Source organism: Crocodylus siamensis, chromosome 12 (genome assembly GCF_052110815.1).
Source record: "Crocodylus siamensis isolate JL-2025a chromosome 12, ASM5211081v1, whole genome shotgun sequence".
NCBI classification, from domain to species: Eukaryota; Metazoa; Chordata; order Crocodylia; family Crocodylidae; genus Crocodylus; species Crocodylus siamensis.
The window spans coordinates 1,033,373-1,158,519 of NC_143406.1; the positions used below are offsets into that span (position 1 = coordinate 1,033,373).

A 125,147-nucleotide genomic window follows, 5' to 3' on the forward strand; every position below is an offset into this window, starting at 1 on the left:
CCTAGACCTTTCTACAAAGCACTGAATATCAAAGCCAAACTCCCCTTCCAGCCCCAGCCTGGCTCGTCCCCTTCCCATCAGCGGACTCTCTTAGCTAGGCACAGGGGTTGCAAATTGCCTCATCAGGCCTCTGGTATTTTGCTGGGGGTGGGGGCTGTGGTATAAAGCCATAGCCTGCTGCTTACCTGCCATCTAGGTAAGACAGAGGGGCAGTTCTGTAGCAGAGGGGCAAATTTCTGCTTCATTGGGATCAAGGCTCTCGGGCCTTCTCTTTACCAGGTAGGGACTAGCTTGCTAAACAACATGACCACTAACTTGTCTTCTTCTTTCTGGCCCTATGCATCGCTCCTTCTTGCCAGCCCCAGCGAGCACTAGACAGCCATCTGGTGCAAGAGAAACCAAGCCGTGCATGGGGGTGAATGCAGGCAGAGCCTGCAGCCATATGAGGGGCTCCCAGCTTGGGGAAGGCGGGGGGCATGTGTTCAGGCACATCATGCGGTACAAAACACCCACTAGGGAGGGGATGGAAGATGATGGAAGTGGAGGATGTCTCAGGACACAGCCCTGAGCTGGGATGGGTGATGGCATGGTCACTTGGCCTACAAAAAGCCTCTTTAGGGTGATGCTTTTTGACTTCCTGCACTGTCTGAATAACCCATGCGAAGCCTTCCTCTGAGAGGAAGAGGGGAGATGCGCGCTGCTCCGTGTAGCACAAAGTCTGTGGGGTCCTCTGCCGTAACGTGGGGGGCGACGGGCGGCCGGCGAGAGAGGCGCGGCGCGATGCTCAGGACGGGATGGGGGCTCGCGGAAGCCCAGCGAGAGAGGTGCGCGGTGCTCGGGCCGGGCCGGGCCGGGCCGGGGGGGAGCCGTGCCCTGAGGAGGCCTCTCCCGGGCGGGGGGCGGCGGCGCGCGCGGCCCTCGGGGGTGTCTCCCTCCGCCGCCGCCGCCCCCGCCCCGCGCGGGGCTGGGCCGGATGGCCGCCGCCGCCGCCGCCGCCCCTCCTCCGGCTCGGCTCGGCCCGCCCCGCCCCGCCGCTGCGGGCTCGCTGCGTGCCCGGCCCGGCCGGCTCGCGCACAATGGAGCTGCGCTGGCTGTGCTGCCTGCCGCTGCTGCTGCCGCTGCTGGCCGGCCTCGAGGGTAGGTGCGGCCGGGGCCCGCGCCCCGCCGCCGCCGCGGCCTGCCCCCGGGCCGGGGGTCGCGGGCGGCGTGGGCAGGCGGGCAGGGGCGCGCGTGGAGCCGGGGGTCGCGGCGCCGCTCCGGCCTCCCGCTGGGCCCCGCTGCGCTGGGGGGCCACCGCTCGAACCGGGGGCAGAGCCCCCCGCGCGGGCCGGGCCGGGCCGGGCCCCCGCGGCTTGGGGGTCTCGCAGCCGCCGCGGGGCACCGCGCTGCCCGGTGCTCGCCCTCGCTCTGCTCCCGCGGCCGGGGCGAGCCCCAGTCTTGGTGCACCCATTTTTAAATGAGCACAAGAAGGCAGACGTGTATTTCTGTATCCGCTTTCCACGGCATGCAGTTCTGTGTACAGGCTTACGTGAAGCTGAGCGGAATTATCGACAAACGGATGGGGGAAAGGCCACCCTAAATGGGGAGAGAGGTGGAAAAGCAGAAGGTGTTTAGGGACACTTTGCTAGCAGCTGAAAGGCGATTTGTGAAAGACAAAGCATTTTATTTTATTTAAATCTTGGTTAAAAGAAAACCTGGACAGAAGAATAAACACAAGACCTGTCAATAGCAATGAGTTTGAAAGCGAAGTTGAGAAACTGTGGTTAAGAAATGCCACGGCGTTGGACTCGATCCCTTCTGACCCAAACACCTATGACTCTATCTCCGGCTGCAACAGGTCGGGGCCCTGAGAGCAAGAGTTTCAAATCTTTCGGAAAGGCAAGGGGAGCTGCAGGTACGCTCCTGGTACTGGCTGGAGGTGGCACAGTGGCTAGCAGTGAAGGCGGGCGTGTTTGGTAGATGTTTCCGTTGTGTGCGTGGAGGCGATTTGTGTGATGAGTCCCTAGCGTGGGACCAGGGTGCCGGGGCTTGGTCCCCAGAGCCAGTGCACCAAGCAGAAGGGGTGTGATCCCAGCGCCTCGGAGAGCAAAGGCCCAGTGGGGCAAACTGGCTTTGAACGGAGCCCGTCCTGCTGCCGTGCATCTTGGAACTGGGGGTGGTGATGGAAACAGCCCGAAAGACCAAGGTTTAATCTGATCTTTCTGCAGTCAGAATTCCCTTGGCTTTCTCTGCCAGAGAAATACTTTCCTTCTCTGCCTTGCAAAGGAAATAATGAAGTTTCTCTTTTTTTGGAAGACACTCGCTGCATATTTTTCTCCTTCTCGGAGGCCTGTGGAAGGGCTTTGAACAAGAACAAGGGGCACCCTCGGATGTGAGCGGGAGGTGGCTGTAGAGCAAACCAACAGAAGGGCCCTGCTAGCACGTGGCACGTGGTTAACCTGTGGGACTTGTTGCCACAGGAGGGTGTAGAGGCAGACCGTATAGCCAGGTTCAAGCAGGGACTAGACGGGTTCATGGGAAGGTGTTGAGTAGAACAATCGGAGAGGTACCCTCTGCTATCCTTAAACCGATGGCAGGGAGGCACTTGAGACGCGCACTGTGCGTAGTGCATGTCCCCCTGTCTGAAGCAGTGCTGCCCAACTTGTGGCCTGTATGCAGCCCGCGGCCTCCCACCCAGGTGGGAGACGGGCTCTTGGGCTACGCAGGCCACTGATCCAACCCTTCCTTCCTAAAATGTTTGCAACCTTCTCCAGTCCTGTTCTGTGCAAACCCAGAACAGGCCCCTGCAGAGCCCTGCGTGAAAGCCTCCACTAGCCTCATCTTGATCTCTCCGTAATCACTTTCTGCTTTTAGTTAATCAGCCAGTGATGTATCCACCTATTAGCAGTGCTTTGGAGCTCATGTTCTCCTAGGCTACACTACCCTGTCCTGGGGCATCAAAGTTCCTGTACGGGTTTTCCCCCACCGTCCAGGAGCTGGACCGCATACTCCAGCCTGCCTTCCTGGAAAGCACACAGCAGCATCGGTAGCGTTGCTCATGGCTCGTGCTTCGCACTTGCTTCAGAAGCGCTTGGCCGTGAGGTAACATCTCGGAGGGATTGCTGCTCTCTAGCAACTTTCCTGAGGCAAGGAGGCAGGATGGAGGAGCCAGGATGCTGTCATCCTCACCTCTGCCTGCCTCGCTGCCTCTGCTTTCCACCCAGGCGTCCCTCTCATGCTGCGTCTTCCATTGCATTGACAGGGCTGGGAAGTCCCTGGGCCCATGCAAAGATGCCCCTGAAGTTTTGCATTCCTGGTCCTGCACTAGGTAGATAGGGACACAGCAGGAAAGTATGCTGACAGTCATGAAGGTATGCTTTTTCTCTTTGAGAAATGTGTGGAAGCAATCCTTTCCTGCCAGAAGCATTGGTTGTAATGAATGGGCGTTTTCCTTAGGGAAAAGTCTCATAAAGAAACAGGTCTAGGGAAGCACCTGAAGGCCTCTCTCTTGGGAGGAAGGCCTGGCAGCAGGGGGATAGTCAGCTGAGGCTGGTATTACACATGCAGTTGAGGCTCGTTCAGAAGGCTAGGCAAGCAGGTGAGCGTGCACTACAGTGGTTACTCCTGGCATCTGCTGGCAGGAGCGCGTGCATGGTGTGGGGAGACCCTGAGGAAAGCAGGCTCTACATGAGCTTGTGCCGAGCACGCTGCTTCCAGAGTCTCAGCCAGTAGCATAAATAGGAGTGACCGGGGCAGCGACCCCAGCTGCCGTCTGTGCAAGGGGCACAAACGTAGCCATGGCTGCAGCAGTGGGTGAATGCCACCACCAGCAGCGTGGCAGCAGCTGATGCTGCCCCGTGCATCATGGCTGTCCTGGGCACAGAGCTCTCCTGCTATGCCTCTGATCTCAGCCTTGTGTTAATTATGAAGGAAATGCCTCAAACCTCTCTCAGGTCCTTGTGCTTGGGAAGTACACGTCAAATTAAAAGTGCTTAAAGCTGACTCATGTTGAGCTCTGGGATGCAGCCGTGCTGTTGGGCGGATGCTTACAGAAGAGGAACATATGGGTTTGCTTGGCCTCTGACTCTGACAGCTCCACTCAGTCCCTCTGCATTTGAAGCTCTCCAGGAACTCCTCCTCGGTTTGGGGAGGGAAGGGCGAGAATTCCCAGCCCCGAAGGGAAGGGTCTGAGAGCAGAGTCAGACCCCGAGCCAAAATCCCAGGTGATGCCGGACTGCTTAAGGAAGGGCAGTCTTTGTCTTGCTGTCAGTGCCCTTCAGGGCTGCGCTGGGTATGGGGGGTTTGTGCGCCCTGTTGATGGGGCACCTCATGGGGGTATATTGGATATGGTGTGTTTACGTGCATGTCCTGCTGTCGGCATGCCCAGCTTGGCAGCTAAAGACCTATCATGTAGATGACCACAGGGAGGCAGAGCCACCCCAGCTGCTTCTGTTGGCTTGTTCCTGTTCACTGACCTGAGAGAGGATAGATGCAACCTGCAGGAACAAGGCATGGAGAAATGCCTTCTCTTCCTACCAGCCCAGGGTGGATTTTGAATAACTCCAGTGGAGAAACTCTGGGTTTACACCATGCAGCTGATACCAAGGTGTGTGCACAAACTCCCAGAGGCACACAGCAGCCTCTATCACTGCTGCCAGCTGTACTGGCATGTTGCATGCTTGTGGTTGCGTATGGAAGCCCTCTTTTGGTGTGCAGGGTTGTGGCATGTGCGGTCAGCCTCAGAGAGCCTGTACACTTGACTCTTGCACCTCTTGTTTACAATCATCTTGGGGTGGGGGGGCATGTCCTAGCTCTGTCTCTCTAACCTCTGTTGTGGCCACGGCTCCACAAAGTAGGTTTGCCGCCTTGTTTTGCAACATGTGGAGGGGAGCACATGCTGCAGTGGATACAGAGTGGCGCAGCCTTGAGACACACCTGAGCACCCCCCACGTGAAGCTTGCAGCTGGGACATTTTCAGCCAGGAAGGGGCCTTTGCCCATGGGCACAAAGGTCTTTGCTGTCTGTACTTCCCTGGAGCAGTGGCAGGAAGGGCAGTGACTTCTTTGTTGGCGATGCTCTTTACATGCACTTAACTTGGCTCCAGCATCTATTGAGCATTAAGAGACTCTGTTCCCTGAATTGGCATACCTCCACTCATGCAAGAGGCAGTACTTGGGGCTGGGCCAAGGAGAAACTCTTCCCTTGACAGTGGCAAGATGCTCTTGGATAATTAAAACAGGAACAACACGGGTACGATTTTTTTTGGGTATGGAGAGAGCATGCTGCCTCCCAGAGCACTGGGAAGAGAGCAGAGGGGACACAAGCTGCCTGGTTGGCTCATCTTGTGTTCTGTAATGGGGTAACTGGGGTAGTGCCTCTGAGACTGGTGACACTCACTCCCTTCTTGCAGTTAGGGAAGCCTTGAATACAGGCTTGAGCTATGTCTCTGCTAGAAACTGGAGTGATCTGAATTAGGATGGATGCGTGAGTTGGTAACGGTAATGAAAGGAGCAAATCTCTGTTCTGCTCCTGGTTAGCTTTCAGGTGGTGGGAGGTGCTGAGTGGGTAGTGTTGGGATCTCCTGTGTTCTCGGTGTCCTACTCGGTAGGTGGCTAATAGGGTTCATAGATGGTGCAAAACTGGGAGCAGTCACCTACTTTGGAAGGGAGATTGTATTTGTCTGTCAGTTTGACTCTGCTCTTGGCCATCGTGGCTTCTCACTGCACCCATGTGGCATTTTACAGTAGACACAGCACATGGATTTGGGGGCAAGACCAGTCGTTCTGTTCCCACTTCTGTGATTGGCAGCGTTTCAACTGGGTAGCAGCCAGGTACCTGCCTCCTGTGCTTTGGAGCCTAAGGCAGTGGGTGAGTAGACCCTCTACCTCCCATGGTGGTTTGTTCTGGCTGCCTCTGCATCCTGTGATTAAAGGAGCAACACGGATCTGTCCTAGCGGGGTGGGTGAGGACCTCGGATAGCCCAGTCTGACTGGAGAGATGGCTTGAGCTCAAGGGGAAAGGCAGTGTAATAGTTTTTCACTCCTATCACATGCAGAAGACGCTGCTAATCTGGAGCTTACGCTGGAGAGTAAATTGAATGTAGGTTACTAATGTGATCCTGTTGCAAAAAGAGCAGATGCTATTTAGGGTAACAAAAGGGACATGCATGCACCAGAATCAGAGTGGTGGGGTCCAGCCTTCGTGTCCAGCCTCTGCCAACAGCTGATGCCTGATGCTGGGGAATGAGAGCCCCCCAGTCTTCCCAGTTCCCATTCTTCTTGTGGTTTGTCACCAGACTAAGCAAGACTTTACTTTGGGTATTGATTTATTAGGTTTATATGCTGCCTCCCCACAACCAAAGGCTAAGGATCACTTACAAGAAACAACGGAATAGCTTATTGAAATAGAATAAAACATTAAAATAAGGGAGTGCAACGAAAGAAGCACCCCAGTATTCGAGACCAATCTACCCTGATCCACCCACTGCCTATCTCTGCCTCTCACTTAAGAGAGCATCCCCCACTGCTCAACCCAACTTCTCTTCCCATCCTCCATTCACTACCTCTACTAGAGATATATTTAAAAAAAAACAAAAAACCCAAAAACTTTTTCCCATATTCCTTCCCATCCTTACCCATCACACCCAAAAGACCCCTCTGCCTTCTCTTCTTATCCCTCTCAAGCCTACACGCCTCTCTCTCAGTGAGGACCTTAGCTGTCCCCAAAGCTCGCTCTTCTCCCCCTTTCTTGCCCTCCAAAGAAGCACATTATTCAGTGTAAACGGTCATAGCACAGCGTACAGTACTGCCCGTGCTTGTTGCTATCTCTGCCGAAGGACAACATCCAAGGCCATCCTAGAGCATCGCCCTTCAGTGGCACCTGCCCTCGTGTCTCCTGCAGCACCTATAAAGCCTGTAAGCTGGCTGGACTGTCGCCCGTTTCTAGCTCAGCAACTCCACAGGGGCTGCTCTAAGTCCTGGGGTATCAACTTCTCTGCTTTGCAACTGAATATCTGTCCCCCTGATGGTCTGGAGGCTGACAGCTTTGGACACTGACCCTGTGGAAACTCTGAATCTCCTGCCAGCTGCTCCCATGGGTCATCCGTGGCTGTTTCCAGGGTCTGCTTCTGTGGCACTTGCACAGCTCTGGAGATGGCCAGGCTGGTTCTGCTGGACTGAGTGCTGGTGCGTCGCAGGAGCCCTGAGTGCCAGCTGCCTTCATTGCAAGAGCACCAGAATGGAGGGTGTGTGCAAAAAGCTGTGTTGGAGAAAACTAAGAGCGCTGGTCCTAAGCACCTTGGCTGTTGCTCTGCAAATTAGCTCTGTCCTAACTTCCCAATGGTCCACAGAACTGCTCTGGGGAATGACTTCCCCCGTGTTTCTTAAAGGAAACATTTGAAAGGTAGAATGAAAGAGCACATGTGAGAGCCCCAGCCAGCAGCTCCCTTCCCGTGTTCTCCCGTTGGCTTTCTCCTGTGAGTGGGCCTCAGCTCTCCTCCAGAGGCAGATGAACGGGCAGCCCAACCTGTCAACTGCTGTGCTGTGGCCTGCTCCTCCCTCCCTACTTGGGTTTTCTCTCTCTCCAGGGCTGACGTGATGCTTGCTGTTGTGTGGTTGCTGGTATTTCTCATTTAAGAAAGAACATGCAGCTGCCCACAAGTGCAGGGAGAAAATGTCTGCAGACATGTTAACCGTCTCGCCCATCCATCCTGCCTGTGCTCTGTTACTCTGCCCATGCATCTGTGTTACCCTAATCTTTTAGCCTGTCACTCGGCATCCCACCCTCCACACCGCAGCGTTCCCTTTGACAGCACCAGCCTGCGGGCTCTTGTCTGAGCTGTGTGTTAGGAGCGTACAGCAGTGACGTAGCGGTGTGGACTTGATGACAGATGGTCCACTGTCATCGCTCGTATCCCCCCAGAGGGTTGCGTTGGACTGTTTCGATAAAAATCTTACCAATATTTTCACATACAGTAAACCAGGCTCCTGTACACGTATGGAGCACCTCCCTTGAAAGTTTCTGGAGTCTTGCATCTAAATTGGAGTGGAGGGGATGGAATAAACTGTCTGAAGGTTAATAGGATCCATGACTAGGACACCCCTGAACTCATTGCTGGATTGTGCACGGCCCAGACTCGGCTCCACGAAAACACTTGGCAAAATCCCATTGCACACAAAATGCTGTGTCCTTCTGTGTGTGTGTTTGTGGAGAAACCCCTTCTGCAGCTGAGCTCGCAGGTGCCCCTCACACAGCTGTGGATGCGAAGGAAGACGGGAGGAAGGGGCTGTTTTGTGATGCTGGTTCTCTGCCTCTCGCTTCCTATGCTGCGTTCCTCATCGGGGTCACTGGGACCGCAGGCAGCTGACCTTGGCTTAGGAAGCTTCTCCTGGCTGGAGGAGGCCACTTGTGATCTGTGTCTGATCACAGGCCAGGCTGGCTCATGCGGTGCTGAGACACTGGATCTGACTGCTGCATAGTTGGCAATTAGACCCCCGGTTGTCCCGGTGGCAGGATGGATCCAGCGGCCAGAGAGCTTCCAGCTGTGCAACGTGTAGCCTTTAGGAAGCAAACAAATGAAGAGCATTTGACAGGCCTCAGTCTCCTGCCTGCAGGCTAAGCAGGGCCAGGCTAGGTAGTGCTTCTCCGAGGAAAGTTGCAGAATCCTCCACTGCCAAAGACGGCGGTGGTGAAGACTTGGTGATGGCCCCCTGTCGTGGCCAACGCTGACTCAATGCTTGATGTGGCCAGGGCTCTTCTGATTAAATGTTCCCCCCAAGGGGCATGTCTTTTCCACAAAACGCAGATCTTCTGCTGGCAAGTGTCACTTTTTCAATCCAGAAATACTTTTGTATGGGAACAGGTCATCTCAAGGGGAAGCACTTTGTTTTGCCTCAGTTTGACTTTAATCTGTGCCTGCCTGAGCTATCTTGGTGCCCCCTGGGAGCTGTAGTTTGGGGTGTATTATCCTGTATGAGTCAGGCTTCATTTTCCCTGATGCATCATGCTTTCATCTTTGGCTGAATTGATCTAGTGTATGGTGGGAGGTCCAGTGAGAGATCACAGACTAGCTCAGCCTATATGGAAATAAGCCATTGCCTCTCAAAGTACTATGGCAGCTCAAACCAACTCCATTTACTATCAAAAAGACCCCAAATGACTCCTTTTGGTGTCCCTGGGCATGGCTACATGTTCATTAATGCACCGTAATTGTAGGTACTAACTTAATGCACTATAATTGGTGCTACTGCATATTAGCACAGATGAATAGTTTTTATGCAGTGCTAATGTGCAGTAGATTAATACATTGGCACGGGTTTTGCCAGCCATGGTAACGTGCAGTAGAATTGCTCTATTGCATCGTTAGCGTCTCGTGTAGATGCGCCCTCTGAGGTTTGTTGTTTGTTTGTTTGTTTGTTTGTTTTTTAATTTTTCTTTCGGAAATTTTTTATGTAAAAACTTAGATATTTTGACTGTGTCCAGATTCAGGAGAAAAGCAAATGTTTAGATACCAGAATTTCCCGTGGGATGGAAGTTCTGTTTTCAGAGCAGCTCTCTTCCATGCCTTCAGAAGAACTGCATGAGGAACCATGTTTCTGGAGGTGGTGGTCATTGAAAGAGATGCAAGACTTGAGGCCTTTGTGCCAATAAAATATTTTGGGTAAGAACAGTGGTGTTTGCTTGTTTAATAAACATCTATGACAATTGCATTTTGTCTTCAGTCCTTAGAGCTTCTTGCCCTTCTTGGCTGTTTAATTTGTTTCTTCCTTCCAAACAAGTTGGGGTTTTAGCAAATAGCCAATATCATTAAGAAACATTTAGTATATTGGGTGCTCTACTTGCTGCTGTTTTTTGGTCTTTGGATTTGATCCAGGCTTATTTAATTGGTGACACCTCTCATAAGGGTCTGGGTCCTAGGGGCTTGTGCATTGTGCCTTTGTAAAACTTCCTTGACTGCTGCTTTTGATAAGTCAGCTCTGGCAATGGATTTGTGGACAACCCTGATTGTAAGTTTTGAGGCAGTTATCTATTCACCTTGGCCATGCAGAGCTGGGCTAGTTCTACCTCCGGCTTGTGTAGCTGCATCAGCAGCTCCTCCACTTCCTCCTCCTCCTCCTTCTCCTCCCCGTACAGATCAAGGGAGTTGGTCTTTGCCATGATGGCAACAGCCAGTGCCAGCTGTGGTGGCTGGCCACAGAGGCAGTCTGTGATCCCCATGTAGTTTGCATCTTAGTTCTTTGAAATACAAAAGCATTTTGGAGTCTTTCAAGGTGAAAAGCACTTGGTGTACATGCAGAGAGAGGTCCTTAGCCACGTGAGTCTGAAGTGGGGTAGAAGGGTAGATCTGCACCTTGTGGACTTACGACATCCAGGGGGTGGGGGGTGCATATGTATATGGCTGTGCAGGCACGTACATACATGTGTGTATACCTAATGCCTTTATACCCTACACCTATACCAAAACCCATCTTGGATTTAGTTAGTCTGTAAAGTGCAAATCCACCCTGGCTTTGGCTAAATGTATATAACGTTATTACCAGGAGGCTGCCTGCCTCCCCATGTCTCTCTCTCGCACATCCTTTAACTGTCCTCTCAACTGGGGATGCTTGGCACTGCCTGCCACAGGTTGTGATGTCAATGCGGGCGTGTCACTGATATGGCTGATCCCGGTGGTCCTTAATTGGTGGAGTCGTTACGCCACTGGTATTCTCAGGGGTCTTTGGAGGGGACGCGGCCTTTATGTGTCATGGGATTTTGCCAACAACTTGATCACAGCTGAACCCTTCTAGAGCAGCATGAAAATGTTGTAGTTGGGATTATGTTACCCATCCTCTCTATAAAAAATTCTATAAACAGTCCATCAAGCCCCAGAATTCCTCTGTTGGCTGTGAGGTCCTTTGCTCTTAATGGGTTTGGTGTTTGCTTTGACTAGGCCTTTAGGGGGAAGGGGATCCTTCACTTTAAAAGGAACCTACATTTTTACGTGGATTAGCAGAAGGAAGCCAACTGTGGGCTGGCTTGAAGGAGACGTAGTTGAATGTCATTAGATCCGACTGGGGAGGCCAGGGAGTAAGAGAGCCTGCAATGACAAAAGCCAGAGATAATGGCAACAGCAGCTGCTCCCCTCCAGTTCTAAGGAATTTTAAAATGTGCATTTTACTGCTTGAGAGGTGCTTGTGCAAGGGCACTGACACACTCTGTTTGACCTCGGAGCAGGTACGGCCCTAGAGGTCGCAGGGCAAACCTCCTCTCCCTGTCCGGACAAACACAGCACTGTCACACCTTTTATTGAACGCTTCTGAAATTTATCACAAACCGACCTAGAGGTCGATGGGACAGTCACCAGGCCCCGGGCAGATGTCACGGTTATTGTGTGATTCACACGCTAATCACATGATAAATTTATAATGTGCTGAATAAGTGATAAAATGGCAAAGAAGCCCCAAAGATGTTCCACTTTTTGCACGCCCAGACCTGTTTCTCTCTGGCATGGAATATGGTGCCAGGGAATCGGTCCCTGATATTGCACTCCTTGTAGTGCCTTTTAAAAGGACTTGAGATTGAGGAGTGGCTTCCTCATTTCGGGCTCCTCAAATTCAGGTAAGATGATTGAAAGGGGGGCTGCAAGAAGCATGGCCCTGGGGACTGGTCCCCAATGGCTTCTTATGGGGCCATTTGAAGGTCCCAGGGCATGAGGAGCATCCCTGTTTTCAGCTAGAAAACTTGCATTGGACCCCAGCCATTCTGCTTTCAAAGGTCCTGCTGAGGGCCTTTCCTGCAGCGGACAGCATATCTAGTAGTGCCTTCTCCAGCATGGTTTAAACTTATCTCAAGAACTGCCCGTCTTCTATCACTTCCCTGGAGAGATGGCTCCAGGTTCTGGTCTGATTTAATTTACAGAACAGATTTCTTTCACTGTAACCTACATTTTCCTCCTCTGTTCCTAACCAGGAATCTGCATCGGCTCTTCTGTGGCAATGTTACACCATGACACAGTTCTCATGTATATCCAGCCGGATAACGTGTGACAAACCATTTATCTGTAAAAGTTTGCTGCTTTTCTTCTTTGCAGACTGATTGTAAATACATTGATTTTTCTTGTTTTGTTTTTTTTTCTTAGGTGGAGAGTTTTGAAGTATAAAGAGGATTTTGGGTGTCTCATTCCAAACTCAAATAAATAGGAACTGGGTGCCCTGCTCCTTTAGGTGACAATAAGAATCTCAGCCTTATTCACTATTCAGAATTTTTCAGTGCATAACTTCAGAAAATGATTCTTGGATTGTAACTCGTTAATGAGAAGATTAATGGAACTTAAGCCCAGAAGGATGCGTTAGATCCTCTAGTCTGACTTCCAGTATATCACAGGCTCTTATGTTCTCCCCTCAGGTACTTGTGTTTGGAGATTGCTGGGAATATTTGATATTCACTCTGGTTTTGATCGGGCACATAGATCACACGATGTTCTAACGAATTTCTAATGGGTGCTTTGCTAACTCCCACTAGACACCAAACTGCCTTACAAAAACTGACACTAAGGGCCAGATTCTTTCTGAACCAAGAGTTGTAGATTTTTGCAATTCTTCTACCTAGTGGGCATCTATGTGGCAGTGAGAGAGCATAGAATTGAACCCCGCGCTCCTGAGTGTCTTGACTGCAGGACACTTGTGCTTTTCTAAGGAAGAATATTCACAGAATTTTTTTTTTGGTATTAGCTTTGCTCTGTTATGTCTCTTCCAGCTATTTTGCCTTCATCTTGCCCGTCGTCAGTAAATATTTGCATTAGGATAGTCAGAGAGCACTCTGCCATGCTGCCCACACCTAACAAAAGCTCCACCAACCTGGGTCTCTTCTCTCCCCGAGTCACTCCCTCCAATCCTTATTCGTGCCTGTGGACTTTCTGTGATGCTTTCTTCCATGTTTCAGCTAACCAGCTGCTTGGTGCCACCTGGAGAGACATAATGAGGAAGTTACTGATGAGATGGAGGCCAAGGAAGAAGTATCTTGGACGAGATGGTTTTATGCCCTGCAAACTGACTTTTCTTCCTTCCTAGAGGTTGCTGGGGATGTGGACAACTACCTTCATTAATCCCTTGTCACTTTGTGTCCGTAGTTTTTTCAGAAAAACCCTGACGATTTTAACACCTCTGTAGATTCAGCTTGTTAAAGTTTGAGGTCATAAAAGTTACGTAGGGTGACCTAGCCTATGCTCCTGTCCATCACCAGTCATTACGCTTCACCTAGCAAAGCCCCATGGACTGTGTTTTGCTTAAAGCCTGTTTTCTGGAAAGCAGCAGTCAGTCTTGATGCCAAGACATCTGGGCACAGAGAATCCATCCACCACTGGCAAGACTTGCACGTTTTGTGCTTGAGTTTATTTGTAATAACTCTCACTTTAAAACCAAACTGTGCTTCACCGAACTGCAATGTTAAGATGGACCCAGTCCTACTGTATTTACTTGCATGCCATATGCCCTCCCCCCTCCCCCCCCCCCAAAAAAATTACCCCTCTGAAATTGGGGTGTCTTAAACAGGGAAGCTATAGAAGCATGGTGATGCTGCAAAATAGCTGCTGCTGCTTTTCCTCCCCTCTTCCCTCCCTGCACACACAAGGAGGGAGTGGGAGGGAGTTGTCTTCAGCTGCAGCTACAGGTTTAATCCTTTCTCAGCCACCGAGGGGTTGGTCGTGGCTTTTGGGCGAGTACCCAAGAGCTGTAGCCGTCCAGACAGTGGCTGTGAGAGGGTTAAGGGTACATAGCTTTTGCCTGGGCAGGAAGAGGAGGCTGAGTGCGCTGAAGATTAGGCTCCGTCCCAGCTCCTTGTACCATAACTTTGGAAAAGTCTCTCTCCATCTGCCTTCCCAGAAACCAGGTGCATGTGTTAATATGTGAGAAGGCAAAGACATGACACAAGCAACTGCTAAGCAGATGAAAGAGCCTCATGGTGCCAGGTTTATTCTCATGAAGGTCGTTTCATACGGTGAATATGTGTCTGTAGTCCCCAGGTTGTGTCTGCAGCGTGGAGCGGAGGGTGTCTGGTTATCCCAAACTTTGCGGTTTTGCGGATTGTTCCGTGGGGCCAGGAAGGAAATTTTTCTCTTGTTCCTATAGATCTCTGGGATTTTTGCTCTCCATAAAAGCATTGGGTGTCTGCTGCATTGGCTGGGGATCGACCCCTGCAGCAGCAGGACATCAGCTGTCATTGTCCTGCTGCTTTACCTGTGGCAGGTTAGGGTGCTCTTGGGCAATATGCCTTGTCACTGCATGACAGGGTTGATTTGTGTAGTTCTAGGCACAGGCTGTGTGGGACATCTGGGTAGGGACGATCCTGCCTCGAGCAGGGGGTTGGACCCGATGACTTCTGGAGGTCCCTTCCAGCCCCACGTCTCTCTTTCCATGACTGTGTATACAAAAATGTGTTTAGCTGATCTTGCCACAGGACTGCACGTGGAGCATGTATCGAGTTCTGTGCCCATTCTAGCCCCGACATCTTTTTTCCACAATTATTGCATTCCAAAGATATAGCCTCCCAGTCCAGAGAGAGCTAGTTAGCTGTGTTAGGCTGAAGGCGGGCAGAAGGCAGTGCAGCGTAGTAGCCCTTTCGAGGAACTGATTCGTGGAGGCATGAACTTTCATAGGTGACAGAATACTTCATCATGTGCTAGGGGCTGTGATTTGCTTGTTTTAAAAAATCCACTCTTTCCCAGCTGACCAAGCAATCCAGGTTGCTCTGTATGACCACTCTTTTTATTCTTATTTACTCCTTCATAGTAACTTTGCAAATTTTATCCATGGCAATTTCATATTTATTTCCAGATCACTGATGAAGGTATTGAATAGCTTTGGCCCTAGCAGTGATCACAGTGGGACCCCCTCCCCCATAAACACCCTGCCAATTCTTCATGCCTTGCATATCTGCTCTGTTGATATTGCATGAAGCTGGCTGCACTGTACTGTAGTCGGAAGGTGTGACTGCAGCATCGTTGCATGTAGCCAGCGAGGTGTGATCTAGCTGGCTCATATGACAATGCGTGGAAGATGCAGCAGCACAGGATTCACCCGAATAAGTATGTACGCAAAGTCCCGGGTGGGTTTCTACAGTCCATGCTGAAGCCTGTGCACTGCTTCCCCATTGCTTTTGTTACCCAGCCTGGCTATGTTCCGTGCTGCACGCTCAAATCCTGGTGGAAATGTGGACGAGGGGTGTCAAACATCTAAACCGTGGACCAGATCCAGTTAGCAGATCTGCTGCATCGGGCGTGTGGGTAGCTGTAGACCCCAGAGTCCTTGATATATTACTTTAAATCTTTATTGTGTTAGTCCATTCCCACCTTTTTTCTATTTTTTTTTTCCCCTCATTTGATTTTTGCAGCTAACTAGCTTGTTTCTTGGATCATGCTACTTGCCTTCTTGAATATTGACACAATGTTGTCACACTTTCAGGTTTTGGGGATTTCCCTAGTATTCCACATATATATTAATGTTTAATATCCATGTGCCAGAGATCTCCTCAATCAACTCTTTTTGCACTCAGTATTAAGTAATCTAGACCTTTGTGTGCCATAGTAGATGTGGTCTATGATCCTCTTCGATTACTAATGAAGTGGAAAGTACATCATCTTCCTCTTGCAACACAAACGCATCATTTTGCTGCTTTCTAAGCACAGGACAAGAATGTCTTACTGAACCCGTTTCTCTCTTCTACATTATTCTGAGCAGGTTTACCACCTTCATCTAGTAGTGAGCCTTTGCCATTGCTACTTTTTTTGCTTTTGTGCCTATTGTCCTTGAAACAACTTATCCTAAGTGTCTTTAGCCCTGCCAGCCACGAAATGTTCCCCAATGTTCGTGACAGTCTCTTTCTTCATTTCATAACTTCTAATTTATATTGATTGTTTTCTTTTTACCCTTCTTTAATCTGTTTTGTATATGCATGTGTTTTGCCTCCTAATTGCTGCCTTCACTTCATTGCTAAACTAGCCAAGGTTATCCTTTTTCTTGATTTGTGGAATAGTGGCTTTTTGAGCCTTTTAATAAACTCTCTACTTAAAGAACTCTCATTTTTTGTTAACGTTCCTTTGTCTAAATTGCTTTTACTAACAATTTTCTCAGTTTGGGAAATGAGTCTTTTTCAGGCACTCCGTATATCTATCTTACTGGTTCGGAGTATTCCCTCTGCCAGGGCTCTGTGTGTTCACGATTGCTGGTCCCTAAGCAACCACCAGCTCTTACCCGAGGGATTAGTTCATCTTTATCCGTCATCCTGAGGTCCACAATAGAGTTACCTTGTGCAGTGCAACTGTGACACATCTGTTCTCACTGGTGGTGTAATACAAGCATGTCAAACATGTGTGTCAGACTTGGGCTGCACTAATCTAGTACTCCTGATTATTTTTTCCTAATGGTGTTCTAGTTCCCTCCTCCAAGAGGCTGACTTTCCCAAATGATATTGGGAGCCTGTTGCCAAACTGAAAATACAACCACAAGTCATGACTTCACCATTGTGACTCTGCTTTACTCCCTACTTGTCCTTGGGCATATGCTGGGTGTTGGGAAACACCGGGTGATTTGTTGAATATCATGATATAGTCACTGAAACAGATGCGTCATCTTGAGCACTGAGTGGGATGGGATGGCTCTCGCTTACTGGGGCAGCTGGTGCAGAGAAGGGTCTGGAGGATGATGGAAAATGAAGCAGGGATCCATTGGACACAGAAAATTTGGTGCCTTGTCACCTAGCTGGGAAACTGTGAAACAGCATGCAGACACATGCAGGTGACTGCTTTCAGCCCTTTCTCTGCCTCTAGAGGGGACGGATCCATCTCTGGTTCTTTCCTTGGCAGTGACACCGTGACCCTTAATCCTACAGCAGCACCGTGGGGGAGATCTCTCGTCTCCCTCCTCGAGCTTGGGGTCTCTCCCCAGCTAGAAGGGGGACTGTCGAAGCACGGCCTCTGCTCGCTGGCCTGTTTCCTTAGCCAAAGACTTACTCGGGTCGGAGCGGTTGGGAATTCTTCTGATCCTTTTCCAGCTTGAAATACCTTTCTGGAAAGCATCGAGTGCCAGAGCTAGATTCTTCTCGCAGGCAGAGAGTGTGCTGAATGCTGCTTTATATGCAGGGCTGGGCGTGGGTGAAAAGCTGCGGTCTCCCTCCTTTCTTTTGAATTTCTTCCTCTCCAAGCATGAGCGGAGCTGGGATCCAAACACGCTGTCCTGGGTGGAAATGGCTCCTCTTTCTATTTTCCTCAGCGTGCCTTTGGTCTCTCTTGTTTTGCTACCTGAAGTGCGTGGCACCTATAGCAGGCATTCCTCTGCCTGTATACCCCCATTTGTCAGGAAAGCCTCTCCCAGAGATCTGGAGGATGAGCTTCTTCCTTTACAAACAAAAACACAGTCTGGAAACAGGCCACAGTCCCTGCCCTGGATGGAGCATCACTGCATGCAAATACCTAAAACACTTCTGCAAGAGTGACGTTAATCTTAATGAAAGGACCGTCCATTTCCGAGCTTCGTTTCCCTTCTAAGGAATAATGCGGATCCATATATTCGTGTCATCCAGCAATAGGAGTCGAATGGGGATGGTTTTCCAGCAGGCAGCAGTGCCTCGCCAGGCCAGCGATGGCTGGGGTGGTCTGGGGGAAGATGAGGAATCGTAACGCGCACAGCAGACCGCCAGCCACATTGTTGAATACACCCAGAAATGCCCTTGGATGTTTCTGCAGACTGCAGCAGCCTTTTTTTTCCCCCTTGGACTTCAGCTGTTAAAACACCAGTGTAGATGGTGCCTAATGGATACTGGGCAACAAATTACCTTCACAGTTTGATCTTTGGTTGGGTTTGGAAGTGCGGTTCTAGCTTAGTGCCTGGCTCCTCGTGGGGTTGCAACTTCCCCACTGCACCTCTCTCCATCCTTGTTCATGCAGTGAGCAGTGGCCGAGCTTCCAGAGCCGTTCTTGGGCGGTGCGTTGGTTCATGTGCTATGCTGGGGTGTCAGAAAGCTGCAAGTTCAAACCCTGCATACATGCAGTACTTCTGGTGCTAAAACCGGCCATTGCTACGCAGAAAGGGAAGTAGAATTGCACCCGTAGCCTCCCTCAGTGAGACATGGGCGAGAGGCTCGGTTGCTGTGGTTCTACCAGATGCATTTTAATCTGCTATTCCTCAAACACACGGTTAACATTGACGTTAGGTTGAGATGATGGACGTGGAATAAATGACGCAGTAGTCTCCAGAAGCATAGAGGGATCCCATCGCCCCTCACCTAGAGTATCCCAGAGCGATCTTCACTGTTCACTATTGGACTATATTGAAAGAAATGCTGTTCGTCTGAGCTGAAGTGTTGAGCAGTCCAGCTCCCTCTGTACAACTGACCTTTCTTCATTATTTCCCACTCTGCCAGTGTTTTGTAGTACTTGCAAATTTGAAGTGATGTTTTTGTTTGTTCTTCTATCTAATTGATATGGACAGTGAGTTGCATTGGATTAGGAACAGCTCCTTGAGAGGTCAAATTCTGGTCCTGCAATTTTTTTTATCTATTTATCATTTCTGGTACTTACCTGGTGCTTATTAGTATGATATCTGTGCATCACACAACAGTAGTGTATTTATCATCCCAGCATGCTAAGGTACTTCACTTGCAGTCGATGTTGGAATAAAAAATATTTAAACATTGCTGGAGACAGAATGAAGCTGAAGAAAGTATTCAAAGTACACACCAGAAAGACTTACTGAATGCATTTGTCTGTGTTGCTTGATTTATTTAAAGTTTGGGTGCTCGGATCAAACAGTGGTCTTGTAACATCTTTAAGAAGTCCTTTTGCATTTTCTTGATGCATTTCAGATTCTTTCTGGTCCTTAAATCTACTGGCTCATTGATGGGTTGAGCTTTGCTCATCAATTGTCTGCATTTTATAGCTGCTAATTTCCTGCATTCAAGCTTCCTCTTTTTTCTCCATTTGTTGTGTGTATTTATTTATTTATTGTGGATTTATTTTCCTAAACTAGGACAATATTTTAACTAAAGAAGCCTTCTTTCGTGATTGCAGAATTGTGGATTTTTTGGCAAAGCGCTCTTCAACAAGCTCCAATAATTGTTCCCATTGTTTTTGTTTAATTTTTTTTCCTCCCAATCAATTTGCTCATAGTCATTTTCAGCTTTTGAAAATTGACCCTTTCCGAGCGCCAAGTATGCATATTACTGGTTGGGCCTATAATCTGCTTTCACATAATAAGCATAATTACAACGTGATTACCAGCACCTAGGCAACCACTAATTTTTAGTTCATTGATCAATTCAACTTTATTGTCAGCTTGATGTTTATAGTGGAGTTGCGTGCTATTTTCTGTTACCTAATATTACACACATTGGCTGTAATATTTCTTGCATTACCAAATTATTGTTCGTATCTTGGAAACTCCTGAGGTCTTGCAAGAGGTCTTCAGCCTGTGTCCCTTGGATGGACGGTCCCATGATAAGGCACTTCTTTCGGTATGCTGGAGGGAGAAGGCATCTCCTGTTCTTTAGCATGACTTGTGGCCTGTAACAGACTCTGACTAACAGCCCAGCTTGGTTTTTCCATTAATACACTGGTCCGTGTGTACCCCAGTTATGAGCTGCCAGTTGCCGGACAGCAGGTCATGGCAGCTCTGCCACAGTGGTGTCCCTCTGCTGTTCCCTGCTCTGTCCATCTTGCAGAGGAGGGGTGCCAGCGTGCAGCATGCATGCCACAAGTGACACGGGCAGCCTCTGTGTACAGCCCACAGCAGATCAGGGAGGGGACAGGCAGCACAGCAGCAAATGGCTAAGGCACAGGGCAGAAAGCAAAGCAGCAGAGGAAGGGGATCGGAGTGGTACTTGGGGAGGATGCAGGGCTGATTTGTAGCATGCCTGCCAAAAAGGCTGGATGTACCTAGAGACTTCAACAGTGCAATCATGTCACACCTTCCTCCAGCGATTTTACATTACAAGTATTATTGTACTGAGTATTTCCAGCTCCTTGTTTATGGCCCTCTTCCGGCATCTGTGTCCAGAATGTCTTCTCTTGCTGTCCCTGATACCTTGACTCATGAGCACCCCCTGAACCGTGAGGCTGATCGTACGTTTGAGCTTTGCCACATCTCGTTTTCCACTTCCAAGTCGGTGCCCCTGGCTGGTCTACCAACTCTCTTAGACGCTTGGCTCCCCCGCACTTGACAGAGAGTGTGAGGTACTTGTTGTGAGGGTGCAAGTGTGTTGTAGTGGGGCTGGGTTGTGACCTCGCATAGGAAGGTTAGGTACAGCCAAGAATTACTGTGATGGACATGAGTGTGCCAGGACTAAGCAGTGCTTAGATCACTAGCCCATTGCTTGGGTTGTCAGGACATCTGACTAGCGTCCCAGCTGATCCAGGGTTGGTCTGACTGGTACGATGTCTAGTGTTTTCCCCATAGCCCCTGTAGTTTGGTCTCTACACCATCCCCTGGCGGATGACGGCACAGCACAGCTTGCTGTTGGGGAGCTTTCTCTGCTATTAAGGCCTAAATTTCCCCTTCTGATTTTCCACCCATTATTTCTTTCTTTCTTTCTGGGTGCTACAGAACATCTCCCTCCTTGGTATTCACACCCTTTGGATACTTCTGGACTGCTATCGCATCTGTCTCATTCATGGCTCCAACCTACAGCACGAGTTTAGCTCGTTTGATCTTTTTCTCCATAAATTATTTCCAGTATCTAGGGAATGATTAGCCGCACCTCAGATATGCACTGGCAGCTGTGCCGTTGTGTAGGTGCAGGATGTTACTTGCATGCTCAGACATGAGGATGCTCATTGATCGGTACTCCTGCAGTAAAGATGCGGGGAGACCAGCCCTCCTCCCAGCTGGCCCCGGATCGTAGACAGCCAGCGGTTCACGTGGATCCGAGTGGAAGGAAACGGGGAAACCCAGAAGCAGCTCAGCAGGACGCAGCCTTCAAACGGCTGCTACCTTGGCTGATCTGAGCTGAGGGCAGGAAAGATGTTGTGGTTGTTAGCCACATGAATGCTCTTCGTGACTGGAAAGGGTTGCATGCCTTGTCTCCTTAGTGAAATAAAGGATTGCTGTCTAGCTTTGTTTCTGTTTCCTAGGAAAACATTTGTCAGACTCAAAAATCCACTGTTTTGCTAGGTGCGTCTTCACTTCAGGATGATCAGGGGAGTCGCACAAGTGTGGCAAAAAGTGTGGGGGGAGTAAGCCTTTGGTGAACCCAGCCTTTTGGGGACTCTGGGATCATGCTCAGCCCAGAGCCAGGGTGTCTGGGGGACGGTTCCAGCAGAGTCCGGTGCCACCGATCTGTAATACAGCGGCACAAAGCTGGGTCCAGATTTCACTTGGGGGGGAGGACTTGACTGGGAGCAGAGTTTGGTAAATGGAAAAATTAGGGGAAACCTCCTTCCTCTATTCTTGGTGAAGAAGAGGCGATCACTGCACACCAAGTCTGCAGGCAGCACTGCACATACATGCACATTTGAACAGTGCAGTTGCATGATCTTGGACCTGGTGAAGTGCCTCCAGCTCCAGCCATCACCTGGTGAATAATAGCCTACTGCTGCTGTCAGCTAGTGGAATTTCTCCTTGGGCTTGTAGTTAAGTCCATAGCTGTGTTCCAGGTGACAACCTGTGCCAAAACTGTTACCTAAATCAATAGAGAGGAGCGTATGCTAGAATGAAGGTGCCCTTCATAAATGAGGTTTTGAAAGTGGAGTTCACCCAGAACTCCCAATGGAGCAGATATTTCCAGCTGGCTGGAAGCATCTCCTGCTTCCAGCTGGCACATACAATGTAACCTTACCTATAGCACATGCATGTGGCCCATTAGTATGTACAGCTCAAAGCCTATGGAGCCTAGCGGTAAGCGCATAAAAAATGCAAACATTGCCTAGATAGAGTAATGTCTAGTGTAAACTAGATTCTGGCCCCAAATCAACCACAGAGGTGCCTTCCTACCCTTACGTCTGGCCCAGGGTGGCCAAGTGCTGTGTGAGCTGTATACTGCAAATTCAGGTATTTATAGCACCTCTGCCGTGCGCAGATCACTTCTGTGGCCCTAAGACGTGGTCCGGATCTGCCAGTGGCCTGCCGGGCCAGCCGCAAGCGCGCGTACGGGGAACATTGCCACGGGGTGAAACCCCGCGCTCTGTACTGGCTTTGCAGTTTCTCGGAGTCGGTCCCGGTTGCAGTGTGCCAACCGGCAAGGAATTTCCAGACTGTTAGTAAAAATACTGAAAAACAGGGATATTTGGCTGTCAGCAAGATGCACAAAGCCAAATGTAAATGTCAGTGAAATGAGGAAAATCTGTCTCTCCCGCAGCCACATGGTCCACACTTCCAGCAGCGGGACTTTCGTAGGGACTGAGAACAGCTGCCTATGCTAGAACACGGGTGCAGCGTGTGAAGGGCCCAGGGGTGCTCTAAGTATTGACCTGTCGACACCAAATCTTGTATTGTACCAAACTCTGGTTGCTTAAGGACCCGGTGGTTCTGCTCTGTGCGTGCTCACAGCCCCTGTGTAGACGGGTGTCTTTGCCTTGTGCAGAACTGAACTGAAGACGGGGCTGTCCAGCTCAATGGTCACGTGCTGCGTGGCCCGCATGCGGTGCGGTGCGGTGGGCACTCGCCTCTGCTGCACCGTGCCCGTGCCCCAGTGCTCCCCTGCCCAGCCTCCCGGGCAGGAGACGGGCGCTGGAAGAGAGGAAGTGAAGGAAGCACCTGTGGGTGAGGGAACAAAAGTAGCCTGTGAAACACCAGTTGTACAGCCCCGAATAGAGACAGCACCTGGTTTGACTCAGGGAAAATGTCTGATGCGGTCAGAAAACCAAAGCAAGAGTTGGGTGCATCTTGGGCTGGGGCAGGCAGCAAGGGCAGAGCTGGGAGCCAGAATACTTGGGTTGTAATTCTGGCTCGATCCATGCCTTGCTGCATCAGCCTGGGCACTTCCCTGCTCTGCCAGGATAGTGCTCCCGTGCGCACACAGCCCCTGGGGCATGGGAAAGCCTGGTGTTCACGGCCCGTTGGGGCATGGCCACACAGCACCTTTGCTAGACGGCCAGCCTGCTCCCCTGTGACTCGTGCACTCCCTGCGTTCACTGAAAAGCAGAGCCAGCGCGCTTTGTCCTCCAGACCTGCGAAGCTGTCTGCTCTCCTACTTGTCTTCCGGTGCAACCACTTCTATCTTAGCTTGTCCTGGTGGAGCACAGCCTGTCCTGATCTGTTCCCTTCTCCAACTCCCCACAGCTGCTCCAGACTTATTGGGACTCGTGGGAAAGACCCCTGGGTCCTGTCCACTGGTAACTCCTGGTATGAGGCATCCATGTCCAGTGCAGCTGCCTGGGATCGACTTGATCTCAGTACAGGGGATTGCTGTGCGTGTTCGGGCGGGGGGTGGGGGGGCAGAGATCCAGCCTGGCTCATCTTTCGTGGCCACCTTCCCTCCCCAGCCAACGCAGTCTGTAGCAGTGCTGATGAGATGCATTTTTAGGAGAAAGCCATGAAGCCTTGCCAGGCAATCAGTCCTGCAGGCCTGTTCCCTGCTTTGTGAAGAGCAGAGAACAAATGAAGTGCCCACCTGCGAATGAGAGCAGTGAGAGGGAAGATGGATCTGACCTGGCTGGGAGCAGGGAAGGAGCTGGCATTGCTGCCCCTGCATATCTGCCCTGGGCAAGGGATGGGGCAGGATCGGAAAGGCCTCTTGCAGCTGCCATGCAGGAGACCACCGGGCTCAGCTGGTGCAGCAGCTGCCCATAGGAGCCCAGCAACCTGTACCCACCTTGGTTACAGGACCACAGGGTATCCAGAGCCACAATGTCCCCCTGCTATTGAAGAAACCATGTCGGGATCCTTTTTGTGAGCTCGTGGACTTCCTCCTGGCTGCAGTGCCATCCAGCCTTGCACCAGTGTAGGACTGCCTCTGAGAGAAGGAGGGAAGCCAAGCAATTGACTCTGCCCCGGGGCTTGGCCCTTGGCTTGTCTCCTGCTGTTGCACCTGCAGCTGCCTGCGCCCCCCACCCTGAGGTGCAAGAGCTCTGTGTGGCCTTGCCTTTACGAGCCACATCGTCTGCTGCAGCTGCGTGGGGCTGTGAATTTCCATCAGGGCCTTGGCTGCATTTGCAAATAATATCTGTTCCCTATAAACGTTATTGCTCCGTGTGCGTGCGGGAGGCGTGGAGGCTGGGGGGGTTGCCATCTGTGTTTTCCAATAAAGAGAAAATGATGATAAAAGCCCATTTAGGATCTCTCCATTGGGAGTCAGAGCTGCCGAGGAGTGAGGGGTTGTTTCCAACCAGCCCCATCAAGCGGGAGGAAGGAAATGCATGTGCCCTGGCATGGGTGGAGAGCAGCCATGTGCACCTGGACTCCCCTGCATGAGGCTAGCCGGACGTGTGGGTGCCTGGCTTTGTTGGGAGGTGCCTGTCTTGGGGAACAACCCTGCGACAGAGAAGCTGAGGACAGGTTACCGTGTTCTTAGTCCAAATGCAGCATCACGAGGCCTTCCCACATTGTGAATGAACAGTGGGGAAGATACTTGGGGCAAGAACAGCCAGCCAGGCAGGGAGGAGGGATGTGCTGGGACAGAGGACCTTGGTTCATCTTCCAGCTCTGCCGTAGATGCCCTGGGTGGCTGCGGGTATGTCGCTGGATCGTGGTGGGCAAAGTGCCCATCTCTTACAGCAGGGCGATGACTCTTCTCCTGCCACATGCCTATCGTGTTTGGTTTGGGCAAGGGCTGTCTGTCTCTCTGTCTCTAGGCATTTCCTGGCACAGAGGGTACTGTTTGCAGTGGAGATTTCCAGGCGCTGCTGGGGCTTGCACAAGTCATGGTAGCCCATGAGAACTAGACAGCGTGATGACCATACTGGATTGAAACCCCCTCTCTTCAGAGCCAGGGCTTAACTTGTGAGCCCCGGTTTGGAACAGGCAGTGCCCACTTCAGGCCTGGCACTGAAATCCCGGTGCTGTACCACCGTGCCCTCATCCCTGCTGACGGTGTTGCAGAGCAGGGCCCAGGGCTCATTCTGGCTGGGTCTCTGCGCGTCCTGGCGGGCTAGGGGCTGCGGGCAGAGGCAGCCGTCTTGAAAGGATCCGAGATCAACCTCAATCGCTTCCTTTTCAGGTTAGTCCAAAGAGAGCAGAGCAAGAGAGAGGAAGGTGGGTTGGAGAGCTCGCGGTGGGGCTTACGGGGTGTGTAATCGCTCACCCCCAGAAGCTTGCTCAGATGACAGAAGGAGGGGCTGCAGTGGAGAAGAAACAGAGCTGGAGCTCAAACCCCAGCCCTCTCCTCCCCAGCTCCCGTAGCCTTTGGCGAATGGCCCGTCAGATCCTTTGTTGGCTCTAGAGCTGCCGTGAGAAGGGAGCTGGTCCAATGAGCCCTGGGCGGCGACGGGGAAATCCATGCTGTCCATTTGCTCTCAAGCAAGAACATTTGTGCTAAAAGAAAAGAGGTGTGTATGTCTGTGCATATGCCTGTGTTGGGGGATTATGCCATAAGCAATTGACTTAGCCATTCATTTTCCTCCTCTCCCCTAAGGCTGTTGCAGTCCTTCCAGTGTTTGTGTTGAAATCAATGCTCCCAGCATCCCACTCAGCTGGAGGCTCCACCTTTCCCTTTGGCTGGATCCTGCTGTGCTGCTATAATCCAGTGTCTAGAGCAGCCACGTTTGTTGGCACAGAAACGAGGGCTGCTGCGTGTACGGTTTGTGGCTGAGCTGCAGGATCAGGCACGGGGGAGCTGTTGGGCGTGCAAAGAAAGACCAGCCCTTTCCGGCCTCTGAAGCATCTCTTTTGCAGCCTCTCTGCAGCGTACGTGCACAGCAGAAACCTTCAGAAGAACAGCCGAGGCCACGGAAGTGCCAGCATCCCGGCCTGGCCCACAGAGGCTGCAATCCAGGGCTCTGGGGAGAGTGACTTTCTCTGTCCAGGGGGCTGGTTAGTCCGGGTCAGTTGGGTTGCCAAGCCAGATGTGCACTAACTTAGCTGTGAAATTCCCAGCAGACAAGGTGATAGCAGTGTGAGCACAGAGGCGGAGTGGGCTGCTCACACCCAGGGGGGTGCATTGAGAGCGTGATGGTGGTTGGTAACTTCAGTGGCAGCGGCCATGAAAAAATGGAGTTCCAGGTCCTCCGGGGAGGAAAGAATAAAAACCTTGGACTTCAGAAAAGCAGACTCCAGCCAGCTCAGGGGACGGGTGGGAGGCAGGTCGGTGGGGAAAGGGAGCCCAGGAGAGCTGGCTCTACTTTTGAGTGCCTTTTAAGGGCACAGGAGCAAGCCATCCCGATGCAGTGGAAGAAGAGGAGGGGCAACAGCCTGGCTAGACGGCAGTCTCTTCTGAGAGTCGAAATTCAAAAAAGGACCCCTACAAAAGGCGGAAACGTGGTCATAGCACTAGGGAAGAATATAAGATCATTGCACAAGGGAGAAAAGTAGGAAGGCCAAGGCTTAATTTGAAAGGCAGCTGGCAAGGGACATAAAAGGCAATAAAAGAGGGATTCTACAAGTATATCAAGCATAAGAGGATGAGCTGAGCAGCCAGAGGTCCCTTACAAAATGCAGAAGGCAAGCTGGTTACAGATGCTGCAGAGAAGGCTGAAGTATTTAATGCCTTTTTTAAATATTTCACTCTTCACAAATAAGGTCAGATAAGGGGTGCAGTTGGCAGTAAATATAGGGGGGGAGACAAACGGTTACAGCAGACTGAGCCAGCAGCATGCTCTTGTTGCAAAAAAGCCAAGAGCATCCTGGGTTGTATCAACAGGTGTCACCTGCAAGTCGAGGGAAGTGACTCTCCCACTCAGTCCAGCACAGGGGAGGCCTCCCCTGGGGTCCTGGGTCCAGTTTGGGGCCCTGCACTTTAAGACAGATGTGAACAGATTGGAAAGAGTCCGTTGGAGAGCAATCAAAATGATTCGAGGACTTACTGGGAAAGCAAGACTTACGAGGAAAACCTAAAAGAGCTAAAGTTATTTAGTCTGGAGAGAAGACCGTGGGGCATTTGGTAACAGTCTTCAAATACCTGAAAGGTGATTATAGAGAGGATGGATTTGGGCTTTTCTCTGTGGCCACAGGAGCCAGGAATAGGAGAAGCGGTCTTCTCTCATTCCCTGCGTAGGCCGGGCCATGGCATCTCCGTGAATGAATTCCTGTTTGAAGTAGAACAGACCTTCTAGAAAAGTGTTCATTCTCTGGCCAAAGATTTCCAGCAAGGTCATCCAGCACAGCCTATAATGAGTCGCGTGTGTATAACTATATATGGTGCAAACTTATATAAATAATTAGCACCTTTATAAACTAACCAAAGCACATGCGTGTGTGTGTGTTGGGTCCTTTTATAGCATCTGATAAAGTGAGCTTCAGCTCGTGAAAGCTTGTGTTTATACATTACATTATATTGAGCACAGGCTTTCACAAGCTGAAGCTCACTTCATCAGATGTTATAAAAGGACCCCAGCACACACGACCACACACTTTGGTTGTTCATGGCTAGCTTATAAGGTGCAAATCTACCCTGCTTTCTACTTGGCTTTGGACTAACACTATGTGTATCTGCTCTTGCACAGCATTGGGTTTACTCAGTACTGGCCTAGACTTCAGCAAGATCAGCAGGGCACAAGATGGGCCCCTCTGGGCATCATGGCTGCCTTCTGTACCTCTTTCTCTGAACCCTTTCCTGGGGGGTGGCCCTTACATGCATCTCCCTGGCAAGGCCGGGTCCTGGCTGCGCCTGTTTCTGCGGGTACAGCGGCATGGCACGACATGGGGGCAGCGCCGACATCCCCCTCATTGGTTTCCAGGGGACAGGGCAGAGAGAGCTGCATTCACGTGGGACGTGCTTTGCTCATGCAGTGACACTAGTGGCCAGAGCAAGCCCCGATTGTTGCCAGGGCTCTCGGCCAGTGCAGCATGGCACTGGCACCCCGTGGCTGTGGCTTTCCTCATTTTGAGCAGGCCCTTTGTGGAAGGGTGGAGAATGAGGTGAGTGGTTCCCGTCCCTGGCCAGTCATTGCTCATTCTCTGCCCTGCTCCATCAGGCTCCCTCTTGGAGGTTAAGTGGATCCCTGAGTGGTGTATCTTAAGAGATCCTGTAACTGCCTGTTCACAATGCCGCGTGCTGTTACCGGGCTGACGAGGTGGCCAGGAGGGGATTGCATTTCAGTTTGGTCTGCTGGCCCTGGGCCAGGCAAAGCAAAGCTCAGCATCCCAGTGAAAGGACAAGAAGCTGTGGTCGGTTTTACCCAGACCCTCTTAGCTCTCACTGGTGAAAATATTATAATGAGGCTCCAGGAAAGTGCAGAAGGCGGACGGGGGTCCTTTCAACTGCAAGGCGAATAAATAGATCTGCAGCGAAGGCTGCCCTGGCTGTGCGACAGATGGATTTCTCATTAGCTGCCCCCCCCCCTGCAGGGAGATGTGGCCAGACTGGAGAGTGCCGTTTCTGCCGCATGTTTCCCATGAAGAACTCGTCTGTTTGGACGGAGGGCTGTGTCATGCTGCCTGTGCCACGCATCTGCATGGGGCAGAGCCACAAGCTCCCCGTGATTGCTTTGCTGTTCCCTGCTGCTCATCACAAGGGAAAGCCGGGGGGGATCTGCATGCTCTGGGGGAGCCCCATGAGAGCAGTGTGGGCCGATTGCATTATCCGGGTTGTGGGCACTGCCTCCTGCAGCCTCTTCTTCCGGGGTTGCTGCAGCTTCCAAGGACACTTCTCCGAGAGAACCAGATAGCCCCATTCACCATCGGCTGGGCAAGCGTGGCCACTGATGGAGGGTAGGGTGCACATACCTAATGGTAACGAGGGGTGGGTGAGCCAGATGCCGATTTAGAAGAGGTGATGACAGTTGCCAGGGTGTGGAGACGCTGCACTGCGCTGAAGACCAGGGCTGACACCCCTCTCCTTCTCTCCCTCTCTGCCTGGGGCACAAAACCTATTTGTTTCACCTCTGGATCCCAAGTTCCCCATTAAAACATTCATCCTAACATTTGCCATTCCTTGAATATACCAGTTGCTGGCTAATTCAATAGTGCCCAACATTTTGCTCCCCGTGAACTGGTGAGTGGCGCACAATGGATCCACGGGCCAGAGCCCGTGTGCTGGCCCAAGCTCCGTGCACTCGTATCGGGCCCCTTGCTTGCATCAGGTCCCACGTGCCCCACACATCCAGACTTTTGGCAGTAGGGGAGTGTTGACTAACACAGCGACTGCTCCCCCATTGCAAAATTCTCAGATCCATGAAGAGCCCCATGGGCCAGGTGACATGGCGCTGGTCTGCGGGCCCAGGGTTGAGCACCCCCGGGGTAACGGATGGGTAATACCTGACTACTTCCTCTGGCATTTTAGTACGTTACTGATTTAAACTTATATTCCGCATTCCTTGACTCTCCTGTCTGACACCATGCCAACCAAATGGGCACAACCTGATTCTGTGAATTTTGATGAGATGCACGAAGAAAGAACATACAGGGAGCGTACATTAATCAGTCCTCAACCTCTCCATCCCTTTCGGCAACCCCCGGTCCTACTAGATTGTTTGCTGCTTTGTTCATAGTGTTCCAAGTTTGCACTTTTCTGCATTTAGCACTTTGATGCGTTGAGCTGCTGAAGGTCCAGTCGAGAGTCTGTTTTGCTGCCTTGGGCAGGGCACCTAATGAGCCTTGCGTTCCAAAGGCTGAATTACCATTGATTGCAATGGAAAGCTTTGATATCTTAAAAAGTGCATTTAATTAGAGAGACAATTAATTAGCATCCATCGCTAACCCAGGACGGAGGCTTTTCCTGTGTCAACAGGGAGGTTTATTAAGTGAGTCAATAATATTGAAGTGGGATAAAACTCTAGTGAGTTCCGTAACCTGGGAAATAGCTGGAGAAAAGGAGAGGATGGGGTTGAAGTAAGGAGGGGTGGAGAGGAGAAAGGGAGCAGAGCTGTGGTGGGAGAGAGAGCAGTGCAAACACCAGCTTTGTGTTTCAACCTGGGTGGATGGGCAGGATTTGCTCTGATTTGTGAGGTCTGCAGTATCTGCTCTTTAGTTGGCGCAAACTGCCAGAGCTCCTTAGAGCTGACTGGCAATACCCTCTGGTAATTCCCTTCCCCTCCAGCCCCTTTGCCAGTGCTACTTAGTCCTGCCATTTTGCACCCCCTGCTCGTTTAGTCCCAACAAGTTGCACCGACCTGCTCAATTCTGACAAGTCCCCAGGGACTGTTTTAGTCTGGCTCTCCCCTCCCAGCTCCCCCAGTGGACCTTGGTCCTCGATCTGCCAGCTACAAGCGAGTCCTAGAAATCCTGGAGCGCTGCGGCTGGGAGGGAGCTCCAGAGGTCACATCTAGTCCAACTCACTGCCTGAGGCAGGATCAGCCCTGTCCAAACCAGCCCAGACAATGCAGCATCTGAACTCATTGCAAGACTACAGCTGAGACCCCTAGACACGTTTCACTTGGGGCTGAGTAGCAAGGGGCTGGTGCCCAGGGGTGTAGCAGGGCCGCTTCTTCTCTGGGCAGTCTCGGTGCATGGGGCAGCACAGGGATGCTCTAGTGCCAGTGGTTGCAGCATTGCCAACTATTGTCGCACCACCCACAAAGGCAGTGCCCAGCAGCGTTGCCAACTTAAGGCAGTTTCTTTTTAACTGAGTCTCCAGCCTTTTTATTCTGTTTATGGTTGTACCCTGTGCTTTTCCCCTACCCCAGGGACCTCTACCCATCCCCAGAGGCCCTGACTGCACCCCATATTGCGCTGCCCTTGCTAGGCCTGCACCCCCTTTCTAAGCACAAGCCCCCAGAAGGACTCCCATCTGCTGAACTGCAACCCAGCAGCACTGCAGGCAGTCACCAGACACTGCAGTAGCAGCATGTGGCTGGTGGCTGCGGAGGCTCCCATGGGCTATATAAAGCCCTGAGCTACTGCCAGACACCGGGTAGTGCTGCCATTGGCATCCCAGGTGCTGCCCTGATTTGCCCCCCCCCCGCCCCCGTTACACTACTACCTGTGCACAAATGACAAGCACCCATTCTGGTTTCTTGGCACCAGGACTCTTGCAGTTAGTTGATCAGTCTGGTGATGTTTTAACCTGGCCGAGGGCAGTGTCTGACCCAGCTGGTGCCAGTATCCCGGTGGTGCTGATCTGTCTTTGGATGGCCACACGCTCTGAGAGAGAATAGCCTGAGCACAGGCACGGATGGCAGCATCGCAGCAAACCCGTGCATTTCTCTCGCAGTGACCAGCAGTGCTGCCCTTCTCTGTGCTGCCAGAAAATGGCTTACAGAAAGCATCTTCAAAGTGAAAAGGACAGGCACTTAGCTCCTAACCGTACCGTGGGGAGCAGTGCTGTTGCTGGTGGGAAGACGTCCAGAGCTGCGCCGGCTGTTTTCCAACAGCTGCGGATTTATTTATCGTGCCGCTTGTAGCATGTGAATCTGTAGATAAACACACGGGAGGGACTAACGTGAACAACAGTATTGATTAAACGCTGTTTCTGCAAGAAGATCCCAAGCACTTGCAGCTATCGCCAGCCACCAGCGATGGGCCGGGAGCCAGACACCCGCTCCCCATGCACCCTCTTGGCACCCTTCGTGGCCATTGTCAGGGTGTTGCTGCAGCCAGGATGCAGGTGTGGGCCAGGTGTTGCTGAGCTTGCCAAGGCATGTTGCTGCATCTAGCACTCGTCGCGCAGTTGGGTGGCCTTGCTTCTCGTGGCAGAGAGGTGACGGCACAAGAGGAGAAGCAGGTGGCTGAGGCCACGCAGCCTGGCAGTGCAAAGGTGACTCCTGTCATGGCTGCATTGGCCCCTGGACCACCTTGCCTCCCTTGGCTCGTGTGGACTTGCGCAGTCCCTTCTTTCTGCTCTGGTAGGCTTGCAGAACTGCTGCGTGTTACCTGATCCTCTGTGGACCCGTGATGGCACAGGGCTTGGCTTGGCTTGACTGCGGAGTCGGTTTGAGGCTGGCGTGGGGTCCACATGGGAGTCATCCTGGGGTAGGTATATTTATGGAAATGCACTCAGGGTGCAGTGGGTTGCTATCAATGCATGTAGGGGAGTTGCAGCAAAGTTGCTATGTCCACACGAACCCCTTCTGCATTGCTGTGAGTATGGGAGATGTGCCGCCGGTGTCTGTGGCACGTTCAGTGCTGTCAGCTCTGGTGAGTTTATCATTTCTGGTGCAGTTTTGGCTCTTGTTTCAGGCTGTTGAGTGATGACGACGCAACCCTGCTGCCTACATGCAGATTTAATGACCAAAATCAGATGGTTAGGATGAATGCACTCCTCTTAGCTGAGTCCTTATCCCAGCTCTGCTACCCATTCATGTTCACGTTTCTGTGCCTTTGCAGAATATGTTACAGGACGAGGTCTTGCATTGCATTCTTGGGGAGTAACAGTTATTTACCCATTTCATGGCCAAGGTACTTGCTAACCTGCCTAAAGATCCCATGTGCTCACCCATATAACCCACAGCATGGTCCTTAGTTCCCTCCTGGCAGCCGGCACACCTTTTAATGACTCCTACTGTTTCTTTGGCTCTGACTCGGGGGGTACAGTCAGGCTACTAGATACGGTACTCCCAAGTCCAGGCCCTGGAGGTGACTTGGGTAGGAGTGCGTTATATTGGTTTATCTTGTCAGGAGCTGCTAGGCTAAATGCACTGACAAAACAAGGAACAGAGACCGGGAAGCTCCTGTGTCTGGGACGTTCTGAAGAGAGGACAGCAGAAACCCTTTGGGCCTTCAGTTAGTCCCGCAGTGCAAGAGGTCAGTGCTCTGGACTTCAGGGTGATGGCATCAAACTCTGCCAGTGGCCCCCAGGCACATTAAGAAACTCTTCGTCACACATTCAGTTGTTCTTATGGGACTGCGGACCCTTTTGTCAGAGGGGTGTATGCAAGCCTGTGGCTGTTGCTGCACTGTCTTGTGTCAAGCATTCTGTGCCCATTGCAAACAGATAGGAAGGATAAGGTCAGGAATGTGGATTTGAGGAGAGGAGACCCTTGGAGACGATTCTTTCTGGGGCTTCCAGCAAAAGCCAGGCATCCCTCATGCTCCCGACTGGATTAATGTTGGTGTTTTCACATGCTTGGGGCTCAGCCCAGCAAGCCGTGGCAGGCCGTTGCTCGGAGCAGGGCATATACTTTGATGCTAGCAGCAGCAGTCCTCTGGAGACGACTCAGCATCATGTTCATAGATTCACATGCATCACGACCAGAAAGGGCCGGTCTAACCATCCAGCGTGACCTGCATGACAGATCAGAAAAGCTTCCCCAGCAGTTCCTAAATCTGGCCTGGGCTAGAGAGACAGCTAGCCTTGATTTGTTTTTTTCAAGACTCCCAGGGACAGAGGAACCTGCCTGTCCCCAGGTATCCTCTCTGGGTGGTTAAATATACAAGATAACATTCAGAGTTTTCCACAGCAAAAGTTACACAAACGAAGCATTTTGAAATGAGTACAGTTTCCTGGTGATTTTCTTTTTCAGTTGAAACCATTTTTCCAGTGACAAACTTTTGGATGGAGTTTTTCTAGGCAGTGTTGCTCTTGGCTTGTAACGTTCGCTTCCAACCCGGCATTCGCACATCACAAAATAAGTTGAAAAATAATCAAACGGCAGATGTGAAAAATGGAACAGAATTCCAGGATTCTGAAACGAAGCGTTTTTCAGAACAGCAATTTTCAAGACGTTTTATTTTGTAAATCATTTCTTGTTCCCTTTGAAATCAGCTTTTGTGATGCTAGAATTTCCTGTAAACTGGACTTTCCAAGTTGCTGCCCACTCTAACCAGAAGTAATGGATAGTGAATAATGAACAACTTAGACTATGAAAATGATTCAACCAAAGCATTAAACTTAAATGACAAATGCATTCAGAGGGAAGAGGGATTACTAACTGAAGAGTAGTCTTCATGCAGCGCATACATTATTCAGGAGTTCGAGCAATGAACGGTTTCTCCATTTCTGCTTTCAAGCTTTTCCAAAGCCCTAGGAGCGATGTTCCTACTGTAGCTAGATTATTTTACCCCGCCGCCTTTCATTTAAGATCATATATGGGAGAAACATGCATGTATGAGGCTCGGGAGACCTGGGGGCTATTCCCAGCTCTGCTGCTGACCCACAGCACTACCTTGAGAGAGTTTCTTCTTTTGGTGCCTCAGTCTCCCCCTCTCTAAAATGGGGGGAATGATGGCCATGCTTTGGGCAGTAGGACTCATTAAAGAGAGATTGCGGAGTGTTTGGAGCAACTCAGCAGATGGACAGTGGAAAGGTCAAGGGGGCTCCTTGTTACTTCCTTGACAAAGGGAGCCCGTCTGGGTGGCTTGGTGGAAAGGTTCCCATCTCCCATCCGGGTACGCACGCTAAGGGCAAGATCCGACATTACTTTACGTGCCCAGACAGTCATCCAGCTGGGCACAGTTTGCAGTGCTATGCAATGGACGCATGAGCGGACGGCATGCATAGGCTGCACTCCAGCTGGGCGGGGAAGTGACTCTGCACGCGTGGGTCTGAGCTGTAGGCCTGGGATCCGCACCTGACCACACCAGGAGGAAGGGCCTCCCATGTTTCAGCCTAGTGGTTAGGGCACTCCTCCAAAAAACAGGAGGCCGAGGTACTGGGCACCCCAGAAGAGACTCGAACCTGACTTCCCAGCACGGCTCTCCAACAGCCAGACTGCGCTGCAGTGTGGGAGTGAGGCTCTTGTGTGAGCCACAGTCAACCTCCCTCTGCATGATGAGCAGGGCTTCTTGTTTTCTCTGATTTAAAAAAAAAAATCCCCAATTTTCAGTTAAAAAAGAAAGAAAGAACCCCAAATCCACATGTTTCCATAATTAAAATGAAACACCCCTATATACATATCTATATATTTGTGCTGTTTCATTTAAATCATGGGCAAACGTGGATTTGGGGTTATTTTTTCTTAACGGAAAATTGGGGATTTTTTTAAATCCAAGAAAACCAGGATCCCTGATGCTGAGGGCATAGAACTTCTAGGGCAGCTCCCCAGATTGCTAGCTATTGAGTTAAAATATGAGATGCTCTTCCTCTTCCTCCTCCTCCTCAGCTTCTAGCCCCTGCTAGTCCTTGTGTTCACCTAGCTGCAGTTTTGTGACGTGTACTGCCCCAGCAATGCGGATACAGAGTCGCCCGGCCAGTGCGCACACAATCACACACAGTTGCACACCCTCAGCTGCTGTTTAGATGCTTCTGTGTCTACCCTGCCCACGGGGTGAGATTGCAGCCCCCATGGAAGTGCCAGAAAGGGCAGTGGTGCAGCTGGGGACGCGAGATCCAGGTACAGACTGGATTCTGCTGTAAAGCTGCTTGTTGACTTAGCCTGGCTCCCAGTGCTGCATGCAAAAAGCCATGCACTTTCCAGTTTCTGCCCTGGGGTGCTTCAGTCCTTTGCTTGTGGGGATCCAGGAATGAACAGTACCATCTGCTGCTCGTGGTAGCGTAGGAGTTGGGATCTAGGCGATAGACAAGCATCCATCAGGGAACGCAGAGCAGGTGAAATGATGATTTATTCACATCTCCTACACAACTCCCCTGTGTTTTCTCATGCACAGCCACCCAGGGGGTCTGATTAATGTCTTGATGTCGCTGCTAGCTCTGGACAGAGACATTGGCTGCGTGGCTACTGTAAGCGTGATCTTCACCTGCATGTAGAGGCCCAGCATTGATTCGGAAGGCAGAATTGCTTTATTTAGCTGCACATTTTTCATTTCACATGCTCCCCTTCCCTCTTGTTCTCTCTCCGTCCTGTTTGCCAACTTCCATGTGCTAGCAAAGGGACTGGTGCTGCTGTAAAGTCTGCTGTGGACAGAGGACTGCCTGAAATGTTCTGCAAACATGAGAGTTTTAATCAGCATAACTAGAGATGAACGAGATGTGGATCTAAAGGCCAGTGTATGAATTGGGAGTGTGGCCAGTTGCCCTCCCTTTTTCCTCTGTTTAACTTGTGCAACAGGTAGAGCCAACACAATGGTTTCCAAGCAGAACAAAGTTCCCTTTCTAGGCTGAAAAAGCAATACATCCTCACACTGTGGTGGTTGCCATGAAAAAGTGGCTGTCCCCCCCGAAAGCACGACGTAGATGCAGAATGGGAAATGAAAGTGATAGCTCAGACCCAACAGCAGGCAAATGCTGTTTCTTTACCAGCAATCTCCCTATCTCTGTGCTGAGCACAGGGCTGTTTCACCTCTGGGCCACTTAACTTGGTTGGTGTCTGGGAACTCATATCTAGTAAAAACTCTCTCTCGGTGACTCTCAGTAAGCTTTTATGGAAGCAGAGCTGTCTGCTTGCTGCTGGGAACTTTGTTCTCCCTAGCAAGAGGCAAAGTCCCTGTCTCAGGAGTGGAAGTGGATGCAGCTCCCTGAATCAGGGCCTCGGGGAACTAGGGATGGGGAGAGCCTGAAAGGCCAGGGGCACAGAAGAGCAGAGTCAGGGACGCCAGGTCTCTGAAGCATGGCTTCCAGAGCAGGGCAGGGTCCAAAGCCAGCTGTGCTTCATCGGGGGCTTGAGCTGACGTTTCGTTGCTGTGATCAGATGGTTTTGGGTCCAAGCTAGAGCCAGCAGCACAGTGGCCCTCAGTGGGATTTCCCACAAGGATCCATGCGAGCTGCTTGCAGTATGCTCATGCTTCAGGCATTTAAAATGCAGCTGATGTCCCTGGCCCAGGATATGCCTTGGTATGGCTCCGATGCCAGTCCTGGTCGTGGTTGTGGTCAGCCCTCTCAGCCATGGCTTGATTCAACTGGCTCTTCCTGAAGGATTGTCGAGCGCTTTCCTTGCCGAGATGGAGACAAGGTCCCCGTGGGCCCTGCTCACCTCCAGCTGGCGGAGTGCTTTGCACATGTTTTCTGGGTTCAGGCGGTGTGGTGTGGTAGGTGAGTGGGTGCTGGGGAGAGTGGCACACTTGAAGCCAAGTTCCCAAGGTGGTGGTCCAGAAAACTGCCGCTGTGCTGTGTCTTCAGGACTGCCTTTATGTGGGGCAGGGCCTGGGACCCCTGAGCAGTGGAGCTGGGAGTAAGGCACAGACTCCTCCAGGAGGCTGGGAGCTATGGGGAGCAGAGCACTGCTGGCTGGTGCTGGAGGATACAGGTGTGCCAGGAAGAGCTTCACCGCAGCTTGCTTCTAGGTGGGTCCTGGTTCCTGCCCAGAGGTGGGGTGCTCAAGCTCCTCACCTCGCTGGTTGTCAGAATTGTTTTCAGAGGGACCAAACAAGGCATTTTCTCCTATCCTTCTCTGAGAAACAGCAGAAGTATTTTGGCTAAAACCCACAAACATACCAACCAGCCTGAGGCAGAGACCCAGCACAGAAAAACAGTGGCTGGAACGGTTCAGGTTTGGCAGCGTTATAAACACCCGCAAACAGGATCTAACCGTGCAAATATAAACATCGCCACCTGCATGGACTGTGAAATCCTTGCCTGTTTTTTCTGTTCTCTTTCATTAGTAGCTAAAAACTCATCTGACCTAAAGCATTTAAGCCCAAACTGCCTGGAAAATCTTCTCGAATGTGTTATGATTCTCCTGGCTTTAGAGGGGAGCCACCCGCTGAGCTGGCACCTGTGCCTGGTGTGAGGTGGCAATTGGTGGTCCCCATCCTGGGCACAGAGCCGGTGCTAGGGCCTTCCACGGCAGAGCTGGAGCACCAAGGCCTCTCTGACTGCCGTGCCGGAGAAAACTCCTGCCACTCCGGAGTTGGAGCCATGCCTGTAGCAGGCTGGTGGAGGCCCCTGCATGGGGACGTGGGGACACAGCACAGTCCTGGTTCAAAATGCTGCATATTCAGGATTTCTTGTATACCTGCTCTTAGCTCTCACTTGTTTGTGGGGATGGGCCTGTTACGGAGAAGGCTGCAGTGTCCCCAAACCCTGTGGGGGATGCCATGGTCTGCAAAGGTAGACACAGCAGAGAGAGCAGTGTGGCGATGGCAAGCAGCCTGGTGGTGCCGTGGGTTTGGGGTGGGGGTGACGAGAGAAGAAGGGATTAGCTGTGGGTTGTGCTGGCTGGGCCCTGTGTTCCCCTTTTCCTAGCTCAGCACTGCATATCTGTATCCGCTCGTGCTCTTCCGGTTGCAGGGGGGCTGCGTCGGAGTTTGGGGGCTGCCACTGCAGAGGCATTTCTCCTGGGTGCTTGAAGAATTGAGGTGCTAAACCGTGCACCCTTGCAGTGCTCAGGATCAGTGCTGGGCTCTGCACCAGGTCTGTTTTCAAGGCCCTCGCTCCGAGCTGTGATTGCCTGGGGGGTATGCAAGTGGCCTGGCTCTGTCATGCTGCTTGCTTAGTTCTGTGCCCTGAGGCTGCCTCCTCATTTCCACCCCTCTGACTCCTGATTTTTGTCATCTTCCTGCAGAAACACTGATGGATTCCACCACTGCAACAGCAGAACTGGGCTGGATGGTGCATCCTCCTTCAGGGGTGAGTCCTCACTTCTTCTCACCACCGCCCCGCTTCTTCCTTAGGCTGTGTGCGAACAGGGGTGTAGGATTCGCACGTCTCTGTGCAAGGGGGAGTCCGACCAGCAAGCCTGGTATGAACAGAGATCCTGTTATTTAACAAGATGCCTCCACTGTAGCTGAGCACGCTGCTCAGAGCTACAAGGGGAAGCTTCACAGAACAACCCTGAAATGTGAGATGTCCCAAAATTTCAGGGTAAAACTTACAAAGGCAGCTAGGTGATAAAAGAGCAGCAGCATCTTTGATAATCAATGGGACCCGAGCTCTGAAGTGCCAGGATTGCTTTTGAAAATGGGATTTTGCTGCTTCAAGCAAGGAGGAAACTTAAAGAAAATCATTGAAAATCATGTTGATTTTTTTTTTTTAATTTTACCATGTTACATGACAACCGTTGAACCTGCTGGAAAAGAATGTGAGTGTGACCCTAGACCTCTAGGCTTGGGACCCCAAAGAGTAGCTTTCCATAAAGGATTGTGCATGCAGGGACTGAAGCCTGAAACCAGGTAGTGGAGTGGCTGCAGCGGAGACGTGCCCTGGGAAAGGGAAGGGATGCAGGCTTCCCCAGTGAAATGCAGAAGAGAGGTGCAGCAGGTGTTTGCGAGTCCTGACCACGTGCTTGGATGAGTTTGCTGATCTCTCTCTGTCTTGCTTGGATGCAGTTAGACCAGGCCAGAATTGGGGGCCTTCCTGGAGTTTTTTCAGAAAGAAATAACCGGCCCTCTGGGATCTCCAGCAGCGCTGGACCCCGGTGCCCCTACTCTTAGTGGGCTCTGGGGCCATGACAGACTAAAGATCGGCTCTGAACGATGAGCGCCGCAGCGAGATTAGCAAAACCCTGTTGAAGCAGGTGGCTGGGCTTCCTCTTGCTTTTTGGTCTGGGTAACTCTCTTTGCCCTAGCATGGATTGCCCTATCCGAGGCACAGGGGCCTCTCGGCATCCAGCCAGATGCTAGGGGCTTGGGACCAGGTTCCTCAAGGAGCTCAGCTTCCACCCGGCCAACCTCGCGTGGTTCCCAGCGGGAGTTTTGGGGCACGCAGTGGGTTCAAAGGTGGTGGTGTGCTGCCTGCAGGGTCAAGAGAGGGGGATAGTTAGGGAAAGATGGAGAGCCGGGTCAGAGGAGTGGGGTTGGCAAAAGAGCCAGAGCACACAGCAGCTGCAGGCACCTCCTGGCCCCGCAGCCTCGAGCTGGGTTCACCACGCAGCCCTGACCTCCTGGTTTTCATTGAGCTAGTTTTGTTTTGCAGGGAAACGAATAATGGGCACATGCACTCCCCCCGCACCCCCCTTCCACCCACTCCCGACCCTGAATGGAGTCTGGAAAGGGCAAAATGAAGACGTTTCTTTGGATTTCACACTCCCTGGCTGACAGGCACAGGCCCTTCCCTGCTACCCCGCTCCGGGCGCGCCTGGCCCTTCGCCAGGGAGCCCTGGACGGGAAGCCTGAGACCAAGCCTCAAAGAATAGACTGCATCAAGAAAAGCCTCCCGCCACGATGAAGATTATACTGCGTTAGACCAGCTCCCCCGGGCCTTCCCTGCGCGCCCCCTCCCGTGGCGAGCCCAGAGCTGGGCCAGGTTGTGCCAAGGCCCGCTGCAGCACGCAGCGCTGTCGAAATCATCATAATAATGGCTATTAGCCGTGAAGGCTTGCAGAGGCTTCACCCACTCCACTAGGCCTCAGCCCAGCCTGCCCCATTGCCTGCCAAAGGGAAATGATGGGCTCTCAATAGGCGGGGGGCAGAGGTCAAGTCTTTTTCTCTCCTCGCCCAGCCTTTCTTGTTTGCAGTTTTCCATATCTAAAGCGAGCCCTGCTCCCTGCTCTCCCGGCCCACTCGGTAATGAGGCCCAGGCCTGTTGGAGGCCGTCTCCGTGTATTATTGTGCTGCCGTATTCTTTTGAGTCCCCAGCATGTTAATTAGAGAGTGAGGAGAAAGGGAGAGGATTCTAATTAAGCTCTGAGGAAGCGCCGGGGCTGAGACGAGGGGTGACTTTCTCTCAGCTGAGAAAAGGGAGCTTTGGAGTGGGGCACTGAAGGGATTAGTCCGTCCTGTGGTGTCAGCAACTCCAAACAAGCCCCTCTCGCCCCCACCTCTGCTACCCCCCGTCACTCCCGAGTGCCCTCCATCCGGCCCGGGAACCGGCCACTGAGCGGGTGGGTGTCCAGGCTCCCAGAGCTCGGGCATGGGGCAAGGGAAGGTCTCCAGGGGACTCCCGCTGCGTTTCTCAGAAACGTGTGCATGGCTTGCTGGAAGGACCCAGGGCGGCTGGCGAAGGTGTTTGAAAAGTTTGGGGTTTGCTCCCAAGTGCTGACATCTCGGAGGTTGCGTGCAATGGACTGTTGCTTTCCAGCCAGCTCTCTTGATCGGCTGCCAGCGCTTGTCCGCCTGGCTCCAACTTATGTCACATTATTGAATATTAAATTCAATACACAGTCTGAAATAATAAGATGCCATTGCCACATCTCTCCCTACACAAACCAGGACCATCCCTAAAACATAGTCTCCAGCTCCATTCCCTTCTCCCTGTCCCTCGGGGATGTGCTAGTCAGGACTAGCAAGCATTTGGAAAGCAGGTCTACTGCACGCTCTCTGCACGTGGCTGGCACCAAGAGCAGGCCCAGCAATGTGGCTCTTGGACGATCAGGACAGTACATGATGAGCTGCGTGCAAAGACTGGATGAGCCTGGAACCACTTTGGTGGCAGCTCCCAGGTGCAGCACGGAGGGACCTATTCCAACCTTTCAGAGATGAGACCGCTGCTGGGCAGACAGGTCCTTGGTGACCATGCAAGAGTCCTCTCTGGCAATTGGGGCATGCGTTTCTGATTAATTCTTGTGGGTTGGCCCAACAAAGAGAAGGACCAGACAGCATTTCCATGGCAGGCAAGAGCTGGTGAGGTCTTTAAGTGTGCCCTGGAAGAGTAAATCCCTGTAGTGTGAGGTGGAGAGGGGTGGGGGGACATGTGGAGGGGAGGGCACTGGTTCAGGATACGAGTCCAGAGTGTACTGCAGCAGCATAGGAAGCATTTTGACCATTGCTGCAGAGTGGAGCCTTGGCCTGGGAGAGGATGGGGGGAGGCAGGGCAGTGCCCCCAGGCAGGGACATTGGTCTGGTCTCACCCTGCCTCTCAATGACTGTAAATACAGTGCCTCTTTGTGTCCCAGTGACTCTTTGTATCCCATCTGCAGTGGGAAGAGGTGAGCGGATACGACGAGAACATGAACACAATCCGTACGTACCAGGTGTGCAATGTCTTTGAGTCCAGTCAGAACAACTGGCTCCGGACCAAGTACATCCGGAGGAGAGGGGGGCATCGCATCCATGTGGAAATGAAGTTTTCTGTCCGGGACTGTAGCAGTATTCCCAACGTTCCCGGATCTTGCAAGGAAACCTTTAATCTCTACTACTATGAGTCGGACTTTGACTCGGCCACCAAGACTTTTCCCAAGTGGATGGAGAATCCCTGGATGAAGGTGGACACCATTGCAGCCGACGAGAGCTTCTCCCAGGTGGACCTGGGCGGCCGGGTGATGAAGATCAACACGGAGGTGCGGAGCTTTGGGCCCGTCTCCAAGAACGGATTCTATCTCGCCTTCCAGGACTACGGGGGCTGCATGTCTCTGATTGCCGTCAGGGTCTTCTACCGCAAGTGTCCCCGCGTGGTCCAGAACGGGGCGGTGTTTCAGGAGACCCTCTCGGGAGCAGAGAGTACTTCGCTGGTGGCAGCCAGGGGGACGTGCATCAACAACGCAGAGGAGGTGGATGTCCCCATTAAGCTGTACTGTAACGGGGACGGGGAGTGGCTGGTGCCCATTGGGCGATGCATGTGCAAGGCTGGCTACGAGTCAGTGGAGAACGGGACCGTCTGCAGAGGTAACTGTTTCTTATTGTCTGTTGTTTGTTCTCCGCATGGCAAGCTGTGCTGCATTGTGGTGGGCCCCAGCATATGAGAGAGCCTCTGCGTGGTGCTGCTCGTGGGAAGAAAGAGTTGATTGAGCACAGCTCCCTGCCGGGTGGTAGTAGTGATTCCGGGGCACCCACTGGCTTTGCTGTGTCCGTCTGTGAACGTGCCTCTGCATTTCTCTGTTGCTTCTGATTTCCCAGCACCGTGGTTCTTGTATTTGTAGTGGGAATCTTCTTGGGACTGCCTGTCCACAGCTGGACAGAGCGCAAGGAGCCCGATCCAGCCCGAGCTCCACATGCACTTAGACTTGCACACAAGATTGAGGATGGCTGTTATGCAGTACCATAGTTGAAATACTGGCTGCATCCACATGCCTTGGCTTGGGTTTGCTGGGGGTCAGGCTGGAGCAGCCCTTCTCCGTTGTCCAAGGGTGCACCAGGAAGGTTCTTGGAAATGGGCTCAGTGGCTAACCTTAGCCTTAGTCAATTCGCCTTGTCTTGATAAAAAGCAAGCCTTTGAAGGAACCTAGGTCATGAAGCAGCAGGGCTGGGCTATTTATCTTCTGGCCAGTGCACCCCTGGCAGAGGAGCAGGTGTCTAGGGCAGTGGTTTTCAACCTCTTTTTTTTGGTGAACCCCCTTGGAAGTTTCAAATGGAGGTCCAGACCCTTTGAATTGTAAGTGTGGGGATTCGCATAAGTTTGATCCTGGTCACTTTTCATACACCCCTTAAACGTAGTCTGTGGACCGCAGGTTGAAAACCACTGGTTTAGGGCAGCCCACAGAAGGCAGTTGTACTGTGCCACACTACAGCTAATCGCTTTGGTAACTTGTGAGATCCATGTAGCGTTGTGCATGCAGAGCTGTGTTTCCTACCAGGCCATCGTGAGCCCTGTCTTCACTCCCACCATGGAGTCAGTGATCCCAGGGGTCCTGCACCTGCTTTGAACAAAGAGTGGAATCCCATTTCCCTCTGAGCATCTAAAGGGGAGTTTTCTAGCCACCTACCTGGATGTTTTTCGCCTTTACTTCATGCTGTGGAGATGTACCGCTGTGCTGGTAGACTATAAGCATACATGGCTATATATGTATACACACAGCTCATGTATATGTGTACCTGCATGCAGGTTTTGGATAAAAATGGAGAAGGAGATGGCTCCCATGTTTTAGCTCCAAAGACTGAGTGGTTAAGCCACTTACCTCAGAAGCCAAAGACCCCAAGAGAGTTTGAGCTTCCGTCTCTGTGACGTCCCAGGATAGTCTCTTAACTGCCGCCCTGCCAGCCAGGCAATACCCAGTGCTTCCTTTTGGAGTTGACCTCCTGGGCAGCCCTGAGAGGGAAGGATGTGGGACCAGGAGTGCAAGCCACAGTGTGCGAGGCTCGGTGGATGGCCCTGGGTTTGTGTTCTTAATGAGACAGAAACTTCTGCATTTCCACTTCTTCCCATGACTGTTAGTTAGGAGGAGGAGGAGGAGGAGTGCGGTCGAGGGGTAGGGAGAATGCCTGTGCTGTGGTGTGGGGGTTAACGCATCTCTTGGTGAGGGGGCTCTGGCCACTTGGCTATAGGGGCTAAAACGCAGGAGGGCTGTCTTCCATCCGACACCTGCTAGTCCTGAGCTTCTGGCTGCCTGGAGAGCATCCTTGCCTTTTTCCTGGCAATCTCCATTGCAGATCAGCACTTTGGGGGGCTTTTCAGATTACTGAACTCACAGGGAAAATGCATCCCATATCCCCAACTGCCTGGTACTCCACCCTCAGCTCTGCCAGCCTCCCCTGCCCCCTTCCCATCTCCACAAGCTCCGGTGCAGTCCAGAATTACGTATAGAAGAGGCTTGACATCTCCCATGGCTCCGAGAAGCATTGAGCATGCTCCGTCTGCATAATGGCCGAATGCCACGCAACTGTGATCCCTACTGTGGGTCTAATTGGATTCACAACACACTGGGGTCAGCGAGAAATAGAAAGGAAAAGAATCAAAGCGGGGGGAAAATAAGGAGCACTATTCTTCCTGCACAGACAAAGAGGGAGGGGAGGGAGGAGCCGGAGAATGGGACCTGCACTGACATAGTCCATCACCAGATGGAAATCCTGGAATCATCCATAACACTGCGGAAGCAGCAAAAATATTCAGTAAATATTTCTTTTATGTATTTGGGAAAAGGCTGATGAGGTAGTCGTATCACAGGATGAGTCTGAAACGCTTTACATTTCAACAGTAATTCAAGAAAATGTTTAATACCAGCTACTAAAGATAAGCATTCTTCAATAACCAAGCGCAGATAATATACATCTAGCAGTTTGAGAAGAGCTGGGTAGTGAGCTTTCTGGATCGTTGATATTCATTTTCAACACACTTTGGAAGACTGGGGATATTTCAGAGGTCTGGAACAAAGCTGGGTTTCTGCTAGTGTTTAAAAAGGCTAAACAAGACACCTTAACTAATTATAAAACTGACAGCCTTCTACCGATCCAGACAGAATTACAGAACAGCTAATACAGGACTAAATTAATAAGGAATTCAAGTAAAGTAAAGAATAATATCTAGGTTATTATTCCAACTTTTCTTTGAGCCTAATCTGCATATAAAATGCACTTTTCCAAACAGGAGATTTTACCACCTTCAACTCTCCTATGAAATACGAACTTTCATTTCTACCCAGGAGAACTTTTACAGTCTTTTCTCCGATGCCTGAAGAAGGATGTTTGCACCCCAAAGCTTGCAATTAAAGAATTCTTTTTTTGCAAAAATCTTGTTGGTCTAATAAAAGATATCACCTCTCCCACAAGTCCTGATTGCTCGAGTAAAGTAATACACTTAACACCAGTTAACATGGGTTTGTTGAAAGTGGATGTCAGACAGAATTGGATGTCTTTATCGATGCGATTACAAGTTTGGCTGATACAGATCCGATGCGCAGGCTTCTGTAGGCATCGATACAGCCCCCCCCTTGGACTCAGAACGCAGGAAGATGCAAAGTCAATGTGGCACATACTAAATGCATTGAAAATGGTTTTGAAATATAATTGGAAAATGAGAATTATCATTGAATGAAAGTGTATGGATACCCATATGACTGAGTTCTTGTCTTCAAGCTTAGTTAACATATTTATCCATGACCTGAAAGCAGATGTCAAATCATTACCAGTAAAGTTTGGAGATGAAAGGTTGCAGGCTGCTAACAAATAAAAGGACAGGTCACTGATAGTGAGTGAGCCGGGTGATTCGGTCAGCTGGGCACAAGCAAACTGTATGTGTTTCCTTCAGTATGGCCGAATATAAAGTCATGCACCAGGAACAAAGAATATGAAGGTAAATGTTTCCAGAGAGCAGTGACCCTGAGAAGGGCTTTGTGTTATAGTGGATAATCAGCTGAATATGAGCTAGCAGTCTAACATTGCAGCCAAAAGCCTGATGCCTTAGGTGCATCATCAGTTCAGGTTTATGGAGGTGGAGGAGGTGATGTCCTGTATTTGGCACAGGTGTGGTTGCTACTAGAGCCCTGTGTGCCCTTCCGGTGGCCACAACCCAAAAAAAAGGGATGTTCATAAATTGGAAAGGGTTCAGATAAGACCTGCAAAAAAGATTGCAGGATTGGTTAAAGTTCCTGGTTGCAAAATACTCAATATTAATAGTTGCTGAAAGAGAGGGTTGTGGGGAGCCTAGAGTATCTTTAAATACCTACTTGGAGAACAGAGATGTGATCCTAGAGCCTCTGGCAGACAAAGGGACGACAAGCCCCAGATGTCTGGAAGCTCAAGCCAGCTTAATTCACTTTAGGATAGGGCATGTGTTCTTAACAGGGAGAGACGATAACCATTGAAACAACTTCCCAGGTGCTTCTCTTATCACTGGAAATCAGCAGTGTAAATAAGCAGGGGTGACTGGAACACTAGTCCTAGCCACAGACTTAATTAGTTAATTGACTCTGTCACTGGTGCCTGAATGGAAATGCTGCTGCCACTGCCAGACAGTTGTTTTTAAAGTTTGGGTGGAGCAGAAATCAAAGGGGGGGGTGCCTGTACCATTGTACCCCACTCCCCCAAACCATCCCTGGGCATGGCTGGAACAGGCTTCTTGTACAAATACGTGCAAGCTGCATGTAGAACCCACCCCTGCCAATACCCCCACCCGCCGAGCACTTCGCTACCTAGCGGGGGCAAGTCGGTGTCTGGCTGAACACTGATTCTACCCAGGGGTTTAAGAGCTTCTCCAATACAAAACTGGAAGTGCAGAGACCCCTAAGGACCCTGCAACCCTTGCCTGACCCCTAGTTCAGGGCCCCACTGTACTAGATGCTCTCTATACCAAGAGGAGGGGGAAAAAACTCCCCCAACGCTCCCAATCCCCATCCCAAGATCCGTCTCTGCTGTGAATATAAACGCTGAGAATATTAAACTGTTGTCACAAGCCAGGAAGCCCCATGCCATCCGAGGGGGACGGCAGGCAGCCATGTCCCCTCACTCCCATTCATGAGCCCTGTTCCTGGAGGGCACCGTGCCAGGCCAGAAGCGCCTGCACTTTTATCCAGTGGCACTAGTGTCAAAATGCAGCTGCTTCTGGCCTGGCACCCTGAAGGCAGCATCCAGCTATCAGCCCTTTCTGAGCAGCAGCACAACACCGCAACCCAAGGGAGCATTTGATTTCAGCGCAGTATAAATAGCATTAGCAGAGAGCACAACAATAGCTCTGCCCCTGCCATCCCAGGGCAGAGCCAGTGAAAGAGAGAGGCAGAGACGGAGATGCACTTAATACACTGCAAGGGGAGATGAAGCAGCCCAGACAAAGCAAGCAGGAATGGGAGAAACTACAGAGGAAGAGCCAGTGAGGAGGAGGAGAAAGCGGCAAGGAAGGGAAGGCCAGGAATGAGCATCTCCGCACAAGAAGGCAGCGATGTGTGGGGGTGACATAGGGAGCGTGTCTTATACATCATGGTAATGAGGCCCTTACAAACATCACGGGAAAGAAGCAGGGAAGTGAATGAATCAGGCAGCCAGCCCCTGCAGGGCCCTGCGGGATTGGATAGCGAGGCCGAGTGAAATGAAAATCTCTTAACCACACAGAATTGTTAACTGCTCCCAAATCCTTTTGTGCCATGGCTGCAAGCTTAGAAGAGCTTAAGCTGTTAGATGCATGAACTTCCTCAATAAATATCCCTCCTGCACATTGCCTCGAGCAGGCTTGCTCTGTATTAGTTAGATGAAAAGCCAGCAGAGAAAGCCAGCAACTTTCCCCCGCTCTTTATAGCATCATTTGGGGCCTTTTAATCATTCAAGTTGCATCTTCAAATTGCAATGCATTAACAGTATAGTTCAGGGGAGCTGAGCCCCCTCACCTCTGCGGGCTGGGTCTCTTCCAGGCTGCCCAGACCATCTGATAGTACTTCCCGCCAAAGGACAGCTTTTGTTTGCTTTTGTTTTGCCCTTCAGCAGGGGCCCAGATTTCCTCCCATCTCTGGGAACGTGAGAACCTGCCAGCCACATGTAAGAGTTGGTGCTTTCCACCACGCTGCTCACGTGGCCTGTGCTGAGCTCAGGGTGGGGCAAGGCTAAGAGAGGGGGACAGTGGCATGGTGGAGGGACACAGCATCCAGGTTCTGGGTGCTAGTTGGACAGGTTGGCAACCAAAGTGTCAGCAAGGGGACAACCGCGTCTCTTCTCTTGTGCTGTCAGGGCTCCCAGTGAAGCTGCCGAGGGGAAGGTGAGGCCAGGCTGAGCTGTGTCTGGCCAGCAGGGAGCCGCTCCAAAGGCTTTCCTTGCAAAGGCTTGGACTCCTGCGCGAGAGCATGCCCATGCCCATGCCCATGCCCAGAGCCCAGTGGCAGCATTCATCTCTCTCGGGAGGATGCTTTCCTCCGTCACCTGCAGGCCCCCACGTCCCCTTCACTCACAGATCTAGCGCCCCGAGGCAGGATAGCGCCAGGCTCAGGCGACTGGCCCAGACTGCAGTCGTGCCACACAGGACGTGAGCTCAGACTCGTGCAAACTCTGATTTAGTTAGTCGACAAGGTGCATCTCTTCCCTGACTTCAGGCTAGCACAGCTTGCTACCTCTCTCGGCAGAGGTCTGGGAGCTTTCCTTGGCCCCGGCTATCCTGTTGCGTGCCAAGCTGCCTGGCACTGGCGGGCTTGTTTCCACGTCGAGGATTCCTAGGAAGGGCTTTGGTGCATCTGGGCAGGAATCGCAGCTAGCAGTAAATCAAAGGGACTCTCTGGTATGCTAATGGGGCTGCAGGAGGGGAATAGTGGGCAGGGGAAACAACTTCTAGGCTGCCTCAGAGACCCAGTAGGGAGAAGAGGTGGAGATGGGGGATTCCAGCCTGACGCCTTCCCCTGGAGCCTCCTCTAACCCCTCTCCCCCAGACATCCCCTCCTGACACCCGGCCTCCCCCTGCTGACCTCACACGCTGCCAGGGAAATCCCAGGCTGACTCGCAGCCCCCCAAGGATATCGCATCCCTTCATCTCCAGTCCTCCGTGACCTACAACTCTCCTCTTGCGCTCCCCTTTCCCTGCTTTTCCTGGCCTTGCACCAAGGGCCATCCCCTGCCCTTCTCTTCCAGCAACGTCTGCGATTCATCTCCACAGCCAACAGACAGGCCTGGACCCTGGTCTCCTTGGGTCAGTCCCTCACGATGGGGCCAGGTCCTTCCCAGGGTGGCTCGTGTGTCCGTCCCCCCCCGGGACAGCCTGGGAAGCCCAAGCTGGGTTGTCTGACCTGGCACCTTCCTGCTCTGCTCCTTCCTTCTTCCCTTCCCTGAGACCCGTCCTCTTTCAGCTCCGGAGCCAGCCGCCCCTCGGTGACGGTGAACTGCAGGCCACGTCATGATTAATGAGCTCGGGGAGTTCAGGCACATGCCTCCAGAAGTGCAGGCCGTGGCAACAGCTCCCCAAATCCTGCTGCTGCATAAACAAAGAGACATGCAGCCCCTCTTTCCGCTCCTCCCCCAGTTTCCTTCTCCCCCCTCTGCTCAGTCCCTTCCGTCAGCCCTCTTCCTTCTCCCCTTCTCTCTGCCTGGCAGGCTGGGCTCTGCCACGGAGGAGGCAGCATATGTCATGGAGTTGGTAATGGGGAAAGGGGAGCGGAGGAGCGGAGCCTGGTGCTGACGGTCTGAGAGGCTCTCTAGGAAGGAGGTTGGGGCAGAGAGGTTCTCATCCCAATTGCCCTCCCGGTTCCTCTCCTCCTGGGGCTTGCTGAAGTCGGCCATCCTTCAGGATTCACTGGACCCTGCCAGCTGCTGTGTCTCCTAATAGCAGGGCATTTGCCTCTGCCCCTGCCAGCGTTGTCCTCAGGGCACTTGGCCCTGCTCCCGTTGCTCCCAGAGAGTAGTCGGAGCTCCATCACTAGCGGGGTTCAGCTGTGCTTGGTGGGTATCTGAAGCCCCAGTCATTAGCACAGCCGGGGATGACCAGAGAGCCGACAGGAAGCTATAAGGTCTACATTAAAAGCTTGCTACTGCCACGTGAGGGAGCGGGGATACCTGGTTTGCATGGGGCTTTTGCACCTGCCGCAGGTGAGAGGTACCGTGGGCTCCCAGCTCTTTGCCCACCTGAATATCCCTGCTAAAGCAAGTCGCAATCCCAGAAGCCGTTCACCTGGCCAGCACTAGGCTTTTCCTTGGCTTCTCAGTAACAGCAACTCTCTTTGAATCCTTTCAGGTCTGAGAATCAGAGAAAAGGGGGTGGGAGGGGACCTCAGGAGGTCACATCTAGTCCATCCCCCTGCTCAAAGCAGGACCACCCAACTACATCATCCCAGCCAAAGCTTTGTCTATTTGGGCCTTAAATGCCTCCAAGGACGAATAGTCCGCCACCTCTCTGGGTAACCTCTTCCAGTGCTTCATTACCCTCCTAGTGAGAATTTTTCCTAATATCCAACTTCAACTTCCCTTGCTCCAACTTGAGACAAGGAGATACCTTGTCAGTCTGTCTGTCTGTCCTGAAGCAGTACTCGTACAGGTGCATCTAAAGCTGTCTGTGTGCGTCTCTCGTGCATAACACTTCCTTCAGGCTTTTATTCCCTCAGCTTGGTCTCGCAAGCCCCACCACCCTGGGCCGTCACCCCAGAAAGCCTCAGCCCGCAGCCCAGACACCCCATCCCTGCAGCCTTGGCCCTCCTAAGCAAAGCGGTTTTCCTTCCGTGATGTAAAGAGATGAAGAGAAGAGGCTCTTTCCTGACCGGCTGCATGAGGATGCACCTTCCTCTCACAATCCCCTCTGCAGAATCTATAATTGATCTCAAAGTAACTCCGTCTCAGCTCAGACTGCTGAGATCCTATCTGCGACGTCATGGGATTTTTGTATTTCTCTAAGAAAAGGGAAGGCTCTGACGGCTGAATGAGAAATTTCTCTAACCCTGTGCAGTACGAGCCAGTCCAGACTTGGCAGCCATGTCATGCTTCTTCGTTCCCTTCCTTAGACTCTCATGTTTTCCAGCCCTCTTGTCCGTACACTGCGGCTTCAAAGCCACCCCCTCGAGCTTGATTTCTGCTGATCTCTTCCCCACCTCTGCTCTAGCTCCGAGCTGCATCACCTGAATATCATGGCTGATGCCTCCTCCTCCTCCTCATCTCTGTGTCTGCCAGGACAAGGCCATAAAACGAAAGACAGAAACCTCATTTTTCAGCTGCCTGATAGTACTTTTGGAGACAGCAAGTCCCAGTATTGATGTCTTTCTTGCAGGACTCATGCCTCTGTATAACCATTGCAAAAGAGCTGCAGCCAACACCCAGTGCCTGTGAGGGAGGCTTAAACCCCCTGACACATGGAGCAGAAAGGGTGGCAGGGGCAACCAGCACCACCCACAAGCCTGGGACATCCCCATAGCAGAGCAGAGGCATCGCTGCACCCAGATCATCCCCTACCAGTGCCCGTCCCGCCTCTGCTTGGACCCTCCAGGGATGGAGAGTCCCCCTTTCCCTGGCGTCTCTGCTCTGACAGTAAAGAAGTTTTTCCTAATCTCCAACCTAAACCGACTTTGCTGCAACTTCCAGCCATAGGTGAGTGTCCTTCTCTCTGCAACAAGAGAGAAAAGGTGCTCTCCCCCTTCTCGGTGGCAGCTGTTCAGGCAAAGAGGCACTGTTACCTCTCGTGTCCTGCACCTGCTGTAAGCCCAGTTCTCCAGTTTGCAGAGAGACAATAGCTCAGGAGGCAGCCACAGACATAGAAAGGCTCACCAAAGAAGTGCTGCTTCGATTCTTGCCATCCCAGATTTCTCCAGCAGAAGTCATAAGGGAAGGGGGAGGCATGCTGACTGCAGTGAGCTCTCAACTTACCCAGTGAGTGAGATGGGGAATGGGTAGAGGACCACTTCTGAGTGATCCACCCCACGCAATCTGCATGCTAGCATCTCCCTTAGTAGGGGATCTCGAACATCAACAGGCATGATCCATAGGGATTCCCTGAGTCAATTGGAATTGCTTCAGAATTGTGTAGCTGGCTGATGAATAGCTAAATTTCCTATTAGGCAGTTCACTGCTGCACTATCTTTTATCTCAGCCTCTCAAAGCTATAGGGGCACGAGTAAAGATTATGGAAAAGATTTTCCAAGATACAAAGGGCAATTAAGTACTCAGTTCTCATCAGCTTTTCCTGGGGTGGGAAAGTGCCTAGCTGCCCTTATTATTTTAACAGGGTAATTATTATGACCTGTACCATAGAAAGGGGTTAAAGATGGGTTGCAGGGGCAGACACACAACACATGCGTACTGGTATAAAATACATCGGTTTTGTACACTGGTGTGAATTCTGCTGGGGTGGCACAGATGATAGCTGCAGCAGCAGGTACTGTCACAACATCCTGCCATTAGCTTGGGCAGCGCCAGGCATAGCACGTTCTTAGCATTCATTGCAAAACTCTCCAGTTCTTCTCGCAGGGCAGCCAGAAATGACTCCAGGGAATGCAGTCAGTGACCTGCTGTGCTAAGGTCAGTGTCTGTGCTCTGTAATTGCATGCCGGTCCCTTGAAACGGCTGAAGCATTTGATCCCAAAATTGTACCGTAAAGGCCATTTCTAATTTTTCCATTTGGTTCTGAAGGGAGCCTGCCTCCACTTGGGGTACAGGTGATTGTTTTGTGATCTGTTTTTAAACGTCTATCAGGGCTTGCTAAGTCCTTCCTAAATATGACACAAAGCTGTCATCAAATCTGCCCGGTTACTCCATCTTCTGTTTGACAGACTTTGGAGTGTCTGTGCCTGGCTGTTTCGGAGCTGCTACTGCCAAAAACACGTTTTGCGGGATAGGGTGATAGTCAACAGAAAGCAAACAGTGACTGCGGCAAGCAAAAGAAAGTAACTGCAGTCAAGCGGTGGTTATACCACAGAGCCCACTGAATTTAGTGACTGTGTAGCACAAAGATTATAGTGAATAAGCGGGTTTGCTTCAGTTAGGTAGGCCTGCAAGCTGTTATACTGTCTTGATGTATTGCTAGCATTGTCATAGGGTTGTCCACAACCGGTGGATATGGCCGAACCCACCTTCTTCACCACATCAAGCTCCTGTGTGGCTCAGATTCAATGGCCCCTTGAACTGAGAAAGTGGAATATCACTTTGGAATAAGTCAGCAGATTCGTGTGTGATAAATCTGGGGTTGGATCAGTCATTACCAAAAAATCCTTTGCTCGATTCAGATGGTTGCCTGTTCTATTGTTTGCTCGACATCCCGTCAAGCGCGTGAATTCATCACAGCCCCCCGAGGACAGAGAAAAAGGCTAGGGTCAGCCAAAAATGATGAGTATTAGTTCCGAATTCCCCAAATAATTGCCATTATTTGGTGGTCCTAACACCACCCTGTGACCTGCAAGTCCACGCTCAGTGGACCTGACAGCCTTCACAAGACACGTTAAGAAAAACTCCTCTCCAGTACTGGTCTTGTGACCAAAACGGCTGAGCTGATTCTGCATCGGTGGTACCTGTCCTCGCCGCACGCTGTATCTCTGCCAGCATGCTGTTTCTGTTATGACCGTCTCACGTTGATGGTTGTGCTCATGGGGTATGGGCAACCATGCATTTGGAGCCCTTTCAAAAGGGGCCTTTGCAAAAGGGCAGCAGCTGCTCTATTCAAGTCGCTATGTGTGAACGAGCCGAGCGCGGGTTCAAATGCAGCAAAACCTCTCCAACTTCACCTACAGGTGGAGCAGGCCCTCTGGGAAGGGCTCCAGAGGGATGTGTGTCCTTATCCGGGGTGTTGCTGGTCACTGAATAAAGGAGTGCATCTTCCCCTGGAAGACAGTTTTCAGGCAATGCAAGGTATATTTCCAGATGACAGCAAGTAAAGAAGCTGTTCCCGCCTGTTGTATAGCCACCCTGAAAACTCATCAGAGGATAACATCCAAGTCTTCCCCTAGTCGCGTGGGCAGAAGCAGAGGAATTTGGTACTTTCTTCTTCTGACATGCAGCCAAATCCAAGAAATCCTGAGGGGCTCATTGGTGTTAGTCCCTGGCGCAGGACACCTCTAGAGAGATCAGTTCTGATACCTGTCCTTTCCCGACTTGGACCGTGCCGTCTTCTCTTCCAGGTCAGTCTGTCTGGCAGCCCTGCCTTGTGCGTCCTCAGAGACACCAGCCACCCCATGAGGTTCGTTATCATTTCCTTGGCTGGTTCCTGGTTTCTCTTTCCACAAGTCTTTGTTTCTCTTCCTTGCCCCGTACCTTATCTGATTTCTCAGATTCTTCCTCCTCTGGTTCCTTAAAGGACTGGTTAGTTTGGGGGGGGGTTTCCCCCAGTGAGCCACTTCTGTCATCTGTTTTTCCACTTTGTTTTGTCTTCTCGCTCCTACACACACGCTGCCCCGTTTTTTATATATCCATAGGGGTGGTTCAGTGTCAAAATCCTATACGACTCCTTGGATAGGAGTGACTCCTGTTCCTCCTTTTGGACAAGGAGAGAGCTCTTCAAGCTGAGATCCCAAAGGATTACTAATTGCCTTTTAGTGGGCCTGTGAACTATGAAAAAATCAGAGGTCAGATTATTCTGTCTCTTGGGATTTCTGTATGTACCTGTAGTCGAGGTGCTTTGTAGACACCGGTAGTAAAGGAGAAATGGCAGAGTTGAAAAGAAATACTGAGACTGCTCTGATCTAAGTAAACTGCTCTCCCAGCACCTGGGGTGAGAGGTACTCTATTCAGTATAGGCCAAGTTTTGAAATAGGGATTTATACTATCTTATATCCTGACCATGCAGTTGGTCCAATAAATCCTTGCCTCTCACATAAGTCCTGGACCCTCCTGGCCTGGGAAGGGACAGCTCACAGCCCGTGGGCTCCTGATCCAGCTGCTGCTCCCCCATTGCTGTCCTCCTGCTGCTGCCGGGGTCTTATAAGTACTCATTAGGGTGATATTTTTATTGGGTGGTAGAAAAATGAGGCCTACATATGTAGGAGGGGGCAGTACATGCAATTCCTATGCTGTTTGTTCCACTATACAGAACAGCACCTGTATTTGTTAGCTTGGCTGGGGTCACTAGTGAGTAAAGGAGCCATAGTGCAAAAAATAAGGCTGTTTGCATCGATGAAATGATGCGACTCCGTCAGGACGCGTTAGCTGTGACTCCCGGGAGGGGCCGGTCCCCACAGCGGTCCTAGGCTAGCCGCGTCGCCCTTGCACGGTATAGCTATCGCTGCGGACAGGAGCGGGGAGTGCCGTGTGCATACGGGGCTGAATTATTGTTGCTATGGGAACCGGAGCTGTGAATTTCTTGTGTATGGTAATGGGACACTCCTGAGACCTTGTGCGATGCATTTCCTAGTGGCAGAGCGAGCAAGGCCAGAGCAGAGGAAATGGGCCGTAGTCGTGAGCCATGTTCACATCTGGGTTATGTGCTGATTCCTTGCATGCCTCGCTGGGGAAGGGGCTGGGCAAGGCACTCTGCCAAAGGTGCCAGGACCTGCTAGTGCTCTGGTCCCATTCTCGCTCCGGCGAAGCGCAGCTGGAGTCACGTCCCTGTGGAAACAGGTACCAAACGCTGCTAAGGAGGCCAAGCCCAGCATAGGGGCTCCAGGACAAAGGGTATCAATAGCTGCAGCGCTGAAGAAGCAGAGATGTCTGACCCTCTACACTGTAATAAGTATCTGTGATACCTATAGACAAGCTGTAATACCTATAGGATAAATATCTATAATACCTATAGACAGTGCAGTGCCATGCAGAAATACCTGGGCGAGTTCAGATACCCGGAACAGTATTTAACTACCTACACCCAGTAGGACAGCTTCAACAAGAGCACTTGAAAAAGCCATACCGTATAGTAGCCAATAACCCAATGATCAGGGCAGTCAGCGGGCATGTGGGAGACCCAGACCGAAGGAAACTTTTGCCGGACTCAGGTAGAACATGGATAAGAAACGGGGACTCCCATATGCTTGTTGATCCCCTAGCTGCAAAGCTGCTGGCTGCTGGGGTGCGGCGTTCTCTCACTTTGCTAGAGTATTTCCAAGTTTCTTTGGCTTCAGCTTCAAAGTTGTTGGTCTTTGAGTTGTTGAGATAACCTCCGCTGGAAAAAGTTTCTCAGGACTGGCATGCCTCCATGGAAAACTTTGGCTGAGAAGCAGCAGGTGTATCTACAAAGGTTCCCTGAATTTGCTGGGAAAAAAAGCTCTGCTCGTCCCTGGTTTACAGTCCCATAATTTGTGGGTCCATCTATCCCTTGATATCATGTTAGAGAGATATTTCTTCCCCTGTGGGGGAAAAATTATATTTTGGGTTTAGCTGTTAAGCATTCTTCGTAACCCCAAAATCTCGAGGTCCTAGGCCCTCTTGGGACATCCTGTGTGCTTGTCTGAGAGCTTGTAGGGAATGGCAGACGATGGCCGGACAAAGGAGCAGCAGCTTGGGATGGGCTGGTGCAATGCTCTTGTATTCACCAAAGGGCAGTGGAGTAAAATGAAAGACGTTTGCCTGGCTCCTTTCTTTGCAGGGAATATTCAGGTTACGTGCACTGGGATGGACAGGACTTCTTGATTGCTTTTATAGTTTATGTTTTGCCTGGCTCATTTGTTAGATAACCACGTGGTGTCCATCACGTAGGTGTAGAAGTGGCCTCTTATACCCTACGAGCCCCTGCAGCCAGGCCTCCTGGCATCGATGTGCTCTGTATCCCAAGAAGACTGGTACAGCCGTGTCCCGTGGGTGCCCTGGCTTCAGTGGATTTGGTGCCCTTGCATTGGCAACCCTGCCCCTCTGGGTGCCCTGGCATCTGTGTTGCTGTCTTCTGTGGTTTGTCCTTTGCTTGTCCCTGCAGCCTGGGAAAATGTCTGTGGTTGCAGCAGCACTGAGTACTAGAACTGCTAGCAGGCTGGAAATGCCTTTTGTTAAAGCTTGAGATGCCTCCAACCTCCTTTAATTAAAGACAATTACTGCTTTCAGCCCCTCTTCACAGCTCAGCTGGGTTGTTTGCAAACACACAGCTGCTGGAGCCTTTGTGCCCCTCTCAGAGTCCTGCTTCCCTGGAGATACACAGAGGTTTTTTTATTATTGGCATTACGGCTGCGGCCCCAGCAGCAGAGGAGACAAGGCAGAGAAGGGGTGGCACGGCCCCCCTGCAAGGACATTTCGAGGTGCCTGTGAGAGAGGCTGCACTGACTGGAGGATGAAATCTAGAACCACTCCGCTCCACTTTGCACCAACCTCTGCTAAGCCCTTTCCAGGTCTAAAGGGATCGGATGTACCTCTTGCATTGAGGCCCCTTCCTCTGGCATCTTTCTGGACACGGGGAGGGGAGGTGCAGATTTTCAGTGCTTCTCCCCAAATTATAGCTCTTGTGTCCTTGCACCCGACTCCATCAGAGCCTCGGAGTCAGCCTTTGGCCTGCTGGCAGGGCAGAGAGAAGACGGCCTTCTGAATGCCATTTGTGTCCAGGCGCCAAGAAACTACAGTAGAAACGCAGGTGCGCAGCGTAGGGTACAAACACTCAAATGATGTACGTGAGCGGTAGGTGACCTTTGACGCAGAATGAAATGGGAAGATGACAGGAAAACACCGGTAGCAAGGTGTTGGAGGGTTAGCACCAGCCGGGTGGTTCAGTCTGCACTGCAAAGTGGATGGGATACCAGGCCAAGGGTAAGCGGCATTCACATTTTAGCCAAAATAGCTCTAGGTTTCATCTGGAAGTAAATATCAGGTGGCTGCCCGAAAAATCTGTGCAAGACGCACACATGGGTGACGAGGGTAGGGGAGTCCTGCAGAAAAATCTGGACTACTCAATAACCTGGACCCATTCAAACAAAGGGTTTTTAAGTGGCCTAATGACGGATGATGTGCCTAGGTAAAAAATAAAAGCCGCCAGCCTTATAGGATGAGGGACCAGATCCTGGAAAACGGGCCGTGAAAAGGAGCTCAGCGTGAGCTCCCTGCGTAGTGCAGCGGCAGAAAAAGCTAATGCACTCCTTGAGCATCTGAACAGGGGAGCAGTGAATAGGGGCAGGAAGTTATTTGGCCTCCCTTTATTGTATTGGTGACTCCGGTGCTTGAATACGTGTGTCCATGTTTTAAAAGAGGTCTTGGAAATTGAAGAGGGCTTAGAAAGGAGCCACAGAAATGATGTGAGGGCCAGAGTAAATTTTGTGCAATGAGAGGCTTGAAGGAGCTCAGTTAGTTTAGCTGATCAAAAACACAAGTTGATTCAAGGGCAGAAATCCCAGTGTGTAAGGACTCTTTAACCTAGCAGAGAAAGTGGAACAAGACCAACAACTTTGAAGCTGAAGCCAAAGAAACTCAAATAGGAAACCTGGCACAATCTTCTAGGTAAAAGTGGTTGATTCTCCATCTTTTGCAGTCCTCAGGAAACTGTTCACCTCCCTAGAAGTTATTCTTCATCCAGGCAGAAGTTACTGGAGTGCATACAGAGGTGACTGAGCAAGATGGCGCGGTTTTCACAAGGTCAGGCTATGTGATCTACCGGCCTCTTGAAAATCAATGCATCTGACAGAAGCCCTAGCAGGACTGGCTTGCAAGGATGGGAAGCAGGTCTCAACCTGGAGCAGAGATAGTTTCATAGTTTCATAGTAGCTAGAGTCGGAAGGGACCTAGGTAGATCATCTAGTCCGACCCCCTGCCTTAGCAGGAAAGAGCACCGGGGTCAGATGACCCCGGCAAGGTGCTCATCTAACTTCCTTTTAAAAATCCCCAGGCTAGGAGCCTGCACCACTTCCCCTGGAAGCTGGTTCCAGGCCCTAGCCGCCCTGACTGTGAAGTAGCGCCTCCTAATATCTAATCTAAACTTACCCTCCGCCAGTTTGTGACCGTTATTCCTGGTCACTCCTGGCAGCGCACGGGGGAACAGGGACTCCCCCAATACCTGCTGATCCCCCCTGACCAGTTTGTAGCAGGCCACAAGGTCCCCCCTTAGCCTTCTCTTGTGGAGGCTAAACAGGTTCAGGTCCCGTAGCCTCTCCTCATAAGGCCTGCCCTGCTGACCCCTGATCATACGAGTGGCCCTCCTCTGAACTCTTTCCATATTGTCCACGTCCCTCTTGAAGTGTGGCGCCCAGAACTGGACGCAGTACTCCAGCTGCGGCCTGACCAGTGCCGCATAGAGGGGGAGGATCACCTCCCTGGACCTGCTCGAGATGCATCTGTGGATGCATGACAGGGTACGATTGGCCTTCTTGACTGCCTCCCCACACTGCCGGCCCATGTTCATCGTGGAGTCAATGACGACTCCAAGATCCTTTTCCGTCTCCGTGCTGGCAAGAGGGGAGTTCCCCAACCTGTAAGTGTGGTGCCGGTTCTTCCTCCCCATGTGCAACACCTTGCACTTATCAGTGTTAAACCCCATCCTATTCTCATCCGCCCACCGTTGCAACCTGTCAAGGTCAGCTTGTAGCCTATTGCACCCTTCTAGTGCACCCACATCCCCCCACATCTTAGTGTCATCAGCAAACTTGAACAGGGTGCTTTCTACCCCGTCATCCAAGTCACTGATGAAGATGTTGAACAGTGCGGGCCCAAGGACCGAGCCCTGCGGGACCCCACTGCCCACGTCCTTCCAGGTCGAGAAGAACCCATCCACTACCACCCTCTGGGTGCGGCCCTCCAACCAGTTGGCGACCCATTTGACCGTGTGGGCATCGACACCACAGTCTCCCAGCTTTTTGAGATGCCTGTGTGTGAATGGGAGAGGAGTCATGGACAGCAGCAGCTTAAGGCAAAGAAGACCTACTTAAAAATATTTGGATGCAGATGTGCTTTTCCCATGTACCGTGTGTGTGTAGGGTTCCCCCCTCCCAGAAAACATGATGTGCCGGTTGTGCTAGAAGCTAGTTGTGCCGCTAGGACTGTTTCTGGAGCAGCTGCCTGAGCGTTTTAGCCCACAGTCTCTCTCAATATCCTCTAAACACAGGAATGAGAGAAGACCAGCCTTTTATGAGCAATCTGGTGTTTCCTACGTAGCACTTGTATCAACAGAAAATGAGAGTGCAGGTGGAGTGTGCGTGCATAAAGATAATTGTGCCTCTTGTGTAGTCCGAAGGACACAGCCCAGCTGTGTTGTTGGTGTGCACGAATACAGGGAGTAGGAAGTGCACGGTGTAGCATCAGGTGTCTGGTAGAGGTTTGAGGGGAGGGTTGTGGTGAGTTGTGGGGATGGATAATATGCCGTGGTGTGCAGTTTTGTGAACAGCGTGCTGTGGTTGCACAAAATCGGAGGTACAAGCAGAAGGGGGTTTGTGTATTTGTGTGTGCGTGCAGATTTGTGTGTGTGGACACGATCGTGCAGTGTGTGTGGCTGGGGTTGGGGTGTCTGAGATGGGGCGCACAGGAGGCTGTGGACGGTGCTGCCGCTGGAGTGCCCAGCTGGGCGAGGTGGCGGTTTGGTAAGAACAGGTGAACCGGGCCAAGGACTGAACAACAGGCTTTCACTGTGTAGCAGCAGGCAGCCTCTGCCCCTTCGGCTCTCTCCAGCTCCCGGAACGAGCGGCTGCCCCGTGCTCGTGCTCGAGCCCGGGCAGCGGCCTCCAGGGCCCTCCCAGCACCAGGCTCTGCTCTCGGCAGCTCCTAGGACTTCGGGGGCCTTTCCGATGAACCGGCGCCAGGCCCGTCTGAGCAGACTTTAATGCTTCATAGGCACGCGCTTCAAAAACTCAGCTGCGGGCTTCTAGCCCATTGCCATGGAAACATCTTTGCATGGCGGGAACCTGTGCCCCTTTGGGGCGGCCGCCAAGCTGTGAAGCTTGCCAGGTGCGCTGGCTGGCGGCCCCGCGGCGCTGGGCGGGATGCTGTGCGGAGCCAGGGGTCACGGCAGGCAGGCGGTCACCTGCAGACAAGGGACCGCGCGCTCGGTAGACCAGAGAGGTTGCCGCTTTCTTTCCAGGGAGTTTCGGACTCGACGGGCCGGAGACCCACGGGGCATTTTGCTGCGCGTCCGTGTAGGCCCTGGAGTCGCACCCAGAGGAGCACAGCCTTCCTTAGCAATGGAAATGCTGGAGTCCGACAGGATCCCTCACTCCCGTATCATCAAGGCAGCCCCGCCGGGGCTAATTGCCACGTGGACCCCCCCTCCTGGGGCTCGGTCCGCGGGGAGCAGCCGGCCCTTTGAGCTCCAGCAGCAAAAACAATTTAAACCGGGACAAAATCCTGATGTAGCACCTTGCTTCGGGACGCCGGGACCAGCTCTAAGCTGCAGGAACGGAAACGCTTCGTGGCTGCAGGTGTATTGCCCTGCTGATCCCCCGGCTCCGTCCAGCTCTCCCTCCCGGACCTGCCAGCAGCGCAGGGACGACGAGCCGAGCTCAGTTCGCTCTTGCTCGACTCTTCCCTGCCCTGAACTTTGACCAGTCGATCCTGCCCCCGCAGCCAGCTTTGCCCACCCTGCACGCCCGGCATCTCCAGCCGCTGGACCGTGACTTTGGGAGGTGCGGCCAACTTGTTTGATTTCCACTCGCACGTCCCTAGAACAGATGCGGCCGCCTGCTGCCGGTCCTGGGTGCAGATTCTTACCCTCTGTTTGAATTTCATGCCTAGCAGGGCAGGGTGAAAGGGCAGCCCCGGCGCCGCGCAGTTGCCACAGCAACGGGGACTTATTCCAGGGCTTGAGTCCTTGCTGGGAGCTAAATGGAGAGCTTTGCTCCCTGGTGACCCGCTGCCCTGGTAGAAATGAAAGAGGCTCATTTAGGCTGATTTGCTTTCATTAACTAGATTAGTTACTTTAATCTGCTGAAAGTAAAGGCTAGTTGAACCTGCCTGCGAACGCCGGAGAGGTGGCTTTTCTGGTGAGCGAGGCAGAGATGGGCTGGGGCCACGCAGATGCACCAGGAGGCATCTCTGCCCTTGCTCATAGGATGCATGGAGGGTCCTTCCGCGTGGGCCTGGCCCCCTCCACCTCTGCGCTCCCTTTCGCCGCCTGGACTTTCCACCCGGCCCACCCCAAGTCACTCGTGATCTGATCGTTTAAACGGGGTTGTTCCTCAGGAAGCTACGGCTCGAGACCCAAGAATCACTGAAGGCGGTTTGCATTTATAATACCACAGTGCAAGCGGGCTGCTGCTTTCGGTGGGATTGCGCTGCCTGCCACCGACAGAAGCCCCTGACCCGCTGCCTCCAAGGTCTTCTCAGCCGGACCAGAACCAGCTTCTCCTGTGCACCTGGGGCAAGGGATTATGCCGCGTCTTCACGGTTTTCTTTCGGTAATCACCCAAGTCAACGCCACCCCTGTGCACATGGACAAGTGCATGGACGCACACATTTCCACATGTGTGTAATCATGCAGTCATTTTGCTGCAGGGGTGGCTACTATGGGCAGATTTTGTACTGTTAAAAACAATGCTGTGCTCGGCTTCGCAATCAGTGCGAGTGCCGAGGTCCTTGTCCTGCAGGAAGGAAACTCTTGCAGTGCTCAGCCCTGACGTGAAGCTTTTCCCACCTTTCTGCTCTGTTTCTTCCCAGCTAGGCATCACTGCTTTTGCAAGGAAGTTTAAACAGAAAAGATCTGCTTCCTCTTCTGTGCAAGCCTTTTCCAAAGAGAGCATGTCCTGCTCAGGTTGTGTAGTGGGTGAGGTCACTATATGGACCTATATTTTGGTGTCCATATAGCTCTGGCCCCAGGAGAGGATGATTGGGTCATGCCACTCCACTCCCAGCCCCGTCTCTTCATGCCTAAGTGGCAGGACTAGGTCGCAGGGGTGTTGCAAAGATGGGTCACACTGAGTCCCTGCTTAATAAGTTACCCCACCTTTTCCTCCCAGGTGTACCAACTTCGCTCCCCTAGGTAAGTCAGGAAGGAGACCATTACTTGTTAGGTATTTTCTGCATATTTCTATGCCCCTGGATGCAGCCTTGCTACACGATGATTTGTAAAGGGCTTCTCCCCTCTATGGCAAAGCCTGTTATTTGGAAGGGAGTTGGCCTGTTGCTCCCTTGGGTTTCAATGTCAAGTTTTTTTCTGTTCACAGGTCACTCATCTTGGTCAGTCAGAGGTGCGTGAAAGTGCAGATAGGCACATGCATGGACATAAGTGTGTGCCCAGCCAGTCGGCAGTCTACTGTGCATATCAGTCTACGCACATAATACACACATGTACTTTTCTTGTATATGCTGCTGGTAAACAGAATTGTTACCTGCACGTATGTGGCAAAAATGCCACTTGGACAACTAAAAAGTACCACTTAGACAACCAAAGAGAAATGTAACACTACCCATGCATAGGTAGAGCACCCAGCACCACGGAGCCCGGCAGGGTTTTTTACTGGACATGACTAGTACTAAATGGTTCCAGTCTCTCCTAGCACCTCTCTGCCATGACGGGGGTATGCAGCTGCCTAAGACTTGAAATATTTGACAGGCGTCCTAGCAAGAAAGAGCAGATAGCGTAGGATTGGAAGGGCCATTTTTGACCTTGTGGTCTGACCTGCAGAGCTCAGACCCAAAAGGCTTACCCAGGTACTCCTGTATGCATCCCAGAGCTCCTAGAGCAGGTCTGTGAGAAAGAGTATCCAGTTTGATTTAAAGTCTGAATGGCAGAGAAAGCACCAGCACCCCAGGTCAGTCGTCCCAATGGTTCAACTCTCATTACAATGCCTTCTTCATACCCCTTGCACCCCTCATCTGGACCTTAAAGGGAGAGAAATTTGATCATCTCTGTTTGTAAAACACGATGCAAGATGAGGCAGAGGCTTGCCCAGAGCCACTTGGGGAACTAATGGCAGAGTCAGGAACAGAGCCCAGGCTTCTGATTTCAAGTCAACGTATCACCTACAATACATGATCTGCTACATGTGCTGCCTTCGTTTTGCACAGTAACGTAGCTAGGACGAGCAACCAGAGCATCTGCCCCGGGCACCGACATTGCAGGGGAGCAGGGCAGAATAATATCAGCTGGTGCTGCAGCCACACAAGCATGGCAGCAGCTGGAAGTCACCGTTGCCCCCATGCATCCCACTGCCCTGGGTGCCTGGCTGCTTTATTACAGCTCTGATGCTCCACCAGCGCTTTGTATTTTTTTAATCAGAACTCTTGGTAGAGGTAATATTTTTTATTAGACTAACTTGATGTTTGCAAAAAAAATGTCTTGCAAGCCTTTGGACACAAGCACCCTTCTTCAGGCATAGAAGAAATGATTGGAAAAGTTCCCTAGGTAGAAATGAAAGTGCGTATTTCATAGGAAAATTGAAGGTGTGGTAAAGTCTTCATTTTACCCAGCTTAGGCTCAGAGAAAAGTTGAAATAGAAAACAGAAAAGTCGATTTTATTTTTTGATGTATTGAAGCTTTTTTGCCCAAGGAAAATGGATCACACAAAGGATTTGCCCCAAAGGAGTTGCAGCAGTTGCTGAAGCTAGCAGATTCCACCATCTCCCCAGCTGCAACGTGCAAGTCCCTGACACTCGTGAACTTCCCTCCTCTAAATGTGGCATGGGACTGACAGCCGCTGACATGCAATCGCGATCTCCAGAGGGAACTCAAGCCACACTGGACTTCTCTACAACACACATTACCGTCAAGAGTTCCTAATGAATCTGCTCCACGCCTTGCGAGGTCAAAAGTCTTCTGAAACTAAAACAAGGAACCGTTTCTAATGGGTTTTATTTTGATTACTATAAATCAATTAGTCCTAGGATAAGCAAGCTTTTGTTTTCTTCTGAAAGCCCTAAATAAGTTGTGGAGAAGGATGAGCAGCAGGGTCAGATCACTTCCCATTAGGGCATCCTCCCTTAGCGGTTATGCAATCTCGACTTGCACCAACGCTGCAGAGCGCTTTGTCCAGAGCCTGATCTAGTAACCTCAGCCATCTGCCCTGCGTGATAGACATGGTTAATGTAACAATTCCTGTTTGTAGCTGCGGATTGAAGCACGTGGAAACAGTCCATTAAGCGTGGAAGGAAGTATTGGGAGGAAAAAAGAGCCCAACATGCGGAGGGAAGAAGAAACATCTGGACGAACCCACAGCAGGTTTGGGACTGTCAGATATGAACTTCGCATGTAAAGAGGTCATTCAGTTGGGCTCCACAGCCATCCTCGCAGGTGTTCGGAGAACTGATTCTTCACTCAGCACAGATCTGTTGTCCCTTGTGAGACAGACAGATGCCTGCTACAGTTTCGAGCAGGGTTGTTGGGTGGCCCTAAAGGAAAATGTTGGTTGGGGGGAAGTGCCACATCCCCTCTCGTTCCTACAGCAGTATTATGCACCGGCTCCTTGATAGGAAGTACATCGAAGCACTGGAGTGAAGTGTGGCGACACAAGGACACGCCGTGCAGGCCAGCACACTCAAAGCCGTCTTGGCGATGCATCAGGATCCTGGCTGTGCTCGGGCTGGGTGGGCTGGGCTGTGGATCACCGGTACGCGCAAGGAGCTTTTTGCAGTAGAGTTGACCAGCCTCTCCCCAGCCTGACATGCACCCCCCTGTCTGCATGCAGAGTCTCTCTGGTCCTGCCACCCTGCCTCAGCCCCTGCCAGGAAGAGCCAGCTTCCCAGGCTGTGGGGATAGACCTGGCTTCCCAGGCCTAGATCCTGCCTCAGAGACAGCAGTGTAAAACCCAGAAGCATGTCCCTGCAGTGCATGGGGCTCATGGATGTAGGAATCAAAATTGCTACCGGTGGTGGCATGGGGCACACCATGGGGGGAAGCCAAGCTGTGGTTTGCTGGGCAACGAGTGGGGGATTTCTGGATAGGTGGGCAGGGGTCTGCTGGTCTGTGGCAGAAGGACCCCCCCGGGCAGTGGAGGGGAGCTGAATTGGGGGGCCAGGAAGGGCCTTGCTGGACAGAGACCAGGGCTTGCTGCAGGATGGTGGGGCAGGCTCCTTGCAGGCGGCGCCGCAGCGCTCCTGCTCACTCGGGCAGGGAGTGGAGCCTAGCAGAGACGCTGCTCCTCCTTCTGTACCGAACAGGGAGCTGACATTAACGGAGAGCTAATTAACATTGCAGGGCTTGATGGCTCCAGTGTCAGTGCCCCTAATTAGTCGTGCGCTAATCTGCTTTAATTAACTATCCCTGTCGTGCTTTTAATTTAATTTTCAGCTCTAGACGATAGACCGTGGCCCTGCGAGCTTTCCTGTCCCAATGTGATGGCACCCTCACACAAGGTCAGCGTGGCACCGGGAGAGGGAGGCTTCTGCCAGTGTCTGGGGAGGGAGGGGCTGTCCTGAGCCACTTCCCGTCGCACTCCCTTTGCTGTACTGAGCCTCTGGCTGCCTCCAAGAACCAAGCCCTGCCTGTTCACCTGTGTTGCACGTGCCAGAGCCCAGCCAGTGGGTAGCACAGATGGCTTGGGTGGGCATTCGCCATGTCTCCCAGCCCCCCTGGTGAGAGGTGGGCAACGGGTCATGCATCCAGGGCATCTCTAAGCCATCTCCACTGCAGTGCTTGCTCTTGGTAGCAGTCCCAAGCTCAGCGGTGTGGCAGTGCAGACATGGCCATGCTCTGTGCTCTAAGGCAAGCACGGAAGAGGGGATGGAGGAAGGGACCGGAGAGAGAACAGGACAGCGGAGCCATCCACACAGGTGAAGACAGGACTTGGTAGACAACCAAACTCCACCTTTCATCGTGTTTCGTTCAAAGCGTTATGGCACATCTGCGCACAGAGCCATCAGCGTGGCCAGGGCAGCTTGGCAGTGGGCAGAAAAGGAGAGGAAGGGGAAGGACCCCAGGGCTGGGGGCTCCAAGACCACTGCACCAAGGAGGAAGAGGAGAGCAGCAGTGGTTGGAGACTGGCTTCTGCAGTGGACACAAGGACCAATTGGTCCTCCGGATTCAGGGTGCCAGGAGCCCGTATTCAGGAAGACTCACCTGTCCCTCAGACCACGTCCCTTTCCTGCTTGTCCATGGAGGCACCAACAACACTGCCAGGGTGAACCTGAGCAGATCAGAGACCAGTTAGGAGGATTCAGGCATTTGGAGCACACTTGGTACAAGGTAAGGACCTAGGCAAGGACCAACACATCATGGTGGTTTTCTACTGAGATGGCCTTCAGCCCCAAACCTCCACTCTTCTGCCGCTTGTCCACTGAACACAAGAAGATTTGCCCCTGAGATCACTTCTTACCCCAGAAAACCTTAGTTCCACCCCCTCAGTCCAGGCCTTGCAGTTCCGCGAGAGAAAGTTTTGCCAGCTTGTGAGGCATCCCCCTAGGATTTATATAAAAACAATAGATCCCCTGTTCTGCAGAAGAGCCGAGCCTGGAGTCACCAAGCACAGGCCATCGCAGGCAAGCAGTAAGGTAAATAGAATAGCAGAGAGCCGGATAAATCATGGAAACAAGCCACTGCCAGCTGTAATGACAGAACACAAGGAAATAACACTAAGAATTAAAATACAGTTGCACCCTGCATTTCTTACTACAATGCAGCATCTCTCTGTGCCCAGAGACCTGCCTCGTTCTCTCCTGACAGATTCCCTGCAAGCAGCTGCTGTGCTTGCAGTAGCGGTTACCCCAGCTTCTGCCGGCTGGGCATATAGATTATTCAAAGGCTCGGGCATCTGTGGACAGCATTTGCCTCACCCAGTGCATCTTAAGTACTACAGCCTCATCTCCATTTTTCTGTTGCACGCTCAGGGAGCAGGCAGCCGTTATGCAGATGACTCTGTCAGGTGATATTCCTGCTTTACAATTATCCGTAATGCCTATAGACATATTTACATCCTTCCAGACATATAGACAGCTCATCTAATTTCCGTAGCTATCAATTATTCAGGAGAGGTATAGACGCTCTCATTCTGTTCGAGGGTGAAAACATCAGTCTCTGATGAGATTCCTTTCAGGAGTCTCTGGGGAATGAATTCCGCTTTCTGAGGGCTTTCCCTTTGAAATGTAAACCACAATTGATTGTAAATGGGCTCACATCTGTCTGCTACCTTCGTGGCTGGTTGATCCACGGTGCAGAGGGAGGTGGTCTGAAGTCAGGCAGAAGGCAGAGTAGACCTGCACCTTAATGACTAACTGAGTCACAGATGCATAAGCTTTTGTGAGCAGGCGCTCACTCCAGAGTTTATCTTTCGTAATGCCAGCTATGGCTCCTCTGAAAGTGCAGTCTGACCTGGATATTCCTGACACTTTTCTGCCTGTTTCCAATCACAGTGTAAATATTGGCTTCTCTTCCACACAGGGGAGCACTCAAACACCAGCAGACTCTCCCTCTGCCTGAAGAAGGGGTTTTGTGCCTGAAAACTCGCAAAGAACAAGTTTTCCAACTATTTAGTTGGTCCAATGAAACATATCACACCTGCCCAAAGAACCTTGCCTGCCCATGTCCTTAGACTAACACGGCTACAACCGAGACCCCCAAAAATACAGTCATATCATATACCGTTGTTCATAGAAATAGAACTGAATTTTAGCCTGAAATAAAGACCAAACGGGTCTAATGAGGAGGAGGAGATGTAGAGTGGGATGACCCAGGCGTTTGTCGTGGTACTATTTAATATCTTCACTATGATTTGCAGGATGGGATGGAGGGCATGTTTAGTGTGATTTGCAGGATGTTTAGACAGAGGACAACTTGCAGATGGCACCTAGCTGGGTGGAGTTGCAGAGCCCTTGGAGAAGATCAGGATTCAAAATTACCTTGATAAACTGGGAAAATGGTCCAAAATTAATTGAAGAAAATGCAGTGTGGACAAATGGAGAGTCCTGCACTTAGGAAGCAATTATCACATGCATAAATATAGATGGGCAAGGATTTTTTGTGATGCCATTTATTGGACCAACTGGATTATTGGGAGAGCTCTTAGATAAGGTTTTGGGCATCAAGTAGCCTTCCTCGAGACTAAGAGGCAGACACAGGTGAAGCTGTACAGCAGGGAAAAGACACTGTTGGCAGCCTCTCCATAGAGGGAGGACAGTCTTCCAATAAATAGGAAAGTCATCGGTGAGTCTGGAGATGACTGACAAGGCATTGGCTGCATTTAGCATCTACATCCTTTTCACCCTTTACAGTACAGAAAATACAAGTATTTACATTTTTCCGAGTGCCAGTGTTTCCAGTTGTCTGCATTGTGTTGTGATTTTTGTGATGACCGGAGTAGAGGAGCCCATGTAAGCTAGAAGGGACTGGAATACTCTTGGGTTTCAGTTTAGCTTAGCAGGCGCAGAGAGAGTATTTTTGCCATTCGAACTAATTCAGCTGAGGAAGCAGAACAGCTTGTTTTATTTTCCCAATAAAGAAAAATCAGGTGGGCTTTGTTTTATAACTGCAGGGTTTTTTTGCTTGTAGGTTTGTGTCTTCCTTGGCCTCTGAGTTTCAAGCCAGGCACCCATGCCAGCACCAGACACTGCTGGCATAAACTGGGGGCTGGTGGTCCAAGGACACTGACATGTCTGAAATGACGTGAAAGTCTGCAAGTGTGCATTGCACTGGCAAAGGGGATGCTGAATTTTAGCCCTGTTGAACCTGTGAGCACTTGTGTCCATCCCCTGGAGATGGCTGGGGGCGGGGAGATTGGTAATAGTGAAGAACCTGCCTGTGTCCCTCCGCTTTGTGCAGCTACTGGAGGCTTGTGTGGCATTGCCCTCCCAATGCAGCTGTTTCCTGACTCTTTGCCAGCTGCTTTTCGCAGGGAGATGATGTGGATGGGTCTTTATGACTCTTCGTACATCTTTTGTTGGTGGTCGCCAGCTGCCTCTGCGGAGAGACTCTGGCTTGGAGGCACTTCTTAAGGTAAGAAGTTTGTCAGAGATGAGATGAAGGAAGGCAGAAGTGGGGTAGGCTTTCAAAACAGAAATCAAGACATGGACTGGCCCACGATCCTGTCCGTGATCCTGAGTGGCAGCTGTGCCAGACTCCTGAATTTGGAGGAGTTAACTGTCACGGTCAAGTGTGATGGAGCTGGTGAAGTCAGTGCATTTACGGGAGGAAATAAAGCAAGTTTGTTTCCTGGGCTTTTTAGACAAACAGCTATATGACCTCTGCACCCCTCCTCTAAATGAAGCTTTTCACATTTGGGCCGGCAGTGCCACAGCAGCATGTTTGCATAACCTCTTTTCCAAAGGCACATTTACACTCCCCTCCGGGTTGTGTGTGTAGGACAGAGGCAGTCGTCAGGGGGTGCACTGGAGAAGAACTTGGGAAGGGGGAGACCCCCTCCCAGGCACTGCCCCCATGCACGTGCAGTGTGAGTACTGTGTCACGTGCCCTGCACTTCAGCTGGAGCCTTTCTTTTGTGCGTCAGGAGTATCGGTAGGCTGCAATATAAGCCCATAATTTGCCAGACCAGATGCAGAGTGGAGAGTTCACTTCTCTTGTTTTTGGTAACCTATAGCCCTGGCCGCACCTCAGCGCTGCCTCCCTGCACGCACAACGCGGCTGCAAGGCTTCACCACGGACTCCAACCACCCGTGGTTTCCCCACATCCCTGGATTGAGCGGTCGAGTCCTTGGCGATGTAGGCAGGGCTTTACAGCACCTTACCCAGACCTGCTTGACCTCTGGAGTGTCACCTCCAATCCCACTTTGTTGAGGCATCAGCACAGCTATCCAATTCTCTCTTGTTGCTTGTCAGGCAGAAACTCTTCTCAAGCCTTTCCCCTTCCTCACACCCTTAGTTCACTCCCAGCCTTACTTCTCTGTACAGATCTATGAAATCAGGGAAACTGAGGCAGGCAACACTCTGACAACATGAGCACATTTAAACCTGGAATATTACAGTAAAACCCACGATCCGTCACAATAGGACTTTGTTGAGGCAGCCAAGTTTTCCAGTATGAAGACTCAGTACGGAGGAATTTGCATTGTTTCTGTCACTGTGGAGCTTACACAGCGATATGCCTTTGCTGTCGTTAGTCCCTTAGCTGGCCAAGGTCTGGGCATGTCTTACTTCAAGCTGGCTGGCATTTGTTCTTCCTGTGGCAGGCGTCTTTCGTTCCTAACGCGTCTGCACTGGGGAAGCGAACGGTGCTCTGCAGCGTGGTATCTATCCCGCTCGAACCGGCTCGTTTCCAAACATCACATAGCACCTAATGCAGACAAAGCGAGTCATTTATGTCTGAAGGGTCATTGTCTGGTAACCAGCTGGCATGCTTTTCAGCCTATCTGGATGCACTGCTAAGTAGTGTTTTTAGTGCAAAGAATACACCGTGGCTGTTATCAGCACTCATTTCTCCCGCGTCTACAAGACCCTTGGATTGGGCACTGGAAAAGTTTCCCATGTCACGGAAATGAAGAGGGCAGCAGCAATTGTAGAATGAATAACGCTGTCTTCTGGTCTCTGCTGATGCCAGAATGCCAAGGCAAGTCTGTCGGGGGATGACCCAACCAAAGCCAGGACCTTGTGCTTTGTATTACCTTTACTACTATTATATAGATTTATATCCCACCCTATTTTAAAAGGCTCAGCATGGCTTACCATGCAGATAAACCGCACCCAAGATAAGAAACAGCTGACTCTGGAGCCGACACCTGATAGAAACCCCGTTAATTGTAAACCACAGGTTCCTGCTACTCGAGCTCCTTCTTCTTTCCTGCTTCTTTCTCCCATCTCCTTGCTTCAGCCATAAAGCACAGTGCAGCAGGAAGGCCCACAGGTCCAGCGATGGAGAGGAGAGGTCAATGGGGGCCCCTGACAGTGCTCACTGCTTCTCTGAGAGGGGAAATACCCAACCCTCCAAAATATGAAATACGAATTTTCATTTCTACCTCGGAGAATTTTTACAATCCCTGCTCTCTCCTGTGCCTGAGGAAGGGTCAGCGTGCCCAAAATGTTGCACATAAATACAGTAATTTGCTTGCAAACATCTAGTTGGTCTAATAAAAGATATCATCACTTCTTCCACAACTTTTGATTCTTTTTTCCAGCCCTCCAAGGACCAGACTCCGGTCTGGTCTGCGTTCCCGGTCTGGCCTGCGTATCCTGCGTGTACATCCCGCACAAGGACACCTGCTTCGATGGCGTCACCGACGCCCCTGGGCACAGAAATTAGCCAGCAGAGCTGTTGTGGACCATCATCTTCTGGGGGTCTGTGATGGGAGGGAGTCTGCTGTGAACACTGTGGGTGTTAAAAGTGAGGCAGCCCAGGCCTCTGCGCTTCACATTCCCACCGCCTCGCTCCATCACTCTCACCCTCCTGTGCCTTTCTCTCCCTTACTCTGTCTGTCAGCCTGTCCTGCCAAGGCACAAGTTCTTGGGGATATAAAGCTTTCTTTTGAGTTTTATGTTTCCTTTAGGATTAAAGCCCTTCTCCTCGGGGCTCTGGATAGAGAATGTTTGTCAGGTTTACGAGTGCTTTTAGAAAGGCTTTTAGAGAGTCCATCCTACCCCTTCTTGTATAAGGGCTGAGATAAGATTATCTTTGTTTTAACACCAATTAAAACATGAAGTGTTTATAGGATTAGGGGTTTTCCATCAGCCCAACTTTGATGTCACCACTTGCTGACTTGGTTTTTTTCAGTATGTTAAAAGGTCGGGAGCTGTTCTCTTAATGGCCGGGGAGTAGAAGGAGCTTGGGGAAGCATTTGTAGAAGACCCAACAAAAGGAAAAAAATAGAAGTCCTAAATGTTTCTGGAAAACACTTGGAGAAAAATCACTTACTGCCTGAACAACCTGCTTGGCAAGGGTGTCATGGATAAGTCTGAAATACTTAAAAAAATTCAAGAATGTGATTTCTCCCCCTCCCCCCACCCAAGGTGGGGATTTTTTTGCCCTGTGGAAGGTGTTGGGTTTTTTTAAGTTCAAAATGTTGTATATGAAAGGGGCAAATTTAATATGAGGTGCCAGGAGCCAGCAGGATCTTTTATTATGGCAGTTCACACTGTAGCTGAGCATGGCAATGATGGGATTTTGAAAGGAGGAGGAGGAGGCAGGACTGTTGCATGGATAATGGAAGTGTCCAAGCGACGACGGAAAACCCCAGCCAACAAAGACAAGTGCAGAAGAGAGGCACCCTGCTGCTTCGCCATCCTCCAGTCTTGAGGGTGAGCCGCGTGCCCTTCTTTGAGGCACCGGGTCCAGGCACAATTGCTGCCGGGGCTGGCTGGAGGGCAGGTCAGAGCCACCCTGGCAGCTCCTGGAGGTGGATGTTCAGAGGATGCTCTTCCCCATCTCGCAGCTGCTTTTGCCAGTGATGGATGTTTGAAGCCTGCTTGGAAAGTTTGCTTGGCTGCTAGGAAATGCAGGCATCGGGAGGCCTGTAACATTAGGAATCCACACGGGCAAGGACGTACCACAGGCTCGGCGCAGCTCCCGGGCTTTGCTTTGCGCAGAGTAGCTGGGGGGGACCACGACATTGCAGGAGGAGCCACTGCCAGTCTCCAAACACACCCAGCACTGACAACCCTCTGTCCCTCCCCTCCCTGCACACACAGCGAGGAGGCCTGGGAGGCGAGGAGGGTGGCAGGGAGGCCAGGTTGGCAGCTCTGACAAAGCCAATGCTGCTGTTTTCTGTCATGCATTAAAAAAAACCTGTCCTGGGCTGCGTAGGATGAAGCAAAGCCAAGCAGACAGGACAGAGTGTCCTTCATTAGACCCCTTCTGTGGGTGAAGCACTGCCACTTCGAAAGCTGTAATTGCCTGGGAGAGCTGTGTGATGTGAGTTGTCCGCAGGGAGGATCTGGAGGGAGGCGGGAGGGGTTGCTCGACCTGTCTGCAAGGATGGGGAGGCCTGTTTGGAGATGCTGTCACTGCTCAGCCTAGTCTCTGCACAGCTCAGCCTGGTTTGAATCTGCAAGTGGACCCTTCTCCCAGGTGGCATCGCAAACACCACAGGCTCTCGTGGAAAGGTGGTGCAGCGCTGTGGCTCTCCAGCCCCAGGAGATCTCTGTCCAGCACAGAGGTGACACAGCAGGGGCTTGTCCTGCCCGAAACCCGCAGCCCAGACGGCAGCAAACAATTCCACCTGCGGGGCCCCAGGCTGTGGGGAACAGCCCTACTCGGAGGATGACAGACTATAGGGAACAGCCCTGGAAGGAGACGACCCTTTGTGGCCTCCGTGCACCAAACGTGGCTTTTGTGATTGCTGCCCAGGGAATTAGCTCAGCGTGCCTGGGCTTTCTGCAAGCCTGAACTGAGGCCAAGCCACTGCAGAGGCGAGAGGGAAAAGCTGCAGGTGCATCATTTCTTCCCAGCACCTTTGATGCTGGTGCTGAAATCAGGGATGCCCCCCCAGAGCCCCTGTTCAACAGGGAGCAGTAAACTCCCTCCCCTGACAGCTGGACTCTCTCCTAGCCACAAGAGGAAGAGAAAGCCCCCCAGTATCCCAGAGGAGCAGCTCGCTAGCCCGCTGGTCCAAGTGCTCTCCGTGCCCAGCTCCTGCGCGCTGCCCCGTGCTTCTGTCCCATGCACCCCACGTGCAAGCGTGTGGCCTCCGAGGCAGTGGCCGGCAGAACAGCTGGAGCGGTCTGGAGCTCACCCGCTGCCGCCTGGAAGTCAAAGCAGCTGCAGGCGGGGAGCTGAGAGGTAGGCAGCCTTTGCAGAGCCTGACAGGGCCCCCGGCTAGTGCCTCATGCTTTGCAAAACTGTTGGGTGCCCTTAGCTTGCGAGCAGGAGACGGGGAGCTGAGACACCCCGTGGACTCTAATAATGCCTGCCCTGTTTCTTTTGCAGTCCTGGGGAAACTGGAGCAAGCCTAAAGGTCCGCCCATGGCTAGTGGCCTTTCCCATCACTGGGGCTGGGTAAGTTATCAGAAGCAGAGCAGTCAGTGCTTCTCAACCCTTTTAGACTCCAAGGCAACTCACATAATCCTCAGGGCATCCCTCAGAAAATGCCAGCTCTCAGCTCTCGCTCATTCTTTGACTCTGGAAAAATACTAGAGCAGTCGTTCTGTTGCAGAGAGCTTGGCAAAACCCCAGAGCATCCCTAGCAGCCTGGATTTCCAGCGGAAATCTCTAGGTTTATCCTGCGAGTCGGGGTTTCACAACAAACAGTGCTAACGTGTGGCACCCCATGGCGCCCTGGAAAGCATCTCGGGGCAGCCCAGGTTGGCACAGTCCCCGGTTGAGTGTCACTGGAATAGACAAACTGAAATGATAAGCCCATTTAAAAGGCGAGATGCAGTCATGAGCTGCAAGGCCGTTGTCTGTGTGTAGTCTGTGGTTTTTAGAGTCTAGTAAAGTTATGAATTTTGAAGACACCGTGTGCATTTTCCTGGGCTGCGAGGGTTGTGTGTTTCTCCCATTCTTTCATCTCTAGCTGCTTCTCTTTGTTGCACAACTGTGCTGCCCTTTTCCCTCTCGGTAAGAAGCAGCGGGCTCACTGCTGCACGCACCAGGTTTCGGAAAGGCATCTGCTTCCTCAAATTCTTTTGTTGTCAGAAAATCAAGACCCCAAAAGGCTGCGCCTGAGCAGGGGCAGCCAAAAAAAAGTTCAGTTTTCAAATGACAAAAAATCCACAGTTTCTTTTACAAAGCCCCTTCCCTCCACTAGTCTGAGTGTCTTGATTGAGAAGTTCATGCTCCTTCAGCTTAGGTTCCTGGGTCTCCAAACCCCCTCTCCTTCCCTGGCTCCCTAAGCACTCGGCTTCATTTCTGACCCAACTCGCAGCACATTTTCATTACAGATATGTCACAGGGAGTGTTAATCTGTTGAGAGAGGTGACAGCTGAGTAGTTCGCAGTGTTATTGAGGGGCAAAAACAGCACCATATTTCAAGTCACAGCAAGGTATTTTTTCAACCTCTGTTTTAGATCGACATGCATGGTTAAACCAGTCTGAAATGCAGGGACCGTAGCAGTTTGGGGTGAGACATGGGCTCCTTTGATCAAGTGCCTCTTGAGATGGAGGCCCTTTCACCCTGCCCCCAAAATTGGGGTGGGAGGTCCCTTACAATGCTAGGGACAAAGCAGAGGAGCATCCACAGGTGTCTCATGCGACTAAATTAACCTGCTGGGATTCAGTGCCCAGCCCCAAGACCTGAAAATAAAATCCGTGCTAGGGTTGGGGAAGCAGGCTCAGCACCCAACAGATCCAGACTCTTTTACCCACAAAAGTCTTGATATTTAGAGAAGTTGTCTCAGTCTGGCAATTAAAGTCTTCTTTTCTCCTGACTGCTGTTCATGGGTCTATTAATATCTCGAGCTTTCATTACTAGAGCAGGGAAAAGCTTTTAATTTATTCCAGTGATGAGATCAGACCAAAACTGTTTGCGAAATCTTGCTGAGCACGGCGATTACTTCCAGCCAAAAAAGAGAAGCAAAGAAGAAAAAAACATCTAAAAAGTCAGTTGTTTTGACATTTTCAAAATGCTTCTTTCTGTCTTTATAAGCAGTGTTCCAAGACCAGCTTTTCCTAATGGTAATTAAGAAAAACTTTTGGTAAATAAAAATAAAGATAAAAACAACACTGGAAATAAATTCAGTGCTTTGTTCAGAATAAGTGATGTTGCAGCCGTGATGGTCCAGGAAATATGGGAGAGGCAGTGATTTTTGCAGGAGAGAGGTTAGACTAAATTTTTGGGCACTACAGCTTTGGTTCATGCCTAATCTGTGACCTTCTCAAGCTATTTCTTTGATCCTGGTGGTACAGGCTGGTTTCCTGGTAGTGGGAGATATTCCATATAAACCTACTGGTTTCAACAAGCCTTTCTGGTAAAGCAAATTTGGATGTACGTGTACTATATTTCCTTATAAAAAGTACCCGCCGTCCTTTAGACTACATGGATTGTGTCATAAATTAAGAGAAAAAGTCAGGAATAAGTGTCCAGAGCAAGGCAAAAGGACTTCTACAGCCCAGCTTTGGGGGCCAGCTTTGGCTTTTGGGGTCCTCCCAGCTCTGTTGGTGTGTTTTGCTGGGTGAGACACTTTGCCGTGGAGTCTGTGGCCATTTCCACTGCATCTGCAATTTGCCATCATTTGCAGTGTGATCGAACTGTGAGTGGCAGCCCATCACACACATGTAGCAGGTTGTGTGTTTGTCATGGGCTTTGCCACCAGTGTCAGGAGAGCTGGAAGAGGCTGCACAGCTGCCACTGCTTATACAGCCCCTCTCCGTGCTGTGGAAGGCGTGTTGTGGCTAAAGGATGTTCAAGTTCAAGTCTTGGCTGGGCCAGACTTTTATCTGCTGCCATGGGACGTGGCTGCTGTTTCCAGGCATTGACAGTAGGATGCTGGGCAAAAGCAAGTAGTGTAGTCATGAAAGAAAAGTCCCCATAGAGCCCCAGAATAGTGAAATCCTCTGGATCTGTCTACGCGTGCCCACGGTCAGAGGGAAGAGCAGGGCCAGACTCCAAGTCGGTTGCAAACCAGTTCCTCCTCCAGTGCATCTCAAATTGTCAGATTTGGGGTTTGGCCATTGCAAAGCTCCTGTTTTTGTTTCCTGGGATATCTGCTGGGACTCAGGAAACCCCTTCCCCCTCGACACTGGCTACACAGCACCTTTCAACCCTGGGCCTCAGAGGAGCGGGGGGACTTTCCTCTCACTGAATGCTGTTCTTGCTTCTTTGCAGGCTGCCCATCAGGGACGTTCAAGGCAAGCCAAGGGGATGAAGGATGTGTCCACTGCCCAATTAACAGCCGGACGACTTCAGAAGGAGCCACTAATTGTGTGTGCCGAAACGGGTATTACCGCGCAGACTCTGACCCTCTCGACATGCCTTGCACCAGTAAGTGATCTCCAGGCTAGGGGTGGCATGGGATGGTACCGACATAGAAAAGAGGGATATAAGTAATATAAACTACCAGGTGGTGTCTAATGAACCATTGCAGCTCAGAGCTGCCCATGTTCCCAAGTGAATCCCTTCTGATACCTGCCAGCTGCCGTCTAAAGGCCACTGGAGGACTGAGCAACTATCCGCAGCATCCAACTCTTCCTCCCAGCCTTACTTGGTATCCAAGCTGAGCAGGAGGTCTACCAGCAAAAGTGTCTGAATCACACTTTGCACGCAGGACCTTAGGCTTTTGCACTCTGATTTTGGCACCGAAATAACTTTCCTTTGGGGAGTAAATCTGAGCCGTTGGCACCCAGAGAATTAGAACTGGTGCACGGCACAAACGGGAACAACCACAGCTCTTCAAAAGGCTTGTAGAAAGAACCCCAAAAGGAATCGGCCTGGGTTTGAGGGCTTGGTGTAATGGAGACCTGTGCTCTATTCCCAGCTGAGCAGTTAACGTGGCCTTTTCACTCTGTTGAGACTGTAAACTCTTTAGGGCAAGGCCCTGCTATACGTGTGAGCAGCACCCAGCCAAACAGGGCCTCTGTTCACACCCGGTTGGAAACGAAGGGTCTGGAACTGTTTGTCTTAGACGTAGCTGGTTTCATCTCCCCACGTCCCTGTGGAAGAGCAGGACACCGCAGGGCAGCCTCACCTGGACTGTGAGGCAGAGGAATAGGAAGCTGCATAGAGATGCATGTGGGATGGAGCAGGGCATGGACTCACACCACCTCTCTCTCTCTCTTGCCCAACACAGCCATCCCGTCTGCCCCCCAGGCTGTGATCTCCAGCGTAAACGAGACATCGCTGATGCTGGAATGGACTCCGCCTCGGGACTCGGGGGGCCGCGAAGACCTGGTCTACAACATCATCTGCAAGAGCTGTGGCTCGGGGCGTGGAGCCTGCACCCGCTGCGGAGACAACGTCCAGTTCACCCCGCGCCAGCTGGGCCTCACAGAGCCCCGCATTTACATCAGTGACCTGCTGGCCCACACCCAGTACACCTTTGAGATCCAAGCGGTGAATGGGGTCACCGACCAGAGCCCCTTCTCCCCACAGTTTGCCTCAGTGAACATCACCACCAACCAAGCTGGTAAGGAATTGCTGTGTCCTCTGCTAGCCAGACTGAGACCTGGGAGAGGATGGGGGTAGGAGTGACTCACCTTTTAGGCACCGTAGTGACCAAAAATCCTGTCCACCTAATGGGCATTCAGTAACCTGGATGTTCCTAGGCCTTATCCCAAAACATAAGTCTTGTTTTCCAGCAAATCTATGTGAGCAGAGACAGAGCGATCCAGAGGCCCACCTGAAAAGAGCTTTGAGGCTGCTATCTCAGCATGAATTTTCTGGCATGTCTTACCTGCAGAACCCCAACAGAATTATTTTTGTGGGTACTTTTACACTGCTGTGTCACGGCAGCATAGTTAAGCATACCTGCACTACCTTCAGTCTGGGTATCAGGAAACAGCAGTGAAGACACGGCCAGATGGCCTTTGGTACATTCAAGTGAGTGCAAATATATTCCTGCGTGCTGCAATTCTGGAATGCAGTTTTGCGGTAACTAGTGCCTCGGTTTCCAGAACTGGATGACCAGAGGCAGAGGGCGGTTGTCACAGACGGATGGGTGCAGAGAGTAGAGACAGGTGACAGGCAGGAACTCTCTGCACAGCTGTTCCAGGAAGGCTTTCCCTTCCCTGCCCCAGGGCTCCTAGTCTGTGCTAAGGGAAAGCAAGCAGCAGCCTGCCCTGCAGCAAGGAGCTGCTGCGTGGCAGCTTTCTGAAAGCAGTGACCTCCTCATTGAAGGCATGTGGTTACAGCTCTTCTCACTCCACAGAAGAAGGTCTGCTTGGGGATGGGGAGGTGTAAAGGCCACTTGTACCATCTTCAGGCTCTGGGTTAATGCCCCGGAGGATTTGTAGGCTGCCAGTGGGATCTCTGAGGTCTGGCAGGGTGCATTTTGCAGCCCTGAGAGAGTGGTGGCACCATGCCAGTGAGACTTGCTAATTAAGAGAGCATCTCCCGGGGCAGCTCTGACTGCTTCGCTTTGCTGGGAGAAAGACCTGCAAGCAGCCAGGATGGAAAAGGGTGTTTGGATGAGTTTGTAGGCTGAACCAGCTCCTTACTGAACTGGCCAACAGGCAGGTGTGAATCTGTCGATGAGCCTGTATGAATGTGGAGGCGCTGGGCCTGCTGCATGTCAGTGTAGGTGTATGAATGTGTGTGTGTAATGTGAGCAACACAGATGTGTGTGCAAGTGAGAGACAGACGTGAGTGGAGGTTGTGTGATTATGTGCGACTGGCTGGAGTGGCTGAGTACAGCCTGCGCAAGTGTTGTGTGTATACTACTATTGTTGGCCAAGAGCAAGTCAAGAGATGTCTCTCCGTTTCCTTGGGAGTTGCTGCTCCAGTGTTTATAAGCTGCCTAATGCTCTGATTTCACACTCTGCAATTAAGCAATGTGGTCGTGATGTTAATGAACCAACTGTGAATATTCCCACTTCTGCAGCAGAGTGGCTGAGATACCTGAAGTTGCGAATTGGTTCCTTCTTAGTCCCCTCCCTTCTGAACCACTCATCCTCCTTTTCCGTGTTTGACACTCCTTTATTATCAGGGCTCACACTTCTCAGCCTGTGTGATGCCTCTCTTAATGTATCTATTCATTAGCACTAAACAGTTACTGCCTGCTCACTAATTCCTCCGTAATTAGAGGTTCTGAATTCTTTTGCTTACACTCAGCACAGCCTGGCAGCCTTGATGTACCTCATTAGCAGCTGGTAACAGAAGCTGTAGATGCAGCGATACAAGAGCGAGCTGGGAAGAGGGGCATGGGAGAAAGGAGGGTGCTGGGGTGGGAGAGAGTAGAAAAGGGGGAGGGGAGAGGACGATTCATGGGAATTAAGGACTCCAGCCTCCCCTGCTTGAATCACTCAGCTTTCTAGCAAACCTAAGATTGAGCCCAGCTGAAGCCTCTTCTTCTACAGCCAGACAGGCCAAGCACTGAGAGGTGGGCAAAGTTTGCAATGGGCCATTCACTTCCTCCCAGAGGAGCAGGACGATGCCTTCCTGCCCAGGAGATGTGGCTCCTACCTATTGTCTCTGCAGCGGAGGCCAGGCCTCCTTGCTTTGGCCCTACTCAGGAAAGCACCAGCCCGTTACTGTGACCTCCAAAAACTTGGCAGTCCAAAGCGGGGTCTGGCAGGGATTGCTTCTAGAGACAGTACTCGTATGTGGCTTTTGTGCCAGTTCATTGTGGGCACACCTCTACACCCGATTGTCGGGGAACTAGGCCAGACTGCACCCGTCGGGGTGGACACTTGCAGTGATCTTGGCTGAACGGCTCATGGGAGCTAGCATTCTCCGAATGGCACCGGTGGGAAGCGTTGACATTACAGGGTCAGGGGATACGGTAGGGGTACGCTCCAGAACAGGAAAGGAGGCATCCAGGCAGGCTTTGCGGGGGGAAATTCCTGTTCTCAGGAAAGCAGAAGGATGTGGGAGGAGAACAGCTCTGCTCTGTGCCTTCCCTCGGATGAGGACACAGCATGCTGAGCAGACGCGTACGGTGAGATTAGAAGAACCTCTGAACATGGACAGGAGAGCCGTGTTTCTCACACAGAGGTGCATTTGCCCTCTGGGAAGATCCGGCAGATGTCTGGAGAGGGGGTGAGAAGGAACGGGAAAGCAGCAGAAGAGACACAGGACTTATACGTGGAAGCAAAGGATGAAAAATAATAAATGGATAAGCCAACAAACACATGGGAAAACTAGGATACCTTTTAGGTTGCTGGAGAAGTTACAGCATAGTTGTAGTGACATCAGGTGCTACCTTTTTATTACCTATAACATGGACTCACAAAGCTACCCAGCAGGTGTAACACCCCGGGGGGATGTGAAGCTGGAGAATAGTGCTGTCAGTCCATAGGTGGGAGCGTATCAAGTGGAGGACTCCGAGATTTTCTCCATCCAGTCCTGCGTAGCATGGAGAAAAGTCCAACCTCCTCTATAGCATGGTGACTCCTGCATCCAGCCCAGAACTTCTCGGGGGGCTAACGCAGGTGTTTGAGAGAGAGGGACTTTATCCTTTGATAATCCTTTCCAATGGTTAATTATCCTCATTGTTAAATGCGTTCATCATGTTTCTAGTCTGATTAATCCAGCCTCCATTTCTCGCTGTTGAATTTTGTTCAGTCTGCCTGCCTGTAGATTGTGATCAGCTCATGTCCTAACTTCCCACGGAGAAGGTGAAATAAGCTGAGTTCCTTTAGCCTCTCTCAGCATAAGACTGATTTTTCAGACGGCAAAGCGCTCTTGCCACGCTTTCCTGAAGGTTTTCTGTTTTTCTCTTTTCCATTTTTTCAGTGTCGTTTTTTGCAGCTTGAACGTCACAACAAACAGGTCGCAGTATTCAGCAACGGTCTTGCTGACGGAGAGGTAATCCCACCACCCTTCCTCTACTCAATATTCCCCTCTATTCATCCAGGAACTTAGCCACCGTAGCCAAAGGATCTCCCTGGAAGCTCACGTTCTGCTCATTTCCCCGTAACTGGTCCTGGGACGCAATCCCCCTCTCTATAAGCATGACCTACATTTTTTGCTCCTAAATGTATGATCTTGCATTTGGCTGCATTGAAGTCTCCATTGTTCAAATGAGCCCAGCTTACCACGCAATACAGATCACTCTGTGCGACTGTCCCGTCTTCATTGTTATTTTTCACTTCACCAGTTCTTGGCTCATCTGCCAATTTTGCCTGCAATTATTTTATATTTCCTTCCAGATCATTGATTAAGCTATTGAGTGAGACGGGGCCAGAAACAGATCCCCAAAATATCCCATACTGAGTACAAGCGACGAGTGCCCATTTACAAATGTTTTTTAAGCTCTGTCCCCTACCTCTTTTTGATTTACCTTGTAGGTGTTGCATTGTGAACATCGCATGGTGTGAGTCAGAGGTCTTAAAGAAGTCTAAAATAGCCTGTCAGCTTAGTGACCTGTATCAATGAAAATTGTAATCTTATCAAGGCAATTTGACACTGTTAATTCAATCATGATGTTTGACACATGGCCCCATTTCAGTTCTCGATTGACTGCATCCTTGATCAGCCTTTCCAGGATTTTCTGCAGATTTATAGTTGCCCCCTTGAAATATTGCTGCAACATCATCTTCTTTCCAGTCCTTTCAAACTCCCCCTAAACGAACGCGACCCCCACATCCAAATCCAACCAGTGCCAAAGAGAGAGGTCCAAGAAAGAGCCACTGAGAAGATGCGGCACCTCTCTTCTCAGCAGATGAAGTTAATTCTAAAGAGAGAGATTTTTGCCAGCTTCACATGAGCAGAAGAGGTCTGTGAAGAGACAGGCAGGAGAAGAGCTGAACACCGTGTCGTTGTTGCAGGAAGGATGAAGCAGAAGAGGCCGAGGAGCTGGTAGGTGAGGGCAGTGCAGTGGAGAGATCCTAGGAGCTGCCCGGATGCCACAAAGCGCACGGCTGTGCTAGGAGGGACCTGGGGCCACCTGCCTTTGTGGACGTCACGGTTTGCTCTTGCTGGAAGCTCCTGCCTGGAAGCAAATTCTGCAACCCGTGGTTTTGGTGGGAATGTTATGCGCGAAGAATTTTGTGATATTGATAGAGGATATCAAGGGGTGTCTCGTTTAACCCCCTGCACAGGATCCCTTGTCTTCAAACTAGGCCAGGCCCAGCCTTTTCCAAAGGACATGCCACAGCTCGGTCCACTGCCCTTCTGCTCTTACACTTAGGAAAGTTTCCTGAGATTGAATCTAAATCTGCTTTTCTGCCATTGAAAACCTGCAACCAGATGTCCTGCCCCCTGCAGCAAGAGAGAACAGGTTGTTGCCATCTTCTTTAAGGTAGGTATTCACGTATTTAAAAATTAGCTACAACGTCATTCCCCTACCGCCATCTCTTTCCATCCAGACTCAATGCACCCAGTTTCTTCAACACGTCCTCACATGGCTCGCCGTCCAGTCCAGTCCTTTCGCCATCGTTATCACACATGCCTGGATTCTCTCTAATGTCCCCGAAACCTGTGCCGAGTAAAGCGACACGATCACCTTCCTTGTCTTGCCTTCATTGCTTCTTAATAGCACCCCAAAGGGCATTTGCCTCCTTGAGACAGACCCTTATGCCCCTTAAGCTCTCTGCAGCTGCTCTTCTCCCCAAACCATCTCATCTGTCTCCATCTCTGTACCTTCTCCATCCTCTGGTCACTACTTTTGCTAACCCAGGGATTTCTTCCTCGAGTCTCACTATTTGTCTCTGCAGCCATCGCCTCTAAAACCTGCTGCTGCCGCTTGACATTTGCTGCTCGTGCCATGGCTGCTACCCCTGCTCCTCTCACTCTTCCTCCCGTGCGGCCCCCAGTACTGCGGCCCGACTGCTGTAGTTTGGAGCAAACTCCTTTGGAAGGAAATTGCCACTCAGCAGGCTGTGCTCGGAGAGCTGCGGATGCAGGATGCCGGAGGGGGCTGTGTGTTGTCTGGATCGTCTTCCCCCTCTGCTGCCTGAAGACTGCCCCGAGCCAGGACTCCCAGATGGCAGAAGCCTCACCAGCTGCTGTCTCCTCAGGACTTCTCTTTCTGGTCCGGTAGCTGCCAGTTGGGGGAGGTTGGCAAACTGGAACATGAGCTATGTTGCTCGAGCGTTCCTGGCAAACGCGCCGAGCCTCCCACCACCGGCGCTGTGGGATCTCCCACCGACTGACTTCCCTCGTCTATAAATCATGCCACCAGTTAAGGATCTCTTTCCCCTACCTGCCTGGGGCTCCCGAAACCTGTTCCACAGCATCTGGAGCCGACGTTCGGAAAACAAAAGCCACGAGGAAAGGGTGGGAGGCTCTGCCTGGTTAACGAGTGTGGCTGTCCCCTGGCAGAGAGCTCTTCCACCCCTGCTCCCCGCGCGCGGTAGAGGCAGAGAGCGATCCAGCGGCTAGCCCTTGGCTTACACGTTTGGAAGAGATGATGAATGCGTCTTGCTGCAGCAAACAGTTTGCAGGGCTAGGGGCACAAGAAATTCAGAGTGTACTAAGCTCCCTGTGCAATGCTGTAGTAACTGTGGCAGGGTTGCTGGTTGTCGCCATGTTGGTCTAAGGACGTAGGCAGACAAGGTTCTTTGGGACGATGTGATCTCTTGTATTAGACCAACTAAATAGTTGGGAAAAAGTGCTTTGCAAGCTTTCAGACACAAACACCCTTCATCAGGCATAGGGAGACTCTGCTGGTGTAGTAACCATGGCACATCCACAGGTCCTGTCACCTGTACCCGATCCACCCTGGCTTTTGCTGAGTGTTTGCAAAGCCTGACACTTTCCCAGGTGCTAGTGTCTGCCATCCTGGGGACTGCTGCTGCTTTACACCAGAGGTTTTCATTTCAGTCTTCATCTGCCCAAGCCAAGCGATTGGTGTGGCGGCATTCAGAGCTGGTTATAAAACCGCAGTCCATACCAGCTGGGGCTTTCATTCCTCCAGATGGGGCCACAGCCAGAGCCCACCTGTTTTCATGACCTTCCAGCATTTGTAGCTGCAAACCCAGGAGGCAGGAGAACTGGGCCTGCTGGGAAGTTTTCCAGAGATTTTGTGCGTGTGAACGATGTGTGCGTGGTCTGGAAGGGGCTGCCTGTCCAGGGAAGGCAGGTGCCATACCTGCCTGGGGCCTCTGAAACCTGAGGTTCTTCGCCTCAGAAGCAAAACCTCACAAGCTGCAAACCGCCCGTCTTCTACGGGTGCAGCAGGGCCCGTGAATCCCCCGGCCCTCGGGCGCCAAGGGGAAATGCTGGTTATTAAACTGTCCTCAACTCTGCCCCTTTTCAGTGACAGCTTCACTTCTACTCGGAAGTCAGAAGAGCGTGCAGCTGCCCGTGCTGTCCCGAGAGCAGGGGACGTTGGCAGAGAGCCTGCCCGCTCCGCCCTGCTCCTCCTCAGGACACCTTGACCTGGCCAGTCTCTCTGCCCGTTTCTCTGGCAATACCCACGGGGCCAGAAGGTTGAGTACCGCTGCTCTGGAGGGTCTCAGGAAATTCCCACTGATTTTAAGATGACGTGGAGTTATGAGTGCGTGTGCGGACAAGCCAGGAGATCTGCTGTTGTAGCAACCCTTTCCAACTTCAGTCCTGGAGGAAGCTGTGCTGAAGTTGGAGCAGTTCTGCTGTATCCTTCCCAGCTTCCCACACCAAACCGTGAGACCGTAGCACCTACTGCGCCTTTTGAAACAGCTCCGAATGGACCAGTGAGCAGAGACATTGGCTGCCGTCTTACCCTGAGGTTTAATCTGTATCCCTGGGAAGTTGCATCCCCCTGCAAATTTGACTGCATTTGGGGGGTTTGCATGCACCCCGTTGTTCTGCTGACGGGATGCTCCGGCACGCCCGCCCGCTTACCAGCGCAGCAGGCTGCATCTCCGTGGCATGTTTCCCGCTGTGTCGTCTCCAGCTCAAGGTCTTGCCTTGAATCCCGGTCTGACCCTCAGGGCAGAGCCGGTTTTCTGTGCGGGTAATTGCAAATGCCAGAATCCCCTGCTGACCACCCTGGAATGAAAGCAGTTCCCAGCCCAGTAACCTGACTCCGGGGACCCTGCTCCATCAGGGGGGCTCTGAAGAGATGCTTGGAAAGCTCCCAGCTGTTCACCACTTCATTTCCTTGGTTAATTTTGACGTTTTCCTGAAGAGAGGGTGTGGGCCAGCTTCACGCTCTTTGTCAGGACTGTTTTCCAGAGCAAATGTTGACTCTGTCTGACGGGACATGAGCTAGGGGGATTAAAGCGATCAGAGATGGGGGCTAGGCGGCTGGTAACCCAATCCTCCCATACGCCAGAAAGGGAAAGGAGCTCCTTTGATTATGTCTGAACCTAGATGGAGCAGACCCGGGGACGAGCCGGGGGCGGAGGGCTCCGTCCTGCCACTCTGGCAGCTGGGGAAGGGGGGAGGGCCGCGGGAGCAAGGATGGATTAGAACTGGCAGGGTTTCAAACGGAGATACAAATCGTGAAAGAGAAATTGGAGAAAGACTGTGGTTTCCCCCGTGACTGGCATGTCGTCCAAAATGTAAAGTAACATAATCCCGGTGAACCCCCACGCAGCAGCCAGGGGACCTTGCAGAGAGCTCTCGTTGACTCTGGGGAAAGCCGCCCTCCGTCCGAGTCTCCAGTCCGGCTTTCCTCCCTTCTTCTGAGTGCTTCATTCGCAACACCACTTTTGTCTCCAAACTCACAACCGTAATCGTGGGTCTCCGCACCTTGAGATAAACGCTAAGGCCTTGCAACGTCCCAGTGGCTCTGAACAGCCAAGCAGATCGGCTAGCGCCTCTCTGCAGCAAGGCTCCCGGAGGGCATGGAGTCAGCTTGCTCCAAACCTCCAGGAGCCTGTTTTAATTGTGGCAAGGAATGGCAGCTCGGTACCAGATGTGATGGTCCTGGAGACAGGGACCGGTGCAGAATGGCAGACCTCGGCCATTCAAATGCAACTGGGAACAGGGCAGCTTCCAGCGAAGGTGTGTCCGGGGAGCAGCACGGACCCAGGGTGACTCCAGACCAGGTCGTTTCATGGTGCGATGGGTCTGGGCTGTGTATTCGTCTGAGCACTCACATGGGATCACGCAGACTTATTCCCCCCCTCTCCAGTGAAAGTGAATGCATCTGCTCTCCCTCGTTAGCAGTGGTCGAGATTTACATGGCAGGTTGACACAAAATAGAGAGAGACAGGAGATGGGGCCTGTGCGCCCGGGCCTCGGCAGTCTGTCCCAAGCCAGGGAGGCAGGAATCGCATCTCAGCTTCCCAGAGTGCCTATAAACAGCTCAGCCATGGCTAAGTTTCCCTCCCAGCTGGAGCAATGCTTCCTTTAGCCTACTATTTGATGTGAGACACAAAGCCTGAAAAAAATGGGCCTATTTTTCTCTTATTTGCCAGATACTGCTCTTCATAGGCAGATGATTCCCTGCTGACTTTTGTCAGTTTTATTATAATGAATAGCCTTAAGCATTACACAGCGGCTTTCCCAATTGTACTCCTTTCTGAGAGCGCCACTGAGCACAATGCAGTGTGTGTAGGGCGACTGCTGAACTTGAGAGAAGGGGTCAGGGCAGAGGCACTGGGCTGGGTCTTGCAGGATTTGGGAGCTGGAGGGATGGCCAGGACAGAGGGGATCACCGATGTGCAGGGCTCTTGCAAACGGCGCTGTGCAGTTCTTTTCTAGTCTCAGTAAGTTCCAGATCAAATGGGCCCAGGTTACAATGAAAATGTGTCTTTGCGAATGCAGGCAGGACTTGGAGAGTCAAGATCCTGCCGTTTCACCGATGGCAAACCCCATACAACTGGGTTAAACTCTCCTTCCCACCTGCAACCCCATAGGGAGATCATACATGCAAAGCTGATGGAAATGTGTGTGGAGAAAAAGGACCAGACACTGCTCCCTCTCTCTTGGCTGTGTGGGTCTTGCAGGGCTAACAGGAAATGAAATAAGGAAAGCGTGCCCTCGATGCTCAAGCCAACATCTGCGACTCCGACGTAGGCCAGGAGTAGATCTGCATAAGGAAGCGCTGCTTTTGCATAGCCTCTTCTCTGTGTAGAAGTGCATTATGAACATCACCTAGAAGGCACAGGAAACGATACAGAAAGACTGAGGATGTGCAACAAGAGAGGAACATCCATGCTGTCTGAATGCCTTGGTCAAGTGGGCTCAGTCCAGCCACGCTTTTCAGTAGTCAAGTGCAATATCATTCAGTGAAGTAGGCACCTTTACCAAATAGAGGATGGCATTCAGTGCATCTGAAAAGGGTGGAGGAGACATTGTATGCAACCAAAGTCCACGTGAGACCTCAGAACAATCACATAGCCAAAAGGGCTGGCTTTTTATCCATGGATGCAAAAGTAGAGTAATATCAAGGAGGAGTGAGGAGTTGTTACTATCTCTGTATACAACGCGGCAGAGGCCATGGGGGGTCTCTGTATCTAGTTCTGGGGTTTACACTTCAAAAAAGATTTAAAAACATTGAAAAGGTTTCAGGAAAGAGCTACCAGGATGATCCAAGGTCTGGGAATCCTGCTTAATAATGAGGGACTTAAAAAACTCAAGCAAATTAGCTAATCAAAGATAAGGTAATGAGGGAATTTCTTCAGGACCTATAATTACTTCCAAAGAGAGATTCATATTTCTTGACACTTCCTTAATCTACCAGGCAATGGCAGAACAAAATCCAGGGGCTGAAGCTCAAGTCAGGAAATTTCAAAATAGGTGCAGTGCACATAAGTTTCAACAGAGAAATAAGGAGCCGTCGGCATGGGTAGGCTCTCCGTGGAGTGTTTGGATCAAAAAGCAGTGTCTTTTTTAAATCCCCGCTGGGGCTCAGCCCCGGTTTTGGGGTTAGATGCAGGAGATTCCCTGCCCTGTCCTGTGCAGGGAGAAACATTAATGCAGGGGTTGGCAAGGCAGGCATTTGTGCCCCAGCCACCGCTGCAGGCCACCAACCCCCTTCCCCCACCAGCGGTCCCCTGCTGCTATAATCTCTTCCCTCTCTGCCCCGCAGTGCTGCCAAAAAAATATGGCAAACAAAAAAAACCCAGCAGCAAAGTTGCTATTTCTGGTGGTGAGAGCACAGAGCAGGAGATCCCTTTAAAATGGTGCCTCCCCCCAACCAAATCATGCCTTTTCAGGCCAAGCCCAAATCTTCATGGCATGGATCCAGCCCATGAGCCATAGGTGGTTGGCCCCTGCATTGAGGGGCTGTGATGGGCCCTTCTGGGCTGTTTATGAAGTCCAAGAATCACTCCCGCTCTTCTTTGTGCTGGAATTGTGCAGGCAGGATATTACTGTGCTGAACCCTTACCTGTCTCTTTCCTTCTTTCTTATAGCTTAATATTCCTTATTAACGTCAGCAGGCAAAAAAAATCCTGTAACAACAGGTTGCACCGTTACGTGCAAGCACCAAATACCTTTGCGAGCCGGCGCAGAGGCATCATGAAGCAAATAGCTTGCTGCTTCGTACATACCTCAGCTAAGCCAGACACTCAACTCTAGGATCCCAACACAGAAAACACAGCGAGGAATATTTAAGCCGCTGACTGCCTATTTTGTCCAGCAGAAGGGAGCGCGCTGCCCAGCGAGTTTCATCTGTTGTCAGGATCAGGCCCCCTTTTGCAGTGGAATTAGGGTGGTTTGGATGCTTTTATTGCTGCTACAAAAAGCAGCAGAGAAAACGTGGCTCCGTCTCACCCCTGAGGTTTCTTGCCGATGCCTTTATTCAGATCCCCGTCTGTCTCCCTCTGCGCGGCTGCTGCAAGAGTAGAAGGCAGGATTTTCCGCAGAGCCGTGACAGAGTTCGGGTCCAGCTTGATCTGGATCACATGCATTCAAACGCGCAGGAGACACGGGGGATGCCCCTGAGAGCTGCCCAGGGGATCGGTGGGGCTTTACCCCCAAACGAGGGTGGAATTTGGCCTGTGGAGTCTGCCAAAAGTTCAGGTCTTGAAGCACGAGCCAGAATGAACCAACCTTGGCAGTCAGAGCCCAGATACCTACCTTGTCTTCAGTCAGAGCTCCGGTCAAGGAGGTTAGGGTTAATTTACCATGGAACAGCTGATGTGCTGAGACGCTTAGCTCACACTATCTTATTCGTGTGTCCGTGCCCTGACACGGGATATTATAAACTCTGTTAGCGAGGCACTCCCACATATTCATTGCAACAGTACAGGTTGCAGTACTTCCTTCCTTCTGGGTCCAGAGTGTCCAAATAGGCATCAGGAAATCATGATTCTTCATTAATATTTGACAATGGCAATTGTTTTGCACTGAGATTCTCCCATCAGGACGAGGGTGCCCTGGCTGCCTGATGTTGCATGCACGCATGGAGACGTGAGGTAACATCCTGGCTGCACCAGAGCCCGTGGCAGAGCTCCATTGATTTCATTAGGATGAGAATTTCAGCCCTGGTCTCCACACTGAAGAATTTGCTGTCTGGGGCAATACAAAGGTTTCAATATCCTCCCACACAGCAGTTTGCAGACTGTATTACAGGGAAGGACATTGTCACTTTATGCCTGTGGCTTTTTCTAAAGAAAATATTTTCTGAACTGACAGTGTTTCTTGTCTCGCTTTTTTCCCCCCCCCCTCTGCTTTGTTGAACTAGCCTCAGGCAAAAGGTATCAATGAGAAGAGTCCAGAGAATCTGGGGCAGTAACATCAGCCAAGAAAGGCTTCTGCTTGCGTCTTGTGTCTGGGAGTCCCAAGTCCTTTGAGTATTGGGAGGATATGGTTCATCTTAGGTAGGACAAAGGGAGTCTGGTTTGTCAGACAAGGGAAGGAAGTGTCCTTGCACAGCGGAAACGAGGCTCCGGGTACTTCTCTCATCCCCGCTGCACGTGCAGACACCTGGAGTCATGAGCACAATTAATTGTTCTCTTCCAGCGCGTTCAGAAACGTGAGTGTAGCATCAAAAACGACAACAGCTGTTGGGGCTGGGGTGTTGTGATCCCACCCCAGCCACAACCGTGTCAGCCGACAGCCCCTCTCTATGGGCGTTTGTACACACCACATTTTTTGCCCTTTCTTGTACTGCACCTATTCCAGTTCCTCCTGTGTAATAATTGCACATGCATTTAGGGTGACATCCTGTTTCCTTTTGGTCAGTTTTCTAGGGTCTAAGTATACACTTATGCACGGTTTGTCCTTCTGTTACAGGGCCTGTGCACACACAAATGACCGCATGCGTGTGTACTTGGGCACACGTCCCAGAAACAAAGGATGGAAGAGGAAAACCCTCCTTTGTTTTAACCCCAGTGCCTGAGTGTTTGGGGAACTCCCCCAGGAGGATGGAGACGGAGGAAGCTAACATTTGTCTCTGAGATAAAGTGAGAGCCTAGGGAAGGATCATTACATCTCCGTTTATTTTGTCATTGGAAAGTAGTACCATTTTTCATGGAACAAAGTATCAAATCCCACAGGGCCACATTGAGTATTACAAACACATGCTTGAATGGCATCATCCAGGTGATGGTCTGGACAGTGTGGGAAATACCTCCGTGCAGAGCAGGAGGAGAAAACAAAGGGTGCCTAATCATTTTACATGTGTTGTACCTTTACTCAGAAATATTTCAGGACTCAAAGGAGAGAGCCAGGGCATAATTTGTTTAGATGCAGTAATTCAACTTACATATTTGGGAAATTCTACTATAAAAGCGTTTTTGCTCGGTCAGGTTTGTGCAGCGTCGGTCCTTTGGCTCTCTGTGCCTGGTTTTGGTCACTCAGCAGTGCTGGTAATGGATGGGATCTTTTCATATTCCCAGCATGGGCTGTATACTGTATCCCTCGGGGCCAGAACACACTCTGCATTTCTCTGTCCCAGCCAAGTGGGAATGCTCTTTGTATTTATTTCAGTTGAACTAATTTATCTGCAGTATTTGTCTTGCTATTTAGTATTTGCATTATTGTAGTGCTCAGCCTCTCTCATGGCCATCATACCAAGTGATGTGCATGGTCTCTGTACCATAGAGCTTGCAACAAAATGAGACAAGATAGGTGTAAGATAAGGGCAAATGAACAAAGTTAAAGTTAAAAGGAGTCCAACAACTTACTGTGGACCTGCTGCTCCTTGGCAACTGGCCGTGTGCCCACTTTCCCCCCGCGTAGGTAAAAGCTAAGCTGGCCATTTTATCACTGAATAACACAATGCAAAGCTACCCTAATTTAACTTTTACGTATTGCAGGGAAACAGCAGATGGGCAGACTCGCAAGGTTGATATGCATGCCCCAGAAATGACCTGCACATGGTACCCTGGCTTCAGGGGCCCTATTTAAAAACTGCCCAGGAACTGTACTCCATCCCTGTAATGAGCAGATCAGCCCCCAGCCATCAGATTCAAGTGCCGTCTACTCTTGCATTTGACTTACATTTCTCTCTCTCTCTCTTTCTCTCTCTTTCAGCTCCTTCTGCTGTGTCCATCATGCATCAGGTTAGCCGCACCGTGGACAGTATTACCCTCTCGTGGTCTCAACCTGACCAACCCAATGGAGTCATCCTAGACTATGAGCTGCAATACTATGAGAAGGTATCAAAACAGCTTGGGGTAGCCCACCTTCAGTGCGCATATGGGGGGAATAGCACAAGTTTTGCCATGCTAGTTGTCAAGCTCTTGGGGGGGTTAGCCATGATGGCAAGAGGTAGCAGGTGCCCCAGGATCATGGAGTGGCAGTGCAGCCAGGATTCACACTGCTGCGGTTCACAGCGAGGTTCAGCCGTATCTGACACAAAGGGAGAGTGAACAGCACTGAGTATAATCCCTTCAGCTCCCAGGAGATCAATTAAAGAGCAGGACAGGGCCGGCTCTGCTTTGGCATTGTAGCTTTGTTCAGAAATCACTACGGAGGAACTCTTAGTCCACTGGAAGTAGCTTCCCCGCTCTTCACACATCAAGAGTTTGTTGAGGCCTTTGGAGAGGAGATAGCAGACCCTTTGCCCTGAACCCAAAGAGTAACTCATCCCTTCCGTTGAGGAGGCGGATGGTGGCCCTGTCCTGGAGCGGGAACGTCAGTTGCTGATATACTAGTATCTTGGGTCCAATGCATCCTTGGTGTAATTCCACAGAGGTTTACAGCCTTCAGTTCCAAAATTAAGCATGTGTCTACCTGAGGGTTGTTCACACCACTGGAACTGGACAGTGCATGGCCAGGCTGCACCAGTGCAACATGGGACATGAATCGCACATGTACCTTCGCTATCCCAGTTGGAAGCAGCTGTGGCACTCCCCGAGTGCACGTGCTCCACCAGACAGAGCCCCGCGGTGGACATCTTTGCACTAAAGTGAAGCAAGGCTCGAGTCCTGCTCTAAGCAGGGATGGTCCGGCTGTGAAGCGGGGCTTGGCCCCCACCATACATGTATGGCACACATGTGACCATGGGACATGGTGGAAGCCCTTTGCATGTGTACAGTGCATCTGTGGCAGAGGCAGCATTACTGCAGCACCTGCAGTGCAGACCAGCCACATTCTCCTACCTGCTGGACCCTACCCATGGCCAGAGCACCGAGCTTGAGGAGGGGCCCAGCCCCAGGGAGATGGTAGGAGGGACCTGAGAGTAGGGAGTGAGGAACCAGGGGAGTTTTCCACCTGAGAGTCTGTCCCTCCTGGCCAGGACTCTAATAAACTAGACAGGAACAATTACAAAATAGCTAATTAAAAACTTTAAGGGAAAGTGAAAATATTTTTCCCAGCAGCTGCCAGAGGAAATGATTAATCCCTCCTCCACTTGCTGCCTGTGACCTATTTTCTCATCACCAAGAGCCAGAGGAATAGTATGGAGGGTAAAGCTAGCCTGTAAGCTGTTAAATGGGTCCTGACCTATATTGCATAAATTAGAAGCATTTACTTGACCCCTGGAAATGATCCCAGAATATGTGGCAAGATGGATGAAGAGAACATTAGACTGATCTGGGAAGGGAGAGGTCCTGGTTCCCAAGACACTCGAGGCAGTGACAGAACATCTCGGGGAGTGTGTGCTCGCTCTGTCTCTCTCTCTCTCTCTCGCACGCACACATGGTATAAATAATGGAACAACATATGTAAAGAAGGAGCGGCAGTTTGTGGGCCTGTCCTATCAGCCAGCACATAACGCCGCAGGATGCTCCTGTCGTCGTTGCTCTTGGAGCTTGCAGTGGAAGAAGCAAATGATCTTAGTGCCAGATGACCCAAATCACACCAGGACATAATGGCTCTCACAGCTCTCACCAGGCACGTCTACACGTGCACTAATGCACCACAGCTACTGCATATTACTTTTTTGTCCTGTGACGCACTGGGGATTAATTGAGTCTGTTTCATGCACGAGCTGATGCGAACTGCGCTACACTGCATGCAGTTATATAAGTGGCTAAATGCGGGTCAGCGTGCAGAAAATGGCAGCGGTGTGCTTTGGAAATAAAGCACCTTCTTTGTGTTTTAGTTCAAAAGCGCGTTGCTGTCATTATCTCAGTGCTGACGCACATTTCGCTGCGTATACAACTGCAAGCGTTACAGCGCTGAGCGCACCCGGCACTTGCACATGTAAAAGTGTCTTGTAATAGGTACTAACTAAATGTGCAGTAACATCGGCCCATGCCTTTTTAGTGACGCTAATACACAGTAGACTGATTCCACTGTGCATTAACACGGCTTTTGCTGTGACACACTAATGCGCGGTAGAATGAGTCTACTGCACATTTAGTGTCTCATGGAGACACGCCCACAGTGCAGCACAGGGTGTCCCGGGCTAGAATTAGCTGCAGTGTTTGCACGACACAAAGCAGTATTTGAAACCTGAACCTTTCCTTGGCATGCAAGGGGGAGGGGGATGCTAGGTGCTGGTATTCATGCTCCACTGGCCCTTTTGGATTCACTTGGTGTTTGGACAGTCTGGTCCTCTACCTGGTCTGTGATGAGAAAGGAACGGCCACTGTTAACTCTTTGCTCCTTCCCATCTCCACTCCAAGCCAAAACGAGCAGCACCCTCTGAAGTTATTAGGCTGGCACAGAGCGGTGTGCTCTCAGGTCCAGAGCCTTGTCTCAACATTGCCAAAGGATTCAGAGAAAGAAATGTTCCAGTACTGTCTGGGAGGGGACAGCGGGATGGCCGGCTCCAAGGGAATGCCCCTCTTGACCCCAGTGATTGTGGTCTTGTGCCCTGAAGCAGCAAGGCCTGTTTTCCTTCTCAGACTCATTTTTGTTTATTAGTGGTTCTCTTGCAACTCAGATCCCCTCAAGGGCTTGATCCCCGTTTAAATCCTGAGAGGCACCCTCTAATTCTGCAGTATGCTCTTGGGAAGGGGGCAACCAGCCTGTTCCTGATATTCTTGGCAAGGGCTTCTTGTTCAGTTATACAACAATATTAGATTGCACTCCCTGGGCACATCTACACATGCAAATGCTGCCGGATGGGTTTACTCCAGGGTAAACCCACCCTGGGCAGGCATCTACATGAGTGGGCATTTGGGACCAGATTTGTTGATTAGCAAAGCAGAGCAAATTACTGCTCAGTAAGGGTCCACATGGGTAGACAGTGATGCTTACTGCGCAGAAACTTGCTCTACTACACAGTAAAGCGTCTCTGTTGTTCTCCGTTGCATCCCTTGGGCATTACAACATTGTGCCTGCCCTTTGCACCTTGAGCAGAGCTGCCCATTGAGTTGCCCCATAATAATGTTGCCTTCATTCAAATCTGCCAGGGCTGAAACCCTTCTTTAAACTGGCCCACATGGTGCTGGCCAGATAATATAGCTTCAAAGTTGCTGTGCTCTGTCACTGTTTATCCTCTGCTTTGTGGCACAGGCTTCGCCCAGGACTAGGACCCTTCATGTTGGGCCAAAACCAGTCATAATCATCTTGTGACCTTTTCCCATTTTGTATACACCCATTTAATGTTATTGTCATTTTTTTCTCTAAATCTTTATTACTACAAAATCAGGACACTGCACCCACCTGCATTCTCCAGCCCGCTTATAACACTATCATTATTGCTGGTCAAAGAATTGCTAAGGGAACATTTTTCCATTAGAAAATTCCAGTTCGTTGGCATTAGACCTTCTGTGGGAGCATGACCATTTTCAGCAGGAAAAAAATGAGGGAAAAGGCTTTTGATTTTTCATGTTTAATATTCTCTCTTCTGGAAATGGATTTTTAGTTTGTATGGTAGATTGATACATTATAAAATAACATTTAAATCAAAAAAAGGAAAACCAGAATGAAATGCTTCAGGCCAAAGAGAGTGGTGGAATTGGTATGAAAAATCAGCGTTTTTCAAATCTTTTGTTTCCTAGGAAATTCCACAGATTTCTGTTTTCAGTCCAGTCTGGAATGGAAATTAATTTCACAATGTCAGCAAGCCCCATGGAACAGAAATTAGTTTCCAGTCAGCTCTAATCGTCGTGATTAAAAACCACTGCATGTGTACAACCTCTGGTTTTCCTTCCCTCATACCCAGGCCAAATCAACATGGATGTTACCCAGACATTCGGAGGCACCTCTTCTCCCCAAGGGCTGTCCTTGCCCCGCTTTGGCTCCCTGCCCCAAACGGCATTGAGACTAGACCTGTTTAAAGTGTGGCAAAACTTTGCTTCTCATGAAAAAGTCAGAGTTCTCCCTAGTCAGAAAAGACAGAACTGCTTTTGCTCAAAGTTTCTGAACAAATTCACCCCTGGTAATAACCAGATCTGGATAATTTCAACCCCAAAGGTGATGTCTGGGAAGGTTGTGGTCAACTGAAAGTATGGGTTCCCATTGCAAAGCCTTGGGGATCCTTAATTTTATTAAAAGGCTCCTCTCCCCAGTGGAGTTAACAAAAACAGAGAGCACAAAGATGCCTCCCTCTACATGCAGGCGCCCTGAACAGCTCCGCATGACTGCCCTGCTATCAGGGGCATAGCTGAGCAATGGCGGAGGTCCTAGACACAGGAATAGTTGCCACGAGGCAGTTTTCTGGCACTGTACAACTCATCTTTGGCGGCGGTGGCTCATGAGACCCTGTGCTGAGAATGCAGGTTAATATAAGCAAGGGAATCGCAAAGCATACGGCAGGTCTGCATTTAGACCCGCTGCCCCAGGTTGTGACCTGTGGGGCGTGGAGAGGTCCACTTCTCCCATGCAGCCAGTCGCAGCCATACGAAAGCAAGCAGTGAACTTGTCTAAATCATCCCATGCTACCTAGGTAGCTCTGGAGTGGGGATGCATGGAGAAAATAACATTGTATGCTGTGGTATACAACAAAGTTCAGTCTTTATGAGCACAGTGCCCGGGACTACGGGCATCAGGAATTTACCACGTGCTTATTGCAAAAGGTGTTTGGCAGGCATTTGTATCGTGCTGGTTCCAGAGCTCACGGCGTGTTGGGACTGGGGGTGGAGGAGAGCGGGAGAGGGTACCTGGCTCTCTGGATTAGGCCCGTGGGTCCTTGGGGACTGAGTTCCCAAGTCTGCGTTATCAGAGCGTGGCCCTGCCAGGGAGCAACGTAGCCGGCCCCATTTGGGGACACGCATCATGCCTGGTTTGGAGCATCTCTCTCACTTTCACTGGGGGACCAGTTCTTCCCAGGGTGAATATGGATCACTCCTTTCCAGTAAGGAGATGTATTGTGCACCTGGGATGCTGGATATGGATCCTCAGAAGGACCTTGCCAATAATCCCATCCACCATGCTGCCTTCCCGTGTTCAAGGAGCTCTGTCAGAGCCCTGGACCACGGCAGTAAGACATTTAAAATAGGATCAGCAGGACACGTGAGCTGCGAGGACTAGTGCTTCCTTTCTCTGCAAACAAGGTCTCTGCTTGGCTTCACTCCATTATTCAGATTTATTGCTTGAGGTGCTGAGAGTACCTGATCAAATAGCATTGTAAAGCAGCACATAATCATGACTTCTTTTCAAACTCAAGCATATCTGAAAATGAAAATGTGCTATTGCAATTCAGCTTTGAAATACACAGAATAATTGGCACACCATCTTGCTGACAGGCAGCCGCATCAAAAGCAAACCAAGCCCAAACCCAGGACCAAAAGAAATCAGCAGTGAGAGGTCCATGTGAACATGGGCTGACTCAGAAAAGAACCCAGGTGTTATTGCAGTGCTCATGAGGCTTGAACCATGGGTGCAACATTAAGTGTGCCAGGGATGGGGTACAAAAATATGCTTTAAGGGGCAGGACTGAGTGGTGGTTAAAGTGAAGGGGGAATAGTTGGATGCAGCATGTCAGAAGCCCCAGGGTAAGAGACTGGACCCCATGCAAAGGGAAAGGGATGACTCTGATGGTGGGATTTATAAATCCCAATGAGCGCGTGGTCCAGGCACGTCTTTTCCACTACCGGTTAGCTGGTCTCAGAGGTGGTCCCAGCGCCTATAACGTGTCATAATCTTAGCTGCCAGGGCAAAACAGCCTGAAAAATAAAATGAAGAAGAAGGAAAAAGGGAGGAATCTAGGACAGACAGGCATAAAACACTTGAGCTACATATACATTCATTTCAGAGCTAAAACTCTCTCTTAAGCATGCCTACGGCATTCATGTTGCAGTCCTTGAGGAACGGAGGTGAGATTCCCTGGGGCCCGTGATTTTAAAAAGGTTGTATTATTAATGCAACCAGGCCCGGGAGGTTTGTCTGGGTGAACCCCTTGAACGCTGGGAACATAAGTACCGGCTGACCTATTTCCCTCCTAACCTTCATGGAGAGGATCACAGGAAGACGTTGTGCTTCCCCGATAGCGCCGCTTTATCCTGATCTTGGAGAGCTTTCATCGTGGCCAGATCCCTGCTGGTTGCCTGCTTCTGAAAAGCGCCAGGTTTAAGAGCTTCTTTCAAACCTCTCCAGAAAGGGGCCTATTTCATCCCTCCGTGATGCATGTTGCTGTTCACGGTGTGAGCTCTTTGTTCCCTGTTTGTACAGCACCTAACACCGTCAGGTTGTCTCCCGTGACTGGGGCGCCCAGCTGCTGCGGTGACACAAATAACACTTAACAGTAGCCGATGCACTGCCATTTATTCCAGGGGGTCACACGCTTCCCTTTGCACGTGGCAGCAAATTACCACTGAAGTAATGCAAATGGCAGGATGCAGGGCGGGATAAACATTTCAACAGTCTTCGTGCCGAAGACAGTTTGAGAAATGATGCTCAGGCCCCTGTATGTTTTGGAGAGGGTGCCCAGGGTCAGTATTAGAAAGCCCAGCTGGTACCTCCCTTGCAGGCCACGTGCAGCAGCTGCCTATGCCACATGAGGCCACCGCATACCCAGAGCCTGATTTGGCCTCAGGAAGGAATTTTTCCCTTTGGGTCCGATTTGGTGAAGGCTGTGGAGATTTCAGCCTCTCTCTGTAGCAGGAGGCATTGCCCTCTTCATAGGATCTTCTGCCAAAGATGGTGGCAGGGCCGTGGTGGTGCCTTCATTTCCCGTCGTCGTGGAGGATATTCTTGATTTGCGCTTTGTCGTTTGCAAGGGTTTGAAGTGGCACTTGTAGCAGAAAAGGTTCCCCATGAGAGCAGGGGACTGGAGACCATGGCTCAGGGCACCCTTTCCAGGCCCACGTTCCTGCAGAGACGAAAGTGCACTGTATTTTCTTGCAGTTCCTTTCCATCTCACTCTTTTAAAAGGTTTGCCCAGTTGAACCAGTTTAATCCCATACGAATCAGAGTGCCACAGAAGCATTTGTCAATTCGGGGACTTCAAAGGCAGGAGGTGCACCACTGCACCTTGCATTGACTATTCATTGCCTAAAAAGCACTGGAAAAGTAAATGCCCTATTGAGAGCAAAGGCCTAGGCTGTCTGTCTTGTCTTCCACCTCCTTGTCCCACGTACCTCCTCTACAGCCTGCCCCGTGGGCCACCTTCAAGTGGAGGGCTGAAAAACCGTCTCCCGTGTGACCCACGGCTGGGGAGCCGGAGCACTCGGCTACGTGGCAGGAAGCGCAGGTTGAAACGCCCGCTGGGGGAAGGGGCTGGCACCTGGGTCTCCTGCTCCCGGGCCAGTGCCCTAACCCCTGGCCATTGGGCTAGAAGGGGGAAGAGCCCCCCCCACCTCCACCTGCAAGTGGCAAAAGCTGGTGTCACCAGGTAGACCCTGTCCCTTAGACACATTGAGTGGAACAGGAGTTAGCCAAGGCGCTTTGCAGTGCGCTGCTGGCTTTCCCTCAGCGGTGAGGCAGAAAGCAGGCTGCCTGCAGCTGCCCATCGCGTGGCTGGCATTTGTGTGTCCTTTCTGTCAGCCCTGCTCCAGGGAAGCCATCGGGCATTTGCAGGCTGCTTTGCAATGCCGTGGTATGGAGCAGAGTGACCTGGTCAGCAGCGTGCTGCCTTTGGGTTCAGATCGGAGGGGGGCTATACTCAGGGAGGTCCCGACTGCCCCCGCGCCCCCCAGACTACTGCAGCCTCTCCTTTCCCCTGGGAGCGCTGGAGGGGGGTCCAGGCAATGCAAGACACGTGTTGCTTGCAGAGGGGTGGGGGTGAGGGCAAGAGTGAGGTGCCCCAGCTCTGATCTCTGATGGTCAGTGCCTCTTTCCTTGGCAGGACCTGAGTGAATTAAACGCGACGGCAGTGAAGAGCCTCACCAACACGGTGACCGTGCAGACCCTCAAAGCTGGCACCATCTACGTTTTCCAGGTGCGGGCACGTACCGTGGCAGGGTACGGTCGCTATAGCGGGAAGATGTACTTCCAAACCATGACTGAAGGTGAGACTCAGGCAGGCAGCTCCCTCTGCTTTCAGGGGAACAGTGGGATCCAGGAGGCCAAAGTGATCCTTCTCTCCCCTGAGTAGCTGCAGGGCTGAGAGACAGGCTACCATCCTGAAAGGGCTCAGCAGCAAGAGCAGGGGAGCTTTGATGCTCAAGGGGTGCTGCCTCCCCTGCTCTGATTGCCCATAGCCTGGGGTGAGGAATAAGCCTCCCTTTTTGTCCCAGCAGTATCCCTGGGTGCAAGTGGAGGGTGTAGGTTGCCCACACTCTTGTAACGAGCTCCCTCCCTCTCGTGTGTCAGCTGAGTATCAGACCAGCATCCAGGAGAAGCTTCCGCTCATCATCGGCTCCTCCGCGGCTGGGCTGGTGTTCCTCATTGCAGTGGTGGTCATCATTATAGTGTGCAACAGGTAGGTCCCCCGGGGGTGTGATACGCTGCCACCAGCGGGGTGGTTCATAGCACGCTCATCCTGGTAGCTAGGGGAGCGTGGGATGTGGAGGGGATGGAGGACTGGGGAGGCTGCAGGATGGGGAGGAAGGCACTGATGGAAGGAGGAGCGTGCATAGGGGCAGGGAGGGAGAAGGGGAAGCCACGGGGCAGAAAGTGACCTTGCGCGGGGCTGCCCCGGGCCGGCTCGTCCCTTCCCCACCCGCTCAGGGCTCCCTCTCATTCCAGAAGACGGGGTTTCGAGCGGGCTGACTCCGAGTACACCGACAAGCTGCAGCACTATACCAGTGGCCACAGTACGTACCGCGCACCCGCGCCTGGCCCAGGGGTCCGCTCGCTCTTCGGTGTGTGCTCTCATTCGCTCATTCCTTGTGCAGTGTGGGAGGTGACGGGCCCTGCCAGGCTGCGAGCATCTGCGTTTAGGCCAGGGGGCCTTCCTCTGTTGGCTTGTGGCTGGCAGAAACACCTCCGCTCTTCTCCGGTCTGCGCCCTTGGAGAGCAAAGAGACTCCAGTCCCTGTCCAGCTGCCACGGGGGAGGGCTGGGGAGCATTCAGCTCAGTGGCATTTTTGGCTCTTGCACAGGTAGCCATTTAGTCCGTGACCTGCATGCATACATGGTGCTGTCTTTGCATATCTGGCCACAAGTCCCTGCCATCACATGGAAGAGGTGGATCCTCGCCTGGTGTAGCTGTAGTAGCTGAGTGGCTGGAGCACTCACCCTGGGAGCCAGAGGCCCGCCGCACCTGGGACTTCCCTGCACGGTCTCTAACCCCAGCTGAGGCCCCGTCCTGACCCTTCCCTTGGCTGCTCAGGGGAGCAGTTTCCAAAGGAGCCTGCAGAAAGGCTTGGGGTAGTGCCTGACCTGCGTGGTGCTTAGAGAGACCAGCGTTGAACCCCTTCTGGGAAAGCAGAGCTTGAATCTGTGTTGTAGGAGACTGCTCTCCGCATGCAGCCGTCACAGCTAGAACAGGGGAGGTCCCTTCTCCTCCGTCACCTACTAGTTTCAGGCTGCCTAGCTTTTCACACCTCAGAGGCTGCTGTGAGACCACGAGGGTGCGCCCATGTAGCCGGGCCCGTCTGTGGCTGGTGAGCAGCCTACCACACGTGCTGTCTATGCATGCAAAGTGGACACTTGCATGTGTGTCCCTCTCCTCTGTAAACCCAGTCTTCTAGCCAAGGTGCAGCCCTAACCCAGGATCGCCTCCGCAGCCACGAGGTTCACTGGTTGAAATCAGACTGTGTTTTAGAGCTCCACTCCCACTGCACTGTGGTATCCTCCAGAAACCCTCCCAAACGCAGTGCACCCCTGCTCCCCACATCACCCAGCACCATCTAGAGCCCCCTCCTCACTGTCCTGTAGCATCCCTGAAGTACCCGCAGCTTTAACCCCCAAGCCTTGCACCGTGGGGAGAAATGGGACTAGGCTGCGTGCCACCCATGGGTACATGCACTTGGACTGGTGCTCCTGCCCTGAGCAGACATACTGCCCATTTTGCTGTATGCTTTGCCCCAAGGCTGGGCTCCCGTGAGCAACAAACTGCAGCACAGCAAAACGGAGGGCTGTCTTAGGCAGAGCCAAGTAAATGCTGGGAAGACCTGTCCCAAGCAGGAGCTCCCTGCTCAGTTGGACAGACCCTTGTCCTGTGTTTCCTGTGCTGTCTGAACAGGGCGGTTCAGCTCATGCAACTGCTCCGGAGTCCCCGATCCCCCGTCCCGGTTGTGGCTCACTCCCTTGGGGCCCCTGGTGAAACCTATATAGGGGGTGAATAAGGGCAGATATTGGGTTCTCTCTCATGCCCATCCTGCCATTAACTCACCCTGTTTCTTCCAACAAGTCACTCAGCATTTTTGTAGCAGGTATTCATTGCCTAGAAACTGCATTTCTGGGACCTCCCTCTGAGCGACTGTAACCGGCACGGGGAAACTAGGAGAAGAACCTGGATCTGTTCCTTCTCTGCACAGTCTTCAGGGCAGGGCGCTGAGCCTGGGGCATCATTAGGTTTGCTGCCAAGGCCCCCATGTCATGGGTGGTTGTGGCCTCACAGCTTGTCGCAGAAGGAGGAGACAGACGGGGCAGAACAGCTTGCTATTCAGTGCTAAACCTCTGTCGAATTTGCTGTGAGCACATTCATCGCATCTCATTAGAGAGCCAGCCCCTCAGGCCATATAATGATGACAGGTCCATCTGAGCCAGTGCCATGGGGGCTATCTGTGGTCACTCCAGCTGTTCCCAGTACATCCAAAAGCAAATTTTTGGACAGCGTTTTGGGTAGCTGACATCTGAAATTACCCTGAAATAATTCAGGCAGTCATGCCTCAGTTATTTTGAAGCCCAGGCGCAGACTCCTTTGGCTTGATTGCTGTGACGACTGCTCTCACCCCTGCATAGCTGTGCTTGAGCTCTGAAGCCCGTAGCCAGGGGATGTGGCAGGCAGGCTTTGATGCCAGTGTGTCACTGTGCGGCACGCTGTCGATGTCTGCTTCCCTACCCAATGCCAGGAGGAGGCTCGGGCTGGGTCTGCTTCCTTTGGAGCAGGAGCCACGTCCCTCCTGCGTCATCACTGTCTCTGTGTGCAGGGGTCCGCGTTATCCCAGCCTCTGAGCTCCTTCCTGCTTGATGCGTGCTGTACTCCGGGGAAGGTTTCTGGGCAGGGCATGTGCAGATGGGCTCTCTGCAGAGCTAATAGAGGCTCTACCCAGGATGTGCTCCAAGAATGCTGTTGCTTTTCCGTGTTTCCCTAACTCCTGCACATGCTTACGCCATCCTCTACGCATAGAGCCATCGGCAGTATTTCCTTCTCTTACACGACCATGCACACATGCACAGGCACACACTTTCCTCCTGTCCTGGGAAGCTGCCTGCCTGTCATTCAGATTGCACCTGTCTTTCTGACTCTATGCAGTGACTCCTGGGATGAAGATTTATATTGACCCCTTCACCTACGAGGATCCCAATGAGGCCGTCAGGGAATTTGCAAAGGAGATTGACATCTCTTGTGTCAAAATTGAGCAAGTGATCGGAGCAGGTAGGCTGGGCAGTGATGGGAAGGCAGCCAGACCCAGCAGCTGGGAGAGAGCTTACTGGGGATCCAGCCTCACTTGTCCCAGTGGAACTGGGAATGTGCTGTTCCCAGTAACAGAGGGTTGGGGCAGTCCAGGCGTGTCCCATTGTGCAAAAGCCTTGAGCTCAGAAGCAAGCCATGCATATCTGCACAGACTGGACCCTTTGTGGGCAGCGCTGTCCTGGGGTATAGGGTCACCTTGCAGCCAACCACCCCAAGTTACACACGAGGGACTAATTCAAAGGGCCGGCGTTTAGTGCCATTCAACTGAAAGAATAAGGCTTGTGGCACAAAACAGAAGTGCTCCTTTGTTTTAGCCCCCGGTCTAAAAATATCTGACAGGCAGGACATTGCAGAAGCATGCGTAGGACCACAGCACATGGGTGGGCAGGGGCTTTTGGGACATGGGTGTGGTGTGCTGTGCATGGGGTCATACTATGTTTAACCACAGGGTGTCTGGGTGGTGGGGCTTGCATGGTGTGTTACACCTGGTCGTAGCTCAGTGTCCGGGTGGGAGGGCTGAAAACATGGGAGCCCAGTCGTCCATGCCCTGCTCTCTCTCCTGTTCCCAGGGGAGTTCGGGGAGGTGTGCAGTGGGCACCTCAAGCTGCCTGGCAAGAGAGAGATCTTTGTGGCCATCAAGACACTGAAATCAGGGTACACGGAGAAGCAGAGACGGGACTTTCTGAGCGAGGCCAGCATCATGGGGCAGTTTGACCACCCCAACGTCATCCACCTGGAAGGGGTGGTCACCAAGAGTGCCCCTGTCATGATCATCACTGAGTTCATGGAGAATGGCTCGCTGGACTCCTTCCTGCGGGTACGAGGTGCAAGGAGAGTACAACAGCGGATGGGGTGCTGGCACCGGAGGGAAATGGGGCAGGGCCCAGCCCTTAGTGCCCCCCTCTCCTTGTGGCAGGCACTCATTCTGCATCCTGGGATAAGCTTCCATGTCCTTCAGATGGCTCGGCTTCAGACATATGCATGCATGCATGCATAGAAGGGGCACACTCTTCTCCTCACTGTCTCACACACACGCTGAACATGTGCTGTTAACACGCACAGTGCATGCAGAATTGACACTCAGGGTGCATTCACTTATACACGGTACCTAGTCCATATGCATTGGGCCAGATTTTCAAGGCTCAGGGTTCATATTGAGTATGGAGACATCAATAGCACCTACCATGATGCCCAGGCAGGCAGCTTCCCTGTACACAGTGCCTCTGCACTTGGGGCTTTAATCATATTTTACCCTGTATGGATTCATACTCTGGTAAACGCCGATGCACCCGCTGCACGAATACACGTCTCAGGGCACAGAGAGCTGTTGCTCAGCTGCAACCTGAGGTTGAACCTGACCTGGAGCAGACATTTGAATGTTGCGTACCCTGCAATTTCCAACCTTGCCCACCAGCATGGATTGATAACACAAGACAGAAAGTCAAGTGCAAATGCATCCACATACACCTGACCCACCAGAGCACACACAGAGGTTATATAGGCAGGCATAACCCTATCAATATGTATAGTGCATGCTCCCTCCTCGCATATATGCTACACTGCAAGGCACGCATTCAGACTAAATACACACACACACCATCCACACAAGGTGCATGCATACACACCCATGCATACTACGCATATAGTGTGCACCCATGGACATTACATATATCAACATGCAGGGCATGTCCAGGGCACATGCTCCCATGGGCCATATGGGCAAGTCACTGGAAGCTCTGCCATTGACTTTAATATGCCTCTTCCCCTGCCTTTTTCCTGGGGTGTATTGCGAACACATCCCATTTGGGCCTCTCATTTCTCCCCTCCAGCAAAATGACGGGCAGTTCACGGTGATCCAGCTGGTGGGTATGCTGCGAGGCATTGCTGCGGGCATGAAGTACCTGGCAGACATGAACTACGTGCACCGGGACCTGGCGGCACGCAACATCCTTGTCAACAGCAACCTGGTCTGCAAAGTGTCTGACTTTGGCCTGTCACGCTTCCTGGAGGATGACACCTCGGACCCCACCTACACCAGTGCCCTGGTAAAGCTCCCGTCTCTAGAGGATGCAAGGGAAGAGGGTCACAGAGGGTGAGAGAGAGAAGTGGGAGCCCTGTTAGAGATCTCTCACCCTATTACTGAGCCCCTGAGTCAGCTCATTGCCTTCAGTGGAAGCGTGCACAATCAGGGTCCCCCAGGCTGGGAAAGGGCAATGGGGCTCTGACTTAAAAGGCCACTAATATGAGAGCCAGGCTTGGCCCTGGGAAGAGCCTCACGTGATGGGGAAGGGCTCTGCCCCTTCTTAACCCACGTCTGGAGGAGGAGAAACCCACCATTTCACATAGGTGTACACCCACCTCCACACACACACGTCTACTAATTGGGCTCACATACACAGGCCCCTGCTCCACATTACACATACTACACAATTCACTTGTGAATCGCATGATAACTTTAGACTAGTCACACGTGCAATGTAATTACGACACAGTTAATGGTGCAATAAAGGTAGACCAGCCAGCATGCAAAGTAATAATCACACAGTAAAAAAGACAGTGCAGCTGTAAAGAGAGCCAACCAGCTACAAAGTTAGTGCTTGAAGAAGTATAACAGCTCTGTAGCTGGTTTCTGTATGGGTTTAGTTTGCATGTGTAGCCGGGCCCATACTCACACACTCCCACACATGCATATCTACTTACTTCTATCTTTACGTATATAAGGATATACCCTGACATGCACCCACTACTGCAGTACACTCGCACTTAGGCATCTTCAAGTACATGCACGTACACACAGCCATACATGCTCGCACACACCCTTTGATAAGGTTCTTGCAATGGAGACATTGCATTTTGTTAGACAGAACAGACCCCCAGTGACCCCCAGTGCACACAGGGTATTAATTGTGATGACGCCAATTTGTTCACAGATACCCGTGTGACAGAAATCCCAGTATAACAGATGCCAATGCCACAGCTCTTACTACCACGATGGCACCATTCATCTTTGCACTAGGGTCCCCATTGTCTGTGAGGCAGCAGTCCTTAAATTGCATCGCTGCCTGTGCCTAATGCCCTATAATGACAGACAGCTGTATGAAACTTAGTATTGATGAGAAACCCTCCTATAAATAAGCCATGACCTCGTAAGGAGAGATTGAAAGCAACACAGAGAAAAACAGTGACAGCAGAAGATTGCAATTCTCACTACACTACCCACAAACAAGAGATAAGCCGCGTGCAGAGGTAACATAATGTTGATCCCACACATTGCTGTGGTCTCAGTGCCTGTCTCAGGCTACAGCACGTTTCACAGAATTCAGGGCAACTGTCTCATGAATAATTAAAACTTCGCTGCATTGTCAGAGCTGATGCACAGTGTGGTTGGCATCGCAGATGTTTGCTCTCTTCCTTGATAATTTATAGTGTTAGAGTGATGCTGTAGCCATGATGGCCCAGGAATTATGCAAGAGGCAAGGGTTCCTTTGGGCGAGCTCTTCTATTAGACCCACCGCATTGGCGGGGTAAAGTTCAACGAGCTTTCGAATGCGAGACGTTCTTCTTCCAGTCAGAGGAAAAGAGCCGCTGTGCCCAGCGCTGCCCGAAGATGGGCGAATAGCCCTCGTTTGATGTGCAGTGCGCACAGATGGGGTACGTGGTTCCTCACTGCACTAGGACCTGCAGTTTAAGATCCTCCTGAGTTACTGTTGGAGTGGAAAGCCTTTCACCATTTTCATATGATAGGCATACCTCTGACTTTTTCCCCTAGATACAGGGCAGAAATATTTCTTTAACGCTTCTAATTTTTTGCATTATTATTGCCATTTCCATCTACTGAGGATCCCATCCTATTGGTAGCTCTCCTTTTCTTCCTAATAAATGAATTCATTGTCCATAACTCCACTGAAGAGAGACTTCTTCTTTTCTGTTGCTTCACACAGCAGTTTCCTACAGTGCCTAGCTTCTGGCTTATATTTATTTCTAGCAAGTTCCCCCTTTTTACATTTGTAATTTATATTTTTAATTTAGCTTTTTATACCCGCTCTTGCCTCCCTTATGAATCAGATTAGGTTTTAGCCACCACAGTCCTCCTTCCTGATAGTGACACTGTGTTTTTAGGCAGCTACCAAAATATTCCTTAATATTTCCCAATTGCCACTTCCCTTCTTTTTTTTCCAGCTCATCTGGTTCATAATCATTTTCAGGTTGATGAAATTGGCCCTTTTAACACACCAGGTGTACATATACTACTACCTTGGAATTTGTTCTGTTTGCACATAAAAAAGTGTAATGAAGTCATGATTCTTTACATCGAAGCAACCACTAATTTTAATTCTGGGATCAATGTCTCGTTAGCAGACAGGGCAAGGTCTAACACCGAATCCTCCCTGATGGATGCAGTGCTGTTTTGGTTAGGGATTTATCATGTTTAGAAATTCTGGAGACATTTTAGCCCTTCTAAAGGGAGTATTGATTGGTATGAGAGTTCATGTAAGTGTGAACATATTTACACACGTGTGCGCATTTGCATGTGAAAGAAGGTGTCCACGTTGTAGCCGTATTGATCAAGAGGAAAAGGTAATCAGGACCCGTAGTAGAGACAGTATCTTTTATTAGACCAACAAGGTTTTTGCAAAAAATGTCTTTAATGACAAGCTTTTGGGCACAAACACCCTTTTATCGGGCATGCCTGATGAAGGGTGTTTGTGCCCAAAAGCTTGCAATTAAAGAAATTTTTTTGCAAAATCTTGTTAGTCTAATAAAAGATATCTTCTCTACTACGAGTCCTGATCGTCATGTGAAAGAATGCTTTCATGAGTGTATATATAGGTGTGAATGAGTGAACAAATGCTGAAATACTTGTAATTTCATAGCTCAAAAATGTTGCCAGGGTTTTTGGAAGCAAATGAGTTGGACACTCGACTTTGTCTCCTTTTCTTTCACTGGTCTCTCTCTTCCTATCCTGCAGGGTGGGAAGATCCCGATACGGTGGACGGCACCTGAAGCCATTCAGTACAGGAAATTCACATCAGCCAGTGACGTGTGGAGCTATGGCATAGTCATGTGGGAGGTGATGTCGTATGGCGAGCGGCCTTACTGGGATATGACCAATCAAGATGTAAGTTAGCAAGAGATCCCAGGGCTCCTGCCAGGTGGGGGAGGATAAATCAGCTGGAAATCAGGAACAAGCTAAAGATCCCTAAACTCCCTGCATGATCACAGCTTTGCTCCATCTGCAGCAGACTGTAAGAGAGATCTTCAGGGCAAAACCATTGCTGGCCTGCTCCTCCTGGCAGTCCTCGGGAGGACAATCTGATTGCACTTAACTTGTCATTGCCTCTTTTTCTGCAGGTGATAAATGCTATAGAGCAGGATTACCGGCTCCCGCCTCCCATGGACTGCCCCAATGCCTTGCACCAGCTAATGCTCGACTGCTGGCAGAAGGACCGGAACCATAGGCCGAAATTCGGGCAGATTGTCAACACGTTGGACAAGATGATCCGAAACCCCAACAGCCTGAAAGCCATAGCCCCTGTCTCCTCCGGGTAGGCACCTCTCCTCTCGCCCTTTCCTTCCCTGCATGTCTCTTGACTGTTGCACCAAACTCTGTCAAGGATGGGTCCTTTGTGTCCACACCTGACTGGGAAGTTGAGGTCTCTTGGCTAGGGCTCGTGTAACGATAGCCCAAATTCCTTTTCTCCATGGGTGACAGTATCTCCTATGTTGTCAGCAGACGTTGCTTCCCTTGGCTTGAATTTATAGCACATGTCCTCCTCCATGTTCTGAGCCATGTGTAGTACCAGGGGAAGCAGAAAGAGGTTTCTGGAGACTTCACTTTCTTAAACAGTATTCTTAAGCTCTTCCAGGGAACGGGGACCCCAGGCTTTCTGTACCAGCCAGTAGTCCCATTAAATGACCTGAGATTTTTGGTGTGGCCATCTGAGTGTAGAGAAGTGATATTTTGAGGAGGAGACGCATGCAGTGTCTGTAGCCAGCATATACTTTGGTACAGGCTTGCAGCCATGCAACACAAGGATAAGGCAAAGACTGTGATAGGAACTTGTTTTGCACAGAGCAGAAGAGCTGGAGACTGCGTTACAACCTTGCTTTCCTGACTTGGCATGTGTACAGGGGGATGTGGAGAGAGAGGTGGACACAAGGGTCTGAGATGGAAGAACTGGGGAGGAAACTGAAAAGATGCAGCAAAGGAACAGTTCCTTTCCATTGTTCAAGAGGCTTGTACGCTCCATGGAGGAGCACAGGTTTTGGCCTTAATAATGCAGGCATCATGGGGCCAGATTCCCTTCTACCTACCAGTTGTCTAACTGGCTGTAAGTGCTTAAGTAGGACTCTGTTCAAACCTGATCCAGTCCCTGAAAATCCATCAGTGCATCTACTTGTGTAATACGCCTTCATCTGACCCTTGGTAAGAGCATGGTATAAAAAAGCAGCAAGGGGAAGGCATTAAATAGGTTTTCAAGGTCCCAAGCAGGGTGGAACAGGATTGCACTTCCACACCTAGTAGGTGACAGGGCATCTGTCTCTCTGGTTCTTTCCCTTTGAACAAAACTAAGGGATTAAGCCCTGAGATAAGGTGGATCTTAGGAGCTGAGAACAACTGCAGACCTGTAAGATGAATGGTAACTAGTTATGGGTCCCAAAGGGACCATCTGTAAAGGCAGCCCCAGCTGAAAGTGCACGCTTGCATCCCGATCAAGTGCAGCCTCAGTCCTCTGGCAACAATATCTGAGAAGATGTGGAAAAGGCAGGGCAGAATCCGTACACCTGTGTGGACAGGATGTAGAAGTGGAGCAGTGGTTGGATGTGGCGCTCAGTGCAGATGCTGCAGACGCTTGCAGAAAGGCGATGAAGGTAGGAGGGTGTATGGCCGTGAATCCTTTTGGGGGCTATCCTAGCACACATTTTTCTTACCTTCTTGTGTTGAACTTCTCAGCAAACTTTAGCGATGTGCTTCCTTTTTCTCTACCCAAATGAGGTCTGTAATTTTATTTCCATTTTGCAGGTTGGGATGCTGAGAAATAGAGGAAAAGCACTTTGGCCAGGGCTCTCTCGAAAGTGCGTGGGAGAGCTGGGAGTACCTGACGCCTAATTCTGTTCTTATATTACAAGATAATACTAGATCTGACCTGCTAATTCTAGCATTACGAAGGGGAAAGGATAACATTTCATCCAGCCCCACAACAAACTGCCTCATACCGTTGGTCCGTCCTTGGATCAAATCATCCACATGGAGACAGGGTGTCCAGAACTATCCCGGAGCTCCTGGCACTGTCACCTGGCGGAGTGGGTGGAAACCCCTGCTCATTCTTGTTTCTGTATTTCAGGATTAACCTCCCTTTACTTGATCGCACAATCCCAGATTATACCAGTTTCAACACAGTGGATGAATGGCTGGATGCCATCAAGATGGGGCAGTACAAGGAGAGCTTCGCCAATGCCGGCTTCACCACCTTTGATGTGGTGTCACAGATGACCATGGAGTAAGTGCCAGGAGCTGTAGTCCCAAAACAGAAGCAAAAAGCTGACAAGTTTTATAGCAATTGGCCATTATGAAGTTTTACCTTGATATTGTACCCATCTTACCCATACATTATATAGTTCTAGTCTGTTGACTTCCCAAAAGGCCACTGTTAATATTTTCAATTCCTGCAAAACTCCCATACTCTGCAGATATTTTCCTCTCTTTTATCTGCAGACTGTCTCTCCACCTTTCTGTTTACCACCCAGAATTCAGGCTGTCTGATTTCTTTAATCCCCCCAGTCAGAGACAGATTTGAGTGGTGTTCCCCCAAACCCAAAATGTTGCACCGCGATGCAGGACAGGATGGAACCAGGACATTGTTTCGGGAGGCAAAAGGCAGTTCTGCAGCACGTAGAGGGTACTTTTGGATTCGTGGATTCCCCTCAATTATTTATTGTCATTCGGGACTTGTACATCACATGCAGATCTCTACCTGGAAAAGGCTTCAGAAAGCCCAGAAGGGCAGGTGTTGCTTTGTTCTGTGCCTAAAAATATCCACGTAACAATTAATTTGCATATCCATTGCTTCTCCGTGGAGCACTGGCTCTGGCTTACAAATCGTCCAAGCTAGGCTTAGACACTGCAGTCACAGGTGTTATAGGAAAACCTGAGAGCAAGGAGGAGAGGTTCAGAGGCAGGAAAATGTATACTAAAGCTGTGGACATAGCAAGCAGCACAACTGCAACAATAAAATAATAATAGGAATAACAAGAACAGCAACAACAATAGTAATAATGATGATGATGATAATAATAATAATAATCATAATAAATACAAGCATGAGTACATGCAGATCTCTGAGCTCAGCCGTCGCAGGTACCATGTTAATACCTCTGGTCAGAAGAGCTCTAATGATGCAGTGTTGCATCAGAATTTGCATACTTAGGAAAATCAAAATCAGAATTTGCATATTCATCAAAATAGTACACAAAGGCCATTCAGTTTCACTGACGTTGCAGTGCAGCCTGCCAGGCCTCAAAATCAGCTTTCCATGGAGGATTCCTCCAGTTTATCCCTCTTAATCCAAGGAGACAGCCCAGGCTTTCTGCATCCATGGCTATCACGATAAGCCCTGACTCGAGTCAGGAACCCCAGGGCTTCCAGGGTGCATAGCTCCAGGATAATCCATGAAGCTTACTGCCCTACACCTAGAGCCCCATTTTAGTTAGCTAAAAATCATGAATGTTGCCAAAAACAGCTCTTGAAATACCTGAATCCTACATGAAAACACAATTTCCGTTGGTTCAGGTGGTGGAAAGGCCAAGTAGTTGGGGAGACCCAAGAGCTGAGTGGCTGCAGCACTTGCTCAGAAAACTGGAGGGGCATGTCATGTGTGCTTTAATGCACATTAGCCTATTTTAATGCACATTAGGGCATCACTGAAAAACTCTGCTATTTAGCTAATGCACATTAAAATAGGTTAATGCTCATTAAGCAGCACTTAAAAACTGTGCTCTTTAGTTAATGCACAATAAGACAAGCGAATGCACATGTTCCTAGTACCTCCCAAAGGAGGTGCTACGTTTAATGCTCATTAACTAAAGCATTTTAATGCATGTGTAGATGCTCCCGAGTGTAGCCCACCCCTTGCCCAGAGGGGTATTGTCCTGACATCCTAGCACAGACCTATAGCATATGCAGCCGTGTCAGTACATAGCTCTGCTGCACATACTCCTGCTTTGCTTACTTGAAGAATCTAGGAGAAATAGGCTAGCGAACAACAAGGGAGCAGAGACAGCACAAGTCTTCTGAATGGAAGACACAGTCCGGTTTCATCGTTTCATTTGAGTTGTTTCAGAGAGACAATCAGAAGTCCAGACTTGCTCAAGAACTAAGTAGATCGCTTGGCAAACAGCTGGGCTCTGTGTCCAGAGAGAGGCTCCTTACTGACCCATCTTGTGTGTGTGTTTATGCCACAGGGACATTCTGCGAGTTGGGGTCACTTTAGCAGGACATCAGAAGAAAATCCTGAACAGTATCCAGGTGATGCGAGCACAGATGAACCAGATCCAGTCTGTGGAGGTTTGACATTCATGTCCTCACACTCCTCGTCCTCAAGGCCCCGCTCCCCGTTGCCCCTATATGTCCAGGCTCCAGTTCTTGAGTGTTTTGCATTCACCAGAGACAGGCAGCTGCTCTGAGGATCATGGCAACAGGAAGAAACGTCCTAAATAACAAGGAGTCACCAAGAACTACGAAAATGCAAGCGATGGAAAAAGGGAACAAAAAAAGACAAATATTTTGAAAAAGAAAACTGGAATATTTTTAAATAATAATAAAAGCAATGGCATTCTTGACAAGGGCTCCAAGATCCACAAGAGTCTCCAAAGGGAGACCAAAGAGCAGCTTCTTTCAGTTTCTTCTTGCACAAGGCTGCTCCAGCCAGCCCCAGACACCTCTGGAGTAAAGGGACTTTTTCAAGAAGATGGGGGGAAAAAAACCCAGTAAAAGACATGGGAAGCACTCTTCCTTTCCTGACGTGGGAGGGTGACTTTGGGGATGTCCTGAAGCCAGCAATCCCCCCTGACAGCTCCCGCGCTGCCAGAGTGACGGGGGAAAGAGAGCTGAGGAGCTCTCTCCATGCAATGGACCAACAGCGTCTCAAAAGTGATGAACTTCAGAGCCGAAATTTTTTTTTAAGCAGATAAACAGATCTTAGAGGTCTCTTCCCAGCAGTTGAGGAACCTGGGGCCGTCGAGGGTGGGGGATGGGGAAACCGATCCTTTTTATAGCTGTTTCTTTCTCTCGACACAGAACAGTATTGCGAGGGACACTTTTTCCAAGTGTCTGCCTGTCCATCCCTCCAACGGCATCATTTTCTCATACATATCATATGCACAAGACTTTTAGTGATGTCCTCACTAGTTGCCAATGACCTTTTCTCAGAAGACTTCCCAAGTACAGTATGTAGTAGTTTTTGATTACAAATGCTGATGTGTACAGTTACTTTTTTTTGGTTGTTGTTGTTTGAAGACTTGTCCTTTTACCTTGTTTGTTAACACCAATTTGTGGGTTTGGGGTCGGAATATTTTGGTCGGTAAGTCAGTCAGTTGGGTTTTTTATGAAAAGGAAATGACACTTCTGAGTCTCATCTCTCTCAAGAACTTGAACCTTCTCCTGGTGGAAGGAGAATTCCAGCTTCCTGACTTGACAATATGCCAGGGGAACAATTTTATATGCATATTTCCTCCTCTTTGCCTGTTATTTTGTAATTTTTCATTGCCTGACAGATGTTCCTAAGTGTTGGGCTTCCAGCTATCCTGCCAAGGGGGAAGAGCTGCCTGGCCTGCTGGGAGCTGCTGCTTTAGGGGCCTGTGGAAGGGGTGAAGCAAAGAGCCATGCTGACCTACCAGCTGGGACAGACGAGGGGCCGATGCATGGGGCAGTAGTTGCACGTTTGGGACAGCAGCTGGTAGCTGAAGGTGTCCTTGAAATGAGGTTCCTCAACGCTTGGACTCAAGTAAAGGGCCGGTTGTGAAATACCTATTGCAGTAGCTTTGTGGCTGTTCTCTGCGCCCCTCAGACATGTTCTCCCTTCCACGGGGGTTCATAGGTTCGGGGGGCAAGCTTCATTTTTATCCAGCCACCTTTAGGAGAGTCTTGAATGACAAACATGAGCATGCGTCATACCTGCAGGTCCTGCCCGAGACAAACCACAGCAACTGAAGGGTCAGTCAGTGGATCAAGAAGCAACTGAAATAACTACTTTAGTTACAGGACAAATAACTAGTGTGGGCAGATACCACTGGCAAAGTTGTAGGGGAAAGTATGAGAGAAAAATCTTGGATTTGCTCTTCCAGCTCATCCTCACCCAAATGCTACTGACTAGGCCTGGCCTGCTCCTTGTGGGCATGTTGAGTGTCCTCCTGCGTCTCTAGAGCCTCACTTAGTGTTGCCATGTCATGTTTATGGGTACACCTTTTTTCAGTGGCATGGGGGCCTTGAAGATATGTTCCCAGGGAACTTAAATTGCTTTATTTCCCCATGGCCAATGCCAAGAGGGAAAAGAATTGGCTGTGGGTAGAATCCTAAGGCTGATTTTTTTAGACCTTTTTGTAACAACTGCCTGTAAAATATGGAAAGCCCAGCACAAAATGTGTAATCTTTTCCTCCTCAGATTAGACCTGGAGACAAAGCACAGTTGAGAGACAACGGGCAGGTTCTTCTGACCTCTTTTCTTACCGCTTGTGCTCTCGAACATATTTGCTGTACAGCTACGGCAGCAGGTGCCTGAATTGCAAGGTCTGCCTGTCCAAGGTCCGCTTGCCCGAAATCCGCAGAGATGCTGGGTGGGTTTTCTTTTATGCAAGGTGTTTCCCTGTTAGGACGTGAGCTAACATCCAAACATCCACCTGGAATCAATGGGAACCTCTGATTGATCTTACTGTAGACAGTGGGCTAAATTCTGCTCTCAGTGACCTCTGTGTAAATACTGAGCATCTTCCCTGAAGTCAGTAGCCTTTCCACGCATGGCACTGACAGCAGAATTTGATCCAGTATCTGACAGCGAAGGGTGAGAAATGAGCAATGGGAGAAGATTGTAGGCTGTGTCAGCTGGAAGCGGGCTGGGAAGTGTCAGCCTGGTTAGCATTTGTCCAAAATAGTCAGCTGAAGCATGCTTTAACTTGCCCAGTGTTTAACTAGCACTGTTCTTGATTATGGTCTAGCCTTGATTTACAGCGATGGCATACAGATGACAGTGATGCTGACCTTGTCGGCATCATAGGCATGCTGGGAAACTGGAGCCTGCCATATGTGCTCTATACCTGATAGAAATGCAGAGCAACAGAGAGATTGCATCTATGGTACCTCTCTCTCCCAGTTCAGGTGCCATATTTTAACATGGGCTTGTTTTCAGTGGGTGTGTCTACACGTGCATTTACTGTGCAGTAATTTACTGCGCAGTAAATTACTGTGCAGTAAGCAGCATTAACACTGGTGTCTACACATGCAGGCATTACAGTGCAGTAATGCTATGTGTGGACCAACTTGGGACTAAAGTTATTCCCAAGTCAGTCCACACAAACAGGGTTACTGCGGCGGTAAGGCATCTACACGTGCCTTACTGCACAGTCACTACTCGGGTGTAAATTTGATACCTGCGTCATGCAGGTAGCAAATTTACACCCCAGATGGTATAAGTCACCATAGTTACTGCACAGTATGGGCGCACATGTGTAGATGTGCACCTGTACTGCGCAGTAATTTTTGGTTACTGCGCAGTAACCTAAATTACTACACAGTAATGGTGCATGTGTAGACGCGCCCCACGTCACCTAGAGGTACCATATGAGGCCACTTGGTGGCAGTCCTAGGGGAAGGAGGGACAGGTCTAGCCTAAGTTTTATCACCATAGGCCATTTATGCAGATGGGAAACTTGTGAAAGCAGAGCTGCCTCAGTAGAAGACCATCCAGCAAATTCCTGAGGGGCACCGGGCTGGAAGGGCCACACAATGCTCTTGTGTTGTCTTTCACAGACAATCTTGGACTGTCCTCGGCGACCATGCTTCCAGAAACCCAGCACAAGTGTCCATGCTGCAGGCTTCAGAGCCCGTCCTCTTCAGGCAGGGCTCTGATGGGAACTTGTGGTCATTTTAATTTGGAGACCCTTTGTCTTAATGCACTCAATCTCCTCACTGGCAGGCTGGCAGGATCCACCGCTACCTACCTGAGCCAACCCACTGTGAAAGGCTTGTTCAGAGCTGGGGTGGCTGGCATCAGGTAGGCCTGTAACAGCCACCCACAAGGCAGAGAGAAAGGCATATCCTCATTTCTTCCACTGACCAAAAATCACTTGGTATCAATACAATAAGTGCATGTTTTTGTGTCTGTTAATACCTGGCATCACTGTGACATCTTACTTGGGACTAATGGAGAATTAGACATACGCCAGAAAACAAACCCGTATGTCCTGTGTCTCTCCGGTTCTTCTGGAGAACAGGAGACACCACTGTCTGAAGTTCCTTGCTTACCTTTGGCCTGTAAATGCTTCTGGAGCAAGCATCTGTACCTCAGAGAACAGAGTCACTGGAAAGACTTTAAGATGCTGTATTTCATGGGTGTAAAAATTCACTTCCGATGAAATATTCTTCTTGTGGCAACATTCAGCTTCATACAGAGGGTGGATAACAAGAGTCACTTTGTAACGTTGACACTGTGACCTAATGTTTTGTGTGTGTGTGTATGCGTGCATGTGTGTGCGTGCTTGCGTGCGTGTGTGTGTGCATGCGTGCACACACTTTGATGATTTCACCGTGCTGATTTTATTCAGGTCACTTGGTCCTGGTTTTGCTGCTTTGCCCAGCAAATGAAGTCTAGCTTCCAGACCTGCTGCTCTCCTCCCCTTGTTTCTCACTGTCCATAGTCCAGCTGCCATAACACGTCCATCAGTAGTGATGTTGTCTGGCAAGAGAACTGAATTGGATTCCCAAAGTGATGTTGAAAAAGCAATAAGTCAGGCGATGCCCAACCCTGAGTGTAAATACTGCAGTTAGGCAGTCAGGATGGGAGACAGCAGAGTGGGAGGGTCCTGGTGTAAGGGTAGGAGCATCTCCATTGTTAAAAAGTGTGGTCAGGTGTCCCTTCCAGCCCTGTGCAAATGTTAGCAGCCAAGAGCTACTCTGGAATAACAGAAAAATAAACTCAAGAAGCACATGCAAGTACAGCTTGGCCTTGAGAAATAGCTGATCCTGAGCAACAGTGGAGGACACAGATAGGACCTAGTGCTGGGTTTACCCTACAGAGGGTCTTCTTTATGCCTGGTGTCTCACAGGTAAGAAACTGGGGCAGATCCTTAGCCTCTTGCAAATAGACATAATCCATCAAAGTCAAAGAGATTGTGGGAGCAGTGCTACCATATAGCAGCCAAGGATTTGCTCTGTAGGGCCTGATTCCTGTATAGGTTCAATATCTATATTGTCTCTCAGTCCTGAGCTCTCCCCCAACAACTAGCAACCAGTAACTTGCAGAGCTGGTGAACCTCATACAAGGCTTTCCAGGAGCTATGTACCTGTTGCCCACAAGACCACTGATTTATTAAACAGTGGTGTTAGTTAATTGCTGGGATGTGTATGTAAAGGAGATCATTCCTCTTCTTCCTTGCACTTACTTGATATCAGGCAACCCTGATGTCGTTGGGCTGGCTTTGAATCGGAGCAGCTGTAAGCAAGAGGATAACTCATAGTCACCAGCCCAAGCAAAGAAGCAGCGATCCCTTTGTCACATACATTGACGCTCCATGGAAAAGCCACCAGCAAAGGTCACACCAGAGCTGTCATGTCAAGCATGTGCCATTCTAGTCACAACTCTGGTTTGACCTCTCTAGACTGAATAGAGGCAAGGGGTTTTTTGTTTGGCTTTTCTGGGATCTCTTTTATTGGACCAACCGTATAGTTGGGAGACGTGTTTCAGACGTTTGACAAACTTCCGGGCACAAAGGCCCCTTCTGCAGATCTGAGGAAGAAGCAAGGACAGGTCAAGCTAAATAAAAGAAACAGAAAGGAACCATCCTGGGTTACGATGACACTCAAACCCTACTAGCCTGTGAATGTGGAGTATGGCAACAGGAAGGAAATATCAGTCGGGGGCATCCCAGAAGTTTGGCACTTACACAACTTGAGGATGGGAGATGTTTCATCCATGCAAGGTGCCCATCACGAGAAGATGCGAGCAGGCACTTCACCCCCCACCATTTCCAATGGAAACCCCATGTGCCTCTGCATCTCCCCCCAAGCGACTTGCCCAAAGGCCCACAGGATGTCTGTAACAAACCAGGACCTGCTGCCCTGTTCCTGCAGCCAAAAATGAATCTCCTAACCACTGACCAGCCTTTCTCCAGTCTCAGACTGTCTGGGGCCCGTTTGTGAGGTTCTGCTACACCACCGCTCAGACGCAGGATGTGCCCTTCCTGCCTAAACCAAGCAGGCGGGGATGGGGCACCCGTGGTCTGCCTTGGAAAGAGCGTGTCTTTACGGAAAGAAGAGGGAAAGGGAGATCGCGGAGAGGGGGAGAGGCACTCCTGGGGACAGGGAAGAGTGGGAATAGCTGGCGCTCTCCTGTACATCATCTGGAGCCCTAAAGTAGATCCTGGAGTCCATGGGGCAGTTCCCCTGTCCTCTGTTACTTATGCTGCAGTCTCTGAATGAGTTTCTGCCTTGATCACCTGGGACGGAAAGGGAAGACTGAAGGCAAAGCTGCTGGCAACCAGAACAGCTCCCTGGTGACCATAAACAAGTGACTTCTGGGCTCTAGCCCCCCGTGCTTCCTCCAACTTCTGCCAGGTGTCCTGGGGAGTCCGTTGCCTTGCTCTCCTGGGTGCCACCGGAGAAGTGAGCAGGTTTTGTGAGGCCCTGAGTGAGAGTCCAGTGTGGATGGAGCTTATTGTGATCCTAAACACAGAGCAAACAGCCTGGCACAACCATGTCCCCACAGAGAAATGTGCCATTTGTCCCAGTCTGTGCACCAGGTGTTTGTGCCTGTCTTGCAAGCGGCACAAGGAAGATTGCCCGTGTGTGTGCAGCAGGAAGAGGTTGATCTCACCCTGGTCCTACGTGAGCTGATGTTGCTACTGTTTCTCCCTACCACCACTTTTCTCTGCCCAGCTGCAGCGTGGCCTGGGCAAAGGGCCTAGCTGCGGTGTGGTGCAGCACAGAGCAGGAGAATCCCCCTAAGGCTGCCGAAGACCCCACTCTGCAGGCCAGATCCAATGGCTCTGTGGACTGAATCTGGCCCACTGACCGGAGGTTGCCAGCTCTTGCCCAAGACCTCAACTGAATGTCAATTGAGTTGGCTTGTGTGATACAGACTCCTTTTCAGTCACACCAGAAGTTGTCTTGTATTTTTAGTGGGCTTCTGAAAAATGGGAGAGAGTCAAGTTTCTCTCCGTGTTTCCAGAAAGGCAGCGTTTTGCCCAGAACCCGTAAAGTAGAAATTGTCCTGGGTAATGATACTTTGCACCCAGAGCTCGTCAGCAAAGCCAAGGGAGTTACCTGCTCTTTCCCAGAGAAACCCTTCAGTGCAGCAAGACAGCGAGGAAGGGGGATACGGATAAGTATAAATATAGTCAGCACAGAAAAGGGTGGTTGATAGCGCTTCTCTTGCCTGTTAGCATCGTTCTATAGGGGACACAGTAATACCACCTATAACATGCAGGGAATTTCCCTTGTCCGGATGGTACTACCCATGGTACATTAACAGAAGAGCTGGTGCTGTTATTTAGGAATGAGGTGATGTTGGTAGGTGAAAGCTTATTTTGCTGGTCTCCCAATTCTCCACTTGACCCTCAATGTGGTTAACAAATGTCTGCGTTGCTTCACAGTGGCTCATGGCTTCATGAGTGAAACCCTCCTTGGGAGGAAATTTGGGGGGGAATTAGCTGAATACTTTGACTGCCAAAAGACATGTTAGTAGTCAGTGCTCCATCCCATGTTGCACTCAACACTTGCCATGATGTGGGTACCTTGTTGTATGACGGGTCCGATGAGTGGTCCCCGTCCCGGTCTCTTGCTGTATCACCCTGTGCATTGGCTGTGGTCCTGTAGACAACGTAATGCTTTTCATGACAGTATTTGTATTTTTTTAAATGTGAATGGGGAGATAGTGTGCAGGTCCTTGTCTCACAGGGATGCGTGTCTTCCATTCAGATCAGGGTTTCCCCTGGTTTCGTCAAACATCTTTGAGATGTTCTTGAGAAAAATAAATAAATAAATAAAGTGAATCAGATGTATTTATAAGGGAAACAAAAACCTGCTGCTCCAATGCCTTTGTAGGAGTATTTTTAACAAGACATTTTTTCAAAATAAATGTGAATTGTAAAGTTTGAAGCATTTGCTTGTGGTTTGCTTTCCTCACTGTTTCTTCCATCATTTCTCCTTTTGAGTTATAGCACTCGGGAGAAACAGCAGCTTAGGATATCACCAACTGGGTCAAACAGGTTAGCCTGTGTGGTTATTAAATCCTAAAAGATGAACCAGTTGGTGATTGATTAGTCACAGGGGTGAAAGATGCAGGAATGGGAAGTGATCAGAGCTCTGCTAACTTGGCCACGAGCTCCAGACAGGCGCTCAGCTGGCGAACAAGGTCACGTGCACGTGCCAGCAGAGCAAACCCAGAGACTTTTCAAACCGTCATCCCAGGGGCTGGGGATGAAGAATTCCTCAGTAAAAATACTACCTTTACAGCCAGAGACTAAAACCCTTTCCCTCCTCCGCACACGCCTTTCATGTGGTCACAGTTTTAGGACTAGCTGGCCATCCACCACTATGCAAAATGACCCCTCCGTGGCCTGGTACAACATGAAGTGGGCATGTTTGGTTGCAAGAAGTGCCTGAAGTCAAAGGAAGGACCTGGAGCAGAAAGAGGTGGAGGACATTGTCCGAGCCGGCCCCTGCAAACAGGTTCCTGTGGCTTCTGAATGTCGTCTCCTTGGCCGGGTAAATCATGCTGCCTGTGGCAGCTTGGTACAGGCCAGAGGAAATGTATGCCATCCCAGAGAAGTCCAAGCCCAGCACACCAAAGAGGGGCAGCAAAGAATGGTCCCAGCTGGTGGAAGCCAAAGACAGAGTGAGAGAGTATCGCATCCACCTCCTCCTTGCAGAAGGAGCAGCCCGCTGAACCGCCAGGTCTACAGGTAACAACGGTGTCTAAAGGGTGTGAGGCAGTTTGGCTTCCTGTGGCATTGCTGCTACTAAATTGTGCTTCCAGGCCACGGGGCAGGCAGCAAGGGTGCAGGTGCCAGAGGGATTAAGAGACCTTCGTACAGGAGCAGAAGAGGGCAGCTGCACTCCAACACAGGCAGTGGGCAAGGGCAGCTACAGGAGAAGCAGCCGGATGGAGGGATACAGGTCTGCAAGGAAAGACCTGCACTAGTAGCATGGCAATAGGCCAGAGCTCGGGGCTTGTAGGAGGGAAGCAAAGGCAGCGCAGGTAGGCAAGCGGCAGCCAATGAGAGCAAGCTGTGCCCTGTGACTGATTGCCCATTGGCGGGTGGTCAGAGGCACCTGACCAGAAGGGGTGGAGCTTAGGGGGGATATATAAACCCCGACTCCTGGGCGGCAGCTGGCAGAGGAGCCCTGCCGTCTGGGGAGAGAGGAGCTCCTGCCTGCCCGGCCGTTAAGGAGAGGAAGCGGTGAGCTGGGAAAGGTTCCCCAGAAGCTGGGAGGGAGCCAGCGGAGCAGAAAGAGGCTTTTGCACAGCACGGAGGGCCAGAGCGGGGTTTAAGTGTTTCACTTGGAAGCAGTTGCTGCTGTTTCAGTTTCTTCCTGGCGGGCTGGGAGTGGCTGCAGGGCTCGTTTGGAGGCCACACAACAGGGTGCTTGGGTACTCCACAAGAGGCAGGGACATCCACAGGCTGAAGCCCAAACCGGGGGGCCAAGGCTGAGAGCCTCAGCTAGAGAAATGGGCCGAGGCTGGAAAGGCTGAAGCCCGGACAAAGGGATTAGTGCCTGAGGGGCAGAGTGTATTGACTGGGTCCACGAAATTGGGACTGAGGGACACCTGCAAGGCATGGGCATGCCTCAGGGGAGGCCACGATTAAGACCTACGATACAGGCCACTGAGGTGTAGGATCCTCACAGGCTAAACTGGTAAGAGAAAATGGGAGAGAGACAGAGTTGGGCAACCGCTGGACTGAGACAGCATCTGGCGGCACCGGATTCATTCCTCCGGGACTTGCAAATAACCTCCCAAGAGACCCAGATCCCCCCAAGGCATGGCAGACGAGTGAGAGGGAGCACCCCCCACCCCCCTTACTCTTTATAATGGAGGCACAAAGACACATGGTTTACGTTCTGTATTGGACAAGCCCCCTCCAAATTTGGCTTCAAGTGACATGCGCCAACCACACAAACCTGTAGCCCTGGTCCCGTGCCCTTGGCTTCACACTGTCCAGTTCAACACAAGGCTGCCCGGGCTGGCAGAAGCCTTCTCACTCGGTGGAGGAGAGCAGTCGGTGCACAGACGCCCTAGAAACGCAGGAAGCAACAAAACTATCACGGAGGAGAAGGCAGCTCGTGATGACAACCATGACTGACCTCAATTAACTGGGAATTAATCCTAAGCTTCTGCTTGTTCTGTTCCCTGCATTCAAACCCTTTGCCAGGGCTACATATCACTTGGCCACCCCATGATGAATTCTTTGATTTCTGTTACTCCTCAATGTTCATGGCACATGAGACATATCTTATGTTTACAGGGATGAGATGAAGCACAGACCTCACTTCTTATGTGAAAATTTTCTCTGCTTCCGCAAAAACAAAGGACAGCCATTAGAAAGTTGCCATTGAAAAGCAGGTAAGAGAATAATAGTGTGTGCACATCAACAAAACTGGATGCCATGCTTCTTCGTGTGCTGTGGGGGGTGGCTCGTCAAGCCACTTAGAATTACACATTTTTTAACAAGACAGCAATCTGTGTTGCTGTAAGAGGACTGGGGAGGGGGACATGTGCAAATGCAATATGAGTTCTCAAGAGAGTAATCACAGAAGTTATAGCCAGTCAAAACATTTTTTTAATTTTCTTTAAACGTTTTTTGTTTAAAAATTCAATCAGGCATTTACATTTTTTTTAATGAACTATAAAAGCAAAAGTAAAAATTGTTTTGGGTATGAACGCGCACAGGAAACCAGGCACATATGCACCCAACGCATAGCCTGCAGTGCATGCTCCATCTACATGCAGAGCGTGTGTTCCCACGTAGGATATCACATTGCCGGGGAACAGGACGCATAGCTGTACAGAAGCATCAAAAAGGCCATGTAGACACCTAAAAAAGCTGCCACTTAGACAACCACAGGGAAATCGAATGCCACCTCGGAAGGAGGGAGAGGGGATCACTAACAGCCAACACAGATAACGGTAAGAACAAATCATACCACACTGACTCGATCCCTTTCTTTGACGGGGCACCTGATCTGGTGGACAAAGAGAATGCGGTGAGCACAATATACGTGTATTTTAGTAAGGCTTATGGTAAAGTCCCATGCAACCATCTCATAAGAAAACCTCAGGAATGTGGGGCAGCTGGGATGACTGCGAGGGGAATACACAGTTGAGTGAATAACAGAAAGCAAAGGGTTGCTATCCGTGGAACAATGTCAGACCAGCGGGAGATCTCAAGTGGGGTCTTGCACAGTGTCTGCTCTGAGTCTGGGGCTATTTATTTATGAATGCTTTGGACACGGGACCGCAGAGCTTCCTGGTCCAGTTTGCGGATGCTACAAAACTGGGAGGAGGTCAGGGTCTTGATAAAGTCAATAACTGGGCTATAGACAAAATGAAGTTTAACAAAGGCCGAGTGTAAGCCGCGACACCTAGAAAAGAAAAGCAACATGCACACAAATAAAATGGGAGATAATCGGCTAGGCAGCACCGCTGCTGAGAAGTATCTCGGGGTTATGATGGGTCATGGATTCGGTAGGAGTCAGCAGTGCGATGCAGTGACCAAAAAAGCAAATGCTTCATAAACAGGAGTGCTGGGTATTTAACACGTGGAGGGGATGATACCAGCGTACTAGGTGCTGATCAGACCTCGGCGGTAGCACTGCTTACGGTTCAGGCCGCTGCATTTTAAGCTCAGGAGAAACGGGAGAGAAGGGGGAGGCAAGGAACA

The 125,147-nt window shown here is 50.9% G+C and overlaps 1 protein-coding gene across 4 annotated transcripts; it reads left to right on the forward strand.

Annotated features, from left to right (window-relative positions):
- Positions 1-957: 957 nt before the first annotated feature.
- EPHB2 (EPH receptor B2) lies at positions 958-121,358 on the forward strand. 4 transcript variants are annotated; one of them, XM_090023357.1, is made up of 16 exons: positions 958-1,137; positions 38,309-38,373; positions 41,600-42,284; positions 77,103-77,258; positions 78,064-78,399; positions 92,229-92,353; positions 100,318-100,480; positions 100,785-100,893; positions 101,163-101,275; positions 103,836-103,958; positions 104,567-104,814; positions 105,827-106,042; positions 108,967-109,116; positions 109,350-109,543; positions 111,344-111,499; positions 113,460-121,358. In XM_090023357.1, exons 1-16 carry the CDS (start codon positions 1,077-1,079, stop codon positions 113,566-113,568), a joined length of 3,009 nt encoding a protein of 1,002 aa, XP_089879483.1. In that variant the 5' UTR covers positions 958-1,076; the 3' UTR covers positions 113,569-121,358. The 4 variants fall into 4 exon arrangements, with proteins under 4 accessions (XP_089879483.1, XP_089879482.1, XP_089879484.1 ...); XM_090023356.1 differs by having other exon boundaries at positions 959-1,137; positions 101,160-101,275; XM_090023358.1 differs by having other exon boundaries at positions 959-1,137; positions 101,160-101,227.
- Positions 121,359-125,147: the final 3,789 nt, after the last annotated feature.

Coding starts and splice junctions, on each gene's coding strand:
- EPHB2 (XM_090023356.1), top strand. CDS start 1,077: ATGGAGCTGCGCTGGCTGTGCTGCCTGCCGCTGCTGCTGCCGCTGCTG. Junction 104,815..105,826: donor CGCTGGACTCCTTCCTGCGG/GTACGAGGTGCA, acceptor TCTCCCCTCCAG/CAAAATGACGGGCAGTTCAC. Junction 106,043..108,966: donor CCACCTACACCAGTGCCCTG/GTAAAGCTCCCG, acceptor CCTATCCTGCAG/GGTGGGAAGATCCCGATACG.